The 137,519-nt window shown below is 38.8% G+C and overlaps 4 protein-coding genes, 1 long non-coding RNA gene and 1 other non-coding gene across 8 annotated transcripts; 1 reads left to right on the top strand and 5 right to left on the bottom strand.

The window, feature by feature from the left end:
• Positions 1-29,390: 29,390 nt before the first annotated feature.
• Positions 29,391-34,227, bottom strand: LOC149067816 (26S proteasome non-ATPase regulatory subunit 3-like). The gene is made up of 2 exons (XM_089252279.1): positions 34,110-34,227; positions 29,391-31,597 (listed from the first exon to the last, which is right to left on the bottom strand). The coding sequence occupies exon 2, from the start codon at positions 31,571-31,573 to the stop codon at positions 30,077-30,079; it is 1,497 nt and encodes a 498-aa protein (XP_089108405.1). The 5' UTR covers positions 31,574-31,597; positions 34,110-34,227; the 3' UTR covers positions 29,391-30,076.
• A 35,385-nt stretch (positions 34,228-69,612) lies between these two features.
• On the bottom strand, positions 69,613-72,611 carry LOC149067815 (uncharacterized). Its single transcript, XM_089252281.1, has one exon. The coding sequence runs from the start codon at positions 72,528-72,530 to the stop codon at positions 71,463-71,465; it is 1,068 nt and encodes a 355-aa protein (XP_089108407.1). The 5' UTR covers positions 72,531-72,611; the 3' UTR covers positions 69,613-71,462.
• A 1,132-nt stretch (positions 72,612-73,743) lies between these two features.
• On the top strand, positions 73,744-77,079 carry LOC149067814 (uncharacterized). Its single transcript, XM_089252280.1, has one exon. It carries the CDS (start codon positions 73,822-73,824, stop codon positions 74,992-74,994), a length of 1,173 nt encoding a protein of 390 aa, XP_089108406.1. The 5' UTR covers positions 73,744-73,821; the 3' UTR covers positions 74,995-77,079.
• Positions 77,080-82,461: 5,382 nt separating this feature from the next.
• Positions 82,462-104,415, bottom strand: LOC149067812 (5-aminolevulinate synthase, non-specific, mitochondrial-like). The gene is made up of 11 exons (XM_089252174.1): positions 104,343-104,415; positions 103,340-103,483; positions 101,827-101,934; positions 99,792-100,002; positions 96,982-97,166; positions 94,043-94,222; positions 93,693-93,857; positions 90,108-90,247; positions 87,145-87,273; positions 83,348-83,572; positions 82,462-82,699 (listed from the first exon to the last, which is right to left on the bottom strand). Exons 2-11 carry the CDS (start codon positions 103,476-103,478, stop codon positions 82,598-82,600), a joined length of 1,584 nt encoding a protein of 527 aa, XP_089108300.1. The 5' UTR covers positions 103,479-103,483; positions 104,343-104,415; the 3' UTR covers positions 82,462-82,597.
• TRNAS-GGA (transfer RNA serine (anticodon GGA)) lies at positions 101,059-101,132 on the bottom strand. The gene has a single exon. It is a non-coding gene; the product is annotated as a tRNA-Ser (tRNA).
• A 4,112-nt stretch (positions 104,416-108,527) lies between the features above and the next one.
• LOC149067811 (uncharacterized) lies at positions 108,528-109,926 on the bottom strand. 3 transcript variants are annotated; one of them, XR_016195286.1, is made up of 3 exons: positions 109,831-109,926; positions 109,158-109,245; positions 108,528-108,736 (listed from the first exon to the last, which is right to left on the bottom strand). It is a non-coding gene; the product is annotated as an uncharacterized LOC149067811 (long non-coding RNA). The 3 variants fall into 3 exon arrangements; XR_016195284.1 differs by having other exon boundaries at positions 109,158-109,226; XR_016195285.1 differs by having other exon boundaries at positions 109,158-109,223.
• Between the last annotated feature and the right edge of the window lie 27,593 nt (positions 109,927-137,519).

Raw genomic sequence — 137,519 nt, 5'->3', positions numbered from 1 at the left:
AACTTACCAAATTTGCAAACTCACGATAAATATCAAATGTTTGGTGATAATTTGAAAAAAGTCGCCGACCTGACTAACTTTAGCCAAAACCTTTTATTAATTTCTTAAGGCATGGTCACACTTTTGTTTCTTTCCATGATTTGGAAAATCCCAGATCACCATGGCGACTAAAAAAATTGGTATTGGCACCTAAAATTTTCAATTTGTGATCACTACCTCAGGTGAAAGAAATTTTGATTGGCTCCTAAACTATTTGCTTGGCACCACGATTTTTTTCTGTCGGTTTGTCAAGCTCTGTGTCTTACTGTTTTGAGGCATGTGAATCAGTAAAACCCGGTTCGTTATTCCTGTGATATATTTCTTTTCTTTCTTATCAAGTACAACTCTGGTCTATTGCCACGGGCGATTTGCCAACGAACGAGTTGTGCATGTATGCCTAACAGTCTGCGTGTGTATCTAGTGTTATGCATGAATTTTCAGTGCTGCGAACTGTTTTTCAAACTGTGTATGAAGTGTAACAATTGAATATTTGTGAAAAGGTGTGGCCCTGTTGCTCTGCGGGATGGGACTTTTTAACGGAGAGATTGGCTTGTGCATTCACGCTTCCAAGTTGGCCCTGTGATGTATGAAAATCCTGTTGGGGAAAGAAAGAAAGTGAAGTATGTGTCGAGATAAGTTGGTGCTCGATTATTTGTTTATTGCACTTGGAGAAGGGTTCAGCTTTCTATTGGTTGATTTTTTCAAACTTTTACGAGTGTTTTGTTTATGTGCATTTCTTTTTAATCTTAAATTTTTTCTTTCTAATGTTTAATCAGCGATACTAAAAATTCTCAGAAAAAAAAGTTGAACGGTTAGTTGAATGTACACGAAGGCTCGACAAATTGAAAAAAATAAAATAAAAAATTAGGCATCAGTCAAAGTTTCTAGGAACCAAGATTTCCTCCCCCCCCCCCATCCCCGAGAAAAACAGCCAAAATGATTTGTTACAAGTGTTTCTGGACTCTGGTGACACCTTTTCCAACCTGGGTCGAAACACTTATATAAATCTCTAAATTTTCACGTTGTCCTCACACCTAAAATTTTAGGCGCCAACACCGATTTTTTTCAGTTGCCATGGCTACTTGCATTTGTCATTGGTGTGTAACAATTTTATTTCAATTTTTTTTTTTTTTTAGTTCTTGAAATAAAACTGTGTGGTTTATATCTGGGCTTGACAAAATGAGAAAAACAATTTATGCTCCCGACGAATTTCTCGATTGGCATATATTTTGAGAAGAATGGTCCAAAATAATCAGGAGAGAAGTTCTTTTCCTCTCTCTAGTCTGTATAAGCTCATTCAACTTGCCGTCAGAGTTTAGGGCAGTTTTATTACAAAATTCTCCTGATTTCAAAAACGGACCCTTTATGAAATGCATAATTAACGAAATCATAAATTTGGCAGTCTATTTCTTTTGTGATAGATTGAAGCTATTGTTTCGCTTTCCACAAAATTACTTACTTTTACAAAGTTAATGACCATTTCCACAAATACATGACCTAAAAAAAAATGGATGTTTCCTGAACACTAATCGTTAGAGGTTTTGTAACTTGATACTCCATTCCAGATTTGTTTCTAGCTGAAAATCCGAGACTTTTCAACAGCTAAACGACCAGTGTGTGCTCATATTTTTCCAACCTGTCAGGTGCTGCTTCTTTCTGATTGGTCATGTTGAATAGCACTAAATTGTTGAAATCCTGTGAGTGGCGTCTTTATATCCCTTGTACAAGAAGCAATCAGTTGTCTCACTGATTTTGTTGATCTCGGGATGGAGATGAAGCTAAGCAGGAACTGGAGAACTGGATCTCGGTCTGGTTCTCAAGTACATCAGACCCTCCATCATCATTTTACGACAGCTTTTGGTCAAAGTCAGCTTCCACTGCTTGAAATTTTAAATGACCATTGGGATGCATCTCACATTTTTAATAGTAACATAAATTCATCAAGGCTGTTGATAATTATAATTCTTACTTCGTTATAATTTCTTACAACCTACATTCTTTTACGTTTCGCACAACATTTTTTCTTTTTTATCATACATACTTTCACTTCCACACCCACGTGGAGCTATGGTAAGATGCTCGTCTTCCACTATGAAGGTTACCATCGCAAGTTTGAATCCAGGCAAGAACACCAGAAACAAGTCCATTGCCTACCAAACATGGGGCGACCACAAGTAGATGGTACCTTCATTTCCCACCCAAATCCAATGGTTGGAAATTGCCGTATGGCGATGTATGGCTGGAGCTGGTGTACGGTAAAATAGTAGTAGTACTTTAACTTCCTTGACATGACAAGAACAAATTTTAACTTATTCTTAGATAGTCATTTGTTTTGGTGCAGTTTGACCTAATTGGCCCCTGCGCCACAATGACCAAAATCCAATACATCAGACCCTCTTTGTTCTAATGTCATCAACGAAATCAGCAGGACAGCCAATCGTATAGCTCACCATTTCTTGTCCAAGGTTATGAATATGCCACTCACAGGAAGTCAATGATTTGATATTCAATATGATCAATCTGAAGAAATGGCGCCTGATAGGCTGGGGGAAAGCATGAGCACACGCTGTGATCATTGGTCGGTTAGCTGTTGAAAAGTCTTGCATTTCCAGCTGGAAACCAAATATTTGAATTTAGTATCAAATTCCAACACCCCTCTTTGATGCCAACTGCTGGTGTTAGTGAAACGCTGGCTAAATTGAATTCATACAGGCGACTGCCTTTTGCTATGAAAACTTCTCTTCCGATTAATGACAGCTACGAAAACATTATCGAGTACCAGTAAGTCCAGAATAATGTTTATTCACAACTTTTCCTAGACTTAGTCACTTATTATTTTTTTTTTGCAATGGTAAAATGTCGTATCAAGTTCATGCATAAAATATTAGACGTTAATGACATTTTTATTTGTCCTGTCCTGTGATTGGTCGAACCCTTCTGTACATATAGCTATGTGCGAAAAGCTTCTTTCAACAGGCTTTTTCTGACTCTAGTCATTTTTCTTGGTGCAGTTTATTTATTGGACGTTACGGTAAGTGTTGGGATGATGTTTTTTGGAACATAAAAATGTGCGCCTTGTGAATGAAGAAATTTTCATTTATATGTGAATTCAGTATCCATTATAGAGTAAAACTTAGATTTAATGCCACCATTTATTTCCGAATTCTAAAAACATGGGCATGATGCTCGAAATGTATCTCAAGATGACACCAATTTATTTGATGGTTGACAGATGATCAAAACCCAGGTGCGGCTTCGAAACATACACTAGAAATGGTATATATATATATATATATATATGCATACATTGAGTACATGTTCTTTGCTCCCCCCTGTGAAAAAGTTTAAATGACGGCCCTGTCAAAACCATAAGAGAATAATGCCCACACCTAGATAAAGCAGGGCAGGATAATTGCCCTCCCCCCCCCCTTTTGCCCTCTGGCGTCTCTGAGTATTATATGTTGTATTTACGTTAGTGTTTCTCAATAAGTAACAATGGGTTTTTCTCGTTCGTGATATTTTACATGAGAGAATCATTTGCTGTTTTTGTTTCTGACAAAAGTATCGTATAGTTTAAATTAAAACCTAATATTGATTGTTTCACGCAATGCTATTTTTGCCTTCGCAGGAAAGAAATAATCACGGTAAATTTAATGTTTCGAATTCAAAACAAAATATGTATATTCCTGGTTTTCTACATGCGAACATGGAAATCAACATTCTATTTGCTATAAGGTGGTGGGTTTCATTCATTCTAATGTGACGTTTCTGAATTCTTGTTGCTTGAACACTTGAGGACCACAATGCAGATGAGGTTTGTTTCTCCACAAAAATAACCTGTATACAGTGGCGTATTTACGGGGTGGGGGTGTGTGCTTAGCGGGCTATAGCCAGGGTAGCAAGTTCAAGGGCTGCGTGTTCTCATTGGTCGTCTTCGGGGTGGCACATAAACTTGAGTCACCCCTGAGCACTTGCATCTGCAGTTGGTGCTAATGAAGTCAACCAAGATTCGGTAAAACACCAGCTGTAGCGGGAATCACCAGTGTGTGAAACTCATAAAGAAAATCATTGCTCCTTAGAAGCAAAACAAAAAAAAAACTCAGATTTTTTTGTATTGTTATTTTTTTTAAATGTTTAAATGAAAGCTACATGTTATGTCCTGGAAAAGATCAAGTAAAGCGCGAAATAAAGAAAAGACTGCCTAAAAGTTAACTAGAAATTTTGAGAAAAGAGAAATTTCACAAATGAAATGTCAGAACCTAACTTGGAATTATACATAACAGGAGGGGGGGGGGGATCGAATTTAACATATAATTTTAACATTATAATGAATAGGAAACTCAAGAGGAAGTCCCATTATTCAAATTATCCAAAAAAATTTGAATTAGCCAAGTTCACCTGTAATAGGATAAAAGATTTACAAGCAGGCCAAAAAAAATGGGAAAAATAATTTGCAGACTGGATGAGGGAGGGGCTAACACAGAAACAAAAACCAATATAGAGACAGTATAAAATATTTACTAAACATAAAATTGTGAATTGGCTACATGAAATTGGTAGAAATGCTTCGAGGACTGGCAGGGAATTCCCATTGCCCCAGTGAATGAAGATCACTGTCAGAGAGAGCCGGAATAATCATTAAGCACGTGCTTAGGGTATCAAGAGAAAAGGGGGCCACCACAAAAAAAATGATCAAATAGTACTTTTTTTAAAATAATTTCTTAGCATCAACTATCCGGTAGAAAATCCTAAAATTTTAAGAGCACTCGATTGAACAGTTGAAGATCTTATCGAAAGATTGTGACAAAGGCTGGGCTGCAACTAAGGCAGGGGGCCTCTGGACCAAGAAGGGTGCTGAGTTTACTATTTTTTCGTTAAAAGTTCTGGGGAGGGGGCACCGAAATGGATACAGATTCCCCTCAAGTAACAGGGTAAATTTTAGTTTCTCTGCTTTTTGTATCGCTCTCAGGGCCGCAACCAGAAACTAAGTTGATTGAAAACACGAACTCGTGTCAATGCTCAGTTTTTGAATTGAAATTTTGCTCTTTTCATATAGTACGCCCAGATCCGTCTCAACAGCATCATAAAGGGTAAAACAGTTTCCCTGACACCCCCCTCCCCCAAGCTATAAAAACCTGCATATCATGTGGCCTCCCCGGCATTCGACGCTCCCGAGTTGTGAGATCATAGGCCTCGAGTGAAATGATTTTTCTTGAATTCCTCACCTTTTACTTAAAATACCTGCTTACCAATTTACATACTTATTCTTGAAATTTGTAAACAATCTAATTGTCATGAGGTCCCAGGTCATGCGTTAAGGCTTAAAGTAAAGGGGACGGGGGCACCAAGATCACTTGCGTGCTCAGGGCCTTCATATGGGTTAATACGGCCCTGAATCATAGGCGGAGATAGACTTGGAAGTCTGAGGGACATGATGATGTCGTCGATTCGTATATACACATATGCATTAGATCAGTTGACTCCACCTTTGACGCTGGGGAGGGGGGGGGGACCCCGTATCTCCGCCCACGCCCTGAACACTGTTCTAGAGAACGAGTTACAAACCTAAAACACTGTCAAAAGTATTTGCCACTCCCATGCGCTATAACTATTTATCGACAATAATATAATACCCCCTTGCCGTGGTTGGCCTGTGAGGAAAAACCAGTAGTTTACCTCGGTGTCCAAGGCTAACCATCCCAGTAGCAATGCAACGTAGAGGCAAATAAGGTGCCGCAGATTTATGATATCTTTTGTAACAGGGAGAAAAATGACAATTTTTTTCGATTGGCATTCCGGTTTCAGATCAAGTTCCTTGGTCATTGAAGAATATAAGCATACTGAAGCTTTAAGATTGGGGGATAACGGGATCCAGCCGGAGGTACTGCTTCTTATCTAGGATTTTTCTCCTCAACGTAATTCTTATACACAAACTTACGTCTTACAGAGCACCACACATTTTAGGTTTCACAAAATCATTTTACTTTTTTATTCTCTTCATCTTTTCATTTGACCATGCCTAATATTTCTTCTGTGGTTGCGGAACGCTTCTCTATTGGTTTAGTTCCCATGGGTGCACAAACATTTTTGGCTCTCTAGCCATATCTTATCCAGCATCACTTTACAGGCGCTAAATTATTTATTAAACGGTAGAGACAAAACTGATATGAACATGTTCGATTGGCATTTAGGTGCATAGCCATGATTGCACCGAGAACAAGTGATACATTTAATCCTACTTGATATACATATTGCATTTAACCGCAATGTCATTAAAGCATATGTGCTGATAGATATTTCCGATATTGTTTCACGGACCCAAGTTTGTGCGCCTACGGTTCAGTCAGACTATAATATGCGCTTTAAAGCGATTTTGAATACTTGTCTCAACACGATAAGGACGTTTATAAATTTACACCCAGTTCTTGTTGAATAAGAGGCCTGTGCATTTTATTGTTTTTTCTATGATGAAGCTGATTGGCTATGGTGGACGCTGTGTGATTGTTATACCAACTTTTTATTTCCGAATTCCAATGCAACGATTGCGGAAAAAAATAACATTGATTACATTAATTGTAGTTGAAAGATATTTATTGTCTGATACTGTAATTTTGTGTATTTATCATTAATTTATTATCATCTTTGTACAAATTCATTGTAATTGCTTTTTCTCTCCATTATTGAATTGTGCGGCGGTGGATCTGCCGTTTCTGATTAAACAAGAACCGTTATTTGAACATTGATTTTGCGAATGTTTTATTTTCATATATGATGACATTATAATGACATCGAAGATTCCACAAAATTTTGTTGTTACATCCGAGTTTGAAGCATGCGCGGATCCTTGGGGGGGGGGGGGGGGTGATCGCCCCACCCAAGAGCCAAAAAAATAATTGGGGGAAAAAACATCTGTTCCGTAAAATTCGAGACGCTTTAGCAAACCTAGCGTCTGCCTCTGCTTTATTCGCAGCTCAAGATGTCTGCATTTACTCCATTTGAAGCTGATATTGTCTGCTCCATTTTATTCGCAGCTGAAGATATCTGCCTTCGCTTCATTTGAAGCTGGAGATGTCTGCCTCCGCTTCATTCTAGGCCATAGTTTCCCAACCTATTTTGTCTCATCGCCCCCTTCTTCAGAAATGGTTTTCTCCCATCGCAAGCTAACCTATAGGATCCTATGTTATACCCGTAGCTTCTACCGCCCACATTGGGAATCACTGTTCTAGGCTGAAGATGCTTACTTCTACTCAATTCACTACTGAAGAGAGTATGATTGACCGAGTGATTGACCATATGAGTGACTGACCATAAGAATGTCCGAGTGACTGACCGTATGAGTGATCAAGTTAGTAAATCAGTGAGTGATTGACGGTATGAGTGACCAAGTGAGTAATTGAGTGATAAACAGTATGAGTGACCTAGTGAGTGATCGAGTGAATGACCATAAGAATGGCCGAGTGACTGACCGTATGAGTGATCAAGTTAGCAAATGAGTGAGTGATTGACGGTATGAGTGACCAGGTGAGTAATTGAGTGATAAACAGTATGAGTGACGAAGTGAGTGATCGAGTGAATGACCATAAGAATGGCTGAATGACTGACCGTATGAGTGACCGAGGAAGTAATTGATCCCCTCATGATAATTTTTTCTACGGGCTCCGCGTCTGATAACGGTGATCCTGGAATCGACTCAATTCTGAGTGACCACAAACACTTCATTTTTGGCATCAAATGAATTTATAATATAATAGCTATACATTATATATTATGTAAGTTGAAGTGTAATTGAAACAGTGGACGCGCGAAGCAAGTGCAACCAGCTTTACAGTTCTATGACCCTTAATAAGTTACACTTCAGTTACAGGCGACGCGCCGCTTACTATAATCGCGGATAACGTTGTCGTTCGGCTCTGGAAAATAAGTTGGCCCAGGGCCCCTGGTACTCTTAATTGGTCGCTCACTTGATCATTCACATAGTCATCCCTTCAGCCATACATTCCCTCACATTCACACACTCAAATGGGCACTCAACTTGGTGATTCACACCGTCACTTACTCGGTTAACCGTATGATGTGGTAAATCATGTGGCCACTTGACCACTCGCACATTTAATCACTCGGTGACTCATTTAGTTGCACAGTCAATCACTTGGTCACTCATATAGGCAGTAACTCATACAGTTACTCACTCGATCACTCCTACGGTCACTCGCTTGGTCAATTCATTCGGTCATTCATACAATCGATCACTTTGTCACTCATATGATCAATCACTCAGTCCATCACTCATACGGTCAGTCACTTGATCATTGTCAGTCAGTATGTTCAATCACTTGGTCATCCTCTTGGACACTGATATGGTCAATCATTCAATAATTCAGTCACTCATATGGTCACTCATACTGCCAATCACTCGGTTACTCGTACGTTCAAACACTCAGTCACTCATACGGTCAATCACTCGATCACTCATTTGGTCACTCTTATTTCCTGAATTAATGAAAGAAAATTCAAGAAATAATGAAGGAAAATTTCAGAATTAATGAAGGAAAATCCAGAATTGATGAAAGAAATGATTCCAGTATTAATGAAATTTAGCATTAACGAAAGTGATAATTCCAAAATTACTGAAAGATAATTCCAGAATTAGTGAGACATAATTTCAGAATCAATGAAAGTAATAATTCCAGCATTAATGAAAGAAATAATTTCAGCATTAATGAAAGAAACAAATCCAGAATTGATGAAAGAAATTATTCCCGAAGTAATTAAAGAAATAATAATTAAAAAGGAAATAATTTTAGAATTAATGAAAGAAAATTCAAGAATTGATGAAAGAAATTATTCTAGAATTAATGTAAGAGATAATTTCAGCATTGATAAAAGTGATAATTGTAAAATTAATGAAAGATAATTCCAGAATGAAGGAAAGAGATAATTCCAAAATTAATGAAAGAGACAATTCCAGAATTAATGAGATATAATTTCAGAATCCATGAGTTCAGAATCAATGAGATATAATTTCAGAATCCATGAGTTCAGAATCAATGAGATATAATTTCAGAATGAATGAGTTCAGAATCAATGAGATATAATTTCAGAATGAATGAGATATAATTTCAGAATGAATGAGTTCAGAATCAATGAGATATAATTTCAGAATCAATGAGATATAATTTCAGAATCAATGAGATATAATTTCAGAATCAATGAGATATAATTTCAGAATCAATGAGATATAATTTCAGAATCAATGAGATATAATTTCAGAATCAATGAAAGAAATAATTCCAGCATTAATAAAAGAAATAATTGCAGCATTAATAAAAGAAATAATTTCCTCATTAATGAAAGAAATAATTGCAGCATTAATAAAAGAAATAATTTCCTCATTAATGAAAGAAATAATTGCAGCATTAATAAAAGAAATAATTTCAGAATCAATGAAAGAAATAATTTCAGAATCAATGAAAGAAATAATTTCAGAATCAATGAGATATAATTTAAGAATCAATGAGATATAATTTAAGAATCAATGAAAGAAATAATTTCATCATTAATGAAAGAAATAATTTCAGCATTAATGAAAGAAACAAATCCAGAATTGATGAAAGCAATTATTCCAGAAGTAATGAAAGAAATAATAATTAATAAAGGAAATAATTGCATCATTAATGAAAGAAATAATAATTAATGAAAGAAAATGATTTCCAGAATTAATGAAAGAAAATTCAAGAAATAATGAGGGAAAATTCCAGAATTAATGGAGTAAAATTTCAGAATTAATGGAGGGAAATTCAATTGGTAAAATAAATTATTCCACTTTAATGAAATAAATGATTCCAGTATTAATGAAATAAATAATTTAATCTTTTTTCACCTTTAGATGAGAGTTCCCTATCCTTTTTTAAATCTTTATTTAGAGACCGAGCTGTACATTTCTATGGGCAAACGAGCTTTGTTTTCACCGAGTCACGTAGTTTCCTTGCATTTGATGGCGCTGCAGTCGAGGCGGCTGCATGCTTGCTCCCTTCGGTAATATATGCTCGATGCGAGCCTCAGAATCTCTGTCGTCTGCTTCTCTGCAGGTCACTTGTTTTGGAAGTCTCCTTGCGTCCTGAAAAAATAACTGAACTGGAAGTTTGAACTGCCAGTTCTGTTTGTGAGCTTGGCTTGTAGGGAACCGACTTCTTGTCTGTCGTCTGCTCATTAAGAGGTTCTTTGTTTTGGACGTCTCCTTATGCTCAGATAAAATAACCGAACTTCCAGTTTAAATTTCCAGTTCAGTTTATGAACTTTGTTTGTAAGGAACTGAGTGGAATAAGGAATATAGTTTTTTTTACTTTAAACTTCATCATCACCACGTGAGTAACTTTTAAATTTGACATTAGATGGCAGCACATTACTATAAAGTGGAATGTGGGGAAAATTCACTTTTTACGATCTTATCTGGCGTCTGCAGGTGTAGAGAGAGTTTTTAACTTTGTTTTGGATGTCTTCTTGGGTCTTGAAAAAATTACTGAACTGGAAGTTTGATCTTTCAGGTCAGTTCATGAGGAGCAAAGCTGAATGAAGAGTGGAGTGTGGGGGAAAATTCACTTTTTACTAGGGTGACCATACGTCCCGTATTTCCCGGGACAGTCCCGGTATTTTCTCTTTTTTTGGCCGTCCCGACTTTTTGGCAAAAGTGTCCCAGTTTTTCCCGTATTTCACACGACACCTACCTGAATTTTTATTCTTTACTGAAGTCGAAGATTGAGATTATTTTTCAACTCATATATTATTTTATGATAGTTACAACTATATATGGGATATTAATCTCCCACATTTGCTTTGGTAAACGTTTTTTTTTTCGTGGAATACATTTTAATCCACTGCAATTTGCAGTAATGCATCATTTCCCGCTATTGTGAGTTTTTCGTAATTTCAACAATATTTGGCAACTTTGTTTGGTTTTGGCATTGTATTTGGTGATAATTGGCGATGTCCCGTATTTGGAATCCCGATGTCCCGTATTTCTCTCGAGGAAATATGGTCAGCCTACTTTTTACGAAATTTTTACATGCCTTGGACTCCCGGGCATGTCGGACAATAGCAGATCCGGCCAGCACCGATTCCTACCTTCGCATCTTAATAAAGCAGCACGAAATACATTTGCAACGGACATCGTGTTTTTAAACGTTATTTCAATGTTTCGTGCTCATGTGAAGACAAAAGGGACATCATATTAACCGATATTTCACTATATTCGATCATTTTATAAGTGGGCGTGACTTATCAAAATAATCAAGTATTTAAATGTTTGAGAAATTAGTTTTTCGGATAAAAGATATCACCAAAACGTGAGATACCGTACGAGTAAAATCAGAAAGTGTCATTTGAATTCGAAGATAGATGACACTGGAAAACAAAACAAATTTATCATGGCACGTTTCATGGCTTGAGGTTTTGGAAGAGGAAATACTGAAATATATCGTATTAACCGATATATTTGAGTATATCCGATTTTGTTGTACGCGAACTCATCTTTCTTAAACATTGTTGAAATAATAAATTACAGTACCTATTTAAAAAAAAAGTTATTTCCCTCGGAATAAAATGAAAAATATCATTCACATAAAATATTTTCGAAAATTGACAATAGATGCCTCCAGTGAAACCGAAACTAATTTTGATTGGAACGCGTAACTATCGAACCGAAACTTTGAAATCACTATATTAATGTGCTTCATATGTTTCAGGTCCATAAGAAAAATGATTTTAACCGATATTTGAATGTATCGAATTTCACTCTGATTGATTGGATTGAGCTGGATTGTAATAAATTCCATCAAAATAATAACTCACGATGTAAACTTGTCAAAAAAAATTAATGTTTTAAATCAAAAGCAGATGACACTAGTGAAAACATTTTTGATCGCTCTTAATTCTTAACCAAATTGCACGTAATTTTCACACATGATTACGGTTATTCAAATAATTCATACATGATACGTTTACATAAATAATTTTTCCGCGCAACGATAATTTAAATTAGAATATTTAAAATTATAAAATTAAATACTTTGATATTTGATTAATGACAATGAAATTTCTTAATAATTTAATGTCTTGAAAAAATTTAATGTCTTTGAATAATAATTTTTTCATTTAAATTGATTCAAAATTATCGCAGAATGATAGTTTTAATTCAAATATTTTAATTTGAGTAATCCAGTACTGAAAAAATTAAAGTTTAATCAATTAATTCATCAAATTTGATACGTTCACATGTCACTCATTATTCACATTTTTTACAAAGCATTTTTTTGCAGCATTAATAAAAGAAATAATTCCAGCATTAATAAAAGAAATAATTCCAGCATTAATAAAAGAAATAATTTCATCATTAATGAAAGAAATAATTTCCTCATTAATGAAAGAAATAATTGCAGCATTAATAAAAGAAATAAATGCAGCATTAATAAAAGAAATAATTGCAGCATTAATAAAAGAAATAATTGCAGCATTAATAAAAGAAATAACTGCAGCATTAATAAAAGAAATAATTGCAGCATTAATAAAAGAAATAATTGCAGCATTAATAAAAGAAATAATTTCATAACTGCAGCATTAATAAAAGAAATAATTGCAGCATTAATTAAAGGAAATAATTGCAGCATTAATAAAAGAAATAAATGCAGCATTAATAAAAGAAATAATTTCATCATTAATGAAAGAAATAATTTCCTCATTAATGAAAGAAATAATTTCCTCATTAATAAAAGAAATAATTCCAGCATTAATAAAAGAAATAATTGCAGCATTAATAAAAGAAATAATTGCATCATTAATAAAAGAAATAAATGCAGCATTAATAAAAGAAATAATTTCATCATTAATGAAAGAAATAATTTCAGAATCAATGAAAGAAATAATTTCCTCATTAATGAAAGAAATAATTTCAGAATCAATGAAAGAAATAATTTCAGAATCAATGAAAGAAATAATTGCATCATTAATGAAAGAAATAATAATTAATGAAAGAAAATAATTTCCAGAATTAATGAAAGAAAATTCAAGAAATAATGAGGGAAAATTCCAGAATTAATGGAGGAAAATCCAGAATTGATGAAGGAAAATTCAATTGGTAAAATAAATTATTCCACATTAATGAAAGAAATGATTCCAGTATTAATGAAATAAATGATTCCAGTATTAATGAAATAAATTATTTAATCTTTCTTCACCTTTAGATGAGAGTTCCCTATCCTTTTTTAAATCTTTAAAACGCAATATTTAGAGACCGAACTGTACATTTCTATGGGCAAACAAGCTTTGTTTTCACCGAGTCACGTAGTTTCCTTGCATTTGATGGCGCTGCAGTCGAGGCGGCTGCATGCTTGCTCCCTTCGGTAATATATGCTCGATGCAAGCCTCAGAATCTCTGTCGTCTGCTTCTCTGCAGGTCACTTGTTTTGGAAGTCTCCTTGCGTCCTGAAAAAATAACTGAACTGGAAGTTTAAACTGCCAGTTCTATTTGTGAGCTTGGCTTGTAGGGAACCGAACAAACCGTCTGTCGTCTGCTCATTAAAAGGTTCTTTGTTTTGGACGTCTCCTTATGCTCAGATAAAATAACCGAACTTCCAGTTTAAATTTCCAGTTCAGTTCATGAGCTTTGTTTGGAAGGAACTGAGTGGAATAAGGAATATAGTTTTTTTTTACTTTAAACTTCATCATCACCACGTGAGTAACTTTTAAATTGGACATTAGATGGCAGCACATTACTATAGAGTGGAGTGTGGGGAAAATTCACTTTTTACGATCTTACCTGGCGTCTGCAGGTGTAGAGAGAGTTTTTAACTTTTTTTACAAAATTAGGTTTGAGGAGGGCAGGCCAAGGGCCTTTATGCGATTTGTCAATATATGGCTTAGAGGGTGGGTCGTTCCTTCATGAATTCTGGAATTGTCCTTCATTATTTTTTGAATATTCTTCCATTATTTCTTGAATATTCTTTCATTATTTCTTGAATATTCTTTCATAATTTCTTGAATATTCTTTCATAATTTCTTGAATATTCTTTCATAATTTCTTGAATTTTCCTTCATTATTTCTTGAATATTCTTTCATAATTTCTTGAATTTTCCTTCATTATTTCTTGAATTTTCCTTCATGAATTCTGGAATTGTCCTTCATTATTTTTTGAATATTCTTCCATTATTTCTTGAATATTCTTTCATAATTTCTTGAATATTCTTTCATAATTTCTTGAATATACTTTCATAATTTCTTGAATTTTCCTTCATTATTTCTTGAATATTCTTTCATAATTTCTTGAATTTTCCTTCATTATTTCTTGAATTTTCCTTCATGAATTCTGGAATTGTCCTTCATTATTTTTTGAATATTCTTCCATTATTTTTTGAATATTCTTTCATTATTTCTTGAATATTCTTTCATAATTTCTTGAATATTCTTTCATAATTTCTTGAATATTCTTTCATAATTTCTTGAATTTTCCTTCATGAATTCTGGAATTGTCCTTCATTATTTTTTAATATTCTTTCATTATTTTTTGAATATTCTTCCATTATTTCTTGAATATTCTTTCATTATTTTTTGAATATTCTTTCATAATTGCTTGAATATTCTTTCATAATTTCTTGAATATTCTTTCATAATTTCTTGAATTTTCCTTCATTATTTTTTAATATTCTTTCATTATTTCTTGAATATTCTTCCATTATTTTTTGAATATTCTTTCATTATTTCTTGAATATTCTTTCATAATTTCTTGAATATTCTTTCATAATTTCTTGAATATTCTTTCATAATTTCTTGAATATTCTTTCATAATTTCTTGAATTTTCCTTCATTATTTTTTAATATTCTTTCATTATTTCTTGAATATTCTTCCATTATTTTTTGAATATTCTTTCATTATTTCTTGAATATTCTTTCATAATTTCTTGAATTTTCCTTCATGAATTCTGGAATTGTCCTTCATTATTTTTTGAATATTCTTTCATTATTTTTTGAATATTCTTCCATTATTTCTTGAATATTCTTTCATTATTTTTTGAATATTCTTTCATAATTTCTGGAATATTCTTTCATAATTTCTTGAATTTTCCTTCATGAATTCTGGAATTTTCCTTCATTATTTTTTTAATATTCTTTCATTATTTCTTGAATATTCTTCCATTATTTTTTGAATATTCTTTCATTATTTCTTGAATATTCTTTCATAATTTCTTGAATATTCCTTCATGAATTCTGGAATTGTCCTTCATTATTTTTTGAATATTCTTCCATTATTTTTTGAATATTCTTTCATTATTTCTTGAATATTCTTTCATAATTTCTTGAATATTCTTTCATAATTTCTTGAATATTCTTTCATAATTTCTTGAATATTCTTTCATAATTTCTTGAATTTTCCTTCATGAATTCTGGAATTGTCCTTCATTATTTTTTAATATTCTTTCATTATTTTTTGAATATTCTTCCATTATTTCTTGAATATTCTTTCATTATTTTTTGAATATTCTTTCATAATTTCTTGAATATTCTTTCATAATTTCTTGAATATTCTTTCATAATTTCTTGAATTTTCCTTCATTATTTTTTAATATTCTTTCATTATTTCTTGAATATTCTTCCATTATTTTTTGAATATTCTTTCATTATTTCTTGAATATTCTTTCATAATTTCTTGAATATTCTTTCATAATTTCTTGAATATTCTTTCATAATTTCTTGAATTTTCCTTCATTATTTTTTAATATTCTTTCATTATTTCTTGAATATTCTTCCATTATTTTTTGAATATTCTTTCATTATTTCTTGAATATTCTTTCATAATTTCTTGAATTTTCCTTCATGAATTCTGGAATTGTCCTTCATTATTTTTTGAATATTCTTTCATTATTTTTTGAATATTCTTCCATTATTTCTTGAATATTCTTTCATTATTTTTTGAATATTCTTTCATAATTTCTGGAATATTCTTTCATAATTTCTTGAATTTTCCTTCATGAATTCTGGAATTTTCCTTCATTATTTTTTTAATATTCTTTCATTATTTCTTGAATATTCTTCCATTATTTTTTGAATATTCTTTCATTATTTCTTGAATATTCTTTCATAATTTCTTGAATATTCCTTCATGAATTCTGGAATTGTCCTTCATTATTTTTTGAATATTCTTTCATTATTTTTTGAATATTCTTCCATTATTTCTTGAATATTCTTCCATTATTTCTTGAATATTCTTTCATTATTTTTTGAATATTCTTCCATTATTTCTTGAATATTCTTCCATTATTTCTTGAATATTCTTTCATTATTTTTTGAATATTCTTTCATAATTTCTTGAATATTCTTTCATAATTTCTTGAATTTTCCTTCATGAATTCTGGAATTTTCCTTCATTATTTTTTAATATTCTTTCATTATTTCTTGAATATTCTTCCATTATTTTTTGAATATTCTTTCATTATTTTTTGAATATTCTTCCATTATTTCTTGAATATTCTTCCATTATTTCTTGAATATTCTTTCATTATTTTTTGAATATTCTTTCATAATTTCTTGAATATTCTTTCATAATTTCTTGAATTTTCCTTCATGAATTCTGGAATTTTCCTTCATTATTTTTTAATATTCTTTCATTATTTCTTGAATATTCTTCCATTATTTTTTGAATATTCTTTCATTATTTCTTGAATATTCTTTCATAATTTCTTGAATTTTCCTTCATGAATTCTGGAATTGTCCTTCATTATTTTTTAATATTCTTTCATTATTTCTTGAATATTCTTCCATTATTTTTTGAATATTCTTTCATTATTTCTTGAATATTCTTTCATAATTTCTTGAATATTCCTTCATGAATTCTGGAATTGTCCTTCATTATTTCTTGAATATTCTTTCATTATTTTTTGAATATTCTTCCATTATTTCTTGAATATTCTTCCATTATTTCTTGAATATTCTTTCATTATTTTTTGAATATTCGTCCATTATTTCTTGAATATTCTTCCATTATTTCTTGAATATTCTTTCATAATTTCTTGAATATTCTTTCATAATTTCTTGAATTTTCCTTCATGAATTCTGGAATTTTCCTTCATTATTTTTTAATATTCTTTCATTATTTCTTGAATATTCTTCCATTATTTTTTGAATATTCTTTCATTATTTCTTGAATATTCTTTCATAATTTCTTGAATTTTCCTTCATGAATTCTGGAATTGTCCTTCATTATTTTTTTAATATTCTTTCATTATTTCTTGAATATTCTTCCATTATTTTTTGAATATTCTTTCATTATTTCTTGAATATTCTTTCATAATTTCTTGAATTTTCCTTCATGAATTCTGGAATTGTCGTTCATTATTTTTTGAATATTCTTTGATTATTTTTTGAATATTCTTTCATTATTTCTTGAATATTCTTCCATTATTTTTTGAATATTCTTTCATTATTTCTTGAATATTCTTTCATAATTTCTTGAATTTTCCTTCATGAATTCTGGAATTGTCCTTCATTATTTTTTAATATTCTTTCATTATTTCTTGAATATTCTTCCATTATTTTTTGAATATTCTTTCATTATTTCTTGAATATTCTTTCATAATTTCTTGAATATTCTTTCATAATTTCTTGAATTTTCCTTCATGAATTCTGGAATTGTCCTTCATTATTTTTTGAATATTCTTCCATTAATTTTTGAATATTCTTTCATTATTTCTTGAATATTCTTTCATAATTTCTTGAATATTCTTTCATAATTTCTTGAATATTCTTTCATAATTTCTTGAATTTTCCTTCATGAATTCTGGAATTGTCCTTCATTATTTTTTAATATTCTTTCATTATTTTTTGAATATTCTTCCATTATTTCTTGAATATTCTTTCATTATTTTTTGAATATTCTTTCATAATTTCTTGAATATTCTTTCATAATTTCTTGAATATTCTTTCATAATTTCTTGAATTTTCCTTCATTATTTTTTAATATTCTTTCATTATTTCTTGAATATTCTTCCATTATTTTTTGAATATTCTTTCATTATTTCTTGAATATTCTTTCATAATTTCTTGAATTTTCCTTCATGAATTCTGGAATTGTCCTTCATTATTTTTTGAATATTCTTTCATTATTTTTTGAATATTCTTCCATTATTTCTTGAATATTCTTTCATTATTTTTTGAATATTCTTTCATAATTTCTGGAATATTCTTTCATAATTTCTTGAATTTTCCTTCATGAATTCTGGAATTTTCCTTCATTATTTTTTTAATATTCTTTCATTATTTCTTGAATATTCTTCCATTATTTTTTGAATATTCTTTCATTATTTCTTGAATATTCTTTCATAATTTCTTGAATTTTCCTTCATGAATTCTGGAATTGTCCTTCATTATTTTTTAATATTCTTTCATTATTTCTTGAATATTCTTCCATTATTTTTTGAATATTCTTTCATTATTTCTTGAATATTCTTTCATAATTTCTTGAATATTCCTTCATGAATTCTGGAATTGTCCTTCATTATTTCTTGAATATTCTTTCATTATTTTTTGAATATTCTTTCATTATTTCTTGAATATTCTTTCATAATTTCTTGAATTTTCCTTCATGAATTCTGGAATTGTCCTTCATTATTTTTTAATATTCTTTCATTATTTCTTGAATATTCTTCCATTATTTTTTGAATATTCTTTCATTATTTCTTGAATATTCTTTCATAATTTCTTGAATTTTCCTTCATGAATTCTGGAATTGTCCTTCATTATTTTTTAATATTCTTTCATTATTTCTTGAATATTCTTCCATTATTTTTTGAATATTCTTTCATTATTTCTTGAATATTCTTTCATAATTTCTTGAATATTCCTTCATGAATTCTGGAATTGTCCTTCATTATTTCTTGAATATTCTTTCATTATTTTTTGAATATTCTTTCATTATTTTTTGAATATTCTTCCATTATTTCTTGAATATTCTTCCATTATTTCTTGAATATTCTTTCATTATTTTTTGAATATTCGTCCATTATTTCTTGAATATTCTTCCATTATTTCTTGAATATTCTTTCATTATTTTTTTGAATATTCTTTCATAATTTCTTGAATATTCTTTCATAATTTCTTGAATTTTCCTTCATGAATTCTGGAATTTTCCTTCATTATTTTTTAATATTCTTTCATTATTTCTTGAATATTCTTCCATTATTTTTTGAATATTCTTTCATTATTTCTTGAATATTCTTTCATAATTTCTTGAATTTTCCTTCATGAATTCTGGAATTGTCCTTCATTATTTTTTAATATTCTTTCATTATTTCTTGAATATTCTTCCATTATTTTTTGAATATTCTTTCATTATTTCTTGAATATTCTTTCATAATTTCTTGAATTTTCCTTCATGAATTCTGGAATTGTCGTTCATTATTTTTTGAATATTCTTTCATTATTTTTTAATATTCTTTCATTATTTCTTGAATATTCTTCCATTATTTTTTGAATATTCTTTCATTATTTCTTGAATATTCTTTCATAATTTCTTGAATATTCCTTCATGAATTCTGGAATTGTCCTTCATTATTTTTTGAATATTCTTTCATTATTTTTTGAATATTCTTCCATTATTTCTTGAATATTCTTCCATTATTTCTTGAATATTCTTTCATTATTTTTTGAATATTCTTTCATAATTTCTTGAATATTCTTTCATAATTTCTTGAATTTTCCTTCATGAATTCTGGAATTTTCCTTCATTATTTTTTGAATATTCTTTCATTATTTCTTGAATATTCTTCCATTATTTTTTGAATATTCTTTCATTATTTCTTGAATATTCTTTCATAATTTCTTGAATTTTCCTTCATGAATTCTGGAATTGTCCTTCATTATTTTTTAATATTCTTTCATTATTTCTTGAATATTCTTCCATTATTTTTTGAATATTCTTTCATTATTTCTTGAATATTCTTTATAATTTCTTGAATATTCCTTCATGAATTCTGGAATTGTCCTTCATTATTTTTTGAATATTCTTTCATTATTTTTTGAATATTCTTCCATTATTTCTTGAATATTCTTCCATTACTTCTTGAATATTCTTTCATTATTTTTTGAATATTCTTCCATTATTTCTTGAATATTCTTCCATTATTTCTTGAATATTCTTTCATTATTTTTTGAATATTCTTTCATAATTTCTTGAATATTCTTTCATAATTTCTTGAATTTTCCTTCATGAATTCTGGAATTTTCCTTCATTATTTTTTAATATTCTTTCATTATTTCTTGAATATTCTTCCATTATTTTTTGAATATTCTTTCATTATTTCTTGAATATTCTTTCATAATTTCTTGAATTTTCCTTCATGAATTCTGGAATTGTCCTTCATTATTTTTTAATATTCTTTCATTATTTCTTGAATATTCTTCCATTATTTTTTGAATATTCTTTCATTATTTCTTGAATATTCTTTCATAATTTCTTGAATTTTCCTTCATGAATTCTGGAATTGTCCTTCATTATTTATTGAATATTCTTTCATTATTTTTTGAATATTCTTTCATTATTTTTTGAATATTCTTTCATTATTTTTTGAATATTCTTTCATTAATGATGCAATTATTTCCTTTATTAATTATTTACTTCTTTCATTGCTTCTGAAATAATTGCTTTCATCAATTCTGGATTTGTTTCTTTCATTAATTTTGGAATTATCTCTTACATTAATTCTAGAATATTTTCTTCCATTAATGATGAAATTATCTTTGTTTCATGCTGAAATGATAACTTTCATTAATTTCGGAATTATATCGTCCAAGCTGAAATTATTTTTTAATTTATTGTTTTAAACTCCTATTTATGCCATAAGAAAGTAACAGTGGGGGGGGGGCGGTCGTGTTTGTTTTCGCCGAGTCACGTGATGTTCCGACGAAAGATGCGTGTCCGGAAAATTCACCGACCAACAATTCACCGCCATGCAATTCACCGCTAGGAAAATTCACCGACTAGCAATTCACCGACAACAGTTCAATGCGAGGGAGTGAGCGATTGAGTTACTGAGTGAGTGACCCAGTGAGTGACTGAGTGAGTAAGTGATTGAGTGACGGAGTGATTGATCCAGTGACCGAGTCAGTGATTGAGTGACTGAGTGAATAAGTGACCCAGAGAGTGATTGAGTGACTGAGTGAATAAGTGACCCAGAGAGTGATTGAGTGACCGAGTGACCCAGTGAGTGACTGAGTGACCGAGTAAGTGAGTGACCCAGTGAGTGACTGAGTGACCGAGTAAGTGACTGAGTGACCGAGTAAGTGACTGAGTGACCGAGTGAGTAAGTGATTGAGCGGGTGAGTGAGTGACCCAGTAGTGACTGAGTGAGTGAGTGACCCAGTGAGTGACTGAGTGACCGAGTGAGTGAGTGACCCAGTGAGTGACTGAGTGACCGAGTAAGTAAGTGATTGAGTGACGGAGTGATTGATCCAGTGACCGAGTCAGTGATTGAGTGACCCAGTGAGTGACTGAGTGACCGAGTCAGTGATTGAGTGACCCAGTGAGTGACTGAGTGACCGAGTCAGTGATTGAGTGACCCAGTGAGTGACTGAGTGACCCAGTGAGTAAGTGGTTGAGTGACCGAGTGAGTAAGTGATTGAGCGGGTGAGTGAGTGACCCAGTAGTGACTGAGTGACCCAGTGAGTGACTGAGTGACCGTGTAAGTAAGTGATTGAGTGACCGAGTGAGTAAGTGATTGAGCGGGTGAGTGAGTGATCCAGTAGTGACTGAGTGACTGAGTGAGTAAGTGATTGATCGAGTCAGTGATTGAGCGGGTGAGTGAGTGAGTGCCCAGTAGTGACTGAGTGACCGAGCGAGTAAATTGGTTGGTGAGTGTGGGAGTGAGTGAATTGGTAAGTGAGGGAGTGAGTGAATTGGTAAGTGAGGGAGTGAGTGAATGGTCAGTAAGTGAGTGAGGGAGTGAGTGAATTGGTAAGTGAGGGAGTGAGTGAATGGTCAGTAAGTGAGTGAGGGAGTGAGTGAATTGGTAAGTGAGGGAGTGAGTGAATTGGTAAGTGAGGGAGTGAGTGAATTGGTAAGTGAGGGAGTGAGTGAATGGTCAGTAAGTGAGTGAGGGAGTGTGTGAATTGGTAAGTGAGGGAGTGAGTGAATGGTCAGTAAGTGAGTGAGGGAGTGAGTGAATTGGTAAGTGAGGGAGTGAGTGAATTGGTAAGTGAGGGAGTGAGTGAATTGGTAAGTGAGGGAGTGAGTGAATTGGTAAGTGAGGGAGTGAGTGAATGGTCAGTAAGTGAGTGAGGGAGTGTGTGAATTGGTAAGTGAGGGAGTGAGTGAATGGTCAGTAAGTGAGTGAGGGAGTGAGTGAATTGGTTAGTTAGTTTTTAATCTAGTAGTGTCACAAATGATTAAAAAATCCGATTGTTCCGAAAACGTATTTATGATGAAGTGTAGATTTGAAGACACTTGGATCATCGGGCGTCCTCTTCGTCGTCAGCCGCGCTTTGACATCGACATTTGGAACTGCTTTCAAGGAACGCGTAACAATTCTATAGAAGGATGGCATCGAGCGTTCCAACAGCAATTATCTGCTCACCACCCAGATATATGGAAGTTCATCGGTGCCATAAAAAGAGAACAGAGTTTCAATGAACTTCGGATTGAGCAAATTGTAAGTGGACAAAACCATCACATTAGGAGAAAGAAATACCGGGCGCAGAGATTAAAGAATTTAGTTGATAAGTATCATCAAGGATGTGACATTTAAGACTATTTGAGAGGTATAGCTCATAATGTATCATTTTAATTATGATATCAATATTTGTGAGAAATGAATATTTTTCTCCCGTTTTTTCTTACATTTGCGTGTTATCTGCTTTTCTAGATTAGTAGATTGGAACCCTTTAATTATAAATATGTAAGGAAGAAAATCATGTCGAAAATTGTTAAATAAATACTGTATGTTTTGAATGAAAATTATGCCAGATATTACTAATTAAATGTTGTAGGTTTTTGTTGAAAATTACCAATTAAATATGCATGTAATGAAAGCTGTGTGAAAATTATCCTTCTAAAATACTCCTCTAACATTGCCCAAAAAGAATGCCATTTTTTTATATCGTTTTTTGAAGCTGTGGTTCCGTGAGTTTCAGTTTTCGAAAATGTTATTTGTCACCCAAGAGGTTTTATGTCCAAGAATTGGATGTTTAAAACGAGATAATTTCATACGATTTTTGAACTCACGCATATAACTTTAAACAATATGAGTCTATGGCTTTCTTTTACCAGTTTTGCTGATTGAGAAAATTAAACTTATCTTTATATTCACTTTATTCCATTAATTTGTTTTCCAGCATCAGTAGTAGGACATAATTATATGGCCTCTACAAAACGAACTGCGTCGTAGTGAACTAATATGAGGTGGGGATCATACATAATCACCGGTAAATGTTAGAAAATAACTAAAAGAGCTCTAGAACAAAATTCTAAAAGTGAAAGCAATACAGCCAGACTCGGTTATAACACCGAAATCCCGCGGAATCTTCGATGTCGTTATAACCGAGTTTAACTGTATTTAAAATACTGGTTTTAATAGGTGTGGCATCATCAACAACCAATTTCAATCCACTGCTGGTGGATGTAGGTGTTCTCCTTAGATTTCCCCTCAAACGAAATGCGATATTTTATGAAATTTTCGGAACTTCTATATGGTAATATTGCAACAAAAAATTAAACAACAAATTCAAGAAAACTTCGACTATAAACGAGTAAAACCGTGACATTTTTCAAAAAGTCTGGATGGAGAAGAAAAAACAGAAAAACCGGACTGTCACGGAAAATACGAGACAAAATGCAGGACATGTGGTGTCACCGATGCTTAGACTAGATTTTTAAAGATTTTTAAAATCACCCCTATTTTTATTTTACATAAATCATTAATATAAACTAGAAATAATTATGACCGATCCTTGTGGGAATCTTTTCATTATATTTCAAATGTGCTGATTTTACCATTTATTATGGCAGCTTGTTTCCTATTGTAGTAATATGTTTTAAACCAATATAGTACATTACCTCATTTGCCTGCTGAGAAGTGTTTTTATTTGTTAGAATATTTAAATCAACATAATCGAATGTTCGTTTTAAGTCTAAGACTGTAAGTCAAATGTCAAAATTCAACCCCCCTAATAAAGGGGGGGGGGCGGTTCAAAGGTTATATGGAGTAATCATCACTGAGCCGAAATCCCTAAAGCCATAAATATAAAATTTAGTAAGCATTATATTTTATTACCAGTTGTTATCCGCGGCCTCGCTCTCGTGTGTTTTTGCAATCTCAAAATTACTCTCACCTCATAACCCCCATGGGTGATGAACTTTCAGAAATCCTGTCTTAGTGTGTATGTACGTTATAAAATATAATACTAACTAAATTTCATATTTATGGCTTAAGCGACTTCGGCTGATTGCTCCATATAACTTTTGAAACCCCACTTAGGGGGTTGAATTTGGAAAAATCCCTTCTCAATGAGTTTATATTACAATATTGATCTAATGTCATATTTATAGCTTCAGCTGTTTCGGCTCGGCATGATTTCAACGTTGACCCCCCCCCCTCCCCTCTTATGACGCCCTTAGGTTGTCGAATATGGAAAAACCATTTCTTAGTGAGTAGCGAGTGTTTACGTCGTGAAAAAAACTATTCACAAAATTTGATATTTACAGCTTCAGCGGTTTTGGCTCGGCGATGATGAATCAGTCAGGACATGTTATTTTATATACAGTACTAGGGGGCTCTGCCCCCACCACCTTTGGCGGCCAACCCCCCCCCCCCTTTTCTCTTCATAACATATCTTGTTTATTTCGTTCCACTTCATCAGCGTGCTATGGAAAGGGACACGTGAAAGCACCAGCTTACAGAAGAAGCGAATTTTATAATAATAAAGCAACAAAAAACAAATGCGATTCATCAAGTAACCCCAGAAAACTTCAATGAGATTCATCCAGGGACACCCGAAATGAAACCTGTCAACTTTTCCATGGGGCCCCGACCTGAAGGCTTGTCGGACATACCCCCTGTGAGTGGCCACGAAAATTTTTAATTTTTATCAATTTTAAAACGAATAAAATCCAGGTCCCACATCCAGTAACGGGGACCCAATACGCAGATATTTAGTGGGGCACCCAGACACTGGATTTATCTCGGGCTTCCGCTGTTGAAAATTCTACAATGTTAAACGACAGAAAAGAATGAGATCATCCAGTGCCTCCAAAATGAAACGAGACCCCTGACTCGGAAGCCAATCGAGCATCCCCCTGTGAGGGCCACTGCAAATATTGATTTTACCAACGAATAAAATCCAGCCCCCCCTCCCCCCTCACGCAATTACCGTTGACCGAATTCGCAAATTTTATGGGGTCCCAAACTGGATATACCTTGGGCTTCCACTATCGCAAGGACCCCTGGAAATGAAACCTTTTAACTTCCCCATGAAGGTATATGTGCAATCCCCCGGGTACCCCGACCCTGTATGTTGGGAGCACTGGTGATATATGTATATTTTACGTATACATACCTCTCGGCATGACCCCCACGAGGGCAGGGCTGACAGGGGCCGGAACGTTTCTTATCGCTTTTTGATATTTTCACACTATAAATTAAGCACAGAGGGGCCCGTGAAAAAGCTGGTTTGGGGGCCCGCCATCCATTTCAGCTTAGGGGACCTGCTGTAGGATGTGGGAACCTCTGGGTACATGTACATAACTTGGTCCCGATGTGTCAAATGGGTCCCGATATATGCAAGAGTTAAATGAAAACTTGATCCCAAAATCGTAACCGACTTCCGTAACACAAAAACGTAACAGATTTCCATCACTCAAAAAACGTCACCGACTCCCGTAATAAAAAAATTGTCACTAATTTCCGTTGCATAGGAAGTATATATATATACGTATATAGTAAATATAGAGTACATATACTAGATACGCACTAAGGCGGGATTCCTGAAAGTTCATCGCGTGAAATCACGGGTAACAGCTAGTGCAGCATAAAAAAAATCCATTGGTCAGCGATGTTTTTTATAACATCAAAGTGATAACAGGAGATGATTTTAAGCATTTTTAGGAAGTTAATTTATCGCGTATCCACTTACTTTATTATCTTTTAATTCTGTTATTATCCCTTTTAACATTCCATTAGAAGTTTCTGAGTAAAACCGAGTTAATGGAATTTTGTTGAATATACGATCTTGTATTGGGCAACAGCAATTTGTAATTTATACAAATACAAGGCCACAACAGGCAAAATGCCCAGCGAGAAAAAGATGTCCACAATAAATATGGATGTCATATATTTCAGAAATACAGCAACCCGAATCCGTATCATCTGAATTTCTTCTCATAAAGTCATTATTTAAACTTTCCGCCATATCTTTAGGATATGGCACTTACTCACTCAATAGATCACTCACTCACTTAGCAGCTCGCTCACTCACTCACGGACTGACTTACTCGCTCATTGAATCAGTAACCCACTCGCTCACTGAATCACTTACTCACTCGGTCACTGAATCACTTACTCACTGGGTCACTCACTCACTCATTCACTCACTGGGTCACTCACTCACTCAGTAACTCAATCACTCATTCCCTCGCTAACTGACTCGCATCGAACTGTCGTCGGTGAATTGCATGGCGGTGAATTGTTGGTCGGTGAATTTTCCTAGCGGTGAATTGCATGGCGGTGAATTGTTGGTCGGTGAATTTTCCTAGCGGTGAATTGCATGGCGGTGAATTGCATGGCGGTGAATTGTTGTCGGTGAATTTTCCTAGCGGTGAATTGCATGGCGGTGAATTGTTGGTCGGTGAATTTTCCTAGCGGTGAATTGCATGGCGGTGAATTGTTGTCGGTGAATTTTCCTAGCGGTGAATTGCATGGCGGTGAATTGCATGGCGGTGAATTGTTGTCGGTGAATTGCATGGCGGTGAATTGCATGGCGGTGAATTGCATGGCGGTGAATTGTTGGTCGGTGAATTTTCCTAGCGGTGAATTGCATGGCGGTGAATTGTTGGTCGGTGAATTTTCCTAGTGGTGAATTGCATGGCGGTGAATTGCATGGCGGTGAATTGTTGGTCGGTGAATTTTCCTAGCGGTGAATTGCATGGCGGTGAATTGTTGGTCGGTGAATTTTCCTAGCGGTGAATTGCATGGCGGTGAATTGTTGTCGGTGAATTTTCCTAGCGGTGAATTGCATGGCGGTGAATTGTTGTCGGTGAATTTTCCTAGCGGTGAATTGCATGGCGGTGAATTGTTGGTCGGTGAATTTTCCTAGCGGTGAATTGCATGGCGGTGAATTGTTGTCGGTGAATTTTCCTAGCGGTGAATTGCATGGCGGTGAATTGCATGGCGGTGAATTGCATGGCGGTGAATTGTTGGTCGGTGAATTTTCCTAGCGGTGAATTGCATGGCGGTGAATTGTTGGTCGGTGAATTTTCCTAGTGGTGAATTGCATGGCGGTGAATTGCATGGCGGTGAATTGTTGTCGGTGAATTTTCCGGCGGTGAATTGTTGGCGGTGAATTTTCCGTAAACCCGAAAGATGTTGGGGGACACAGATCTCAGCACTGCCAAGGTAGAGAACTCCTTAAGCCGGGTTTTCCTAGGAGCAAGTTTCCTGTGCCACGCGCAACGTGATTCGCCCAGCGCGACACGCGTCCCCAGTACATTTGCCCCCCGGAAATTTCGCCCCTGACTTCTCACCCCGGTACATTTAGCCCCCGGAAATTTCGCCCCGGACATTTCACACCGGGAATTTCGCCCTGACCATATCAGTGACCCAGTGAGTGACCATATGAGTGACTCAGTAAGTAATCAAGTAAATCGGAAATTTATCTCTGATATTTCGCCAGCCCTTATCGTACGCGTGACTGTATGAGTGAACATATGAATGATGGTACAAGTGACCACATGAGTGATCAAGTGAGTTGCATCATACCAACCATGTAATAGTAAGTTTTTGTAAAGGAGATATTTTTTACAATTGCTCCAGGGAGCAAAAATCGTAGTTTTCATGAATGGTATCATACATAAACCATCGTTTTTGTTCTTTATCTTTTGTTTAATCAATGGGCTTCATGAATAAGTAACGTTTGTTTTGTTTCTGAACCTTTATTTGCCGGAGCGGGCATTATCCTTAATTTATGGACATGAGTGTATTAAAGATAAATTTTGCGTTCGCATAGAATTCAAATAACATTGAAATTAACAGAAATTCATTATAATAACATATATAAAGGTATTTTCTTTCGAAATTACAATTAAAATTTTGTTTTCATTAAAAAAAATAAATTTTTGATCGTCTGGGGGGTGCACGAGCCACTCTATGCCCCCCCCCCCCACCACCGTGTACGTCTCTGATCCCACCAATATGCGTTAGGATTCAGAGGGGCAGAGTTGATGACGAAATTTCGCAGATAAGTGGAGGAGGTCAAAACTGCTAAAAAATTTGCTTACGTAATTTTTAGTTGAAGTTTTCTTGAATTTGTTGTTTAATTTATTGCTGCAATATTATCGCATAGAAGTTCCGAAAATTTCATGAATTATCGCATTTCGTTTGGGGTTCCGCCTGACTTTACCCGGGGACCTCGAGACAATGCGTAGAACCTCCGCCAGAGAGAGAAGCCCAGGGATCCAGATAAATTTTGTTTATAGAAATTTTGTTCACTGGGAATTTACTAGAGATAAAATCAATTGAATAAATAGAAAAGATCTCGCACTGTGATGAGGGTGGGCGCGGGCCCATGACCACGTGGTATAGGGGAGGCAGAGGAAGGGCCCTCTTAAGGGAGTCATAGGAGCCACGTGAATGGAACATGATCTAAAGCAGGGTGCTAAGGCCTGCGAAAGGTATAAAAGTATCAAAACACATACGATTAATGCCCAAGTTGTCCGTATTTTACGTTCATAGAAACACGGGAAATCAGGATTCATATACGACATTGCCAATTGTCACCAAAAAGTTTGTCAGGGGCAATTACAGTTGCTAATTGCAGCCAACAAAAATTGTCGAAGGTAAATAAAGCTGCCAATTGTAGCAGAACCCTCATAGGCAAGTTTCAAATTACAGTGAAAAAAAAACTGTCAAATGCCAATTAAGTTTGCCAATTTCAGTCAAAGTCAAGTTACAAATTACAGCTAATAAAACTGTCAAAGTCAAGTTACAAATTACAGCCAAAAAATTGTCCAAAGTAAGTTGCGAATTACAGCCAATAAATATTTTCTGACTCTGCGACGAAGCTGGGCTGGAAGAGATCTCGGCAACGGGATAAGTCTAGTGGCAAAGTTCTGGCGTTCTCTCTAATCAATAAAAATTGTCAAATGCAAGTTCTCAATTACAACTAAAAAAAAAATGCCAAAGGCAAGCAAAGTTGTTGTCTATCGCTAAAATTGCTGAAAATCGCCAATGGCAGGAAACAGAGAGGGTAGAGTGCTAATCCAAGTCATCATGGGTGAAAATTTAATTAGCTAAAAAAAAAAATTATATGCTTGATCAATATAAATTATAAAATGACTATAAATGACTATAATATTGTCATAATATAATTTACAGGCATGAAAATAATCTGATTAATTGCAAAAATTCCTTGTTGAAATTTGGGGGAGGAAAAGCACAAAAGAAAAGTTGGGATGGCCAACTTGGACCCTACTGTAAAGGGGTCATTCAAGTATTACGTCAGCATCGGGGGGGGGGGGGTTCGGATTTGCTGACTTTTGATGACAAGGAGGGAGGGGGGGTTTGAAGGTTGCTTACGTCATCAACCACCCCTTTTTGAAGATATGAAATATTCTAAGCTGCTGACGAAATTTTGCTGCCGGGGGGAAGGGGGTTAGTGTTCTGCCGACAAGAGGGGGGGTCAAAAATGGCTGGAAATCTGCTCACGTAATACTTGAATGGCCCCTAAGCGAAGAAAACCACTATGAACGTCGAATCACACAATGTTGTGACGACACTTGAGAAGGAGGAGTGTCTAATAGACGTCGTCGTCGTCGTCGTCGAACGCCATCTGGTCCAGGATGATGTCGCCGAACAGCCACGAGACATCGGGCCGATTCGCACGCTCTTCCTCCGGCGGGTAGCGCAGGGCCTTCACGGAGAGGTTGCGCATGTCCAGGCAGAACTTGATCCTGTTGTGGAAGGCAACCTGCGGCTCCCTGGTACAGTACACGTCCGCGATTTCGGTCGACTCCGGGTAACCCTCGTCGTGGTTGATGCTCGCCTCGATGACGCCGTCCCTGACCGCCTTGGCCACTATGTACTCGGTGTCCCCGGGGTCGTCCAGCTTCAGCTTCGCAGTGATGTCCGAGAAGTGGATTCGCAGGTACGACAGGTTTATCATCCTCACGCCCGCCCTGATCACGTTGTGCCTGAGGCGAGTGATCAGCGTGTACGTGTTGTCATCCGTGAAGTTCCTTTTGAAGTTTTCGACGACCTCGTTGAAAACGCCCAGGTCGCCGTACCTCACGGCCTGGGTCAGCCGGAAGTAAGGTTGGAGGCTCCGCCTCAGGTAGGACCTCTTGAAGAGGGCCCTGTCGGGGATGTCGCCCAGGAGCAGCTCGACCGTCACGGCCATCTTGTAGACGGCCTGCTTGAAGCCGACGGCCTTCGTCTGGGGAGCATACCTGATGGCCCGGAGAAGGCTGCCGTGCGAGTCGGAGTAGCTGAGCTGGATGGCCTCGATGTGGCCCGTGTAATAGTGGTACCTGGCCCACTCGTTGTTTGATGCAGTCTTCGGGAACGTCGACTGCTCGACGAGTTTGGCGGCCTGGGAGAACAGCTGCGAGTCGAGATAGTTGCGGAGCAGGCAGTTCAGCAGGACGGCCTGGCCGTCGACGTCCTTGCGCAACATCGACGTCCTCAGCCGCGCCAGGAGCAATTGCCTGATGTCCGGGAACCGTCCGCACAGCTCGTAGCTCCTCGACAGGTAGAAGTAGGCTTTCGCGGCTATGACGTCCATCGTCCGGCGGTTGACGATCTCGATCTTGTGCACAAGGTTATCGGAGCACCGCACGGCCGCCTCGTGGCACCCCCGGTCGATCAGGTATATCAGGACCAGCAGGTTGAAGTAGGCGTCGTGTTCCGGCAGCAGGGTCGGAGGCGCCTTGATGGTGGCCGAAGGTTTCCTGTCTACCTTCGGTTCCGGGGTCTGCGGCCGGTGGGTCTCTACCGCGGTAGCGTCTATGAACGACAGCAGCGTTGTCCGCTGTTCCGTCGTCTGCGGGCCGTAGAATCCGGAGACCATCTTCCTGAGGGCCGTGGCGCTCAGCCTCTTCCTTGTCGACGTCAGGGCCAGCATCACCCGGTAGCAGAACCGGTTGTCCCTGGTCGATACGGACTTCTCTATGAACTTGGCGTGGTCCTTCAGGTCCTCCAGGAAAATCGAAACGGCGTCTGGTTTCGAAGAGCCTCCTTCGACGACCTCTTTAGGGACGTCGGTAATCTGGGCGGCGCCCTGCACGACCTCCATTCTCGAATTTCGCTAAATCAGAACCTATACAAAAGGAACAAAAAAAAAAAATAAAAAATAGCGGAAATAAACATATTTCTTTGGAATTCAATTAAATACCGCCATCTCGTATAATCAGGGGCGGTCTTAGGGCAGTGCGACCGGTGCATTTGACCGGGCGCGAAATGAGAAGGGGCGTCGAAACGCGTTAAATATACATTGCTAGAAAAATATCTTTAAGATACTTATTTAAAAAAATAACTAAAATATGCATGAAAAATGACAGAGATGAGAAAAAATTGGAGGTTTGTGTGCATATAATATTCGTTTATTTTTCGATAATAAAAGAATCGATGGGCAGTGCACCTACGTACGTACAGTACATATCGATTTTGGTCAGATAAAAATACACGCTCTCTCTCGAGCTCTTTTCGTTTACCCCTGCAGGAGATTTTGGGGGAAACACAATTTCTTTCTCTTTTGTTGTGCAGTAAAAAATAAAAACAACGGAGGAATCGCGCCCTCGGCCACCCAATTTTTCTACTAACGAGAGCCAAAGTGTTTTCCTGTGTTGTGAGGAGTATTACAAGAATTGAAGGTATCTTCTGATGTGGGAAAGATTTTTTTAGCCATAGGCCTTTCATAGGCCTCTTTTTTCCCGGTTTGTGTAACTTTTATTGAAAACGCAGAATCGAATCGCCAATACAGTACAGTATTTCGAAAATAAAAAACAAATGAAAATGAATTAAAACCTATGATTAGCTGACCATTTCAAATAGGGATCCTGCACTTGGGCCCCGTTCCTACCTGTAACACGAGGAGAAACGAAGATGTGCTCACATGAGAAAACACATGCACTTCAGCGTAAATGTGTGACGTTTTGCTTTTTTAATGTTTTTAAATCTCATAATTAAATCAAACAAGTTTGGGGTTTTATGTTCGTTTACAAGTTAAGGTATCCGACTACGTTGAAAACGTCATTTTGGAAGAAAATATAGACTTTCATTTTTTTTTTATAAAAGCCCTATTTGTTGTGATTCCAAAACGGTCCTTGTTTTGTTTATATGATGCTTAGAATCAAAGTTACGTTCACTTTAGTGTTGCGTTTTTACATACAAGTAATACGCGAATAAAGACTTTAAACGTGTTTTACGAAGAATGCTATTTTTGACATTTTACTTGACTTTGTGGCATGATTTGTAAACATTGATGTCTTGCATCCTTACTAGGGTGACCATACGTCCCGTATTTCCCGGGACAGTCCCGGTATATTCTTTTTTTTTGGCCGTCCCGACTTTTTGGCAAAAGTGTCCCGGTTTTTCCCGTATTTCACACGGCGCCTACTTGAATTTTTATTCTTTATTGAAGTCGAAGATTGAAATTATTTTTCAACTCATAAATTATTTTATGATACATCTATATATGAGAATACTAATCTCCCACATTTGCCTTGGTTTGGTAAACTTTTTTTTTTCGTGGAATACATTTTAATCCACTTCAATTTGCAGTAATGCATCATTTCCCGCCATTGTGATTTATCCGTAATTTCAACAATATTTGGCAACTTTGTTTGGTTTTGGCGTCGTTTTTGGCGATAATTGGCGATGTCCCGTATTTGGAATCCCAATGTCCCGTATTTCTCTCGAGGAAATATGGTCAGCCTAATCCTTACGAAATTTTAATGTGATATTTTTCTATATATTGTTGAGGTTATGAACCAAAATCTAAGGTCTATCACATATATTTTTTGAATTACAGTGCTTTATAGACAAAATGTAGGATGAAATTTCAAAAAATTCACACGTACTTAAACATATTTTGGTGTAACTTATGAACATATCGTGCAATCCTTTAAATTTTGGTTCATAACCTGCAACATTACTAGCTAAATGCACTGTGAAAATCACAAAGCATTTCATTAATAAATGTTTTTGCAATCGTGTTTCGAATATCACGTGAATTTTGCCTAAAATTTGACATGAAAACGACTTTTTCATAGGAAATATAATAAATAGACCAAAATTTGTCACCGTTTTCACCATTTCGAGTCACTTTCTATCAAAAAATGTACTTAAAGTTCACTCCAGAACCATTTTAAAGAAAAGTGACAAGAAAGGTAATCAGATACCTTAAATAGCAGTAATCCCATTCTAGAAGAAGCTTTTCCGACATCCAACCAAGAGGGGGGGGGGGGGCAATGGGGACAATCACCATATTGAGTCTGATAATATGGTAGAACGAATGTCCCGTATTTGACGGGACAATAATGATGACTAACAAAAATTGCCTCCTCTGACACATCACTCTGGATTCGCGCCTGGGGGAGGGGCGCTGACTACTATTTTTGCACCCGTCACCACTAGGTCTAAGACCGGCCCTGCGTATAATAACTCCAGATATTCTATTCGGAATGAAAACTGGTACTTTTCAGAACCACAAAGTGAAATAAACGGGACCTACAAACTACGGAAATTATTCTATTGTTTTGTATCCAAAAAGCGTTATTATATACTTTAAAACGTTTTAGGATCAATATTTAAAAAAAGAAATCACTTACTTATTCAAAGGAAAATGCTTTTCTTAGGTGAAAAAAGTGTTGGGAACGTCACAGCGAAGCGTGTACGACGAACCCTGCTTATTTACTGTGTGTGATGAAATACTCGTCTTGCCTGGCGCGGTCTTTCCACGGTGATGACTCAGCAGAAAACTTCTTCCCGGGCCTTACTAGATACGCGTTCGCCCCGATTACTCACAGGAGAGGGCTTGGCTACGTAAAAGCCTGTATAACTTGTAAGACATTTTCGTGAAAACTCGTTCCGCTCATCGAGTTATGAGCGTGGAGGAAAGAATAACAGGAGGTGACATCAGGCACGAAAATTGAAGCCGTTGTGGCAACCCTATGGGCTAACGAGTAAGCCCAAACAAACCGCTCTTTTCCCTATACTTAACATGTGTTTTGCCGGATCGAATTCTCTTAAAATATTAATAACTTAATAAATTTAAGCACCATGACTGTTTAATGCGTCTTCAGGTAATCTACATCAGTGGTTCTCAACCGGGGGCCCCTAGGATATTCCAGGGAGCCACGGATGAAAATCTGGCAAAAGGGGAGCCACGGATGAAAATCTGGCGTAAGGGGAGCCACGGCTACTGATGCGGGGGCCACGAAGAAGTTTGTGGAATTAAATTTTTTTAGTCACTCTGACTAAAAAAAATAACTTAATGACTTAACGTCATTTGGTTTGCTGATTGGTTACTATATGCAATCCAAGCAGATAATGTATTGGGACTTAGTAGGACTAAGATTTACACCACATCTTTAAAGTTTTTTTAATCTATACTGTAATGCTTCCTATTAACTGCCCTACTACATAAGCCTGCTGCTGGCCTGCAACATCCCAAGTAATTTCAATACGATTTTCCTATCCTGCAAGAACAATGTTGTGGGCATTAGGGAAAAAATTCTAAAATAGCGTATGACGACATTTAAAGCAATTTAAATCCGTTTATTTGCGACTCACTGCGTCTGCTGATTTCTCAGAAACGTGTAATAAATTCTCACGTAAGTCTTCACTTTGAAATGTCCATAACCGGCTCAATGCGTATCTTTGCATAATATTTTTATTCCGTTATAACGGTATTCGTTAAAACGGGAGTCGATTGTATTTCGTCTCAAACTATTTTTTTACGTGCATATGCAGACTGAATGGGTAACGGGGCGTATGGCATTTTACTGGCGAGCCGTTAGTCTTAGAGACATATCCAACTAGAAAAAGTATCCAAATCACGTGTCCAACTCAGATATGTCATTCATGTTATAAGGGGTTGTCTAGTTATAAAATTAAAAAACAACCCTTTTATACCATCCCCGTGTGCCAAAGAACCCAATTAAGTTGTTGCTCTGTCTTTTCCGATGGCAACTAAAATAATTTCACGTTTCTAAGAGCAATATTCACCGAGATAGGCGAATTCGAAAAATTGAGGAAATTTGGGGAAAAAAAAAACCAGCGTTAAAAGCGGGTAGAATGGTTTCCTCGCATTTAATGATGTTTTTTTCCAACGTTCTTCGAATATCTCGTGAATATTGCACTTAGAAACGATGGATTTTTTTGTTGAAGACCGGGAAACAACTTTCCAATTGGGTTTTGGGGCACAGGATGTCCACATAAAAAGTTAATATATTTTTTTAATAACTATATAACCCCTGGCAACATGAATCAAATATCTGAGTACTACACATTATTCGGGTACTTTTTCCAATTGGAAGTATGCCTCTAGGACCAATCGTTCGCCATTAAAATGCCATATGCCCCGTTACCTATGCGCCTCGTATATTAAATACAGTACAGACTATTATGTGAAGTATTGTGTTGTGTTTAAGCCAACTCGCACGTTACTTCGTTCGCCTGCGAGAGACCGGCCACATTACGAACCAAAAAGCCACTTGAAGGTAACTTGTCATCCAACGAAATATCAGATTTTCACCGTCAACAAACTGCTAAGAAGGGGGTTTCGGATTTGCTGACTTTTGATGACAAGGGGGGGGGGGGCTGTTGAAGGTTGCTTATGTCATCAACCACACCTTTCTGAAGATATGAAATATTCTAAGCTGCAGACAAAATTTTGCTGACAGGGCAGGGAGGGAGATCAGTGTTTTGCTGACGTGGGGGGGGGGGGGTCAAAAATGGCTGAAAATCTGCTTACGTAATACTTGAATGGCCCCCTTATTTATATTTTCCGATGGGCTTGAAATCCTGATAATCAACCATTATTATGTTCACATGAACAGTTTTGTCACTGCGTTACACAATGACAAAATCCGTATATACCGGGTGACTCGAAATGTTACGTCGTCCGCCAAAGCAGTTTTTTTTTTTTTATTTTGCCTTGTAGCATTTGCAGCGGATTCACAATGGCAATTTGAAGGGAATTAAAATTAATTTAATACTCTAGAAAACATGTAATCTGTATTTTACGGGACAAAATTACGTGGAACTCAGAAAATTGCAAAATTTCCCCCGTTATCACGTCATTTCTAGTAAAAATACTCATTTTGTGGATTTTCGTCTTCGAGAGAAAAAAGTTTTTTTTCAAACCGTGAATTTTTAATTATAATGAAAATTTCCCATCCACGAAATTTCTCGTTTCCAGATATTGGTTGCATTCAATACTACTGCGCTGTTGTTTCGTACATGCTCGAACCGTGGCCAACTGTGGTCCTCGGACTTATCTGATGTGGCCTGCGACCTCAAACTTAATTTTGTAAGAATTTTCAGATCACTTGAGTGACCGCCGCACAGTTCCAGAGCACACTTAAACGGTCCGTGGCACATTTACAGAGAACTTGAATGGCTCTTGGAACAGTTTAACATCAATCACTCAAGTGACCCGCGACGTATACACAAATCACTTACCTGCGGCATGGTCTAGAACACTTGAGCGAACCCGACACATTTCCAGATCGTTTTAGTGATCCGCTGCACATTTTAGATCACTTAAGGGGCCTTTGGAACAGTTCACATCGCTCAAGTGGCCCGCGACACATTTACAAATCAGTCAAGTGACCCACGACATATTTACAGATCACTTAAGTGATGTGCGGCACAGTTCCAGAGCACGTAAGCGGCCTGCGGTGCAGTGCCACATATTACTCGTTACCCGTGGCTCAGCTCCAGATCACTCAAGTGGCCCACGGTATATCTCCACATGAACTAAGTGGACCGTGACACATTTTCAAATCAACGAGGAAGTGGACCGCGCTCTCCTAAAGATTGAGTATCCTTGCATTACAGTAATGTTGAAGCGAAGGGCCAATGGCAAGATTCCAGTTGGTCCGTATAATCACACGGACTAAACTTTTTTCACTTCAAAGCTCATAAGCGAAAAAAGTTTCAAAGTCCAAATTAACACGACTTACTCCCCCGAGCGACCAATACGGGCCTCTATTGCCCAAGGAAGCGTTCTCGGACCGGCACTCCATAATTATCATATAAACAACTTCCCCGTTAACAGCGCGGTCGCCCAGTGCCACCGAAACCCATTGAAAGCAATGGATGCGATGGTGCGTAAATAGTAGAGTCAGACTGAACGCAAGTAAAACCATCTTTATGTGGATCGCGGGCTACCACAAAATGCATTTCTAGTAATCAACGGAGCTCAGATCTTCCCTTCAACAAAGGCGAAGTACCACGGAATTGTCCTCGACAAACAACTGACGTTCGTACCTCACGGTCAAGAGGCAATCAAACGTGCCACAATAGCTAAGAGTATGATGAGCAAAATAATTCACCACACACAAGGTAGCTCTATCGACCAAGAATAAAATCATCCTGTACAAAATGGCCCGATAATGACATACGGCTCAGCTGTATGGCTGTATAACAGAGACTCCACCCTAATCAAACTTGAAAGGGAACAAAACAAATATGTACGGAAGGCCGTAAAAGCTCCGTGGTTCGTCAGGAACCTCAGGTAGGACCTTCGGCTTGAGACCAGGGCCGTCTTAAGAGTATCACGGATTCCCGGGCCAATTGATTTTTCTGAGGCCCTACCAAACAAATTCTCGAGAATTTAAACCAGATCTCATTTTTTATGAGGCCCCTCTTCGCTTGAGGCCCCCGGGCCGTGCCCGGGTGGGCCCATGCCTTGAGACGGCACTGCTTGAGACACTCTTCGACTTCAATCAGAGACTGGCGAAAAGGTTCACTCAAATGGGCACTCAACTTGGTGATTCACACCGTCACTTACTCGGTTAACCGTATGATGTGGTAAATCATGTGGCCACTTGACCACTCGCACATTTAATCACTCGGTGACTCATTTAGTTGCACAGTCAATCACTTGGTCACTCATATAGGCAGTAACTCATACAGTTACTCACTCGATCACTCCTATGGTCACTCGCTTGGTCAATTCACTCGGTCATTCATACAATCGATCACTTTGTCACTCATATTATCAATCACTCAGTCCATCACTCATACGGTCAGTCGCTTGATCATTGTCAGTCAGTATGTTCAATCACTTGGTCATCCTCTTGGACACTGATATGGTCAATCATTCAATAACTCAGTCACTCATATGGTCACTCATACTGCCAATCACTCGGTCACTCGTACGTTCAATCACTCACTTGCTCACTCATATGGTCAATCACTCGGTCACTCATTTGGTCACTCTTACAGACAATCATTTTGTCACTCATGTGGTTAGTCTACTGTCAATCACTCAATTACTCACTTGGTTACTTTTACCATCAATTGCTCAATCACTCACTTGGACACTCATACGGTCAACCATTGGGCCACTCATATGGTCAATCACTCGCGCAGTCACTCATATGGTCAATCACTCGCGTGGTCACTCCTACTCTCAATCACTCACTCAGCCACTTGGTCACTCATACGGTAAATTACTCAATCGCTTAGTCCCTCATACATTCAGTTACTCTGTCACTGATATGGTCACTCATACCGTAAATCATTCAATTACTTGGGTATTACTTTATGGGCATATTTTTATCAGCCACCTCGTTGGGCATTTTGTCTGTTGTGACGTTGTATTTGTATTTGGTCACTGATACCATCAATCACTCACTCTTTCATTTACTTACTTGGTCACTCATACGGCCAGTCACTCGGTCATTCAATCGGTCACTCATACCGTTAATCACTCACTCATTTACTTACTTGATCACTCATTTACTTACTTGATCACTCATTTACTTACTTGATCACTCATTTACTTACTTGATCACTCATTTACTTACTTGATCACTCATTTACTTACTTGATCACTCATTTACTTACTTGATCACTCATTTACTTACTTGATCACTCATTTACTTACTTGATCACTCATACCGTTAATCACTCACTCATTTACTTACTTGATCACTCATACCGTTAATCACTCACTCATTTACTTACTTGATCACTCATATGGTCAGTCACTCGGTCATTCACATGGTCACTCATATACTCACGCAGCCACTTGCTCACTCATGCGATAAATTATTCAATCACTTGGTCACTCATACATTCAGTTACTCTGTTACTCATATGGTCAGTCAATCACTCGGTTACTCATTTGGTCACTCACACGGGCACTCACTTAAGCATTCATATAGTCATTTCGTTGGTCATTCATATGGTCACTCACTCATACAGTCAATTACACATTCACAAATACAGTCACGCACTTGGTCATTTATATGGTCACTCACTCACACAGTCAATTTCACACTCACTTGATCACTCATATGGTCGCTCACCTGCTTATATAATCACTCAAGTGGCCCCCGGCATATTTTCAGATCACTTCAGTGGTCGCGGCGCAATTCCAGACAACTAAAATATTTCTCGGCCCCCTTCCTATTAAGTGACTCGTCACGTATTCACTTAAGTGATCAGCAGACGTGCCTTGGGTCACTTAAGTGATCTACAGCAGTGGTTCTCAACAGCACCGCCTTAACGCATGGGCCCACCCGCGTACGGCCCGGGGGGCCTCAGAAAAATGAGAATTAGTTGAAGTTTTCGGTAATCTTACGGGTAGGGCCTCAGTGAAATCACTTGGCCCGGGGGGGGGGGGGCGTGATGATCTTAAGACGGGTCTGGTTCTCAACCATTGGAAGCCCGCGACCCGGTAAATCGCTTTTGCGTAAGTGAAAGGCCCGTTCATACACACGACTAACGTGTAAAGAATGGAAAAAATGAAACTGCGAATCACTCACGGCCCGGTGTGACTAGTCTTAGGGTCCGGTATTGGGCCGCGGCCCGGCGGTTCAGTAATACTGATCTACAGCATCTCTACAGAGCACTTGATTAAATGGCCCTCGACATGTTCTCAAATCCAACAAGCTGCTCGATTTAAAAAAGGGCAGCATTCAGTCTTCAGTTTTAGCATGAGGTCTGCATGACGTCATCATCGAACGAATGAGGGACGCAGAACGTGCAACGTCATCAATTGTGGGAGGGGCGAAGAAACGAGAAACGAATCATTGAAGAGATAAGTGACGTCATTCATTAGGTGGGCCGTAAAACCGGATTTTTAATTTTCGCTCTCAAGGTTTTAGTGACGTCATCAGATTCAACTCATGGCATTTTCCAATGATAAAGCAATGTAAAACTATTGTTTATTGATGATTTGTTTACTGAAGTAATTATTCTCGAAACATTACCAGTTTTTCTGAGCAGACGCCTCAAATATCCCTCATTACCACGATATTTATTTTAAACTAGCTGATACCCGGCGACATTGCCCGCCCCGTAAAAAATTTATATATGTATAGCTTATTAATTATTTCTTACTCAAAAAAATTTCTGCATCAAGTAAGAGAAAATTACTTTTATATTTAAATATTTTAATTAAAATCTTCAGGCAATCGCTTGTGGATAATACACGATATGTTTTGTTTTTCCATCTGGTGTGTAGATGTACAAATTTTTGCTATTACCAACACGTGAACAGGTGACGAGAAGGTGTGAAAAACAGGGCTCAAGTAAGTTGATACCTGCCACTGCTAACAACTGGCCTTGCACTTTGTTGATTGTCACGGCAAAAGCTAAACGAATCGGGAACTGTAATCGCTTGAAAGTGAATGGCATTTCTTCAGTGATAATTGGGATACGTTGGATGAAGACGTCTTCTCCTCCACCACATCCAGTTAAAATCGTTGCTTCAATGATGTAAATGTGCAATTTCTTCACGCAGAGTCTGTTGCCATTGCAGAGTATCGGTATCTCCAAATTTCTTAAAATCATTTTAGGTGCTCCGACTTTGAGGGTCAAGTTGTGTGGTGGCACACCCGGAATATCCAAAGAGTTCAGAAATTCTGCAGGATACAGAACTGTCTGCGCTGTGTCTGTGACAGTGCCAACCGATTTGTAAGATGTGGAGTCTCCCGGAATAATTTTTAGAATTTTTTCGTTGATCTTGTTCACACTGTCATTTTCCGGTGCCAGAATTACTCTCTCACAGTCACTCATGGTTTTGGTGATTTTGTTGAATGTTTGGGAAGACTTTGTCTCCAAGTTCTTGAACTGAGTTTAAAAACTGGTAAAATCCATTTGGGAACGTAATCAGTCCTTCTTGGGTCTACGGGAATTCTTCCATTGCCAAGTTTGATCAACTGATGTGAAAATGATAGCAGTGCCGAGTCATTTTGCAGTTGAACTCGCATGTTGGTGGACAATGATAATTTTTTAGCTTCGTGCCATAGTGTTGATGTCCTAACGAACTCGAGGCGACCACCGATAGACAGCACCTTCACTTCAAACCCATCTCACTAATGGCAGTAAATTGCAATGTAGAGATACGGCCAGAGTTGGTGTTTGGTGAAGTAGAGTGCTGATGATTTGAGGCAAGCATTGAGTTCATCAGCTGGCGTTGAACATTTTTATTCCCTGTTTTATCGTCGTAGTTGTTGTTCACTGTTGTTAGTGACGTCAGATGTCCAGCTTCTGCAGCGAATATTATTCAAACTCCTTTTAAGCACTTTTTAAATTGAAACTATACCTCAACGATGGGTGGTTGATGAGATAAAGGCCACATTAGCACTTACAGGACACCCTGTATACATGCAAGCAAAAATATCTGGCGCTTCCCGGGTGTTTTTTAATTACTGGGAGGATTGGAAAAGTGACAAACCATTATAAAGGAATAAACTGTTATGATGGCAGCGTTAAAGATGTGACAAACTATTGTAAAGACATATACATGTCTGAAATGCATTGTTGGGAACCACGGTAACCAAAGTAAACGTTCCGAAAGTGATTGTTGAGGCCCCAAAACCATTGTTGCCCGACAGTTTTTCGCACATTTCGGGCATTTGCCCAGCTCTGACGAACTTTTAAAGTAGCCTACGGCTCAATCCCGGACCTGTTTGGTATATATGCAAAATCTGGCGGCGATCGGTCTAAAACTGTGGATTTGTATAAAGAGCATACATACATACTTTCACATTTATATATAAGACTAGCTGATACCCGGCGACGTTGCCCGCCCTGTAAAAAATTTACATATGTATAAGTAGCTTATTAATTATTTCTTAATTAAAATATTTCTGCATTAAGTAAAAGAAAATTACTTTCATTTTCAAATATTTTAATTAAAAACTTCAGGCAATCGCTTGTGGATACACAATATTTTTGTTTGTCCATCTGGTGTGTAGATGTACAAATTTTTAGGATTATCAACACGCGAACAGGCGACGTAAAGCTGTCCGTGTGAAAAACAGGGCTCAAGTAGGTTGATACCTGCCACTACTAACAACTGGCCTTGCGCTTTGTTTATCGTCACGGCAAAAGCTAAACGAATCGGGAACTGTAATTGCTTGAAAGTGAATGGCATTTTTTCAGTGATAATTGGGGTACGTGGAATGAAGACGTCTTCTCCTCCAGCACATCCAGTTAGAATCGTTGCTTCTATGATGTAAGTGTGCAATTTCTTCACGCAGAGTCTGTTGCCATTGTATCGGTATCTCCAAATTCATTATAGGTGCTCCGGCTTTGAGGGTCAAGTTGTGTGGTGGCACACCCGGAATATCCAAAGGAGTTCAGAAATCCTGCAGGATATAGAACTAAATGTCTGTGATCTTGTTCACACTGTCATTTTTCGGTGCCAGAATCGCTCTCAGAAAGCCACTCATGGTTTTTGTCATTTTGTTGAATGTTTGGGAAGACTTTGTCTGCAAGTTCTTGAACTGAGTTTATATATATAATAACTGGCAAAATCCATTTGGGAACGTTATCAGTCCAGTGCTTGGGTCTACGGGAATTCTTCCATTGCCAAGTTTGATCAACTGATGTGAAAATGATAGCAGTGCTGAGTCATTTTGCAGTTGAACTCGCATGTTGGTGGATAATGATAATTTTTTAGCTTCGTGCCAGAGTGTTGATGTCTTAACAAACTCGAGGCGACCACCGATAGACAGAACCTTCACTTCCAACCCATCTGACTAATGGCAGTAAATTGCAATGTAGCGATATGGCCAGAGTTGGTGTTTGGTGAAGTAGAGTGCTGATGATTTGAGGCAAGCATTGAGTTCATCAGCTGGCGTAGAACATTTTTATTCCCTGTTTTATCGTCGTAGTTGTTGTTCTCTGTTGTAAGTGACGTCATATGTCCAGCTTCTGCAGCGAATATTATTCAAACTCCTTTTAAGCACTTTTTAAATTGAAACTATACCTCAACGATGGGTGGTTGATGAGATAAAGGCCACATTAGCACTTACCGAACACCCTGTATACATGCAAGCAACAATACCCGGCGCTTCCCGGGTTTTTTTTAATTACTGGGAGGATTGGAAAAGTGGCAAACCGTTACAAATTAATAAACTGTTATGATGGCAGCGTTAAAGATGTGACAAACTATTGTAAAGGCATATACATGTCTGAAACGCATTCTTGGGAACCACGGTAACCAAAGTAAACGTTCCGAAAGTAATTGTTGAGGCCCCAAAACTATTGTTGCCCGACAGTTTTTCGACCATTTCGGGCATTTGCCCAGCTCTGACGAAGTTTTAAAGTAGCCTACGGTTCAATCCCGGACCTGTTTGGTATATGTGCAAAATCTGGCGACGATCGGTCTAAAACTGTAGATTTGTATAAAGAGCATACATACATACATACATACATACATACATACATACATACTTTCACATTTATATATAAGATTTTTAGAAAGAATATTTGATTTTTGACAGATGTTTTTCCGAGCTCATGCATGCAATGTTAAGTCAATGGGAAATTGCTTTTCTACGAGAACAGAATTGTCAGAAATGTCTTTTGCCGGAATCTTGCTGAAACTTGCAAAAAGAATTGGCTTTTAAATGCAAATTGTTTGTGGAACGTTATTCAGAAATTCAATGATTCATTTAAATAATGCCGTTTCTGAGAAAATATGTAAAATACACACGCAGAATCAATTTTATTGAAACCAATGTCCTCTTTATTCTATCGGTGCTAGGGCTAACTGGAAAAAATTTGATTTTTTTCTCGTTAATTTAGTTCTCAAACCGTGGTCTGAAACCTGAAAAACCAGACACAGTCCCACGTTACTATGCCTATGGAACCTCTAACGTATAGGGAGTGTGCTTGGAAACATCCCGTGGTCAGCAGGAAACATTTTAGTCGTATGAATAATAACTAAATCCACTCAAGTGGCGCACGAATGATTATTATCATATCATTCGTAGCACATTGCCTGATAGCTTAAGCGACCCAAAGCACATATTTAAGTCACTTGAGTGACCCGCGGCATGCCCGTGGTTCACTCAATTGGCGCGTAGTACTATGTGAATTACAAACATTACAAATTACTTGGGTATCTGTCAGGCATTTCCAAATCACTCGAGAAGATCAGCGTCACGCTTCGAAATCTTTTGAGAGACTCGTAGCACATTTTCTCCTACAGTGGCGGCAGCGACAATCACATAAGGAGACCAACTGGGATCCCTGTTGCACTGTAATAGAGGCATCGGGTATGGAACTCGATCACAAGATCCCCCCAGAATAAACGTGTGGTCATGCGTAAGACGACATTGTGGTTTCGTGTAGCTTCAGTATTACTTTTCGGCTTAGAAGAAGGTTCAAAGAAGGCGTCATCAAACGATGTTTGATTATATGACTCATCGGATCGTAATCTCCACAACTGTCACAAAACACCTTCTAGGCTGCTTCCGACGAATCGGTTAATTTACTCTTGGCTGATGGATGATCCACCCATTTACTCCGTAGCCTGCGAACATATTCGGCTAAATTTCCTACGGATTTCCCTATTGTCGTAATACATAACAATTCTCATAGGATCTCCTCCCCTGGTCACGTGGTGCAGGTTCCGTGGACGACCGTCCCGTATTCTCGACGAATAAGTAATGAAAAACAGCACGATTATATTAATCGTGAAATTAGCTGGAACAAAAAAAAATCAAAAATGAAGTTTCTCCGTATAAAAAAAAAAAAACCCAACCTTATCGGTGTGTAGAAAAATGTGTCTGGTGCGTCTTGGTGTTGCTTATTCCTTGATATTTGTATATATTACTGCTAGAGCCCGAAGTGCGGCCACTTCGCGAATTGGCTAACAGTTTTGGCCGAAGTCCGAATTGCGGAAATAATTTGGACTTTGGCGATTTCGCGAAGTGGCCGGAGATCCCTGGCCAAAGCACGATGTGCTGATGTAAGACGGCCCGGTAGGAAGCAAATACGTCTTGGCTTCTGCAACATATAACTATTCCAGTTCATTTTATTGAGTACTTCAAAAAAAGAGCACAACATTTCTCCTTTGTAGCATTAAATTAGAGGAAAAATCAGCCAAACAGACACGCATAACGAGAAACAAAATTCCTTATTATAATAGAATATAATCATTTCTGAGACAACACAAGAAGTTTTAAGCGTGAACGACGCATTTCAGTAAATGGAGATGGTGTAAAAACGTATTGCAGGGGAAGAAAAGATGAAATGCAAGACGATGACTTTTACGGTCAATCTCAAAAGTTGAGTGATTTGAGTTGTTTTGAAAGTTGAGTGAGGAGATTGGAAACTTTTAAGCTCAAAATTGAAAGAAAACAGCTCACTCAAACATTTAGGCGCATACGTTTCTCGAAGTCAAAAACGAAGCGTTTCATCAGCAGCTGCAGTAAACATCCTCATTGCATAGGCACCGGAACCTAGGTATTGAGGCTGTTTGAGCGCCCCCAATAAATTTTACAAGAAGGCTGAGCTTCCAATAATTAATGAATGTACAATGCAACGCATCACTTCCTCTCCTGCATAAGGGCTTGAGCCCGTATATGCGGGACAATCAAACATTATGTGGCAATCAAACGTGCCAAGAATATGATGAGCAAAATAATTCACCACAAGGTAGCTCTATCGACCAAGAATAAGATCATCCTGTACAAAATGGTCATACGCCCGATAATGACATACGGCTCAGCTGTTGGCGGAAAGGTTCTCCGAGGCACTCGAAGAATCGAAACACCAGCACTTGACGGAAATCTCCGACTATGACAGTGAAGAATTCTTGGCCCGTAGAAGGCCCAAAAATGTTCTACACCTGTCTAGACCAGAACTCCCTGGGCTTTAATTGTGATACATAATTAAAGCACCACCGAAAATACGAAATATCGCCGCCTGAAAGGCCCGGACAAAACGAAACTACAATTTCTCCTAAAGAGAAATCGCTTCTACGCCGAAGCTACGATAGGAGAGCGCCCACACGGGAGAGGTGAGCTGAGCTCCCATCATAAGTAAGAAAGAAAAGGAAAGGAAAGGAGCAAGCTCAGACCCCACTGAGTAGGAGCTCCGGAGCGACAATAGCAATAGAGATAAGCCAGGGGGAGAATTTTGGCGCTCCTCCCATTAATCGCCCCTCCTCTCTTCCAAGAGAAAAAGTTGGGTAAAAAGTAGGCTGACCATATTTCCTCGACAGAAATACGGGACATTGGGATTCCAAATACGGGACATCGCCAATTATCGCCAAAAATGACGCCAAAACCGAACAAAGTCGCCAAATATTGTTGAAATAACGGAGAAATCACAATGGCGGGAAATGCAGCATTACTGCTTATTGCAGTGGATTAAAATGAATTCCACGAAAAAAAATTTTCACTAAGACAAATATGGGAGATTCATATACTCATTTATAGTTGTAGTTATCATAATATAATTTATAAGTTGAAAATAATTTCAATCTTTGACTTCAATAAAGAATAAAAATTCAAGTAGGCTTCATGCAAAATACGGGAAAAACCGGGACACTTTTGCTAAAAAGTCGGGACAGCCAAAAAAACAGCAAATACCGGGACTGTCCCGCGAAATACGGGACGTATGGTCACCCTACCCATTACCATACCAAAGTAAAAAGCGAACCCTCCGAAAAGTAAAGAAAGGGAAAGGTATATAGGAGCGCCTGATAAGAGAGGCGAGCACTCCAGGGGAAAGAAAAGAGAGGGAGCATCCCTTCCCCCCCAGACTTCCCCTGCAACACGAGGGAAAAGAGATACTGATGAAAATAGGTAATCCCCCCCCACCCCCAAATTAAGGGGAGCAGGGCATGTAATTTAAATGTAAATATATTGGTGAAGGGTATCTTTGTATTTCATCTAATTGTAATCAACTGTAGATAATCTCTTGAATCTTTTTGAATCCATGGAATTTTATAACGTAAGAATATAAACATGATCGATACACCACGGCCCCCTTAGAAGACCCCTTCTGTAACAATACTCCTTCACGACTCCACCTCGTTCCCCTCCAACACTGCTGAGAAAGAGGGAAAGGGCAATGAGGCAAGGAAATCTCGACATGGAAACGAAACCGACGATTCACTATCGCGTACCGATGAAACAAATTTCTTTCGTACGTAATACCCATCAGGGAAGCTAACTTTCACAAGGAAAGTAAATTGTATTGTATTAATCTGCACGGACTGCAATAATGATTATAGATTCAATAATGGAAATTAATGAACGAAAATTTAGAGGTAATGAATAGTCAAAACCTTGGAGAGAACAATAATGTTTAATAAAAATTCAGAAGGAAATAAAATAATTCAGGGAATTAATTAAAGAAATAATTGATAATACCGTGTTAATGTAAATAACACTACTATTAAACAATATTTCATAAGAGAACGCGAACTCCATGAAAATTGCTGCTTATTTTTCAAAAACCCCTATCGAATACGAAGAATCGTGCACGCGGGACACGAAAATCTGTGGCTGAATAGCAGCGCCATCGAGTGCGCGCGTACACGCGATTAGCGGCGTAGTGTCGCTTCGTGTCTCAATTTGCGTTGTCCTTCGGATTTCCGTTGGCTGCAAAACAGTGTTGCTCTGCGTCGTGTCGCGAACACTGCACGCGTCTGAATTTGCTCTTCGCCTAACAGGTGCAGAAGAGGGATCAACATGTTTATCACCGGACATGCACCCTTCGCAGTGAACTTTTGCCGTTTCAAGGTGGTACCAAATGACAAGTGCGGATGCGGTCAGATTGGGACGGAAATGTACTTTGCGACTCGGACACCCCAGTGGCCCACCGGAGACCAGCTAGACTGACAAGGCAAACGTACACAGAGATCCAGTCAGACACAGAAGGATAGGACCTGGAACTTGCCCAGAGCCACTGACGACATGAGTTAGGTTCCCCTCCTTTTTGGGTCCCATGATGGGGCTCCCGATTTTTCTTTTTGCAATTTTGCATTTACACATTGTGAATTGTATTTTTGAATCTCGAATTAATGTATATTGTCACAACGGTTTTATGTATGTTGTCAAAACGGTTTTATGTTATGTTGTCAAAACGGTTTTATGTTATGTTGTCAAAACGGTTTTATGTATGTTGTCACAATGATTGTATGGATAACGATTAACGAATGTACCCTACGAAAGAGAGGGGAGGGGCCCCAATCTCCCTCCTTGTCTTTCGGAATTTTCTTCGGCACGACCGTGCCTTCCGAGGCAATGAGCTAGATTTGCATAAGCGACAGAGCCTGGTCGTGTCCGGTCTGTTCAAAGAAATAGAGTTGATTTCGCAAATCAAAATACAGTTATCCCCGCGTAATTGGAGACAGACAGCTTGAACGGATAAAATCCTCCGGCACCCAAAATTTCTCCCATAGACAATGTTTAAGTTCCCCCTCTTAATATGATAATTTCAACGACTTTCCCCGCTTAATCGAATATTGCGCTTCACACGTCAACTGTTAATACACATCAACCACCCTTCACATAATGTTTCTATTGAATGAAATATTTGGAAAATATGTTACTAAAAGTTGAGATAAAAATACATTTGAGATTAGGTACTGGCCTCCAAGTATTCAATGCGAGAAACCAATCTGCATTTAATGCGGCTTTACTACGTGAATCGTCCCGCAATGTAATACATTTTTTCTCGCCATGATGTTGAATATTGGCGCTAGTTTCAGCAAATCTCCAAAGTTGAATAACTTCGAAACCACAGAACTTGGAAGGATGTAAAGTTTTTTATTGGCATCAGGAGAGACAGGGCAACAACATTCTATTTGGATTTTGGGAAACACGGGAACTGCGTTAAAAAGTCAATTTTTTCATTTGATAACTATACAACCTCGAAACATGAATATACTCGATGAGTATAAAATACACACCTGCCGTTCGGAATCGGCAATAAAAATTGTAGGTCCCGGTCTAATTAGCCCTCGTGTGCTGAAAATGACCGTGGTGCGACAAAAAACGATCGAAACATGAATGACATATCTGAGTACTACATATTATTTGTAAACTTTTACTAATCGGACGTATTCCTCTAGCGTCAATGGTTTGCCATATCGTGTTTGTGCTATGCACCCTGTATATATATACATATTGGAAACTGTACATTGTTATGAAAACTGACCTTAAGGTATCCGACTACCTTTCTTGTCACTTTTCTTTAAAATGGTTCTGGAGTGAACTTTAAATACATTTTTTGATAGAAAGTGTCTCGAAATGGTCAAAACAGTGACAAATTTTGGTCTATTTATTATATTTTCTATGAAAAAGTCGTTTTTATGTCAAATTTTAGGCAAAATTCATGTGATATTCGAAACACGATTGCAAAAAAATTTACTAATGAAATGCTTTGTGATTTTCACAGTGCATTCAACTAGTAATGTTGCAGGTTATGAACCAAAATCTAAAGGATTGCACGATATGTTCATAAGTTACACCAAAATATGTTTTAGTACGTGTGAATTTTTTGAAATTTCTTCCTACATTTTGTCTATAAAACACTGTAATTCAAAAAAATATATGTGATAGACCTTAGATTTTGGTTCATAACCTCAACAATATATAGCAAAATATCACATTAAAATTTCGTAAGGATGCAATGCATCAATTTTTACAAATCATGTCACAAAGTCAAGTAAAATGTCAAAAATAGCATTCTCCGTAAAACGCGTTTAAAGTTTTTATTCGCGTATTACTTGTATGTAAAAACGCAACACTAAAGTGAACGTAACTTTGATTCTAAGCATCATATAAACAAAACAAGGCCCGTTTTGGAATCACAACAAATAGGGCTTTTATAAAAAATAAAAAAATGAAAATCCATATTTTCTTCCAAAATGACGTTTTCAACGTAGTCGGATACCTTAATGTTTCCATTATTTACATCCCAAGATGTAACTTTCACCTCATGCGCGGGACGAAAGATATTTTAAGAGTCATCAATACAATCGCCTTCCCTAATTTAGGGACTTAGCGATGTATGTGAGTGAAACTAATCTATCAATTGATAGTTCGTTATGTTGAAAAAATATGATATACAAAATATACTTAATTAAATGTTATACGTTATGATTTAAAGACTTCCATGTCTACCATGGACTTTATTTAATTAATACTATTTTTTAAACCAAACTTTGCATTTTGTTTTAGTTTTTTTGCATGGTTTGATGAAAAACATTCGGTGATCTTAAATTTGACTTCCCATTTCGTGTATCATATTTACGTCGTATAGATGGCGCGCAATAATTTTCACAGCATGTGTTTACCGCCATCTAACGTGAATATATTTTCCTAAAAAATCGAACCACAGGGAAATGCTATGTAAAACATTTTGACCTATACTTTTATAATAAATGAATAAAATAACATATTTTTCAAATTTTGCTTATCGTTCTTATGCTATCAAGAAAATGCACTTCTAACTTCCATTAACGTATCATAATCTGAATTTTTTCCGATACTTTCCATATTCTGAATGATTCAGATTTTAAATGCTATACCTTGATCCCTGTAGATTGAAAAAGTATAAAGTGGTACACATTCTCGTTGCAATCCAGCTGAACAATGTTAAAATAGGCATTAAATCATCTAGAGAAAAACAATTTTTAAGTTTTAATTGGTCTTCAAAAATTTAACTCCTCTTGATCGAGAAAAGTAGTCTGGGGAACGAACTACCATTCTTACAAAAGGATATCCGAGGGAAAATGACGTGTCTAGCGATTACTATAGGTGTCCATTCTGAGAGCGCGTTCGAGAATTGATATAATTACAAACGGCTAGCAGCAACAGTTGATACGACGACGCAGAATCGATAAATAAATAATCTCTAATTTCCACCCATCTTTAAAACCCCCTTAGAGGTTAAGTTTTCAAATTTCTTTTGGCAAGTCAACATTATAAAATAAATCCGACATAATTTCATGTTTACATGTAGCTTGAGCAAGGCCGCAGCGGGGTCTGGTCCCTTCGAAGTATGAGAAAAGATGGCCAAATATATTGCCTGATCGTTTGACCGCGAACGAAATTTCTGGCTACGGGCCTGAGCTGTGGTTTTGGCTCAGCGATGATGAATCAGTCTGTCAAGACAATGCAATTTTATACATATACTAAGATTTCTCTACCATTAAAACATTCATTCTTAGTGGGAGGACCAGAGCTGCAACTAGATGCTTGGGCAAGCGCGCATTTTTACGCCCCCTTGTAATGTTGTTACATATATATATATATATATATTTATTAATTATATATATATATAATGTATATCATATATATATATATTATATATAATTATATAGATATATGTTACGGTAAAACGGCGGAAAACGCTTGTACACAAATACATTTCGGACTTTCACCACGCACTTTGGTAAATGCTGTGAGTTTCCTGATTTTTTATAAATTTTTAAATCTTAACATTCTTTAATCGCAGTGATCCTGATGCTAATTAAAATCATAATTAACTAATTACTCATTCAAACTCGTGAAAATTAGTGATGCGATTTACATCCAACTTTCATAAATTCGAAAGATTGTCATTTATTAATCACATCGTTCCTGATGCTAATTGAAATCGTAATTAGTTAATTAATTAGTCATTCAAATTCGTTAAAATTAGTAAAACTGCGATTTTTCTAATTTTCATAAATTTGAGAGATTGTCATTCATCAATCACAACGATCCTGATGGTCTATTATATCTTTAGTCTGAATGAATGAACGCCAGAACTTTACCACTGGGCTTATCCCGTTGCCGAGATCTCTTCCAGCCCAGCTTCGTGGCAGAGTCTGGAACAGGTTTAGAAGAGTATGCATTGCTGATAAAACTCTCACGAACATTGCGAATTCACGATAAAAGATAAAGTTCTTTTTCATCCTCTTATCAAGATATTTCTGAAGTTTCATAATTTTTTGATGTAAATGTGCCGCGTAGTTTTTCATTTTTACAAAATTAGGTTTGGGGTGTGGCCGGTCACACATCACATAATACCGAGGACCACGAGCTAAGCACGTAATGGCTCAGGGAGTGGCTCACAATGAATTTCTCAAAGAAAATTTTTGAGTTCTCAGCTCTGAAATAGCATCGAAATTAACAGAAATAATCGATTATAACACACACATAAAGGTACTATCGCCCGATATATGCTGTACCAGATCACATGCGAATGATCATGTGAGTGACAGTATGAGTGACAAAGTGCGTGACCGACTGAGTGATTGATCGTATGAGTGACAAAGAGCGTGACGGACTGAGTGATTGATCGTATGAGTGACAAAGTGCGTGACCGACTGAGTGAGTGACAAAGTGCGTGACCGACTGAGTGATTGACCTTAGAGTGACAGAGTAACTGAATGTAGGAGTGACCAAGTGATTGAATAATTTACCGTATGAGTGACCATATTAGTGATTGACCGTATGAGTGGTTGACCGTATGAGAGACTGAGGGATTGACTGTATGAGTGACCGAGTGATTGAATGTGTAAGTGACCACATGATTTACTAAGAGAGTTATCATATGGTTAATAGAGTTATTACATCCGGGAGCTCTTACTATAGTCCGTTTCAGACTTTTAGTCTGAACCGGACCCTTAACTTTGACCCTTAACTTAGACCCTTTAACTTTGCAGTGAAAGGGAAGCTACGAGGGAACCGCATCACTCGTTGCTATGGGAACGAAAGCCTCTTAACCAATGTATCGATGCGCGGCCTCGGTAAGATAGGGCCGATTCTCGCCAATCTCACTGAGAAAAATCTTTTTTACGTGTAACGTAATTACACAGTTAAATTAGTGATAATTGCAGAATTAAAAGGAAACCATTGCCGATACTTGCAGAAATTAAAGTGAGGTTTTCGAAATCATTTGTTTTGTTTTTTGATTAGAAAATGTTTTAAAATTTAGAAAAAATAATTATCTTCTATCAGCTTGTCACTTACTCTTCATTGATGTGCCGTAAGTAACACTAAAAATATTTCAAAAAACTCATATTTTTCTGCAATATTTCCCTTCCCTCAGCTGAAATTTATTTACAAAAAAAAAATCCAAACAATATTATGAAAGCAACGTATAATTTTAAAATTCTGTATATTAACCATGGCTTTCAAAAACTTGGGGATTTTTAATTTTTTCTTAAATTTAAATGGAAAAAATTAACGTTAAATAAAATTGAGAAGAAGCAGATTAACTCTGTTTTCACGTGTAAATGCGGGAATGGTACGGAATAATATTAATAATAATGGTACGGAAAAGTTTAGAATTTTTTTACTCACTTTTCTTGCCGAAATTTCCGCCGCTCGACCCCCCCCCCCCCGAACGGTATACGTCGATGCCACTTATTTTCACGACAGTTTTAGTCTTTTGTTTCGGTTGATGTGCTGCTCATGGTTATTACGGATGATTCTTATCGAGTTTTGTTTACAGCGAGTATTCAAAAACCAAAAATATAGTATTCGGGAATGGAAGAGCAGAGAACTTAAGCGTGGCTATCTCTGGTGAAAATAAAGACACAACTGTCACATAAAAGATGAAAGCCCAAACCACTGTGGACCCCTCCCCCTCTCTCATTTGTTTTATCTGAATGAGACACTAAAGCAGAGTTGCCAGGTCTTTAAAAAATTTCCAGCCAAAATCCTCTTCAAAAGTAGCCAAAAAGTAGCCCAATATATTTGAACTTGTGCTGCCATCTATGAAGCAACAAGCGAGCTACAGTTTGACGACATTCTAGCCTGCAAAAGTGGCTTATAACTCTTTTCCTGTTATAATAACTAACTCCCCCCCCCCACACTTTTCACTTTTTCGTAAAAAAATATAGTTTTTTTAAAATTTTGCGATAGTCAGGGCTACACATTCTCTCTCCTGGAAAAACGGCCCAGAAATGGCCTGAAGTCTAGGCTGTCTTAAAAGCATCATGCCCCCCCCCGGCCAAATTGATTCTGCTCAGCCCTCTATCCAGACTGCAAATGCCTACTTACCAATTCACATGCTTAATCTCGCAAATTTTAACCATATCTCCTTTTTTATCCCCCCCCCCCCCCACGCTCTTCATTCAAGGCCTCCGTGACGTGCCCGGGTTGGCCCATGCGTCAAGATGACACTGCCTCAAATTGTGCATAGGTGCCTACGAAATTTGGTACAATGATTTTAAAAATTAGGTATGGGTCCCAGACCAGATTTTTCACGGTCTAATAAACAAAAAATTTAAGAACTCTTCTGGGTTCCTGGCAGGGCCGTTTTAAGAGCATCATGGGCCCGAGAGCCAAGTGATTTTTCTTACTCCCTACATGGGAAATCCCCGAGAAATACAACTACCTCTCGTTTTTCTGAGGCCCCCGGGCCATGCTCGGGTGGGCCTATGCGTTAAGACAGAACTGGTTCCCGGGCTTGAGCCCTGCCAGCTCCACGCTTGTAGAGGCTACGGTTTCTTTCACAGGCTTCTGTGGTCTAGATACTGTGTTTTCCATCCGTCGGACAGGAGCAACACCTTCTATAGCAGAAGACCTCCGCGCGAAGCTCGTGACGTCACTGAAGTCTCCCTTATAGTGTTGGATATATTATAACCGATTGGCCGCGGTATCATGAAGGTTGAAAACCACTGATCTAGAGCCTAGGACAGTTCCCATCAATCATTGGGTGGCAAAGGCATTATGGTTGAAAGTTCTGGCTTTCCATAGTTGGGTGAGATGCCCCCATCCACCCCCTTCTGCCTTGTCAGGAAGAAAATACAGCATGAGGTGGGGACTAAAGTGAAAAAAAGAAAAACTTCTTTGCTCGCAAGCAAAGAAAAATAAAGAAAAATAGGGAGAAATTCGCCATGAACACAATTTTGGAAAAACCGCCCAAAAAACCGCCACCCGCCAAAGCCAAAAATTTCCCGCCGAACCGTTTTCAAACCAGCCCAATTAGGCGGGAAAACCGCCAATCTGGCAACTCTACACTAAAGGCAAGAGGGGCATCTGGAGAAACAGGTGGGTGGAAGATGGCGTCCGTTCGTGTGAGTCGCGACTCTGTCAACACTCTCCGTGATCGGAAACTGAAACTATCCCATAAACATGGCAAAAAATAAATAATTAAAAAAAGGAGGACCTATAACCAAAACTTCTGCACCCATAGAGGGCCTCTCATAATATCGGTGTTCTCGTAGAAGAGAAACACTTCCTGTAATCTATGAGTGAATATCTGAACTCACTGAAGCCTATTTTTTGGAGAAAATAAAACCGATTGAATATTCGTTTTTATGTAAGCCTATAACTGCATGTAAAACAATGAAAAACTGTATCGTTGTGGAAAATTCAACCAAATAACGAAATATATATATATATATATACAGTATACAATTGTGTAACGGAAAAAACACGACAGTGATATTGGCGGGGAAAATTTCTAGGATATCGCGCCAGAGTGTCGTTGCTATGGGTTTTTGATAATGGTAACCAATATTTTTTATAATATAAAAATGTTAAACAAGTAAACATCGGTTCAAAACGATGTTTTTTCAGTATTTTTTTTCAAAATCATATAAAAAATTGAAATATTCTGCATAAAAGTTCATCTTAAACCTCAGATATATGAGAACTATATTTTGCGGCGAAGGAATACACTCTCTACCCTTTTCTTCACTGCAAAGTTAACCTGAAACAGACTATAATTTGTTTATGCTCCTGGGAGAGACAAACAGAAATACCAAAAAAAAAAAGTCGTCTGCTCTCTCTCTCTCTCTCTCTCTCTCTCTGGTGGCGGGAAATTTCAATCCCTTTGATTGGTGTTGCGTCTAATCCGGGCATTTTGAAACTTTGTGTATACCAAAGAGCGAAAGGCGGGAAGAGACGGAGAAAGTCACGTGGGGGGACTCGGATCAATACAGAAACATTTCATGAAAGATTGAAATTATTTGAGATTCTTTTTTAAATTTCTGCAAATTAATTGCGCAGAGAAAATTTAAAACCTATTTTTTGAAACACCTATGCATTTGCATGTCTTTCTTCATGTTAATGTTATTTAAATGGGGGGGAGGGGGGTTTACGGAAAAGATATTCTATGCATTTCGTTTGAAATTAAATTTCTTTGTCACTCTTTTCACAAATTTGTTTCTTGGGCCCCTTTTGCAAGATTTTCATCCGTGGCCTCCTGGAAACAGTTCAATGCACCGCGATCTCCAGTGTCAGCCCGCTCATCATGCTGACTTTTACTTAATTATCTAAGTATTTAATCCATGATTCACTCTCAAAATTCGATCGTACAGTTGCGTTGTGTTTAAGACAAAGAAAACAAATTAACATACAATAGCCCAATTATTAAACGCACGGAGGCAAGTTAGAAGTTTAAAAATTATTTAATAGAGAAGTTTAACACAGCATACATCAATATAGACTATAATGTATCTCCTTAAAATCTACTGATTTATGCGATCAGCACCAATGCAATTAACCTATACTGTATCTGAGACATTACACCCTACATAAGAATTCAACAATTTCCTAACTGGACATTACGGGTTAAGGGAACGATAGAGTGGTGTACTCACCCCAGTCCTCGTGTGTGATCGCCTTGCCATCTTAGCTGCTGCTGTTTTTTTTTTTCCCGCACGGCACTTTCTCTAGGGCGGCACTATATCCTTTTTTTTTTCCCGTTATATTCCGCGACTCTCCACTATCTCTGGAGTCTGACTCCCTCTTACTATCTCTTACTCCATCTCTCCTACTATATCTCTTCTCCATCTTACTCCCCCTTCATCATCAGCCCCCTGATTTTACATCCTCTTCGGCTCCTCCCTAGAACCCAGGATTCGCTCCGTCTTCCAAGTTTTCTTTCCGTGCTACATTTCAATTTGCGGCCTCAAGCAAGGGCAATTTGATTGGACTTACGCGTGACCATTCCGGAGAAGATCGGTGCCATTCATCCCAAATAAATTTCGCCCCTTCCTAAATAATCAGAATGCCCACGTGCACCGGTCACCTTCATATCCATACCTAAGGCGACCCCCATGTTACAAGCAGAGCACAGGTGCTCTAATTGCAATGCCGCTTTGTATTATATATTTCCTCTCTTACGTCTATTTCATTATTCTCGCTCTCCCTAACTTCTCCACACCTACGCCTCAGGAATCGAATCTCATTCCGTAACAGCTCCGATTCACGTATTTTAGAAAAACACCTTTCTCCTGTCACCAAGCCTTGAGCATGCCAGGTGACGGTTATACCCCCGTGTGAACGTCGTACCGACAGTTTGCTTAAGGGTGGCCTATACATGACGATTCGATCTCATTCTAATCTCCTCATTCTTCAATACCCTCTCTCTTTTCAAGTTGCGTTCAAATTGCATCTTCCTTTCAGTGAAGGTCCCGAATCCATTAACATCAACTATTCATGTATTTTCCATCTTACATTCTTATTTCGTAGCTTCATACCTTGCCAGATGAATTGTGATTCATCGGCAGTTGGCCTAAAGCACGTTCTTCCTTTCTTACATATTCTTATATCACTCGTGGCCGCCCTGCACGTGTTCTTTACAACTACCCAAAGTCAAGTTACCAAACACAAAGTCTCAATACCACACCTGTTACCTAGTCACAATTAATCTTTTAAACACACAATAATCCTTAGACAATTAACCATTTAAATAAATTAACAATTTTAACTAATTATACAAATACAAATACAAATACAACACCACAACAGGCAAAATGCCCAACGAGGTGGCTGATAAAAAGATGCCCATAAAAATATGGTTGTCATATGTTTCAAAAATACAGCAACCCAATTAAAAATGCAATTAACACAAATTACAAACAATATATACACATGATAAAATATTATACAATGCCCATAAAGAATACTTATGGTTGTCTTATTCTAAGAATGGATAGCTTCCCGATTTACCCCAACATGTTTATCGTATTTCTTTTTAAACGTGTCAATTGTGTTACAATTTACTACCTCCGGGGGTAAGCTATTCCATTTATTAACAACCCTATTGGAGAAAAATTCCCTGCGACACCATAACCTTGCATTGTCCCTCACCAATCGATACTGGTGTCCCCTTGTAAAAGCAGTCGATTGGCGGTGTACTAAAAGTTCATGGTCCATCCTATCCATCCCATTGAAAATTTTGAACACTTCGATCATATCTCCTCGACACCTGCGTTCATCCAATGTAAACATATTCAAAAAATGAAGTCTTTCTTCATAACTCAAGCCCTGTGTGCCAATAATTACCTTTATATTCAAATAATTACAAATACTTATGAGCGGAACGGACCCGCTCATACCAGTGTCCCGTCATTTTTCGCCCCTTTTCCAGAAATTTTAACACAGTTTGTAATTTTTCCAACATTCTCAGTGATGTCCCGTATTTTTCTTCTCATAAAATTCTAATTTTCCATATTTTTCTAACGAAATATGGTCATCATGGAGTGATTTGATTAGGCGATGACAAGAACCAACACAAACACATGTCGTGACAGCGATCAGTTAAAAACCGGGACGTCTGGTCACCTTTTATAAAACTAGCAAAAAAACTTGTGTTTTGCACTGGATGATACGTTTTTAAATATGACCATTTAAATCTCGAAAATGCTATATATTGGTACAGTGGAAACTCTCTTAACGGACACGGCACATTTACAGAGAGAGAGAGATCACTAAAATAACCCGAAGCACATTTATAGATCACTAAAATGAGCCGAAGCACATTTACAGATCGCTCAAATGACGCAAATCACATTTACAAATCACTAAGTGACTGGACGAGACGTATGGTCATCCTTAATATAACAGCATAGTAGTATTAATTGGAAAATTAGTTTTAAAATTGCAATAAATGTATTTAAAGCCACTTACGACAACCGTGTGGAAATGCCATTGAAAATATAAATCGGCGTGTTTTTCTTCTTTTCAGGAAAAGTAAAATGTTTGAAACAATTCGACGGGAACCACCAAATTTCACAGCATGTTATCAGTAGGGTGACCACGTGTCCCGTATTTTACGGGACATTCTCGTGCAAAAAAAGTAAATTTGACTGTCCCGACTTCATTTATGCAATTTTCATGTTCATTGCAACGAAGCTAATTTGAATTTGAAAATTTCACTGAAACCGTAAATGAAGGTGATTTTTTATAAATCGTAAAATAGTTTGATAATTACGTGACTATAATAATTATTAAATTCTCATCTCGCGTGTTTGCCCCACGCTCAGCATTTTTTCGGTTAATTACAGTTCAATTCACCGCCATTTCCACTGTCCCGTCATTTCTCGCCCCTTTTTCAGAAATTTTAACACAGTTTGTAATTTTGCCAACATTCTCAGTGATATCCCGTAAAAATGTAATTTTCCATATTTCTCTAACGAAATATGGTCATCATGCCGTGATGAAGGATTTTTTCTTTTCCCGAGATAATTTCTTTTTACTGTGATTTGTAGAAGCTGGAAATGTCAAAATAGAGAGAACATGTGAATATTTTCAAATAATTGCGCTTCATTAAATGCTTCATTAGGCGATGACAAGAACCGACACATGTCGTGATAGTGATCAGTTAAAAACCGGGACGTCTGGCCACCTTTTATAAAACTAGCAAAAGAACTTGTGTTTTGCACTGGATGATACGTTTTTAAATATGACCACTTATCGAAAATGCTACATATTGGTACAATGGAAACTCTCTTGACAGCCCACGGCACATTTACAGATCATTTAAGACGTACGCAGTACATTTACAGACCACTTAAATGACGCAAAGCACATTTACACATCACTAAAATCACCCAATGCAAATTTGCAGTTCACTCAAATGACCCGATGCACATTTACAGATCATTTAAGTGGTACGCAGTACGTTTACAGATCACTAAAATGACCCGAAACACATTTACACATCACTTAAATGATGCAAAGCACATTTACAGATCACTTAAGTGACCCGCAGTGCAGTTTCGCATCACTTAGGCAGCCCTTTTAATTACTGTATCAATTCTGGGGGTGCTCGGATCCATGCCACAAACTACTATGGGTGCTTGAGCACCCCCGGCTCCGACGTCACTGGTTTTTAAGGTTATTTGGGGTGAATGTGGACTATTTTGTGTTTATTTATTTTTCATTTTCTTTGTTTGAGGGTTGAACAAGTAGAGTAGTCATTGAAAACTTCTGCTTGGTTGGGGGAAAAAAAAAATTGTATTTACTTTTCATGGTCTTGGACATGTAACTAACATTCATTATTCAAAATAATGGTGCACATTTTGTTTGTAGGTGAAACACAAAGTTTGTGTAACAAACAGTTGGATGCACAGGCCTGCTCTAGGTCTACAGCATACAATTGTCCTCTGTATTTTAGGGCATGCAGAGGCATAAACGATATTTACAATATGCTCAGCAAAGAGCTAGAAATGGAAATGCTTCATTTGCCAAAAACTATTACACTGCGTATATAACACAGGAAAATAATTCCAGCATTAATGAAAGAAATAATTTAAGCATTAATGAAAGAAATAATTTAAGCATTAATGAAAGAAATAATAATTAATAAAGGAAATAATTCCTGAATTAATGAAAGAAAATTCAAGAAATAATGAAAGATAATTCCAGAATCAATGAAGGAAAATTTCAGAATTAATGAAGGAAAATCCAGAATTGATGAAAGAAATGATTCTAGTATTAATGAAATTCAGCATTAACGAAAGTGATAATTCCAAAATTACTGAAAGATAATTCCAGAATTGGTGAGACATAATTTCAGAATCAATGAAAGTAATAATTTCAGCATTAATGAAAGAAACAAATCCAGAATTGATGAAAGAAATTATTCCAGAATTAATTAAAGAAATAATAATTAAAAAGGAAATAATTTTTGAATGAATGAAAGAAAATTCAAGAATTGATGAAGGAAATTATTCTAGAATTAATATAAGAGATAATTTCAGCATTGATAAAAGTGATAATTGTAAAATTAATGAAAGATAATTCCAGAATGAAGGGAAGAGAAAATTCCAAAATTAATGAAAGAGACAATTCCAGAATGAAGGAAAGAGATAATTCCAGAATGAAGGGAAGAGAAAATTCCAAAATTAATGAAAGAGACAATTCCAGAATGAAGGAAAGAGATAATTCCAGAATGAAGGGAAGAGATAATTCCAGAATGAAGGAAAGAGATAATTCCAGAATGAAGGAAAGAGATAATTCCAGAATGAAGGAAAGAGATAATTCCAGAATGAAGGGAAGAGAAAATTCCAAAATTAATGAAAGAGACAATTCCAGAATGAAGGAAAGAGATAATTCCAGATTGAAGGGAAGAGAAAATTCCAAAATTAATGAAAGAGACAATTCCAGAATGAAGGAAAGAGATAATTCCAGAATGAAGGAAAGAGATAATTCCAGAATGAAGGGAAGAGATAATTCCAGAATGAAGGAAAGAGATAATTCCAGAATGAAGGAAAGAGATAATTCCAGAATGAAGGAAAGAGATAATTCCAGAATGAAGGAAAGAGATAATTCCAGAATGAAGGAAAGAGATAATTCCAGAATGAAGGAAAGAGACAATTCCAGAATGAAGGAAAGAGATAATTCCAGAATGAAGGAAAGAGATAATTCCAAAATTAATGAAAGAGACAATTTCAGAATTAATGAGATATAATTCCAGAATTAATGAGATATAATTCCAGAATTAATGAGATATAATTCCAGAATTAATGAGATATAATTCCAGAATCCATGAGATATAATTTCAGAATTCATGAGTTCAGAATCAATGAGATATAATTTCAGAATCAATGAGATATAATTTCAGAATCAATGAAAGAAATAATTGCAGCATCAATAAAAGAAATAATTGCAGCATTAATAAGAGAAATAATTGCAGCATTAATAAAAGAAATAATTGCAGCATTAATAAAAGAAATAATTTCAGAATCAATGAGATATAATTTCAGAATCAATGAAAGAAATAATTTCAGAATCAATGAAAGAAATAATTTCAGAATCAATGAAAGAAATAATTTCAGAATCAATGAAAGAAATAATTTCAGAATCAATGAAAGAAATAATTTCAGAATCAATGAAAGAAATAATTTCAGAATCAATGAAAGAAATAATTTCAGAATCAATGAAAGAAATAATTTCAGAATCAATGAAAGAAATAATTTCAGAATCAATGAAAGAAATAATTTCAGAATCAATGAAAGAAATAATTTCAGAATCAATGAAAGAAATAATTTCAGAATCAATGAAAGAAATAATTTCAGAATCAATGAAAGAAATAATTTCAGAATCAATGAAAGAAATAATTTCAGAATCAATGAAAGAAATAATTTCAGAATCAATGAAAGAAATAATTTCAGAATCAATGAAAGAAATGATTCCAACATTAATGAAATAAATTATTTAATCTTTTTTCACCTTCCTTTTTTAAATCTTTAAAACGCAATATTTAGAGACCGAACTGTACATTTCTATGGGCAAACGAGCTTTGTTTTCACCGAGTCACGTAGTTTCCTTGCATTTGATGGCGCTGCAGTCGAGGCGGCTGCATGCTTGCTCCCTTCGGTAATATATGCTCGATGCAAGCCTCAGAATCTCTGTCGTCTGCTTCTCTGCAGGTCACTTGTTTTGGAAGTCTCCTTGCGTGCTGAAAAAATAACTGAACTGGAAGTTTGAACTGCCAGTTCTGTTTGTGAGCTTGGCTTGTAGGGAACCGAACAAACCGTCTGTCGTCTGCTCATTAAAAGGTTCTTTGTTTTGGACGTCTCCTTATGCTCAGATAAAATAACCGAACTTCCAGTTTAAATTTCCAGTTCAGTTCATGAGCTTTGTTTGTAAGGAACTGAGTGGAATAAGGAATATAGTTTTTTTTTTACTTTAAACTTCATCATCACCACGTGAGTAACTTTTAAATTGGACATTAGATGGCAGCACATTACTATAGAGTGGAGTGTGGGGAAAATTCACTTTTTACGATCTTATCTGGCGTCTGCAGGTGTAGAGAGAGTTTTTAACTTTGTTTTGGATGTCTTCTTGGGTCTTGAAAAAATTACTGAACTGGAAGTTTGATCTTTCAGGTCAGTTCATGAGGAGCAAAGCTGAATGAAGAATTTAGTTTTTTTATACCCGAGCTTCGTAAGGCACTTCTGATTTTGAAAGTACCAACAACATTTTTAAAAATGAATGTCTTAAAGTATTGTAGAGCAGTGGTTCTCAACCTTTTCAAGCCCGCGGCCCGGTTTCATTCATTTTTGTGAGTCAAAGGCCCGATCAAACACACGACCAACGGAAAACGAATGAGGAGAAATGAAACGGCTGAAATGAAACGGAGAAATGAAACTCGCGGCCCGGCGGTTGAGAAACACTGTTGTAGAGTATTAAATTAATTTTTTAATTCTCTTAAAATTGTTAGTGCCATTGTGAATTCACTGCAAATGCTACAAGGCAAAAAGCATACAAAAAACTGCTATTGGCGGACGGCGTAACGTTTCGAGTCTGGATTCATTACTTCCTAGGTACAATATCTATAGGGCATACTGGCCTAGCGGGAAGACTGGGTGCATTTATCACACCCACGTCCTGCAGCAGGGGTCGCTAATCTGGGATCTTTGCTGGGGCCATATTTTCCACTGGTCCCTTGATAAAGAATTTATAGCATGAAAAAAACAAAAATTATAAGAAACTAGGCTGAAGCCTTTCAGCCCCCACAGAGGCCGTGCGACCCGTATAGCCACATGAGGCACCTCTCTAGGAAAGATTGCCAAATCCGAGTTGGAAATTAAAAAGAAATTTGTTGAGCTGAGAAGCATCATCGGGGGCACCAAAAATAGATCCCGCACGGGCAGAGATTCCTTTCTTTTTTCTGCCCCTACATCGAGGCCACCTTAAGACTATCGTAGACCCGGGGCCACAACTAGAGGTTTGGTCAGCTGTGTCAAGCAAGCATTTTGGCACCCTCTAGGTAATGTTGAAGCAGAGTTGGAAACAATTCAGAAAAGAAACCATAATCGGTGTTTTTAACTAGGGATGGTTCTTTGGCCCTGCGATCTGTGCGGCTGTATGGGGTCACCGCCAGGTGCGGATCCAGGTCGATGTGTCGGGCGAAGCGAATTGTGTAAGTTCGTTGGATCATCCCGTATTTTGCGGGACAGGAAAATTTCCCAATATTATTCGTTCACGCCCCCCCCCCCCGTTCCTGAGCAAAGGCAGACATCTTAAACAGCAGTAGGAGCAAAAAAGTCGTCTGCTCTCTCTCTCTGTCCGGGAAATTTCAAGCCCTATGATTGGTGGATTGTCGTTCGTTAGGGAGGGGGGGGGATTTTGAAAACAAATTTGTTTATGCCAAAGAACGGGAGGAAAAAGGAGAGAGGGGAAGAGAGTCACGGGGTGGGCTTAATATAGAAGCCTTTCATGAAAAAAATTAAAATCAATTAATATATATTCTTTTCAATTTTAGCAAATTAACGAAAGAAACATCCTCAATTTATATTGGGGTCGACCCATGGAAGTCATAGCCAGTGTCGTCTAAAGGCATGGACCCACCCGGGCACGGCCCGGGGGCCTCATAAAAATCAAATCTGGTTGAGATTGTCAAGAATTTGCCTGTAGGGATGGCGCGACAGGTGTGGTCGCATCGGGCCCTGCAGTTCGGAAGCCCCGCACTTACAGTATTAGGAGCACGGCATGGGCGGAGCCCCCAGCGTCAAAGGTAGAGTCGACTGCATGGCCCCCACATCCTGTAGCGGGACCCCCTAGGTTGGGATCTTTTGCGAGTCCCTCGGTCAGACTTTTAACGGGCCCCTTCTGTAGTTAATTAATCACGTGAAAAAGCAAAAAAATGATGATAATCGTCCCGGGCCCCAGGGTAGAGCCCTGCCAGCCCCCCCCCCCCATGTGGGGGCCATGGTCAACTGATCTAATGTATCGTCATCAACCTTGCCCCCCAAACTTCCAAGTCTATCTCCGCCTATGGAGAAGGGCCGTCTTAGGCGCACATAGACTTGGAAGTCTGGGGGGGGGGACACACACACGATGATGATGTCAATGCATATATACATTAGATCAGTCAACTTCACCTTTGACGCTGAGGGGGGGGGGGCTCCGCTCATGGCGTGCTCCTAATACTGTAAGTGCGGGGCCCGATGCGACCACACCTGTCGCGCCATCCCTAAGAGTGGCTCTGGGTCACTGAATATGTAAAGGCAGGGCTAAAAACCCCACGACATTTCCAAGACTTCCCTGGGTGAACCCCAATATAAATTGAGGATGTTTCTTTCGTCAATTTGCTGAAATTAACGCCCCCCCCCCCGTATCTCCGGCCATGGCCGTCTTTAGAGCATTATTGCCTCCGGGCCAAGTAATTTTTCTGATATCCCGACTGGCAAATTCTCGGAAATTTTAACTGGTTCTCATTTTTGTGAGGCCCGCATTCTCTTGAGGGGATACCGGATGGGCCCCACTGATTAGGATGGGAAAAAATATAATATTAATATATACATAGCCTACATACACTCATGAGGGTCATTCAAGTATTACGTTAGCATCATGGGCGGAGATACGGGGGGTGGGCATCAAAGTTGGATTCGACTGATGTAATGTATATAAGAATTGACATCATCATCATCGATTTTTTTTCACTATCTGCTGTAGAATAATAAACAACTCGCACAAACTTTTGCAACGACCATAGCCCCACATCCTGCCGCAAGACCCCCCCCCCCCAGGCTGTGATCTTTGGCGGGCCCTTATTCACTCGCTCACACATTTACTCACTAGCTCAATCACTCGGTCACTCACTCACTGATTGGTGACGAGCTGTTGTGTATTTCCCGATCGGTCATATTTTTGTCGGTGAATTTTCCGAAAATCCGGGTCCGATTAATCTATAAATGGTAAAAATATATTCATTTTTTTTATCACACGCTAAAAGGCACAGTTAATTGCAGCATCAATTGCTTCAAGTATGCGATAACAACATCACGCACCTTAAAAAGAGGAGAATATCCACAAAAAACGCCGCGTAGAACGCATCTGACTCCTTGAGAAGCAGTCAGCCGATCACGAACGATGTAAAGCGCGGGAGTGAAGCGTCTTGCGCTCTTTAAAAAAATTGTCATGAGCTAGGTTTTCCTAGGGGCAGGTTTTTTTGCCGCGTGCGCAACGTGAATCGCCCAGCGCGACACGCCGTCTACTCACCAATAAGAAAAGCAGTACGAGACTGCGTTCCTTATAGAGCGCAATACGCCTCGTGACAGCGCTGTAAGTCGCGCGTGATTGGACGACGGCTTCTGGAGGAGTCAAATGCGTCGTGCGTTTTGCCGATCTTCTCTATTTTTGTTATGCACCCTACCCCTTCCCTTCAAAGAACCGGCGCCTGCAGACGACAGCTGATGCATCACGCTAGGAAAACACAAACGCGTAGCGTGATCAAGTTACACGTTTCTGCCGGCGCGAAATAGTCCTATTCGGTTCACGTGACGCGGAGAAAACGGCTCCCAAGAAAACCGTCAAAAGCTAAAAAGAAACCAAACAAAAATGTAAACGGTTTTCAGATATTATCTCACTTAATTCTAACCTCTGGACCAAAACACAACAATGCAAATGTAATACAGAGCTTCCACTCGTCCTACTTTTTGGTAAAATGTCCTACTTTCTAGTTTTTGTCCTACTTTTCTACCAAATCCTATCGACAAAATTTGTGTAATTGATTTTAATTGAGCAGGAAATTATTGATATATTGCCAAACATTACAAATGTTGAAGAATGCAATTAGTGATTCTGCCAAAGCAAAAATTGTATCATTTTTAAGGTAATTTGGAGGGGGGGGGGGTGTATGTGGAGACCATTTGATTGATTAATTTTTCATTTGCTTAGTTTGAGCATTCAACACGTATAGTAGTCATTAAAAACTGTCTGGATGGAAAAATGATTTTGTATTTATTACTTCATGGTTTTGGACAGTAATTTTCATCATTCAAAATTATGGTGGGAATAGGTGAAACAACAGTTTGCATTACAAATCAGTTGACTACATAGACCTATTCTAGGTTTGGTGATTCTGATGCTACCCAATAGCATTCAGTTGTCTTCTGTATTTTTAAGGTATGAAGAGGCATAGACAATATTTACAATGCTCAGCAAAGAGCTAGAAATGGAAGTGCTTCATTTGTCAAAAATGATTACACAGGCATTGAACAGTAAAATGTGAACAAAACAGTAAAATTTAAAAAATGATGAACAACGCAGTAAAACTATCTGGTTCACCTTGCCTTATTTACGTCGGATCTTGTAATTTACACATTTTGCATTATGCTTTTGAAAGTAGTCTCGAAGGTGCCTCATTCTTAACAAAGGTACGTCTTCGAAATTTGCTGTGCCTTGTCGAAGAGAGTTGACAAGCTCTTCACTTTGGAAGACTCCAAGAAAGAATGTAATACAAGTATGTATGAGGAGAGACAGCGAAGAATTGTCTTTGGTTGCTAGTGCACTGTTTTGGCCTAAAATGGGTTTTGTAACCAAGCCATTCGTCATTTTGTTTTGGCTTGACTGAAATAGTGCTAGAGAAAAAAAAAGTAAATTCAAAATTAAAATTTTTTTTTTGCAAAAAAAATTTTTTTAGGGATTTTTTCCCATTACGCTATAATTATGTTGTCTAAGGGGGTTACCCTCCCCCATCCTACTTTTTAGTAGTGCGTTTTCCTACTTTTTCTCATTTTTTGAGTGGGAGCCCTGGTAATACGCCCTGGAAGATAAATACTAAAGAAAAGTTATATAAAAAATATAGGAAATATCCCAACATACTTGCATATAAAAATGAATACAAGAACTATGATAAAATGTTAAAATTTCAAATAAAAAAACTAAACAAGAATATCTGAAAAACAAATTCATTGAATGCAATAGAGGCGAACGAAAACAATGGAATACAGCATAAATACTTTTATACTCAATAAAAGTAACAGAAAACAAATACTCCCAATCCATTATGATCCTAAAAATTTAGCAAATGACTTTAATAAGAAATTCACTGATAGAAACTTGAATGCCAATACTATAGGATACACACATCCAGTGGCGTCGGAGCCCGGGGTGCGGTCGGTGCTCAAGTACCCATAGTAATTTGTGGCATGGATCCCAGCACCCCCAGAATTGATTCAGAAATTAAAATTTATGATATAAAACTAAAGACAAGCACCCACAGCTTAGAAACACTTGCCGATGCCCCTGCACACGTCAACGTGAAAGTAGATATAATATTGTAAACTCAACAGCAATTATAGATATTGATATACCTAATGATACCACTCTTCACTATCATACGCAGGTTTTAACAACTGGATGTTGCGAATACATATTTTGGAAAGAGAGAAAATTCAACTCCAACTACGAGCTCCAAGGAAAGATTGAGAAATTCTGTGCCTCTGTGGTCTAGTGCGTTCACCTGGAAAGTGAAAGGACGTGGGTTCGATTCCCCGCAGGGGCAGTTGAATTTTCTCTTTTTCCAAAATATATCTTCGCAACATCCAGTTGTTAAAACCTTCATATTAATATACCTACTTTAAAAAAATTAATAAATGATTTAGACGATTTTAAAGCAATTGGTTACGATGGCTTAACATCGAAAATGCTAAAAATAATTTCATTCTATCACATTGAAGTACTAAAACATATAATTGACTTGTCAATCGAAGAAAGTTACTTCTATGATGAAATGAAATATTCCCTTGTTTACCCAATTTACAAAAAAAAAAGGAGATCCTAATAATATGAATAATTACAGACCAATTTCAGTTCTCCCGATTTTTTCTAAAGTAATAGAGAAAAATATGAGCAAACAAGTTGTAAATTTTCTAAATCATAATAATTTTTTTGCACCAAATCAGAATGAAAATACAAAAATCGCAATAATCAAACTTTGTCAATACATGAATACAGGATACAATAATCTTATATATAAATGTGAAACTATGTACACGTTCTTTATACAAATCTAGTTTTAGGCCGATCGTCGCCAGGTTTTACATACATACCAAACAGGACCGGGATTGAACCGTAGGCTACTTTAAAAGTTTGTCAGAGCTGGACAAATGCCCGAAATGGGCAAAAAACTCTCAGGCAACAATGGTTTTGGGGCCTCAACAATCACTTTTGGAACATTTACTTTGGTTGCCATGGTTCCCTAACAATGCATTTCAGACATGTATACATGCCTTTACAATGGTTTGTCACACCTTTAATTCTGCCCTTATAACAGTTTATCTCTTTATAATGGTTTGTCACTTTTACAATCCTCCCAGTAATTGAAGAAAACCTGGGAAGTGCCGGGTATTTTTGCTAGCCTATATACAGGGTGCCCTGTAAGAGCTAACGGGGCCTTTATCTCATCAACCACCCAACGTAGAGGTGCGTGGTTTAGTAGTAGTAGTAGTAGTCTGAGAGTGTTGTCATGTTTATTTTTAATGTTTACCATTTTTCAATTTTCTTTGATTGCATTGGTTCCACTCTTAAAGATGTCTCATCATGCTACTGACGTTTCTCTTGCCAAAGGAAAAAAAATATCAATACATTGCCAAAAAGGGATTACACGCAGGAGAGTCATTAAGTAAGTCACAAAAGGTAATTAAAAAATAAATTGAAGTCATAATCACTTCAAAACATAATCTCCTCCGATATTTATGCATCTATCCCATCCTTTTATCAGTGCCCCAATACCAGCTGCATCAAATTCTTTGGGTTGCTGTATTGGACAGCATTAGGACTTCATCTAGAACCTCTTCATTACCTGCAAAGTGTTTGCCTCCAAGATGGTTTTTTAGTGGACTAAACAGATGAAAATCGCTAGGGGCTAAGTTCGGTCTGTAAGATGGAAGTTGAAGTTTTCGATCAAATTTTTAAGTTATCTTGTGTTAGGCGAGCTGCATGTCGATCAGCCGAATCGATTCCTCCACCTGCTGTACTGTTGGTTCTATCTCTGTCAAAATGACATGCCTGCTTCTGCCACTGTCACAAATTTTTGCCAGAGCAAGCATGCATTGGAGAAGGGGTTGAATTGTGGAATTTTCTGCTCACTCAGGCTAAGTGACTAGGGCACCAAACCCGCCTGCTCCCCAATAGTTGTGGCCCTGCTTCTAGTCCAGTATCAGAGGGAACCAGAACCACTTACTCATCCCCCTTTGTTGCAGCTCTGATTGAGCAGTAGACTCTCACTAATTCAGGAAATATCTCAAACCAAGGTCGATTACTGAAAAGTGAACAAAAACGCCAATTTAAAATAATATAAACTACCCTGGGCACGGACATGCATTGCGACATGTTTTCCTCTTTTATAGTCAAAGAAAACCTGCGAAAAGACACTTAATACTGGACAGACCAAATTAACGAGAGTCTACTGCAGTGTTTCTCAAACTTTTGTCATCCCTGGCTCCGTTTTGCCTAATTCATGATTCATTTGCGGAGACTATTCTGAGAGCCACACTCTCCAGAATAGTTTGGTCTCACATTAAAGAACCACCCCAAAGCATAAATATGCATGCAAATCAATATCTCCAACTCACTGCGACGCAAGAACTTTGAGAAACAACTGGTCAAGTATATTTTGATTTCAAGTCAATTAAAAAGTAATAACCCCTAGTGTATTTTAAAAGTATAAATAATCTAGTCTTCCAGCATTTCGACAGTTTCTAGGGTATATGGCGAATCTCAATGATTTGTTTCACTATCGGAAACACAGTTCCCGAATGAGTTCATACTATCCGAGAAGCAGTTTTCGCTTCTCCTGTGAGACCTCATGTGAGCGTCCAACTCCTGATTCGTTATGAAACCCTTACTGCAAACGAGACATGTCACAGATTTCACCCCGATGTGCCTCTTGACGTGCTTCAACATGTTCGGTCCTGACAGGAACTTTTTCCCGCAGTACCTACAGGCATGTCTCTTGACACCGTTGTGGAAATCCTGGTGGTTCCTAAGAGAACCATTTGACTTGAACGCCTTGTCGCACAAATCACACTTGTACGGGAGTTCGTCGCTGTGAACTAGACCGTGCCTTTTCAGGCTGCTCCTGGTGCGGAACTGCTTGCCGCACGACTGGCACGCGAAGGACAGCGTATCGGAATGGACAGCGGCGTGGGCACTGAGCCTGTTCTTCCTGGCGAACGCTCGGCCGCACACCTCGCACAGGAACGGCTTCTCGCCGGTGTGCGATCGGATGTGCACGGTGAGTTCGGGTTTCGTGGACAAGCACTTGCCGCACGTTTCACACGTGAAAACGGGCTTCCTGACGTGCGTCGTCTTGTGATACCTGAGTTCGCGCTCGTAGATGAAACGCTTCGGGCACTCGTCGCAACGGAACTGCCTCTCGGCGTTCTCGTGGACCCGGAGGACGTGGTTCTGGAGGGCCATCTTGTTGCACATGACCCTGCCGCAGGCGTCGCACTTGAAGGGGCTGTCACTGGCGTGCGTCATCATGTGGCTGTCGAGCGTCCCCTGCCACTTGTACCGCTTGCCGCAGACGCTGCAGCCGAAGTGCTTCTCGTCGCTGTGCGCGTTGAGGTGACTCTCCAAGTATTTCAGGCTGATGAAAGCCTTGTTGCAGATGCCGCAGACGTGTTTTCTGGACCTGATTCTTTTTTTCTTGACCGTTGGCTTCTTCTTTTTCGGTTTGGCTTCGTCTTCCTGCGATTCGTCGAGTTCATCTGGAATGTTTGGCTTCTTGGCGACTGCTCGATTCCGCAGAACTTTCTTTTTATTAGATCCCTCCTCGCTCATTTCCGCTAGACGAAATTTTCCATCGTGTCATCAATAACGTAAACAAACAGAGCTCTTCCCTGGTTTTTTCTTCTTTTCTGGTTATACGAGAATTTAACCTCAAAAGACTTGTTCCTGTCCTGTAAAAAGAGATGAAGACACAGAAGCAAAGCGGGACACGACAGAGCTTACCATATTGTTTCGCAAACATGAGATTCTAAATACAGGACATTGCTTCATTAGGGGCCGTTCAAGTATTACGTAAGCAAATTTTTAGCCATTTTTGACCACCCCCCCCCACTGTCAGCAAAATTCAGCAAAACGCTGACCTCCGCCCCCCTGTCAGCAAACTTTCGTCATCCGTTCTGTCCCTCTGAGTCCTAACTCATATTTTCATAATGGGTGGTTGATGACGTAAGCATTATCCAACCCCCCCCCCCATCGATGATGACGTAATACTTGAACGGCCCCTTAATAATACGGGGAAAAATGTGACATTTTTGTTATATGTCAAGACAAAGCGCTTGAAGAGGCTGCAAGCGCTTTGTGTCAAGACAGCCAAAATTACGTGAAAATTCTGGTATAAGGATCATTTGGTTTCGTATGTAATATTTGAAAGATTCGATTCGGAATCATTCTTACAGTACCATGACCATAATTGGTATGCCAGGGTCCCAATCGCCGCTGTAATAGCGGCCCCCTTCATCTATTTTCGCCATCGGCTTTGCGAATTGCGGGAAGCCATATGTTGGTATTCTTACAGTAAATTTTCAAAGAAGCACCATGATTATGGTGACCATACGTCCCGTATTTCCCAGGACAGTCCCGGTATTTTCTGTTTTTCGGGGTATCGGCAAAACCCCGCGGCGCACGACGCATTTGACTCCTCCAGAAGCAGTCGGCCAATCACGCCCGACGTAAAGCGCTGTCATCAGGCGTATTGCGCTCTGTAGGAAAACAGTCATGCTGCTTTTCTTAGTGGTGAGTGGGCGGCGTGTCGCGCTGGGCGAATCACGTTGCGCGCGGCACAGGAAACCCGCTCCTAGGAAAACCCGGCTTAAACAACGAATTATCAATTCCAAATTTTCGAACAAATTTATTAAGATGAGTATTTTCCAAGAACGATGAGCTAGCCGAACACTATGAAATTAGTGATCCTTTCCTAGAAAATACTGGACGTATGGTAATCGTTTTGAACCTTGAACTTTTTTTCTAAACAAGCATCATCAGCATGTAACGTCACGGTCTGATATTGATGGTTTTCGCCTGCTTTTATTATTGTTGAAGTGTTTATAGGAATTTGGTCGGTATAATGAGCGAGAAGCGGGTCAATAAAAAGAGGGTTCTGAGGAATCGAGCAGTCGTTAAGAGCGCCAGCATCTCGGACGGACTCGACGAATCGCCGGAAGACGAAGTCAAACCAAAGAAGAAGCGAGTCAGACCCAGGAAACACGTCTGCGGCATTTGTGGCAAGGCTTTCATCTGCTTGAACCACTTGAACAGCCACCAGAACACGCACAGCGACGAGAGGAACTTCGACTGCAGCATCTGCGGCAAGAAGTACAAGTGGCAGGGGACGCTCGACAGCCACATGATGACCCACACAGGTGACAGCCCCTTCAAGTGCGACACCTGCGGCAGGGTCATGTGCAGCAAGATAGCCCTCCAGAACCACGTCCTGCGCATCCACGAGAACACGGAGAGGCAGTTCTGTTGCGACGAGTGCCCGAGGCGTTTCATCCACGAGCGCGAACTGAAGTATCACAAAACTGTGCACGTCAACAAGCCCGTTTTCACGTGTGAAATGTGCGGCAAGTGCCTGTCAACGAAACACGAACTCGCTGTGCACATCCGATCTCACACCGGTGAGAAGCCGTTCCTGTGCGAGGTGTGTGGCAGAGCGTTCGCCAGGAAGAATCGACTCAAAGTCCACGTCGCTATCCATTCCGAGACGTTATCCTTCACCTGCCAGTCGTGCGGCAAGCAGTTCCGCACCAGGAGCAGCCTGAAAAGGCACGGTCTAGTTCACAGCGACGAACTCCCTTATAAGTGTAATTTGTGTGAGAAAGCGTTCAAGTCACATAGTTCTCTTAGGAACCACCTAGATTTCCACAACGGTGTCAAGAGACATGTCTGTAGGTACTGCGGGAAGAAATTCCTGTCCGGTCCGAACATGATAAAGCATGTCAAGAGGCACATTGGGGTGAAATCTGTGCTGTGTCTTGTTTGTAATAAGGGTTTCATAACGAATCAGGAGTTGGACGCTCACATGAGGTCGCATAGGAAAAGTGAAAATTGTTCCCTGGATAACATGAACTACACATTCGGGAACTCAGTCTCGCCTCCTGTTTCTGACAGTGAAACAAATTGTGATGGTCAGTATATCCTAGAGCAGGGGTCTTCAACACGTGACCCGCTGCCCAAATTTGGCTCTCAGAGCTGTTTGCCATGGCCCGTAGACCATTTTGAGAAAATACCCGTTTAACCTTAAAAGATGAATAATTTGATAAAAATTATTTAATGCACATATAAATCTCGCACATCACATGGAGAGGGTTATATTGTGGTGTTTAGAAACTACGAGATATTTTCCAGATTGAAGAGTAACGCTGTGTATGAAGTTTGTAAAAAAAGTGTGTGTCTCTGTTCGTAACTTTTCATGTGTAAACCAATGAAGCTAGGGAGGTGTGGTTTGGTGCATGTATGTAAGGTGATCATAATACGTATGCTTGAATTTTTCCCTGCTTGCGGAACCTGCCCGTCACCAGCAGATTGCAGATGAAAGGAAGTGTGAGCGCCATATCACATTTTCGTTTTTGTCAAAATGTAGAAAAACTTAGACAATGCTACTGAATTAAATTTTGTGTCACAAGCTTGGTGATTCCCGATCCACACAAATTCAGAAACAATTCACACGATTGAACAGGCCTTTGGGAAATGAAGCGATGGGCACCACACAGATAAGGGAGTGGCACAACTGTTTTAGAGAAAGCTGCATATCGGTGTGGAGACCACAGTCATGTTGACCATCTTCTTTGACTCCAGTGACGTGGTTCATCATGAGTAGGCACCACACGGTATAACTATCACCAAGGAGTACTACCAAGAGATTCTGTAATTTTTGCAATGCTGTTAGATGCAAACTGCCGGACCTGTGCTCATTGCAATAGCACACCTAGTCATTTTTCGCATTTGGTTTAGAATTTCGTGGCCGAACACGATAAACCTGTGTTTTGTTAGGCTCCCTACTCTCTAGACATGGTTCAGCATAACTTCCCGTTGGGCCCCAAGCTGATAATACCCCCCCCCCCCAAAAGGGACCAGATTTTAGTCAAGCAAAAGTTTGACAGCACTCAATCATCAGCAATCTGCTGGCGACTGGCAGCTTCTGCCGGCAGGGAAACACTCAAGCATGCACATTGAGATCGCTGACATACTTGCACCAAACCAGGTCTTCCAGGCTTTATTGTTTTACACACAAACAATTATGTTTGAACAAACCTTGTATTTGATTCATTCTCGGAGTCGTTGTAACAAGTTATGGGGACCAGGGAGCCTGAACATTTTTGGAGCTCATCTCTTCAGAATGGGAAACGATGGCATCCAGAAAAAAAAACAAAACATTCAGAGATTTTACAGATATAATTTCGGAAATGCTCGTTAAATCTAATCACATTTCGAATCCATTTTTGAGGCATGGAAGTGAAATTTCAAAATTGGTGTATATAGTGTGTGTAAGGGATCATTCAAGTATTACGTCAGCATCAATGGGGGTTCAGATGATGCTTACGTCATCAACCACTATTTATAAAAATATGAAATATTAGCGGCATCTTACTTGTTGTGCCAAACACTAATAAAACATTTCGCTAGTTTGTGGTCACCTGAACTGACATTCTCTCTATTGATAAGTCTTCTAAAGAGCCACTTTAGTGATCTCTAGCGGATCCCGGTGATCTGGAAATATGTCCGGGTCGCTTCAAGTGCTCTGGAACGGTGCCACAGATCGCTTAAGTAATCTGAGAATGAGCTGCATGTAACTTGAGTGATGTAGAACCGGACTGGGTGCTGCTTAAGTGCTTTAAAACTGCTACATGTCACTCAAGGGATCCCTAAATTTCCAACGGATCACTTAAGTGTTCTGGAACTGTGTTGCGGTCACTTGAGTGATCTGTGAATGTGCCATGGGCTACTTAAATGCTCTGAAATGGTGCCATGGGTCACCTGAGCGATCTGTAAATATGCAGCTTAGTTCATTTTTACAAAATTAGGTTTGGGGGGGGGGTCCCCCCTTCACGTATGTCTCTTATCCCACCAATATGTGTTAGAAGGTATGATGCCGAGATAATGAAATTTTTCTGACGGGGGGGGGGGGGGGGAGAGTCAAAAATGGCTTAAAATTTCCTGACGTAATACTTGAACGGCCGCTAATATGCAAGTAATGATATTTAATGCAATCATGACTGTTGAATCAAATACACTATGAAATCGTTTGATAGTTTATATTACATGTGTAAATATTTACCGGTAAAACAAAAATTTGGTTAATTAAAGATAATTATGAAAATTACTGTTTTATCTCCCGAAAGTTTATGATTGAGCATCATGGTTCCTATCCTTCCCTCCCACATGGGTTAGGCAGAGAGGCGGGGATCAAGAAGCAAGCCCATCGTCTCTTCCAATAGCTAGATAATATATAGTACGAAAAAACTGGATACCTAGCGAAGATGAAAATGAAGTTTGGAAAAAAAATTGCACGTGTGCCTCTGCGGAGGGGGGGGGGGAAATCGAACTGCCAACCTCTCACAGTCCAGGCAAGTGCTCTGCCATTGATTTTTTTTTTCTCAAGCCAAGCACAACTCGGGTCTATCTCCATGGGCAATTTACTACCTAGTGAGTTGTGCCGGAAGTGTAAGTATGTGTATGTAACAGTCTGAGTGCGTATCTAGTGTTGTGTATGATTTTTTAGTGCTGCCATCTATATCTCAGAAGTGAAGTGTAATGACTGAGTATTTGTACTGTTTGTAGGCCTGTTGCTCTCTGTGGCGAGACTTTTTAACGGGGAGATCGGCTCGCATTTGCGTCTCGAAGTTGGGAACCACAGAAAACCAACTTCATCCGACCACCGCTGTGGTGACGGTGGGGCTCAAACCCGGGTCCCAGCGATGCGAGTCTGTCACTGTGACCACTCTCCCACCACAGCGGCCTGTAAACCGAACACCTTTTTTCATTGTCTTTTGGTAGTTGAAGGGAGAAAAAGTTGATATCAAAAATTACACAAAATTAAAACCAATGCTTGTATTCAAAGAACTTGAAAACGTTCCAAATGACGAGTGAACTGAGGAATGACTGTATATGGGGAGGGGGGGGGGAAACAAAGCCCTAACACTATTTTCAAGTCTGTACATATGGATAGTGTACCAGCTCATTGGAAGCAAACTATCAAACCAAACTGAACTAGCTTTTCTGCCGTCCTAGGTGGTTGGCAGGTTGTTCAAAATATACCACCACTCACAGGTTGCAACACCGTTGTTGCAACCTGTGAGTATGTATTAGAACAGCGTTTTCAAACCTATAGTCAGCGGACCAGAGGTGTTCCACGACGACAACATAGGTGGTCTGCAGGCACACTTTATAAAATTATTTATTTTTTATAATTGTGATATTAGCGATATCCCTATGGGTTCAAATAAAAATATATCGTTATACCATAGATTCACTATACGCCATCATGGAAAACACGGGAAATTGCAATCCTCAATACGGGACATCACCAAATTTTGCCAAATATAAATTTATTGCTTTAAATGCAATTTGTTAATTACTGTATGGTGTGGAAATGAAGGGCTGCTACAAATTACTGTATTGCAGTGAACAAAAATGAATTTCACGAAAGAAAAACACATTCAAATGATCTGATCATCATATTTCATGAAGAAATACGATAAGCTGAGATCTTACATAATATAATCCGTAAAATATGGGACATAACCAAATTGCCAGCAATAACATTGTCAGAAGTTGGCACAATCACCAATCAAAACAAAAACAAATTGAGGACGAAACGTTAAACCTGGCAAATATGCGAGATGAATGTTATTTATAATTTCTGCCATAATTATCGTAATATAATTTATATTGTGAAAACGCTGTGTATTCACGACTTCAGTAAATATATTACAAACTCAAATAAATGTCGTTGAAGAAACCGGACAAATGTATAAAAAAAACCTAGCACGACACCAGGGTTTAAGCTGGATAAAAAATTCCTTTCGCAAAAAAGCAAAAATGAGGGGAAAAGCTTTAGCAAAATGCTACAATAACAATGCTAAGGGGCCATTCAAGTATTACATCAGCAGATTTTTAGCCATTTTTGACCCCTCCACCCCTTGTAGGCAAAATTTCGTCAGCAGCTTAGAATATTTCATACCTTCAAAAAGGGTTGTTGATGATGTCAGCAATCTTCAAACCCCTCCCCCCGATGCTGACGTAATACTTGAATGACCCCTAATGTAATGATTGATGGTTGGATGTCTACTCGTTGTGTACCTCATGTACGCATTTTTGCGAAAGTGGCGGCTACTTTTTTCGCATTCTACGATTTTCTTTCGCATTTTGCGAAAAATGCGACCGTAGCTTAAACCCTGACGACACAAGTGGTCTGTTAATTTGTTTCAGACAATTTATTGGGCCTTGTTTTCAGAAAGGTTGAGAAACACTGTACTAGAACGATGGTCTCTCTGGGCGGCCATGTCTGTCTGTACTAGAATGAACCCTTCAAAATAGGCACAAATTTGTGGAATAAGTAACTTCGGGATGGCGAAGTAGAATTCACAAAATCAAGGAGCAGACATAGTGTGTTAATTGCATCGTGGGTGAAGATTGCATGGAATAATATTTCAGGTGAATGATTCATAAAAGACATTTACTGGATGTGGTCTTACAAAATTGACGATGTCTGAAACTATGCAGAACGTTGAATAGAGGATGAATTTGGAGTAACAGACTCGGAACAAGAAAGTGATCTGGAAAATGGATCATTTGCACATAGGAATGTTTAGTTTAATTTTTCTGATTCAGTATTAAACTTGAATTTTGTACGGAACATTTTCACACAGACACATGGCATTAACCCTTTAAGCGGCAATGACGAGATGTCTTACTTCTACAAAAGCCCCTTATTTTAGCATTGACAAGCCCAGATATTTTGTACAGCTGATTTCTCAATGGAAACTTTTCCCTTTACCCGTTAGTTTTACCTTGCTGAAAATTTGAAGAAAGCCTACTTCATTAAAAATGAAGATATGGCATTTTGAGGGGGGGGGGGGAAGGTTAGCCATTTCCAATTGCTGCTTAAAGAGAAAGTACAGGGTGTTTCAAAAATAATCATCTAATTTAAAACAACTGTTCAGCTTTTAATCTGTTGATCAAATTACGTATAGGTAAAAAGAAGGAAATCTTGAGTTTCACGCAGTTGCCAACGGGTAGCGCTAATGCTCTTTCTTTGGCCGCCACTTCAGTGTTTGTCAAGATGGCAACTGCAACAGAAGTCGTTTTGTGTTCTAATCTTCGCGAAGTGAGAATCTGTAGCAACTGTTCATCATGCTTTTCGTTGACAATACCCCGGCGTTGAACTTCCGCTCAAAGCATTAGGTGATGGTATAAACAGTTCCAAGACACAGGTTGTCTGAGTAAAGAAAAACCCCCTGGCTGTCCCAGCATGTCAGACGAAAATGCGGAGCGCATCCGACAGAGTTTCGCACGTAGTCCACAGAAATCCACTCGCAGTGGATGCAAACATGGTCGCAAAAGTTTGGGATGAATTTGACTGCCGTATAGACATATGCCGTGCATCCCAAAGTAGACATATGGAGCACCTTTAATTTGGTTTGTATAAAAGCTTTGATTAGCCATGTAATATAAAATTAATCTTAAGTGTCTATGTTCACAATATTTTTCGCAATATATGCATTTCAAATCAGCTGATTCTTCTTGAAACACCCTGTATATGTCAAGAAGAAACATATTAATGCAATTTTTCTTATGTTTAGTGTGAACCTTAAGGTTCCGCCGAAATTTTTCACAGTAACGTATAAACAGTGTTAGAATTTTAAAAAATAGAAGCAACTGGTAGTGAATACGAAAATCTATTGGTCCACAGACATCATGACTGGTCCGAAACAAAATGTGTTCTAAATAATAACACAGTCGGATCCCGTTTTAACGAAAATCTCATTTTGACTAACACTTTTCTAATCCCCCAGGTATGTTTACTTAGAAACAATGCACAGACTTGGAATTCCTTTATAACAAAATTTCGTTATACCAAAGTGATTTCTCGATCTCTTGGAGTTTGTTATAATGGGATTCCACTGTAATTAACTTTCCCAAATGTATTAGCATTTAGAAGAGTGATATACCACGAAGCGGGGTGCAAAAAGCCACTGGGATCAGTGATTCTACCTTAGGAGATTCTTCAGTGATAGGGGGAGCGCAAAGTTTTTCTCTACTGGTCCCACAGACCAACACAAATTTTTTCTTGATGGTCTTATTGTTAAATCAGTAGTCGCGGACCACCAATGATTTTGAACGCCGCTTATAAGCATGACAGAAAAAGAATTTTCTATATTCTGTTTGTGTTAGGCTGAAATTTAACACGGTGTGAATGTGTATACAAATATAAAACACTGAATTGAGCATCAAGTTTGTTTTTGAAGCATTTTCAATCCAGCACCGTTCAGTCATTAATTTCATTCCATGGGTTTTTGCTAAACCTCAAGAGGAACTGACTGTTGCTTGTGTGCAAAGGACAAACATCTAACGATCAATATCACGTGTACAGTGTGGTAGCGTGACACGAAAAGGCAAAGATGGATGTGGCAGCAAATTTTAAACAATCACAATGGTGGAAAACATAACATTAAATATAACATTCACACGAATAATAATTACAGACGATACACGACACCGGCACACAACATGACCTTCAACCACTAATTATGTATGGCATGAAGAAAAAGCACACAAACAGCTCTTCTTTCTCCCAGTCAGATGAAAGTCTGCACCACAGCGCCATGTAGATCTCAAATCATTACAACAGCTTTTGGAAACAAGAACGAGCCAACTCAGAGATGAGAACGTGTGCTTCATTTTCCCCTTTACCCACACTCAGAGGCAATAAAGCCCTCTCCCAAATGGCAACCAAGGTCGTGCCGCATTAATGACATTCACTGAACCCTTACCTTCCCAGAATTTTTCTACAACGCATATTGTTATTCAGGTTGACAAATCCTTTCACGTTAAGCAATCTTCCATTTAAAAGGTTCATAGTAAGCATGTTTTTAACATTATATATCGCCATAGAGAAGTCATCTTCAACCGGTTGTTCGTGAGCAATTGACCAATGTCCTAAGTAAACACCTTGTACATATTGCATTGAAATCATCCTGATTTCATGTGCTTTGGTGTATCAAACTTGCCGTAAGGGGTGCTCTTCTTTTAATAGTGGGTACAGGCAATGCTCACAATTATAGGAAAAGATGGAAGACCTCTGCAATACAGAATATGACAGGACCAAGAATTATTTTCATTTTAATGAGGTTTGACTGTACTAACAACGAAAACGTTTCCCGTAACTATGTTTTGATTACTCATATTACAAATAATTTGTTTTATTTGCGGAAAAAATCATTTACTTGCGAGGAATAAAAAGAATTTATATGTATTAACTTTGACAAAGTAATAAGCAAGGTTATCCGAATTTGATCACGGATAAATTTGCATTGAACAATAAACAAACCTCGATTTTTCCTGGCATGCCAGAAATGACCAACTGATCCAAATCGAAAAACTGCAGAACCCCGATTTTTCTGGCATACTCAATTATGAGAGCGAATACGATTGAAATTCGTACATGTAACGTATAGAAAATTAAACAGGAAATAAATACACAGTGTGAGTGCGTACATTTATCATTTTTACATGAGTTTACATAAAATACATCTATATATATCTGTAGCTCGACATCACAATATTTCAAGTCAATCTCCGCCTAAGTATAAACCGAATGAATATTGAACGAGTAGAGATCAGGCACCAAGTTGGGGACATCCTCGCTGAGCTCCACAAGGCAGGACCATTCTGGATTCTAATTGATCAGAAATGAGGGGCTGTTTGCAGAATGAACATTCCTATGGGTGAAACACACAAATTCAGTATAACTATGCAGTTTACATACCATGGCAGATACACAAGAAAAAATTAAAAACGTATAATTCAAAAATTGTGTCGTGCCTAGGCATTGAACATTGAAGGACCGTACTCATCCAGCTTCCCGTCAGAGATATCGAAGTGTTCCTGAAGGAAGAAGAGAGTATCTAGAAATTTATTAAACAAAGAAAAATACACTCTGTGGCCAAAAAATTAGGAGCACCCCCCCCCCCCCCACTCAAACTTTGATTCGTCCGTGCAGACATTTCATGATGATGCAGGGCGTTATTCATCTTCACATGCAATTTTTTTCTAGAATTTTATCGCAAAATTTTATGTAATAAATTATACTTTTCCTCGACGGCACTTTCTCCTGGAAGCCATCTTAAAAACCCAATGAAAGTTCAACTTCAAGTGCTGCCCTCTGATAAATGCCCCCAAAGTCCGTATTCACCATATTTCTCACTCAAAACTTACGCAATTCTTTAACTTTAGGGAGTTAAGCCTTGAGTTAAAAGAAAAAATTCTACAGTGGGAAAAAGCACCCCACACATTTGTGGCACCAGATTCTGAACAGGTTAAGATGGTTTTAAGATCATCTTGAATAGAAAGAAATGAATAATTTATACCTCCAGGCAGAGTTTGTCGCGCAACTCCAATCCAATGGAAACCCACACGTCTATCAAGTCTGAAACAAACCGATCCATAAGTGCTTTGCCATGAAATGGTGTTGGAGCTATTCGCAATTTTTCTTCTCCTCTCGGGACGGTGGGATAATTGATAGCTTGCACATAATGTCCATGTCTGGAAATCAATTCGTTGCTGAGTTTAGTGCTGTGCCAAGGATCCCCAACCTAACGTGAAGGTTTAAAAAGGAATGCCTAAATTCATCATATACAAGTATGCACGAAAAATAGTAAAATTAGAAATGCGTATGACGTACGCATACATCCCTTTTTTTTTTCTCATTCACATGATTTATCACATAGAATATATATGTTACAGCCAAAATGGGCCAGTTTTTCGAATTCGCCATAAGTTGACCCACCAATGTCTGAATTTCAGACTTTGTCCAGCTGGTTCCAGAAGTGTCTAGAGATCCATGGCCGAAGTTCAAAAAAGAAAATGATTTGGGGGGGGGGGATCCAAGATGGGGTATTTTTTCATGAGAATTATGTCTGCGAGTTAGCTATGACAACCCCATCATATTGCAATCATGATGTGGTAATTTTTTTTTCCTAAATTTGACAGAAAAACCTATACATTAATGTAGTTTTTTTTTTCTTTCATCAATCAAGCTACTCCAATACAGCTACTATTTATAGCCATGTATCATGCACTGGCGATAAAAAAAAATGGATTTGGTGACCATCAAACTCTGGCCAGGGATCTCCAGCCACTTTGTGAATTGGCCTGCCAAAGCCCGAATCATTTCTGATAGTCTGGCGTATCCATTAATTGTGCAAGAAACAATCTTGTCAATATATAATTTCTTTTATTTAGTTGATGTTGATTGGCCATACATCGAGTGAATTGAGATGTCTGCATCATGTATCATACAGAGTTGACATCACTCTAACTTTAATGGAAGGGGCTCAGTTATAAAAGCACTTCTCTATTAAAAAAAATGCTAATCCATGAGGTTAATTCGGACTCAATGACGTTTCATGTTACATAAACACATTTTTTTGGTGTTCGTTTGTAGTCTATTCATTAATAATGTTTAATTAAATTTGAGCAATTAGGGGAAAAACAGTAAGGCAATATGAAAATATGCATTCTTAATGATTAATATGATTTTTTAAATTAATTAGCAGTCAATTTTAATCAAAAAAAAATCTGGATTTTTTCAGCCCTGGTACCACCAAAGTGGCACCAGGGCCGCAACTAGATGCTTGGTCACCCGGGGCAAGAGCACATTTTGACGCCCCCTTGTAATGTTGAAGGAGAGGTTTCAGAATGAAGTTGTCCTCGTGCCCGGGGCACGAGACCCGCCTGCTCCCCCCTAGTTGCGGCCCTGGGTGTTACAAAATCATTATCCACATTACATTCTACCTTAATACAGTAAAATGGCTCCTTTGGCTGTGACTGTCGAAAAAGGGAGTTCTTTTTGAAGCCTTTAAAATGAAAAAAATACTTTTCGGCCATAAAGAGGAATAGGGCACGTGCATGTCATAGCTGCCAAGTCCCCCAAATTTCTACTCCATTTCCCAGTTTTCCGAAAAATTCTTATACCTCCTGAATTTCAATCATGATTGTAAAACATCTCTACTGTTGGAGGAAAAATTGTTTCCAAAGAATTGCAAAAAAGATTGTTGCTTTCATTTTTTAACCCCAAAATGATGTAAGCGTAATGTAAATTGTCTCCATAGTGTTAAATAAAATTTCATTTTGGGGGAAGGGGGAGACAAAATTTGCCAAATGGCTAGCATCAATTCAGCCTTTCCACATCCAAAATTGGCGAAATGACTTGTATCTACTTTGACCATATGTCCAGTCCTGTGTCTCGTTTTGGGAATGATGATGATTCTTTTGTTGACGTGATTCGATTTGAGAGTAGTAATAACAGGTAATTTAACATGTTAGTTGGCAACAGCTTGCATGATGTCATGTTTTTGAAAGGGGGGTAATCCCTAAATTTTTTCAAAAATTCCTTTACATAATTCGGATCCACGCGAAAACTTTCCTAACTTCAATTCTTCAAAGTCGACAGCTATAATATATATATATATGTACAGTAAAAACCCTGTATGATGACAATCGCCTATATAACAATATTTCCTCCTGTCTTAGTGACGCGGCACACTTTCCATTGTGGTATTAAATTTTTATGTATAATGATAAATCAAATGTAACGATACTTTTCTCCAGTTCAATGAGCATCGTCATACAAGGTGATTTAGAGAGCTCATGTTCATGAATCTAAGGACCATATCTAAACAAGTAATTTTTATTGCACAATGAATCGTCATAACCCCAGCATTGAACCGTCAGGCAGCACTGCACTGCACAATAGTTCTGCTGCTTATGATAATTTCTATTGCAGTTTTCAGAAGGAAAGTCTACTTTCATGACTCAGGAAAAGGTGAGCATGCATGGCACTGCAGACAAGAATGCTCTGGAAACCTAAAGACTGCACCGGGAGTGTTTTCTGTTAGGCAGAAATGCTGATTTTTCTTTTCCCATGATCACGTATCCTATGTTGATCCGCTCGCGTCGAGCGATAAAGATATTTTCTTTTTCCCTTCTCTGATACTGATGTTATCTTCACTTTTGAATACGGCGCCGAGTAAACCGGTTTTCATTGGTTGTTTTGTTCATAGCGCAAGATGGCCGGATTACTGACTGTATATATGTATATAGACTGAATGATGTGTATTTGTATCTTATCTTTTCACTTGCCTTGAATAAAACCTGCTTTGATGCCGATAGTTTATTTTTAACTTGGCCCGACTCGACTCGTAATTTTTCGATCTTAAATTTGATGACTGAACAAGATTTTCCGACGAGACACATGCAGTCTTCCACGTTACATATCCTGCATACCGCTAACAAAGAATACCCATTTCACACAGATATCCCTCAAAGGCTTTTTGATCTTGGCTTATCTAGTGCATTCTTTGGGCTTCCAAAGCGTTCCCGCCGCAAAGCTATACATGGAATGCATGTCTGTCTTTTCCTGAGTCATGAAACCAGCCATTCCTTTGCAATCCATGATAGAGATGGCGATACGAAGTAAAATCGTTGCTTTATGTGGTTAATGACAATGCAATCTGCTTTTCGCATGCTCCACTTGCATTGACAATGCATTGCATGGCAAAATTTTCCTGTTCAGATGTGCACAATTGATTCTTAAAGCTTTGCCCACGAGTTCTGAATCACCCTGTATAAGAGTCACTGTATATTTACATAGCTGCATAACTTGTCAGCGCCATCTAGTAACAGATGTAAAAAACTGAATTGCACATGAAATCTAAAAGTGTATATAGGTTTATAAAAATTCGAGAGCAGTTGTCGTTCAGTATAATGTTTCAATCCATATTCAGCAAAGCCTTAATTTATCAAGGTTAACAGGTTCAAGGCTATCTTGCATAACAAGATCCTTGAAAAGGGTGAAAAATAAAAGTCTGCCGACCACAGGTAAATTTATTTACAAACAAATAAAATTGTACTTTGATGTGCGGTGAGAACTGTGTAAAAAATATTTTAAAATCACGTTTGTGTGTGCGTGCGTGAGAGAGAGAGAGAATGGTTTCTTTTACCTTCATGCACAGCACTGTGCCAGTGAAAGATACAGGACAGGTCAACTGTAACTGGCACTTTGGTTAATCAAAGCTCTACCTTTTATAAAACTTGAAAGAAAAAGTAACATCTGTTATGTAGAATTTTAATTTGACAGGAAAATATCAGAGCTAATAATACTCACGTGGACAGGTATGATATGACTTGGACAGTGGATGACTGGGATACCAGCTCTCATGAGCGATTCCCTGAGGTACCTGACATTTTCTTGATGTTGACTTCTGAGCATCCGTCCCTCTTCGCTTCTCAAAATCTTAAATGCAAAGTAGATCAAACGCAAATACTTGAAGCAGAAAAGTAGCATTTTCAAAAGCTTTATACATCCTAAATTTTCAAATATAATAGCAAAGTATAGAGGATCCTGAGAGGGCGGAACTAGAGGAAAGCAAAAGGAGGCAGCTGTCAAAATTTTAGATGGTAACAAAAACACTTATGAAATCATTGAAAATTATTAGTGGTGGTGGGGAGGTTCTACTACTTAACTGAACATGCACCTAGCACACATTTCTCTGGGAGACTTCTATTGAATCAGTACATGTTGGAACTTGTGGTTAACCGTAACAATGGCCCTAAAGTATTTATGTTGCTAAAGTTGTGTGTATTTTGTTTTTTGTTTTTTTGCTTTGGTGCTGCCATCTGTCTTCCATATTTTGTGGTAAAGATGGTAAATGCTACAACTTCCATGTTATGCTAGTATTGTGTTGTAGGACTGACTGCTCTCTGTAGAGAGACTTTTTTAATGAGTGATGGGTACACAAAATTATGTTTGCCCCCCCCCCCCAATAGAAAGCCTAGTTACAGCCCTGGATTGTGATAATAATGTATGGCGTGTTTATAATTAGTAGAGCCCAGAAGTTTAGGCACTAAAACTAGTCGAAATAGGCAGGCAAAAAGACACTAAAAATACCTAAAATAGACACTAAAAGAAGGCATTGATAATTTTTGGAAGGAAGAAGAAAGTAACTAAAAACAACGGTATTGAGGGTCCAAAAACTAGCTGAAAAACTGGTTGCATTTACGCTGTCTATTGTTTTAATTATAGTTCATAACAACTGCATTATTGTCCAAGTTAAATTGATTTCAAGCCCAAAGTAAAATGTTAGTAGACTCTCAGAATTAGGCTAATTCCACGGCCACCATTACTGGACGCAGAGCTCAAAGAGAAAATGATCTGTGGGGCTCACTTGAGTTGCAAATAATTTTAGTTTATTTGTTGTATTATTTGGAATAATCATTATCATTTCTATAGTTGAAGCATGGCTATCTTGTTCTATTTTTAAGAAATATTACCACGTATGTGGGACTCCTTCAAGCGCATTGCCCTGTATGGCAAAATCTGTCGCATAATTTAATTGAATATTAAATATGTATGTTTAATAAATAGCCATTTTTTTTTGCAGTGCATTTATGGTGGAAAAAAAAAAAAAAATCAAAACAACATGGTTTCCAGAGCCCTGTCTGCTCCTGCCTTGCGTGGGCCATGACTTCAATTCATGACCTCTTGGGACACACAATCATCAGTCCGTTACACACATACAATACTGTCCAATGCCTGAGCGAGACATATTATGTAAAGTCTGTGGAGAAACCAAAATTTTTATATTTTCCTCTGCTTTTGTAACACGGGCTGCATTCCCCTGAAATAAAATCATTCACGTCTAACACTATTCAGCAAAATTAATGCACACCAATATTGCAGATTACACTTATTCGAGATAGAATGGGGGCTAGAGGAAGGGGGGGGGGTTTAGACTTTCTGATAATTAAATACTGAGAGTTGGAAAATTTTAAAAAGAGCAATTCTTTTGAAGTTCTGAATGCTCAAAATATCCAAGTTTTACAGATTATGAAACTATGTTAAAACAGGCATTTATGGCTCAAAAAAGGCATTTTTACCAAAAAAGTTTGAAAATAGGCAAAAAAAAACCATTTATGGCATTTTGCCTGAACTTACCGGATCTAATAATTAGAGTTGGTGTGTTCTCAGCTACCTGCAGCCCATCATGGGTCTCAAGGCCAAATGATTTTTCGGAGAGCCCACTTGACAAATTCTTGAAAATTTCAACTGGTTCTCATTTCCCCCCCCCCCTCTTTTGAGGCTCCCGGGCCCATGCGTTAAGATGGCACTGCTTTAACGCTTCTGGGTGCGTGCCATGTTAGCGCAAAAGAGATGCGCTTTCGACCGTCACATTTATGCAAGATGGAGCAACTAGTAACACTGCTACTCCGGTCAAGGCATTCCTGGTACAGACGTTCGGAGAAGACAAAATCATTAGCAAGCATTGCGAGTTCCCATTGCCTCCTTGGTTTCCAGATTCGACACCGGCAGACTTTTGGTTAGGGGGATATTTGAAATCCCAGGTGTACCAATCCGATCCATCCAATCTGTCGGAACTGAAAGATGTGATCTGCCGAGAGATGTCATGTACACATCCGGAGCTGCTGTACTCTGCCGTTGCTGGATTTGTGATTCACCTGCAATGTGTTATCCCCTGTGGTGGTGGTCATGTGGAACACCTACTGCTGTAATAAATGATTTGGAGGCATATTTTTTCTTCGACTTGTGTATGTCAGTGCCACCTATTGGCTGTTTTTTTAGTTATTTTTCACGGTCTTAAAATTCCTGTGACCTAGCTATGCTAACCCTGCAAATCATTTTTTATTTCGGTTATTTTTCTGGTTTTTATGAATTTTTAAACTTTCTAGGCTTTTTGCCCACCCTGTATAATCATCCGACATGATTTTACTGTAGCCAAGTCTCAGGAAGAGTATTTTCTTTAGGGATTTTCCATTCAAACCAAGCTCAATGTGAGGACTTCTAGGGATTTTTCGATTTTTCTATGAGGATACGAAAAATCAGAAGAATTAGTTTTCCAACCGGAAGATTTTAATAAGGCTGAAAAATCAGAAGGCTTCCAGGTAAGTTGGAAGCATTAGCACCTACGAATACACCACCAAAATATTCTCGTGAGTGGAAGTGATTGATTATTATGAGTCATAATTTATGACCTTTACACATGCACCCCCCCCCACAGTATTTATTATATGAAAGCTTCGCTAAAAGAGAAGATCATTGACTTATCATACCTGTATGGATGCCAGGACTCCTTTCAAAACAGTTATTGGTAGAGATGTTGTAAAAATAAAGCCTGCAGCATAACTCCTGACCATATCAACAAGGTTGGCTGAGCTTGCAATGTATCCTCCGATATTGCCAAATGCTTTTCCTAGTATCAATATTCAGTTTACAATGTTATTGAAATAAAAGAAGTGAGCAGAAAACTAAGGCACTAAGCAGAAAAACCATATGATAAGTAGTCGATTGTTTGTTCCTCAAAATTAATATAAAGTCGATTCCCCAGTTTTAACAAAAACTTTTCTAACCCCCAGATAAGTTTACACAGAATGTAAATATCTGGAATTTCTTTAGAACAAAATTTTGTTACTACGAAGTGATTTTGGAGTTTGTTATAACGGGATTCGACTGTACATGTATATCAAATTGTTTTTCTGTCTTTGTGCGTGCATATGGAGTATGTTCTCTATACAAATCTACAATTTTTGTCCGATCTTCGCCAAATTTTACATATGCAGTTGGACCCACGTATAACGGAGTCGAAAAAAATATAACAAATTTGTTCGTTATATGCGAACTTCGTTATATCCATACTGGATTAGAAAATCATGCATTTAAGCAAAATGAAACATTATTAACAAGCACATGCAAATTTTTTTAAATAATATAAGTACTTTAAAAATAGATTGTTATAAAAATTAATCCTGTATATTTGAGAAAAAATTGTCAAAAACCTCAAATATTGCTTTTCCATTTTTCACATTAATTGCATGTAATGCTTAAAGTGACTATGTTAAACAAAGAAGAAATACTTAATATGATTGTAAAATAATTTTCTACTCCCTACAGAACTATTTTGGACAATATGTGTATTTTTTCATGCAAAATATACAATTTGAATAGAGCATAACATAAAAGGTAAAGGAAAAACTATGAAACTATTTCATATTCTTCAATTCAAAATTATTCTTGACCTTTCAAAATTTCTCCAACTGCTTCTATATGTGTATAGATATGCTCTTTTTATAACAGATGTGTGTTTAAAAAACTCTTTTACACCGTACAGGTAATGTTAATTTCAGTTTTCAAATTACCTACGTAATCACTGATACTTAAAACAATGCCCTCTTATTGTGCATAACATTAGAATATATCTAGTAATCAAAATACTAAGTTGTAGGACTGAAATGTCCTTTAGTTTGTCATTGTTCTGATTGCATATGATGCTTAAGAAACTCCAGCAGCTTATTCTTACTGCAAAAGTAAGAAGTAAGAATAACCATGTTTGACTATAATATGGGTATATTTACTAGCATTTATATAATGCAACGATTGGTTTTCCAATTGAAACTGTATCTGAACATGCAAAACAATGCTTTGGGTATAAAGTCCAGTCAGCTCTGCTTTGATTGAAAATGCTCTTTAAAACTCTGCATTTTAAACAATCACCCTGAGTATATTTATGTGGGAATAAATGAGTTTAATTATTGTATTAACAGATGTTGTGAAAGAATTTTTATATGAAATAAAATTTTGGGCAGATCACAAAACTTATAATATCAAAATAGGTATTTTATACTCAGTAATTATAATACAAAATATAAAGCACTTTAATCTACATAAAAGTAAGTGTTTTGTTGCTTAAAAAAGGTATTTCACAACATTGACAATACGTTTTAGCTGTTTTTATACTGAAATAGTTTCTGAGGCTAAAAACCTAACACTGATGCCCTATTACACATATTTTGAATAAACAGCTCTATTTTGCTTACCAAACTCAACACAGGTAATCAGTAGTTTAGATAAGATAAATCGTAAAACTATATTTTATGTGTTATAGACCAGCGGTTTTCAATTTTTTTTTACTTGCAGAAGCCCATAGGCCATTCTTTTAACTATTTGTCAAAGTTACCGATTTATTTTTACTATTTAAAAATATTTATAACTATTTTTGTTTCAATTTTACTGTTTTTTTTATTTGCCTCGAGTGGCCGTGGAGCCCCTGGAGAATGCACAAGGAGCACCGGTCGAGAACCGCTGTTCTAAACTCTTTATGTCGAAAAATTAAAAATTGCAAATTAGAATTATTTCTTGTTTTAATTATTGTAATAAACTGTTTAAAAATAAAACATTTTAATATGCAAAAAAGCAAGTTTTGCATCGTTATACCTACTGTGTTCAAAACATTATCCAAAAGCATTAAGTTTTTGTGGGTTTTCAACAGTTTAAACCAGTTTTTGACACTTGCCATGATCCAACCCTGCTTCAAGTCAACTGTATAGCTTCAATTTTGAAAGCTATAGAAAGTGCTTTGTGCTTGGACATTCTGAAAGTTTACTCGCATATGATAACACTACCACAACCAAAGCCCGAATCTAGCTAAAGAAAAGTGGCAAACACACAGGGGCATCTAAAGTGTTTTAGACCTGTGGGTACTTGGATCGAGTTTTACGTAGGAAACTTTGATTTCTGAATCAATTCTGAGGCTGCTCTGACGCGTGATAAAAACTACTGTGGAGCACCCACATCACCCCAGCTTTGAGGCCACTGGCAGCAAATGCAACTAAAGGCGTTTTGGAGGTTATGGTCTTAAGAATAAAATAACCTTTCTTTAAGCAAAATTGGACTCAATAAAGAAAAGTAAAAAAAAAAAAAAAATGTCTTGCAGGGAAAAAAATAACACTTTTAGCTGTAACAAAGCAGTGTAGAAAGGTAAATTTTCAGATAAGAAGATTTAGACAAAAATAAAAATAAATTCTTAAATTCTTGTTTGAAAACCAGTTGAAAATTCGTTATAAGTGAAAATTCTTAACATCTGTGTTCTTTATAACCAGATCCAACTGTGCATGTACAAAACAGGACTCAGATTAAATGATAGGCTACTCTAGAAATTCATCAGAGCTGGGAAAGTGCCCGAAACGCACAAAGAAACTGTCAGCAAGAGTGGTTTTCAGAATCAACAATGCCTTTTGGAATGTTTACTTTTGTTACTGTGGTTTCCAAACAATGCTTTCCAAACATGTTTACTCTTTTACAATGGTTTGTAACTTCTTTAATGCTTTCTACTGAGCAACTAAAACTCGAGATTTGGTAACCAACTCAAGTAGGATCACCGGCTATGACAAGCTATTGTGCTTATAGAAACAGTCAATGCTCATATTAGCAACTTTTCTGTTGAATGACTTGTACGATAAGTCCCAAATGTTTTGATACAACTACTATTCTATATTTTTTACTTTTGATATAATAATCACCACCAGATATAACTTTTATTTCTGATGGAACGATGGGGGCTGTTTAAGCAAGCATATGAACTGTATATCTTCTGACAATGGCACCAATAGTGTCAAACATGCCAGGAATCCATGGCTATTGGTTGGTTTCTTCTTTATTGCGTTAATATTGGGCAAAGGATTTTTACGCCTCCATGAACATAATCTTGTAATAAATTTAAATCCTGATGAATCAAATAGGACGAAATTTTTTTTACTAAATCGAGGAAAATAGAGATTGTAGTTCAAATGCACAATTCTTTCTTAAACTGAGGCTATTTGTTGAATCAGGTTTCATATGAATTAATACAGTAAATGACATACCTAGAGTTCCTGAAATTATGTCCATTTCATTCAATGTCCCATCTCGTTCACCAATTCCAGCACCATTTTTGCCATACAAACCAACAGCATGACTTTCATCAACGTAAGTTATAGCTCCGTATTTATGAGAGACGCGACACAAGTCTTTCAGGGGACAAACAGCTCCTGTGAACGAGAAACAATTTTTTCACAAACTAAAATGCTGAACTTTCTCCCTTTTGAACCAACAAGGCCCAGGCTCTATTACCGATTGGCATTTTCAGCAATCGTCCTGAAGAAGAATGGATTTAATTACAAAATCAAAAAAAAATAATTAATGTGTTTTAAAGGTGCAAGATGAGAAAACATACCTGACATAGAATGTACACTTTCAAAAGCAACAATTTTGGGAATCGAAGTGTCAACCGATTTCAACAGCTCCTCTAAATGAACTGGATCATTGTGATTGAAAATGTGCTTGGGCACGCCACTGTCTTTTATCCCCTGTATCATTGATGCATGATTTCCTTTATCAGAAAATATATGGCAACCTGAATCATCGGAAGAGAGGGAGCTTTTGATTAATAACAAATGTAAAACTGAAGGAAAGAACTAATAAAATAAAAATCCAATGAGAATGTTACAAAATTTTTACGTATTAATTTAACGACACAATTTTTTTGTAAAACAAAAAAAATTATAAAATAATATTTTGCGATCTATCACAGATGGAGCATTTCAAATTTTAATGTGCAGTAGGATCCCAATTATCCAAGGTAATGTGGACTCAGCATACCTCGGATACAATTTGAACTTTACAGAACTTGAATGTTAAATAAAAGAAAGACTTTTTTCTGGATATGATGCAAAATGAACTCGGAAAGAAAAGTCTATTAGTCTCTGCTGGGAATCGGACCCAGTCCTCTTATAATCCGTGCAAGTACCATGTACACCACAGGGGACGTGATCATTCCTTCTTTATTTACACTCTGTAGCATGGCGCGATGAAGTAGAGGCATAGCAGCGCCTCCCCCTTCACTTCAGCCAATATCCCTTTCCCCCCCCCCTTACCCCAGTGACAGCAGCAGCAAGATTGGTATGATTTTTAAAATTCAGAAAAACAATTTTTTTTCCTTCATACAATTGGGCTGAGAAAAAAATAAAAAAATAATCTTAATCTCGCTACTGTTGCCACCTGCGGGACAATTGCTGAAGTTAAGGGAGGGCTACTATGCCTCTATAGTTACTTTAATTTATATTTTGTTAAGGGTTCGTTTTTCAGATACAGAATTTTGTGCAAGGTCTATTTTTAGGATAAAGAATTTTGTGAAGGGTCCATAAAACTGACCTGAATTTCGGTCGGACAGACCCCTGTGACAGACAGACCCTCACGTATGCACGAAACGAAAATTATTTTCAATTACTGCGTAGTGCAGCAGAGCGATGAAATTAATATAGGCCAATGCAAAGTTCCCAACTTTTTTTTTCGCCATGCCCTACCTAAGCATCTTGTAAAATCGTGAGAGAGAGAGATTGTACGAGACAAAGACTCCACTTTAAGAGACACGGGGGGGGGGGGGTGTGTGTGGAAAATTAGGAAAATAAAGTTAATGCTTTTTTTTGAAGATTTGAGAAAACTCAGAAATTCTTTGGAGACATTGTCTGTGCTTCCCCCCCTCTCCCGAAAGTAGGTCCTACTTACACTGCACTGCTATTCCCCCCTTTCCATAACATATACAGTAGAACCTCTCAAAAAAGACTCGTGGGACTGAAAATTTTTTCCGCTAACAAGGAGTGTCCATTAATGGATAGCAAAATACATGAGGCCTGTCAATGTAATATAAAAAAAATGTCTTATCAGGAGGTGTCTGCTGGAGAGGGGTGTTTGTTGATGGAGGTTTTACTATAGTTTTCATTATTTGAAAAGGGGATCTCCTATCCACACACGTGGACAAAGCCAAAAATATATCAACCTGGTTTAAAGCAGGGGTTTCAAACCTTTTTGAGACAGAGTGGACCAAAATTGAATTTAAAAGGTGTAATTTCTGAATAAATGAAGTCTTCAATTATTTTAGGCCCCCAGTTGAACCTTCTGTTAGCATAAAACACTGTAAATATGAATTCCATCTTATAATGCAAAATACCTCAAGTTAGAGGCCGACAAGCTTCGTGGGGAGTTTCAGTTTGGGCCACAATGCTTGGAAGGTTGAAGATCCCTGGTCTAAGGCATTTTCTTCCTGACATTTTGCTCATAGAGCATAATAGTGCGTCCCGGATATTACTTTGGTATTTTCAAATTTAATTTCACGCTTCCCTTCCCACAGAAGTGACTGAAATTTTCAAGTACAACAACATAAATCGAAAGATGACGAAAGTGCATCTCACTTGGGTTCCATAATTTCAGAGTGTTGAGATGTGCTCCTAACGAGAACCGGAAAGGAAATGACCTCAAATTGAGTCCTTAAACATCTGCATAGTTCTGTGACCCACAAGCAACCAGATCACAGGTCTCTCCTATGTTGGATTATCTGTCAAAACCTCATACAATAACTCCACAACTAGCTTATTCTCCTGATTTCGCCCCCTCTGATTTTTTCCTTGGATAAAAAAATTTGCTTAAGCGACAACAATTCTCAGGTTCCAAAGAAGCGCAGCGACTAACGGCGAAGGTGCTGGAGGATGTGGCAAAAGGGAGCTTGCAATCCACATTTACATTTTTTTAATGGACAATGGCAAAAATGAATAATTTCACAGAATAGTTTGAAGGAGACACGGAATAAACAGGTTCTATTCGGTGGTTCATTCTTCTATTATAAAGCAAGTTGCAGAATTTTTGAATGTAGTGTTATTATCATTCTTAAAGTAGCTGTAGTAGTTTGTTTTCCTTGATCTGCCAAAATTTTTTGCAAAATATTTGCCAAAATCTGCAATTTGAAATTGTTGCTGAAATCTTTGGACCATAGATGGGCTATAATTCTCATTATATCTGGCCACTTTGGTCTTTTTCCTGTGTTCGGAAACTTTGTTGCAGTCCTTTTGGCAAATAATACCTCAAAGCCATCGAAACAAATTGACTCAAACTCTTTATAACATAATCACGAAAGGAACCTAACTCTAAAACACACGTTTTCAAGCTAATTGCTAGTCACAGAAACTTACAGCAATCCCACTGTTTTTTAAGCGAAACTCAAATTTTTAAATGTAATTTTTTCAATGGTGATTTTTTTTTGTAGTTTTCTTCCCAGTTTCTTAAAAACCAGTGCCTTTTTTTTTAAAGACGCAAAAAAAGAGAAAACCTTCATTTTGTCACCTGGCAATGCTTTAGCTAATGTGTACAAGGAACTATCATTTGCAACATAACAGGACGTAAAGAGCAGAGCCGCTTCTTTTTGGTGCAACATGGCCAAATCTTTTTCCAGCTGTTCGTGATATGTAGAATTTCCCGATATATTGCGAGTACCGCCAGCACCGGCCCCATACGCTTCCACTGCTTCACTAAATTAAATAGAAAAATAGACGAAATCTCAGTTTATAGAACTTTTTAGCGCTTTTAAGTCAATCAAATTTGCAGCTCAGATGGACTAATCTATTTAACAGCATATTGAACTGCTACTAATGCTGATTAACACCAGGTTTACTGGGCGGTCATTTTGACCCATTTCGAACTTCATGAGTGAAATTATATAAACCGTTTAGATTTTTTTTCTGCCACTTGTACTGACTTTTATTCAGTCAACAAGATGAGTACATATTGAAATTCATCCTCTTGAGAGCTTTCTAATTTAGAAGTTCTCTATGTTGTATATATACCTATCTCTACCGATATGGGTAAATTTGATGCAGTAGTAAAATAAGCATTAACACCAGGAAATTGGCTCTGTTTATGTGCTATGTATTTATGTTGGAAGACCCTGATGCAGAAAAGAGATGAGCATCGGAAAAACAAATGAAAGCAATCCGTGAATTGCTGTCTCAGGGTGCGCCATACAAATTACATCAAGGCAGGAATATAACAACTGACAATTTCTACGCCAGTATTCCTCTTGCAAAAACATTGATTGCAAAAAAGGACCAGTTTAGTCGGAACCATCCAGGTCAACAAGAGGGAACTGCTAAAGCCAGCAAAGGATGGGAAAGATCATATGAAGTTGTATTCCTCAGAATATTATAAATCAGAAAACTGCTTACTCACCATTTATAAAGGTAAGCCAAACATAAAGGTATTGTTACTGGCAGCTAACCATACATCTGTAAAATTAAAAGACGATAACAAATGCACCCCAGAAACAATAACCTACTATAATGAGAAGTTTGGAGCAGACATAGTTGATGAAATGGAGCAGAAATACACCGTCAAAGCATCATCTTTTCGGTGGCCTCTCCAAGTATTTTTAGATGTTTCGGATTTAGCAGCAATAAATGCATGGATCCTATACAAAGAATGTACTGGATCAAATTTACATTTTAATGTAAATGACCAACAAAACATTGATCATCTGTCGCCAAATCCTCCACAAGGACGAAAAGCTTGTCAAATCACATATTGCAACACAAACAAAACCAACAACACCTGTACAGAATGTAAAAAGACTGTTTGCGGGAAATGTGTAAGTGAAATTAAGTACATCTGGTAAAACATGCGCAAAATAAATGTAATTTATATATACAAAATTGATTTTCTGTCTGTGAGTGTGTGCTCTATGCATCTACAATTTTAGATCTATCGCAGTCAAATTTTGTATATATATCAAATGGGACTCGGCTTGAACGATAGGCTACTTTAAAAGTTTGTCAGAGCTGGGCAAATGCCCGAAATGGATGAAAAACTGTCGGGCAACAATGGTTTCTCAGTCTCAACAATCATTTTCAGAATGTTTACTCTGGTTACATTGTTTCCCTAGCAATGTGTTTCACATGTGCATATGCCTTTACAATGGTTTGTCACTTCTTCAATATTGCCAATATTATGTATAATAGTTTATTCCTTTATAATGGTTTGTCACATTATCGATCCTCCCACAGAAATTGAAGAAAATGCAGCTAGCGCTGGGTATAATATAATGTTAAATATTATAAATTTTTTAGTACACATACATATATCTCATAGTTTCATTTATAATAGCATATATATATGTAGGAGTATATAGTAAGTTTTTTTTTAACTGTTTTTTAAAGAAAATGTGTGATTTTGTTCATGGTTCAAATCGACCCGTGTCGGTTGAGATAGGTATATAAGAAATGTTGGTAAACCTAGTGTTAATAGAATTTTCTTCCAATCCGACATCAACTCAGGTCTATCGCCATGGGAAATTTACTACCGAGTGAGTTGCGCCGGAAGTGTAAGTGTGTGTACTTAAGTCTTGAGTGCATATCTAGTGTCATATTTGATTTTTCAGTGCTGCCATCTATATTTTAGAAGTGAAGTGAGGGAAGTGTAATTATTGAATATTAGTACTGTCTATAGGGCTGTTGTTCTCCGTGGCGAGACTTTTTAACGGGACGATCGTCTCATATTCCTGCCTCGAAGTTGGAGATAACAGAAAACCAACTTCAGCCGACCACCACTGTGGTGCCAGTGGGGGTTCGCACCTGGGATCTCGCTATGCGACTATGTCACTATGACCGCTCGACCACCCCAGTGGCTTACTTAATTGAGCAAACACCTTGCACACATTCCCCTGAGGAATTTCTAACAAATTGGTACTTGCCCGAACGGTGTTGTGTGAGTGTATGCATATGCATGATCTTAATGTATTTATGTTGTTAGAGTTCCGCTTGTTTCATGTTCTTGGTGGTGATGTCTTCTGTGGTACATATCTTGAACTGGAGATGGTAAATGATTGAATTTTCATGTTATGTGAGTATCATTTTGAAAATCGGCCTGCTCTCTGCAGAGAGAATTTTTTAAATGGGAGATTGACTTGCATTTCAAAGTTGAAAAACAGCAGAAAACCAACATCAGCCAATCACCATTGTGCTTTAAGGGGGTTCAAACCTGAATCCTCATGACCGCACAGCGGCACATTGAACTACTACAAATATGCTATCAAATATATTTTTTATTGGAATATTTTCTATTCAGAATAAAAATTTTGTAGTAGGGTGACCGAAATTACTTACATCACAGCTTTCTTCACGTCCGGATGCCGACTCATCCCCAAATAATCGTTCGAGCACCACACTATGATGTCTTTCTTGCAGCCGTCGCTGTGCTCATTCGCATGCGGAAAATTTGAAGCCAAGCGGTCAACTATTTTGAAAACCCTGTACGAGTGATCAAGCTTCTTCTTGGCGATTTGGTCGGAAAAGAATTCTTCATATGGAAACGTTTCTAAAATAAAGCAGAGAAAATATTAATTTATAAGAATAAGTTGTTGAACACACACTGATGGAGGCATGGAAATCTAGTATATGGCAGTATTTTTTGTTTTTTTCATTAATTGGCTGTACGATATTATTTTATGTACTGATATGATAATATATGTTTCTTATAGGTTACAGTCAGGGCCGCAACTATGGGGGAGCAGGCAGGTCTTGTGCCCCGGGTGCTGGACCTCAGGGGGTGCAAATTTCATTCTGAAACCTCTCCTTCAAAATTACAAGGGGGCGTAAAAATGCGCTCTTGCCCCGGGTGACTAAGCATCTAGTTGCTGCATTGGTTACAGTAAATAATTTAAAAAAACATCTGATATCAAAGGACTAGCAAAATACTGTTGCAAAATATTTATCAAGAAATACGATAAACAATTTCATACGGCCAGGCTTGGATGTAACGAAGTCACATGCAACAATGAAGAATATTCATAATATCCAAATCGAAAATGTAGCAACCAATGCATGATAAATAGTCAAGTTTAATGAAAAAGGAATCCACTTCAAGGAAGTTGCAGTCAGTAGCACAGACACAGGTATTTTTAAGAGTGGAGGGGAATCATCTTTTCTTATTTAGATTGTAATCGTACCATACGATCCAACAGTCTCACTCGAGATCAAATCGATTCTCAAAACGTTTAGCCTAACAGCCATAGATATGCCTACTAAAAATTTTGGTTTCATATCTCCTAAATATGCTATACCGCAGAATAAACAATGGGATCATTTATTACATTCTATGTGGTGATTGGCCTCTTGGTTAAATAGGACAGACAAGGTGACGCACAAAAGCAAGATTAAATGAACATGCTCGCTGCGTTAAGAATCAGGAATGTGAAAAATCTATCATTGCCGCTCACTGCTGGCAAGAGGGACATAGATTCAAATTTCAGGAAGCAGAAGTTTTCCACAAAGTCTACAGCTAATTTAAACTTTTACGAAGGCACATATATTTGGAAGGTTTTTAACAACTGGCTGTTGCGAAGATATATTTCGGAAATAGAGAAAATTCAACTGCCCCTGCGGGGAATCGAACCCACGTCCTTTCACTTTCCGGGTGAACGCCCTAGACCACTAGACTACAGAGGCACCGAATCTCTCAATCTTTCCTTGGAGCTCGTGTAGCCATGGAGCTCTATTTCCAAAATATATCTTCGCAACAGCCAGTTTGTTAAAAACCTTCGTATGGTAGCGGAGAGTGACGTCATCCTTGTACATATATTTGGGCCTTCAAAAATAAATATAGTAAATGACAATAAATCAACACCACCAATCGCGACGCCATGGTCTAAGTTTATTACGAGCAGGAATTGTAATAGACCAATAACATAGCTCCATCTCACAAGCAGCCATCAAAGACTTGCATGCAGGTGCTCAGCTTCATTCTTGTCACAACATTTGACTTGGAATTTCTGCTTTCCGCTGAGCAACCGAGAGTTAAGATTTGGTAATCAATCCAAGAGGGATCCTTGGTCAGCGTGGTATTTTTTTATCCTATGAAGACTACACCCATAATGTGTCTAAATGCATAAGGAGTTTTGTATTTTCTTTTTCGTCGATGATTTTTCTAAGTGATACAAAGATACCTTCATAGTAATAGCGGACAGTGACATCATCTTCGGATAAGAAGTCGGTGGCCTTCATTTTATTAGCACAGAAAGAGGTGGGGGGCCTGTGAACCTCATCTTATTGGCACAAAAGGTCAGCAGAAGACTAAAGGTTAAGAACCCCCAGCTTTAAGCGATTGCAGTTACAAAAGAATGATAAAAATAATAATAATTACCTTTGCGGGAAGTCAAATCGATGACATCACGCTCAACTTCTTCGCTAGCAGATTTCACAGTGGGCTTTACTTTTTCTAAAAACGGACATTTCTTGACACTTGGAGAAGCTACAAAGAAAAAAAGAATAGTAGAATAGTTTGAAGTTTACTTTCTAATGATTCGATATTCTCAATTTTTTACGTAACATAGTTTGCATTTTTTTTTATTCCTCGGGGAAAATTCCCCAGGATACTTTCTTTCCAACTGAGTAACAACTCAGGTCTATCGCCATGGACAATTTACTACCTAGTGAAGTGAGTTGTGCTGGAAGTTGGATTGGATTTCAAATTTGTCGGCGCAAGGACCAATTTGGTCAAACTGCGCCATAACAATCGATCATTGTGCTGGAAGTGTGCGTGTGTATATACCTAACAGTCCGAGTGCGAATCTAGTGTTATGTCTGATTTTTCAGTGTTGCCATCTATATTTCAGAATTTTATTGGCTTAAAGCTTGTCAGTAGTAATGAATGTTCAGCTTTGTCATGGGCGGGATAACATAATCATAGTACAATAAAAAAATAATCACTTAAAAGCTCACTTTTTTAAAATTTTAATTGAAAGTTCATTAAATACAACACCTCAGTGGCACTCGTACCTAGAAGGCTCAGGTCACATGATAGATCCCAACCCCACCTACCGAAACAACTTTCCGAGATTTCCCTTAATAATTCACGAATATTCAACGCAATCCCAACCTGCATACTTCTTGTGGGCCATATATACAAATGTCTAGAAACCCTAGACCCCATCCCTGTTTTCTTCACATCAGAGCTCCTACGTTAAAACATTCTTTACGACACTATGCAAATGAAGCCGGGTCCAGACCCATTGCACTGAACTATTGTTTTTAGCCCCATTGTGGGGGTTGGTTTTGACGGAAAACAGGTTTTTGCACTAGTAGAGCCGACACTTTCTATAGCAGAAGGCCTCAGCGCAAAGCTCGTGACGTCACTGAAGAAGTTATTTCACCTGCAGCCATTGGATATAGCAGGCCAGCAAAATCTTAACTTTTTTTTTGTAGTATATTCAACGACTAGGTGAAATGGACAACTTCAGTGATGTCACGAGATTCACACAGAGGAATTCTGCTATAGAAGGTGTTGGTAGAGAGGCAGGGTTTGGATGCGGCTTTACAAACTACCTTTCGCGCACAGACAAAACAGATCGACACAGAGTTTGTCGTCACTTGAACTCTCTCACCTGCGTATACGAATTCATCGTTATAGTAAAGATCGATGCAATTGAAAAAAATAAAACACCACAAGAAACTCACTTGATCTTCGCTGCCTGTGTGTTATTTAAATTCTCAAACATCTCCGCCTCATCCATAAATATCTCTTTCCTCGGGCTTCAACCAATACCCGGTACTTGTTTTCCAGATTGGCTACATCCAGATCATTTTTAAACTTGGGAAATTGATAAATTATCAGTTGCACGTTATCTTAGCACAGTATTCGTCAAAAATATACTCACCATTTGTCTCCACATCAACATTTGTGCTCATAGATCGCATCATGAAGGGACATTGATCCACGTACGTCATAACGAGTGATCCATAGTTCTTCAAGAACGATGGTTTGAATCTCGACAAAAATGGACATGACAGACCCATGTTTCCTGAAATATTAGAAAACAAACAGATGTGTGAAAATTGAGATAATTTTCTTTCAATGATTTCATTTTTACCGCAAGTAAAGATTCTAAAAAAATTGTTTACACCATTCCCAATTATAGGGCAAAGTCTGCAACTCGAAATAAAAAAAAAAAAGCTGCAGAACATTTCAATTATGGAAATAAATATAGCTATAAAAAATGGACTGTTAACAGATCACGGAAAGGAAGGGGGGTGCCCACCGAACACAGTCTGGGGGGGTCTCAAATGCATTACATTTCCCTCCCCATAATTATGATTGGAAAATAACTGCTCAGGGTTGGGGGATACATGTTTATGAGACAGCCCTAGTCATGCCCTCCCCACATTCTGAAGTTTGACCCCTACGCTGACATATTTGGCGGGGGCTCTGGGCCAGAATTTCTTCCAGGCCCCACTGAAGTAAATTTAAGATGTAAAAAACAAAAATAACCTGTCAAGCCCTCCCGTGGCCATCCCCACAACCTGCCTAAGCCCCCTAGGCTGGTATCTCTGGCGAGAGGCCCCCCCCCACTCCCTCAAGACAGACTCTTACAGGGCCCTTCTAGTTAATTTGTAGCATGGGATGGGGGGGGGGAAGCTTAGTCCCAAAATCTTACAAGGATGGCGCTGAAGGGGCCCCTGGTTGATTCTCTTTTATATATTTAGATTTCTAAAACTATAAATTCACTGAGAGAGGGTGCTATCAAAAATCCCTGCCTATGGGGCCCTGTTGCAAAATGAGGGGGGGGGGGCATGACCATGGTTATTAGTTATAAATTATTCTAAATACCCTTAAATAGATCACATTTATATCAAGTCATTTCAAGGGGGCTATACATTTACCTCTATCTATAAATTTTAAAACTTCTGTTATCTGTTGTGTTGTCTCTGAAGTGCCCTCTTCCAATTCACTGCCGGCCGGGCAAAACCACAGTTATTAGTTTCCATGACCATATACTAAAAAAACGGGACAATTCACGTAGTTAATAACTCGCGTTAAATAACGAATTTACTGCTAAAAAATTTCTAAGTGAGCTTTCTTATAAAACTTGATAAAATAAGCCTTCTTACTGAAAAGATAATCATTTTTATTATATTATATCAAATCATGTCCCGAGATATATGGGTCATATGGTCATCTGAAAAAAACGAATTTTGTTAACGAAATTTTCCTTTAGTGGATATTTTGCTGTGGAGACAGAAATAAAACCGATTAGATAATTTTAATCGTAATTACAAACAAGCTATCGGCGCATTGTTATTATAACAATTAGAAAGATTCGAATTTGTTTTTTGTTTTTTTATTGTCTCTCATCACCATACAAGTCGTATTTAATTTTGAAACTAGATGACAGCACAAGTAGAGTAGAGTTGAGTCGGCCGTGGGATGTTGCTTGCAACAGCAGCAGATGTTTTGCTGTTTGCAGGGACGGGCTTAAGTATTTTGCGGCTCGGTGTGCAAAAGAAAAAAAAAAAAAAATTGCGGACCCTCTGAACAGGGGTTTTCCGATACTCCAGGGCAGGGTTAAGAAGAACGACCTTCCGTCTTAAGAACATTATGGGGGCCCCGGGCCAAGTGATTTTTCTGAGATCCTAACAAGCAAATTCTCGAAAAATTCCGCTACTTCTCATTTTTCTGAGGCCTCTCTTCTCTTGAGGCCCCCCGGGCCGTGCCCGGGTGAGCTCATGCGTTAAGACGCACTGCTCCAGGGTACGCTGGTGAACGGGAACGACAGTAAATCTCTTTCGTAGTCATAAAAAATGTCATTTGGTAATAAATATGGACAAAGCGGTCGCTTTCCAGTGATAAAATTGCAAGTGCGCCCCCAGGCACTCGAAGATTTGGGGCTCCCAGTGCTAGAAAACCGATTATCTACCCAGGCCCTCAACCGCTTTGGTTGGTTTTAGAGGTTCTCTATATTGGATTGAATTTTAAGCTATTGCTTTGCTAAGAAGATGAAGTCAAAATGTAATCAAAACATTTGTTTCCTTTTTTTTTTATCTCTCTAAACCGTCCCACCCGGGGGCCATTTCCTGAAGTTAAGTGAGGCTACTAATGCCTCTACTTCAGCGCCTCACGACATAGTGCGTGAAATTAGGAAGGCAGATTCATGTGTCTCCAGTGGTGTAGATGGTAGCATGCTTGCCCTGTATGCAAGAGGCCTGGGTTCGAGTCCCGGCGGAGACGTGATGACTTTTCTTTCCGAGCTCACCTCAGCATAATATCCGGAAAATAACTGTTTCCTTGATATCTCTGGCTGAGAAAGAAGGCATCCATATCTCTCTAAACCGTCCCACCCGGGGGCCATTTCCTGAAGTTAAGAGAGGCTACTAATGCCTCTACTTCAGCGCCTCACGACACAGTGCGTGAAATTAGGAAGGCAGATTCATGTGTCTCCAGTGGTGTAGTTGGCAGCATGCTTGCCCGGTATGCAAGAGGCCTGGGTTCGAGTCCCGGCGGAGACGTGATGACTTTTCTTTCCGAGCTCACCTCAGCATAATATCCGGAAAATAACTGTTTCCTTGATTTGTATCCCCTTTAGCGGCCCGGTGCGGCCGCACCCTTCGCACCTGCCTAAGTCCGGCCCTGGCTGTTTGATCCGTGGCCGACTCAACCATGGAGCTATTATCTAGTTCGATGAACAAAATACCTCCACGGACTCAATTCATCGAGTCGGCTATGCAACAGCAGTCGTCTATTTCTCGTGAGGTTATCTATTTTGAGATGCCTTCTTAACCATCCACCGAGCATGAGTTTTCTGTCGAATCGTTCTCAAAATGGCACGTCAAAAAACACAAAAAAACGTTCCAAAACTGCAGACTTCTCTAGCAAAACACTTTGCCTACCCCCCTTGCGGACAGCCGTATATAACACCACCGACAGAGTGTAGTGATAATTAAGACTGACATTCCGGTACCGCCCAGCCCGTAACACTTTTTTCCTCCTTGGTACAAAACGTTCTATTTCCTCTACGGCAGCGGTTCTCAACCGGTGCTCCGCGGAGCCTTTGGGGTTCCTTGTGCACTCTCCAGGGGGAAAAAAACAGTAAAATCCAAAAAAATAATTATAAATATTTTTAAATAGTAAAAATAAATCAGTAACTTTGATGTATAATTGAGAAATTGGCCTATGCGGGGCTCCACCATAGAATTTTTTTTTACTAAAAAGGGCTTCGCGAGTCAAAAAAAAGGTTGAGAATCGCTGCCCTACGGTATTTGCAATACGGCACATTCAAAGGCGGTAATAACCAGTCTCCTCATTGACCCCAAAAACTGGCAGAAAAGAACTTGCACTCAGAATTCTGTTCATTTATTGACTTTTCATTTCTCTTTCAGATAAAAAATACTTGGAGTTTCGGACGCACCAGTTTATATTTTTTTTGCAGTAAAAAACGAACCCTCGCTTGGAGGGAAGAAAAGGTGACACCCCTCCCCCCACCCACCGAAAGAATCCTGTTCACGCTCCTGCTCGTATTTATATGTAAAATGTTTTGTAAAAAACAGTCGGGTAAAAAATAAACATATTCCATTCCTAAATTTGAATAAAGGTGAGGGGAAATAAAAATGCCGTTTCTCTAATAAACAAAGCGGTCACTCAATTATGATGCAAACTGTGAGCTCTGCAATCCTTTCCCAGGGCAAGTGCGGATCCAAAGGGGGAGATGAATAATATTGGGGAAATTTGTCTGTCCCGTAAAATACGGGATTATCCGATTGTACCTACACAAAAAAAAGCTGTGTACACACTGGACCGATATCTATTCGCAGCTGAAGATTTATTTACATTCACGAAAGGCTGGCTGCATTTACATTGCGAGGAAAAAAAGAAAATAGCATTAAAAATCAAAAGTAAAGGACCAAATAATGACAAACTACATACATGGGGGGAGCATCGAATCAAAATGGATCAAGAAAATTATCTGATCAAGAAACTCGAAATACCAAAGCTTGACAGTCGTTTGAAAAATATAACGCGTGCGTCGGTGTAAAAGCTGCCAGAATTTATAATATTGAACAATGATTATGTATAATTCCAAGTCCATTGGCAAATGTAATAATCTGCCAATTAATTATTTGATTAACTGAACATAACCCTGGTCCAGGATGATGATTCCGAATGGCAATGTTGTTTTTGTTTGCACATCTATAGGTGTGAAAAAGGCAAACATTATACAAAACCGTGTAGTGAAACCTGACGTGAAGCTTGTTATGTGTAGTGTCACTACCTCCTATATACATAGTACATGTATATCGAGGTAGTGTTGTCATCTCTGCACCAGTTTTTTCTAACTATGAGTGAAGTGTAATGATTGACTAATTTATCGTTGTAGGCCTGTCGCTCTCTGTGGCGAGACTTTTTAATGGGGAGATCGGCTCGCATTTGCGCCTCGAATTTGGGAACCACAGGAAACCAACTTTAGCCGACCACCATTATGGCGACGGTGGGGGTTCGAACCCGTATCGTCGCGATGCGAGTCCGTCACTATGACCACTCGACCACCACAGCGGCTTGGCGTTCGAACTGTAGGACTAACCGAAAGGAGGAAGTTCTGCTTGCCCGGTCACGCATAGGACACAGTCATCTCACGCAGTCATATCTATTATTACGAGAGAGTCAACCGGAGTACCCTCATTGTGATAGTCCATTGCTCATGCTTTTACTCGTTCACATCATCGTCATCATTTTACGACCGCTTTTGGTCAGAGTCATTTCTCACTTCGTGACTTTTATCTGACATTGGTCTACACGACAAATTATAGTTTTTATTATTTATGTGTACTTTTTTTACGTTTCACACATACTTTCACCTTTTCACATGACAAGAACAAGTCTTGTCTTACTTGTGTAAGATCATCTGTTTTGGCGTAGCTTGATCTAATTGGTTCTTGCGGCAATAAAATCAAAATCTGATCCAATCCAAAAATATATCATTTGACATGAACTTCATTTTTTTTAAGGCTGTATTTTTATTTCTTTTTCACTCATGAGAAAAATAAACAATAAATGAAATGCTGCGAATATTTTTTCAATGCTTTTTATTCACACGTCATTAGTTGACGTACTTTCGGATTCCTTTTTAGTGTTACAATCACTGATGAAGGTGAGGATCATTTGCAGACGCATACCCCACGATAACATCCCGTTTCTTTTTTGTTAAATCTTTTGCATACCACATCATTACACGTTTTACAGTAGTCATCCCATTGCTTTTTGTAGTCGCTGTAGTCAGCAAAACCTAAGCGCGAATTCGAAAAAGAAAGACTATGAAAATGATGCATAATAATTATGGAATAATATTTATTCATGTAATCAATGCAATTACAAGATTGAATGATGTTCCTGCATTCATCACTATTGAGAGGTATTACGGGACAATTACTATCATTTTTTGTTATTTCAAGCTATCAATTCAGTATGGAAGGGCCTGTGAAGATTCCAGATAAGGGGGCTCTGTTCAAGGATGTGGGAGCCATGCTGCAAGTAGTAAACTGAATGGTTCTGTAGAGATTCCTGACACTTTCGCAAGATAGCAGCTCTGTATATGCAAATTAGAGAGGGGGTACGAATTTATGACTGGGGACGGATACCGTGCACTTTCCCCTTAAATATGATTCGATAAAAAGTCAACGTTAATCGATTGAATGTATGACACTTACTGACGGTTACCAGCATTGCCAACACGAACAAAGTCAGGAAGAAGATCAGCTTCATTCTTTTCGATTCTTCTAAAAATGGAAAATATAGCTAGAGAAATAAATATTCTTTATGTACTATATAACTTTCTCAACTGTGTTATATATAAACTTTCGGAAAAGTTTTCTTTGAAAAAGGTTTTACTCGTGATACAGTACCATGTTCGTGTGTATCATTGAAATTTATTTTAGTACCTACATATAAAATGGATTTTGTGTGTGTTTGTTTTCTCTACACAAATCTACAATTTTAGATCTATCATCGCCAAATTTCGGTATATATACCGAACGGGACCGACAGGCCACTTTAAAAGTTCGTCATTGCTGGCAAATGAACGAAATGAGCAAAAAATGTAGGACACCAATGCTTCTTGAGCCTCAACAATTACTTATGGAAAGTTAACTTTGGTTGCCGGGGTTCCCTAACAATGCGTTTCAGACATGCATAATTGTATACGCCTTAACAATGATTTGTAATTTTTTCAATCCTCCCAGCAATTGTAGAAAACCCGGGCAGGGCCGGATATTATAAGAAAATTAAATGCATTTATTTAAAAACTGATTTAGGCTTGTTTGAATAAATATCATGTGACGAGTGTGTAAGATAAAGTAATTTATTAATCAGAACTGAACTTACCAAGAAGGCGAGAAACTTCTTTTTGAGAGAAGATTCTTTCTTTGAGACTGGAAAATGTTGAATAATTGAATTCCATCACATCGTTTACTTTTTATAGAGAAGAAATGAATGGAAAAAAAAAAGACAAATAAATTAAAGGGCATTCTTCTATTTCTCGGAATTGCGAGAAGAAATTCCACGTTAATGATCTATTATTTAGAATGAAATTGAAGGTTACAATCGATGTTTCGCAGTAACTATTGTCTATTATTTTAGAAGAATGGGGGTGGAGGGAGATCCGCCTTGAATCGCGTACGGTGATATCTCGGCTAACGAACGACTCGGCTTACGAATTGTTCTGCTGCGAACGTTTCAGTTGATATGGAGTCACCCTTAGGATGAGGTGTACGACAGGTGCCGTTGCGCTCACGGTAATTGAAGTGAGGAAATATATATAATTACGAAATTACCCAATTAACCTTTCTTTTTAATCAAAAAAATCGCGGAGGATCACAAAAATAGGTGTTTGCTCCAACGCATTTTTGTTTTCAGTCGTGGGCCAAAAAGCAAATCAAACAAGGCCCCTCCCCCGTACGAATAATTGAAGGCTTTTATTATTTTTGGAACATTGTTTCATTCATTAATTCGTGAGCAGAATTTTTGCACAATCGGGCGCGATTAATTTACTGTACATCCGAGTCTATTTTTCCAGACACATCCCTATTTGTTTTTATGTAAAATGTTTAAGCAATGCGAAAAATCAATTGAAAAAAAAAAGACCTATAATTTTACTTGAATGTTTTCAGTGCACAAGTTCTTTCGGTGCAAGACTCATCGCATAGAACTGCCGCAGTGTGTTGGTCGGGTGTGATCATAGTGATGGCATTGAATCAGGAGGGCCCCAAGCTCGAACCCTGTTAATGTCACGGTTGTAGTCGGCCGAAATTGGTTTTCTCTGGTTCCCATCTTCGACGCTGCTGTCACGTGACACGTCCGCGACCAATCAAAACTGGATTTTGGGTCGAAACTGGGAAGGTCGGGGAAAACGAGTTGAAAAACGAAAAACTTGTCGAAAACGAGGCTTTTTCCCTGAGTTACTCGGGGTAGATAGACGGTCGCTGTGGCTGAAGTTGGTTTTCTGCGGTTCCCAACTTCAAGGCGCAAATGCGAGCCGATCTCCCCGTTGAAAACTCTCGCCACTGAGAACAACAGACCTACAACGGTATAAATTTTCACTGATTGCATTTCATACATAAGGTCCGTTTATAGTATACGCACTATTGTGGTAGCATTGGGAGTTCTTACACGCGTTTGACAACATTTTTCCCTCCCAGGGAAAGAGAGTAAAAAAAAGAGGAAATACAGTAAATCCTCGATAAGTCATCACCTCATGTTATCGAAAAATTATGATGGCTTAAGCGGAGTAACGACTTATTGTGAAAATCGTACTATATTTTTTCCTGTCTTAAAAAAATTCCTGTGACCTAGCGATGCTAACCCTGCAAACCATTTTTTAATTCGGTTATTTTTCCAGTTTTTATTCATTTTTACGGACTTTTTGCCCACCCTGTACTTTAATCCCGGTGACGTTTGCAGCTTGGAAACTTTGAATCGGTGATAATTTGTAATCATTTTTGGTTGCCGGTACAAGAGAACAGTCACTACCAGTAGCAAACGAGTGGCGTGGTGGTAAGATGCTCGTCTACCTGTGAAGGTTGCTGTCACGGTCCCGGGTTTGAACACGAGGGAGGATGTAGGTAAGATATTTTCCCCTAACGAATTCGAGGCGACCACCGATAGACGGTGCCTTCATTTATAATCCATCTCGGGGTGTAATGTGATAGGCCTCCTCGTGGTGCACCCTGGGTAACGCCAAATCTATCACACGTCATTGTCTTCGAATTTCTGTGCTCATAGCCTTCACTTTCAATAGCCCCGATTACATGTTTATTTCTACACATCTTACAGTACTTGTCTTGAGTCTAGTTTTGTCCTGTTCTTGTCTTTTATGTACAACCCCTCATTGTGGGCCCCGCTCAGGCGGGGAGACGTCCTCCCAGATGGGGCATTGCTTCTAGCGTATGCCCTATCTGGGACGCTGTCTACCTGCATGTTTGCCGTGCGCGGACACCCGTAAGGCTGGAGATGGGGATCCTAGTTAGCCTGATGCGCTAGCTTTGGCCTCGGATTCAGCCGAAACAGGAGGCTTGGATTAGCCCCGTCCAAATAAATCGGCTGTGGTCGCCTCGGTGGCTGAAGGGGTTAAACTACTGGGCAGGTAGAGGGGCCGGGCCTGCCGGACGTCGTTGAGGTTTGTTGGTGCTGCTTCATGACGATCTTGGATCTGGAACGCGTCTGCTCGCATGTTTAGGTAGTGTATAACTCTCACCTAACCTGACGTTGCTACTGGCCTTCATTGGTTACGTGTGCGCGTCCCCTCGTAGGGCTCCATGGTGGGCGGGAGTGGAACAATACCCATTTAAACATGGGAAAAAAAAATCAAAATGCACCAAAACGTCAAAGAACTGCTTCGAATCAAACACATGTCACAGTAACTGCTTCTTCAAATTCAACAACTGTCTCATTTTTCTTTCTGCACTCTTCTGATATCGAGAAACAGCTGGCCAAAGTATCACCATTTCTAATAGATAAAGCTATCTATGCCACAGTAGGTACTTTAAAATCAGTGAAGGCTCTTCGTTCAGGAGACCTGCTGATTGAAACTAACACACCCAAACAAGCTGAACTTATTCAAAAGCTTACATCTCTCGGAGACATTCAATAACAGTCAAAATCCATCCCACGCTGAATTATTCACGTGACGTCATTTCAGATCCTAACTTGATTAACATGGATGAAGAACAACTCGCCCAGGAGCTGGCGTCTCAAGGCGTAACATCAGCCAAACATATTATGAGCCGCAAAGATGGCAATCCAGCTCCAACACGTAATGTATTTAATTCTCACATTCTCATCACTAACATTATCAAAATTGGTTATTATAACCTCAAAATGCGGCCATACATACCAAACCCTGTTCGATGCTTCAACTGCCAAAAATACGGTCACTCACGAACGGCGTGCCGTAGTCAACCCACCTGCGCAAAATGCGGTGAGAAGGACCACATTTCGGACAACCGCACTAATTCACCATTCAAGTGCGTCGATTACGTGGCGACCACCCCGCATTTGACAGAAAGTGCCCGAAATGGAATGAAGAAAAAGAGATCCAGAAGATCAAGGTCCTTAATAACATCTCATACATGGAAGCGCGCCTTCGTATAACCTCTAACCAGCTCCAATAGTTGGAAGATCATACTCTAATATGATAACAAACCCATCGTCAGCTAATAAGACTAACAATGTCACCAAAGTATCTGCAACAACTAAGACCGAACCCATAGCTGATACATCCACGCAAACATCATCTAACCAACGGTGCAATAGTTGTGGCTGCTGTTGCTCCGCTAGATTCCGGAGGGAGTGCACTACCTCCGAAGAAGAAGCGGGAAAGGCAACGCGAACACATTCAAAATTTCTACAGGTACTAAACCTAAAACTGTTTCTGGAAATAAAGCAAAAAAGAAACATTCAAAAACCGGATATTCACGAAAAGCAATACAGAGAGCGCTGAAATATCCATCCATGAAGAATGTGTCACTAATTGGTGACAAATCAATTGGTGACATGGAGCTTGACAATAGATCCGATTCCGGTACTACTCGCCGTAAACTAGACCGGAATAAATTCAAAGACCTTGAACCGTCCACTTCTACTTAATTCTTTAATTTATGGCCAACATAATCCAATGGAACATTCGTGATCTTAGATCCAATTACGAAGATCTCAAGGATTTGAACAATCGATATCATCCTGTTTGCGTGGCACTCCAGGAAACTTTTACGAAGCCCTCGGAGACATGGAACATCAGGCGACATTCCCTGTTCCGTATCGATTACGATGACGGGAGTAGAGCTTGCCGCGGTGTTGCTCTGCTGGTTCCACATCACGTGTCGTCGCGCGTTCTAACGCTGCGCACGAACCTGCTAGCAATCGCGGTGGAAATCTCTACAGGCCTAAGAATTACCATCTGTTCCATTTATTTGCCACCAAATGACACCATCTTACAGAGAGATCTAGAAGATCTGATTGATCAATTACCACCACCATTTTTTCGTCTTAGAGACTTCAATGCTCATAACATGATATGGGGTTCTAACAGCAACACCCCTCGTGGGGAAATGGTTGAACGTCTGTTAGACGACATGGACCTTACCATCATGAATGATGGCAGTTTCACTCATTTCCATTCTCCAAACAATAGTTTCACTGCAATAGATTTATCGTTATGTTCACCTTCACTCTTGCCCAACTGGTTCTGGTCGGTTGATCCGGACCTACACGAGAGCAATCATTTTCCTCTAGTGGTTAAGTGCCTTGATCGATGCCATAGCATACCTGAGGGATCTCCTCTGTGGAAGCTTGTGGCCGCCCGATGGGCCGATTTCTCGGTCAAGGCAGAAATCACGGAGGATATGGTCTCGCAACCCGACGTCGACCACTGTCACTGTGTCAGGGCCGTCTCTATTCTACCGGGCCTGCTTGTGCGTTTCGATGACGTCACACAAAGAGGCCGATGGTCGGAGCATCGTCTGCGCGCTATCCCTGAACCTTATGCTTTGCTTACACTTTTCCGTAATATTAACTATAAAATTTGTCATTCCGTTTTTTAACTTAATTTTTTTCATGTTTTTTCTTCATTTAAATAAAGCATTTCAGCAAAAATAAACACACACTTTTTGGAAAATTAAATAGTTTATTAACGTAAAGAATAGTGTATTTCCCATGAATTAAAAACAAACACCTCATAACAGTGAATTTATGATCTCGAATATATTTTGATCAAAAATCCCATACACACACAAATACTTATTTCTTTTTCATATAGCCTGCGCATGTATTTTCAATCATAATCACACTTCATTTGCCAATGAATACAACACGATATTAAGAGTAATCATAAATTTATGAAACATGGTCCATAGGTGGTTTGTATTATGGGAAATACATTCAAACTATATATTCTGAATTTGAAATGGGTGAAAAAAAAGCATATTGCCCACTTTCACAGATATGTACACAAATTATTTACAGTGAAATAAATATTTCATTACCACTTTTACACACAACACTTCATTTACAATAATATAAATATTTTATTCTCACTTTCATACAGTCGAAAACTCTGTTACAACATTCATTTTGCATAGAGAAGCAGTGCATTAAAAAATGAATTGCCTATTCAAACAAATGACAAAAATCTACTTGGAAAAATTCCTGGGCGTTGTTAGAAAATTTAACTCTGACAAATTTATATTCGGAACATAATCTCTTGAATGCTCTAATGTGTCCCGTACAGGAATTGTCAATTAAAGAAATGCATCTCTTGAGTAAAAGAACTTTCAAAAAATGCATTTCATGTTTTCCCGCTTTTTTTTTTATGTGATAAGCTCAATATCAACTTGGTGTGATGGAGCAATTCTGTACAGGATCATTATGCAAAAATAGTGAGAGCAAAAGCAGTGGCCTCAAAGCTAAAGGTGCTCGAGCACCCACTGAATTGATTCAGCAATCAAAATGCTTACCTAAAGTTGAAAACGAGCACCCACAAGTTCCAAACACTTGCGACACCCTCTGAGCAAAAGAGTTGAAAATGTGTCGTATCAGAGGACGTTACATGCTAGGGTTCATTAACATTATCTGTAGGAATTACCCGAGATAGCAGTCATTTTATCTCAGATGCCGTTATAATTGAAGATGGAACGTATATTCGGCCCTTTTGCCAAATATTTGGTTCGGCTAAATACCCGTGTGCATAAACCAATTTTAAAAAAATCATATTAATTGGAATTTCTCCAATAAATTCAAATTTATTGATTATACACTGCTGGCCACCGTAAATGCAACACCCTGAAGGAAGCATGCAAATAATATGAAATTTACAACATGCATTAGCGGAGGTGAGATATGCAAATGATTAGAATTTCAGCGCAGACGCACATCACGCGCGCCTGTGGCGCCACATCAAAGCGCTATTTAAGGCTTGGAGATTTCGACGATTTGAAGAAAGGAAATTGTGTTTTTCTTGTGGTTTTTTCAAGAAAACGATCATCTTTTGATCAAGTATCCGAGTTCGACAGAGGAAGGATAGTGGCCTACCGAGATTGTGGATTATCTTTCAGGGAAATCGGTAGTCGTGTTGGACGAAACCAAACAACTGTAATGCGGATATGTGATCGTTGGATGCAGGAGGGTACGACGGACCGACGTGTTCGATCGCATCCACCTCAGTGCACCACTTCACGTGATGACAGGCGTATTGTGCGTATGGCAGTGACGGATCGCTCAGCCACATCACGAACCATCCAGTGTCTGCGCGTACCATTCGACGCCGTTTACAGCAGAGTGGTCTGTCCGCAAGACGTCCATTGCTTCGTCTACCCTTGACGCAGAACCACAGACGTCTCCGCCGCCAATGGTGCGATGAAAGAAGGATATGGACGGCACAATGGAATGAAATTGTCTTTACTGACGAGTCACGCTTCTGTCTGCAACACCACGATGGTCGGATTCGCGTCTGGAGACACCGTGGAGAGAGGATGCTGAACAGCTGCGTAATGCACCGCCACACTGGTCCTGCACCGGGTATCACTCTCGCACTCCTCTAGTACGCATTGCCGGTACTTTAAAAAGCCAGCGCTACATCTCCGAGGTGTTGGAGCCAGTTGTCCTTCCTTACCTTCAGGGCTTGCCCACAGCCATATTTCAACAGGATAATGCGCGACCACACGTGGCACGCATTGTCCAAAGGTTCTTCGTCAATCGCCAGATTGAATTGCTTCCCTGGCCAGCTCGCTCTCCAAATCTTTCGCCGATAGAAAACATGTGGTCCATGGTTGCTCAACGATTGACCCAGATTACATCCCCAGCTGCCACACCAGATCAACTTTGGCAACGCGTGGAAGCTGCTTGGTCTGCTGTACCCCAAGAACACATCCAAAGTCTCTTTGCCAAGAATCACTACTCTGGCTACTGATTTTGGCAGGAACCACACTTCACAGAAGTCTATAAATTTAATCATTTGATGCTTGGTCAACATGTTATCTACAAAATAAATATTGCTGCGATATCTCTTGTCTTTCTTGGTGTTGCAATTTGGGTGGCCAGCAGTGTATTTTACTGTGCTGTGTTTATTTCTTCCTGTGAAAGATGTTATGTCACTGAATATCTAGGACAAGATAAGGGAAACACGAAACTCAAAATAGAATCCTACTGTATTAAGGTATAAGTGAGCATGACTTACACAAGTTCACTAACTCAAGGATGTATCAAGACATGATACATAAGGAGCTACTGAAAGAGGCAAAAGGAGCAAAGAACATCTAAAGAGGAAAAATAAGTCGGAAATTTTATGATGCATTATTAGCAGAGAATAAATAATTCTTGACGTTTTCTTAATTAGATGTAAAATTGTAACAAGTTTTGAAAAAAATATTTCTTCTGTAAGTAATAAATTTAATATTAAATTTAATTTCTATCATTTGAGATTACCAATAACTTTACTATCAATTAAGAACACTAATTTCATTTACAATTGTAATGAATTTAAGGAAAATTGATATTCATTCGATGAATGTTTGGTTATTTGGCCAAATTGCTATTCGTCCCATCCCTAGTTAGAACAGAGGTTGTTATTGTGTTATTGGAGTTCCGCTGTAAACATATATATACAGGCCTACACAATATGTATGAACATACAATATGCAATTTAAAAAAAGTCTGTTAGACTATTTGGGGTTATATAAACCAAGTTATTTACATCCAAAATTCATTCAAGCTGTAAATATCCTTAATTTTTTTTAAATCAGTGATCTTTGACACTGATTGCAGAATATGTGAATAGGCCAATACATAATTACGTATTCGAAATTGATAATGCTGATATTTTTTGTTTACTACTCTCATTTTTTGTTAGCAAATCATTTTTGGCTTTACAATAGTTGTTTAGCAGAATGTTAGAAATAACGGACAAACATTTCGTTACTAAAACATCCGAAGAAATGCCACATGTTGATGGAAATTTCATTTCTGATAATGATTTTGTCCATTGCTATTTTGTAACAATGGCTTTTAAACTTGTTTATCTCAAAAACTTACCTTCATAGCTCTCTGATACCAAAACTTGAAAAACAACAGGAAATGCCGTGTACCTGGGTGTGCGGCTAATTATAAATCACAGACTAATTACACCCCTGCTTTCCTGTTTCCAAAAGATGTAGATAAGCGAAAGCAATGGATTGCAGCAATCAACAGAAAAGACTTTGCTCCGGGTTCATCTGCTGTTGTATGTGTAAATCATTTTGATAAACTTTTTATTGTCAGTGAGGACAAGATTCCGCAAGAAGACGGATCTGTGATCACTGTACCACGGAAAAAAAATAACACTGGAAGATGACGCATATCCGACTAATCAACCAGCATATCTATCGAAGACCATTGCGAAAGAGAGGCAGCACTCGAAGAGCAAAAAAATGAGAATGCCTTTTTGAAGTGGTGTGAAGAGTGGTTTTGTCCTTGGAAAAGAACCTAAGCTAGATAGATGGGCAGCAAACAATGCCGATACAGTTGTGAAACAATCCTGTGGGCTGCACGCTTTTATTTCAGCTATCCAGCTGCATATGCCATGCTGACGCTTCCTCATCAGTCATATTTGAGACGTTTAACATCATCTCTTAATTTCAGTGGTGAAAGCTGCACTCAAAATTCATGTCGCTAAGTGATCAAGGAGGTCAGTGAAGTGGCCTACACAATTCACTTTGGATGTACACTGCTCAAAACAAGTAGGGGGAGCAAGCAAAAAAGTGAAGAAAACCGTGCGAGACAGCCACGTATTGGCATACAATGGATAGTACACGCGTACCAATGCGCAATACAGAAAAAAGACGTAAAAAAATTTGGAATTAAGCTTTAATTCTTTGGAAAAAACATGAAAAGATGATTTAGGGCAACAATTTGGTTACATGTAAACGATAAAAAAAAGCACTGTTTAGACATGATGCATGAGTTTTAATAGGGCGTGTGGTCTCCTCGAACAGCTAAGACTGCTGCACACCTGTTTGCCATGGATGCGATGAGGTTATCGATCAGACTTTGGGGAATACTGTTCCACTCCTCAAGAAGCGCAATCTGCAAGTCTCGGACAGTAACATGCGGCCTTGGTCGCGCAGCAATGCATCGTCCAAGTTTGGGACATGCTCGATTGGATTCAGGTCAGGAGATCACGCTGGCCATTCCATACGCTGTATTGTTTCAGCTTCAAGCACGTTCTCCACCAGACGAGCTCTATGCGGTCGGGCATTATCATCCTGGAAAACAAAGGAATCTCCAATGGCTCCAGCGGAAGGGATGGCATGAGGTCGCAGTATCTCGTCCGCATACCTTCGGGCCGTCAAAGTTCCATTCCGAATGATATGCAGGTCCGTACGTCCGCCTATGCTGATTCCACCCCATACCGTCCAACCAGCTCGTCTGTATCGTGACCTTTCACGAACGAATGCGGGGTTATTTCGAGTGCCCCTGTCCCTCCATACCAGAACACGTCGGGTGTCACACTCCAGACTGAATCGGGACTCGTCTGTAAACAGCACTTGGCTCCAATCATGTTGCTCCTAATCTCGATGTTCAGCAGCCCATCTTCTTCCGGCCGCACGGTGGCGTGGGGTCAACGGAATGCAGACCATTGGCCTACGTGCATAGAGCCCTCCCTCATGAAGTCGATTACGTACTGTTTGGATGGACACCCTTCGTCCTGTTGCCAAGAGCAACCGTCTTTGCAGCTGCGTAGCATTCTCTGTTCTGTTTCGACGGGCTGTTAACCGTACATACCGGTCATCAGTTGCTGTAGTGGCGCGTGGCCGACCTTGCCCTGGTCGACGTCTAACATTTCCTGTTTCTTGGAATCGATTCCACAGCCTTGCAACAACACTTCTGGCGACTCCAACAGCGTCCGCGACACTACGTTGTGTTTGCCCGGATTCCAGTCAGCCTATAACACGCCATGCCATGGATTCCGGTAAATCACGTTGTTGAGACATCCTCAAGTCACCTTGTCTCAAAAAAAAAAATACTGCGCAATCGAATTTCACAGTTACGGCAGTAAAACAGACGTTTCTGCCCTTATCTCCTTTTTCTGGTTTTTGACGTCATGAACTTTGATTTGCATATGAAGTTTTCTTCTTCCGTTTCCTGCTAGGCTTTAAATTATGGATGATTCATTTTATGTTACTTATCGGTATACATCTTTGCGTAATTTTGTTAAAACCATGTGCTCTCCTAATTGTTTTGAGCAGTGTAGTTTTGACTGCATGGACATCTGAAATATAAAAGAATATACGTTAGAGCAAAATGTAATGAGATCTGATTGATGATTGCGTTCAAAAAATTTAATATATAATTAAAAAATTTTTTAAGAAGTCATGTATACCTCCATTTTTCCGAGTGTGTATCCTAATGTAAAGAAAATTTTTGGGAAAATAATTAGAGAAATTTAAAAAATTATTTAGTGAAATAATTGACGGATGAATGGAGGCATGTAACAAACCCATTGCTTTTATGAAAACTGTTTTTGTTGATTTTTTAAATGCATTAATACTTGCTGGGGTGAAAAATGACCCCCACAATGACAGCAATTTAACACAGAGTTTTCACAACTCCAGTTAAGGGTTAAACAAAAATTTTGGCTATTAAAATATTACAACCAGAAATGAAAGAAATTCGATTTTAAAAAAATGCATTTGAAGAAATAAAAATTGGAAATAAAAAATATGTGAATGTTTGGATCGAAGTCATATTATAATACAAATGCTGAACATAGGCTTACCTTGAAATTTCAAAGTAATCACGGAAATAAATGGGAAGAACCACCGAAGAATTGCAGAAATTAATTTAAAATCATTAAAACATTTACACAGCGAAATTCAAAATATACGATCTTCGCAAAACAAAAAATTCCCAATCTGAAAGAAGAAAGCAACGCGAACATGTCGGCCTCAATCGATGACTCATAACTCGGGTTGGCAACACACAAGCGGGCCCGGTAGAATAGAGACGGCCCTGACTGTGTCGACCTTGTGGCCAGTTGTATGATGTCTGCAGCAAATGAAACAATTCCGAAAATCTCCTAGAAACTTTCCGAAATTTCCTAAATCTTGGTGGAACCACGAATGTTATGTCACTATTAAAGCTCAAAAGAAAGCATGGAGTAGGTTCCGGCGGTATCCTACCCATGACCACAAGTTGGCACTTTTAAAAGCAAAGGCGATAGCGAGAAGAACCAGGCGCCAGGCGCAACGTGAGTCCTGGCAAAAGTTTACCGCAGGAATCAATTCATCAACTTCAGCTAAAATCATTTGGGACCGGATCCGAAAAATCAGTGGTCATAATCAGTCTCATCCTATCGCCATTTTAAATACCACTAGCATCAGCGATGCAAGAGATATTGCGGACACCATCGCCGCCCATTTCGCCGCTGTCTCCAGTGATGCGAATTATCCTCCATCGTTTCATCGCATTAAATCATCAGCCGAACGCAATTCCTACACCGGAGGGGTACAATTCATTGTTCACCCTTCATGAACTAACGACGGCCTTGCAGCGAAGTCCTGACTCAGCTGTAGGGCCCGATGCCATCCATTCATTACTCCATGATTCGGCATCTCTCACCAGAATCACTCTCACATTTACTCATATTATTTAATCGGATCTGGGTCAGTCATTCACTTCCTGACACCTGCCGCGCAGGCATAGTTCTTGCATTCCCGAAGCCTGGCAAAATCCTCAGCAACCTAATAGTTACAGACCTATTGCTTTGACCAGTTGTCTATGTAAGATCCTGGAACGGATGGTCAACTATTCGTAAAGAGGGAGCATATGATAGCCATATTTTTCGATATAGAAAATGCCTACGACAGTAGTGTAGAATTGAGAGAATGAGAACAGGGGCGCATCCGGGGGCGCACCTGTGTTCCGGAAGTGGTTTACCCCCTCCCCCACTGTTCTCGTCTCTCCCCTCCCTCCACCCCTTCGGCTGGCGACGGACTTCTGTTTCCCTTCCGTTAAGAAAATTGTCTGAAAGAGAAAGTATGTTTATTAAAATATATATAAATAAAATATTGAGTTATGTGGAAAAAAAAAAGTTTTATTCTTTTTTGAACCTACCGTGTTTTGCCCTGAAAAGGACATGAGGCGATTAGCCAGACCGCCACGTCTGCTACCGACCTGAGCGTGGACAGACCCCAACCATCGGCATTAAAAGATGGATGGAATACAGTCCGGACGCAGCCTCTTCAGATAGCCGCTGTGGTGGTCGAGTGGTCATAGTGACGGACTCGCATCGCGGGGATCCGGGTTCGAGCCCCACCGTCGCCACAGTGGTGGTCGGCTGAAGTTGGTTTTTCTGTGGTTCCCAACTTCGAGGCGCAAATGCGAGCCGATCTCCCCGTTAAAAAGTCTCGCCACAGAGAAAAACAGTACAAATATTCAGTCACTACACATCACTCACTTCACTTCTGAGATATAGATGGCAGCACTGAAAAATCATACGCAACACTAGACACGCACTCAAACTGTTAGGTACACGCACTTAACTGCCGGCACAACTCACTAGGTTGCTCCACTAAATTGCCTATGGCGATAGACCTGAGTTGTGCTCGGTTCGAAAAAAAAAAAAAAAAAGCCTCTTCAGATCATCTCATTTTTTTTAAGGTGGAAAATGGGTCCCCTCCATAAAACCACCGCACCGGGAATTCACTGGTAATCATCACTGGTATATGGGTCTTCTACCTGCTTCGTAAAAAAAAAAAACACCGGGGGTTAAGTGAGAGGGGAGAGTCGTTGATTCGCCAATGTCCGTATGCCAACGTGGAGATACCGTCATCGAAGATATATCTCTTATTGTCCAAAGGGCAAAGACTAATTTTTCTCGTGGATGTGGTGAAAAGCTGATGGTTTCGGTGCGAAATTTTTACCATGTCATGCCGATACCTCACGAAGTCATCTATGGAAGACCGATACATATGATGCCGCAGCTGTTTTTTATTGACGGCTTTGCACACCCCCGTTGCAGTTCTTTTTTCTTCTTCCGTTGTCAGCATACTATCATTTGTGGGTCTAAGATCGAAAATGTAAAGTATCGGGGCATTTGGGGATTCGTCTTTCATTTTGCCCAGGACGGCTTTGTTCTGTACGCTGTACAGGGGGTGGTTCACCGGGAAATTTGAAGTGTCGAACTCGTCCATATTCTGGAGGATATGACGATTCAGATCATCGGTTTCAATCAGATATGGATATGCCAACGAATCAGTGTCGGTGAACAATAGCTTGGCTTTGGTACCGAAACGCTCCTTCACCCACCGGTAATGAAAGTGATACATCAGGGTCTTACTGTAATCGTAAAGCCCACGTACATCGGACGTACCAGTTTCAGGGTCATCTTCTTCATCTTTACGGCAACAAGATCTGGATTGAATATTCTGAAGGCTTCGAAAGCTGGTGAGGCGATGAGTTTCTTAGCCTTTTTCTCGCTGTTCACAATCTTTACGTTCACATGTTTCCGCATGTTCTCCATGGTTTTGCCAAAAACAGAGTTGTTCATTAATTTAAAAAATGATTTTTCGAAATCATTTCTCGCTGCTTGACGGCACCGGGTGTTGAACATTATGTACGGTTCGAGCCATGGACTTTGATCGAACTCAATCACCCGTTTGATGTTGGTTAGCTTCATGCCCAGATCCAGATATTGTTGAAGGTTTCTGTAGTGAATGATATAATTTTGTTTATCGTAGAGATTAGGGACAAGTTTCTTTGATTTCACCGGTTTAGTCACAGGGTTCATTTTTCTCCGTGCACTCCACATGTGCGGTGAAAACATTTCTGACGTTATCTCGATATTTTCGGGTGCGAGAGGATACTCAGAATGATGGTCATGTAATTCACTGGGGTACAACAAATCCACCTCCAATACATAACCTTTCGGCGATTCACCGGGGATATTTCGAAAGTTGATTCCTTCAATTTCATCTCTGGAGAGCCACCGGAATCCTGACACTGGTAGATACTAACACATCGCGTATACATACAAATTGTTCGCATCCCAGTGAACAATTTCACGAGTTGGTTCACCGGGATCGTAGTTGGAGGAATAGCGGCTGTTGGCCTCTGCAACACGGTGCGTGACGGTTGAAACGCCACCTCTGATACCTTCCTCAAATATCAGGTACATATCGTAATCCCTCAAGAGTTCCAAATTCCCACCGGTCATCCTCAGCGATGCGAGCCATGCTAATCCTGGGGATGTATACACGTGGGCGGGATCAATTTTATAGTATCGTAAACTCAGATCTCTGAAGTTTTCGAACACGTCGGCGAGTAATATGGTATCGCACTTCACATATAGGTCGTGGTACTCCCCTAAATCTTTTATGTTAAAAGTTTCCCACACGAGCTGAGCGTAGTCCTCTACGCTGAGCTCTTCACAGGTTAATACACTGGAAAATTCTTTGCGGGGTGGCAAAGCCGTTTCATCGAACCGGGCGAAGGTGTTGATATATTCATATGGGTAGACCCCCTTTCGGACAAGTAGGTCGATATTTCTCCCCGGGAAAACATCGTCCATGAGTCTAAACTCACACCGGGATAGGTTCGCCGTCAATTTCTCCAGAGATGTTGGCAAGAATTGTAGAGAATCTAGAAACCGGAGATTGCCAATGGAAAATGATATGTATTTCTCCATATTGTTTGGAATCACTGAAATATTTTTATCCTTGAACGACTCGGCGGCTTGCATAATCAAATGGCTATCATTGCCGCGCAGGTTGTGCATAATCACCGGTACATGGTTTGAATACTTCAACTGCAGATTACAGGCATTGTGAATTGCGGCAATGAACTTTCCCGATAGGTGATCGTGGTGACGCACCTTATCGACACCAAGAAGTTTACCGCAAACTTCAGTTCATCACCGGGTGACATCAGCTTTATGGTGCCCAACAACTTCTGTATCTCCTCGTCTTCTTTCATGAGCATATCCATAAACACCGGAACACAGTTTTGCCCCTATACACCACCGGGGATTTATGAAGAGACCCATCTGGTCCAACGACCACGTAGCTGAAACCACTGGGGACGTGATGTTGCATGTCGGTGCTGGAAGAACATGCCGGGTCGGATGCGCAGCCATCAATTTTCATTAACACCGACTCGAAGTCGGCATACACCACGAAAGGCACACGCAGCTGAAACTGCCGTTGCGTGAACCGGAGCCACTTCTCATTTTCTGCTGGCATCACCATGCGTTGTGGCCCATGCGGTTCACAATGAACCTTGTGCTCGGTTAGTAAACGCTCACTACTGTATCTGTGTAAACAGTATGGGCAATAAAAGGCTCGGCCATTATGTTTGGTGAGTGAGCACAACAGACGAATCATACTCTTTATCCACGTATAATGGCATGCAGTCCCATTAGTTAAAAATAGCAAATCCACATGTTTGGAGCACCGGGTATTTTTCGTCACCCTCATTGGGACGACATGGCCATCATCGATGCCATACACGTTGATGGATATATTGTTCTGCTGTTCAAACCGGGATATTTGCGATAATTTAACAGGATATGATATCCCATGCATGTGTAGCTCCCGCTCGAATTGCATGTATTTTGTAACGCGATGTGCGTTTTTCGCTTGCGGGTGAAGCGCAGCCAGCACACTCCAGAGAAAACATTTGTCGTCAGTGTTCTGTACGTTAATCACGCCCATCTTGCATGCAATGGATAACCTCAAATTCCCATCCACTCCCCAGATTTGTGAAATCTTCACACGACGACAAGATTTTCTCATACTGTGCATCGATGCAATCATCTAAATCTTGTGCAGAAAGTGCCGTTTCACATCTGGAGCGGAAAAACGGTTGGATAAATTGAGTTTCCCCGATTCGTTGGTAATAGAGAAAAGAACGTTAACGGCAATGTACCATTTAACCCCCCCCTCTCACTTCGGTTTCATGTAGTAAAATGCGTTGAAGTTGTTCTCGCACGTCATTTAAAAAAAACATCAAATCACCCTCATTTCTCTCGGATGGGCGGATGACTGTGATTGCAAAGGCATTCAAGGCATGCTGTGCGACGTCGGCTGGCTGGTTGATAGGCGGAGGTGGATCTGCAGCAGGTTGATTGACAGCCGGCGGTCGAGCATCAGGTTGATCAATCGCTTCAGGAGACCCCGCCCCACGTTGATTGATTGATGAATCTGCAGTCGGTTGATTGACAGCTGGCGGTCGAGCATCAGAATGAGCGATCGCTCCAGGATGAGTTGATCCTTCCCCGTGTTGATTGACAACTGAGTCTCTCGCTGCCATTTGCGGGTCATTGGCAATGGTCGGATGAGTCGACCTCTCCCCGCGCTGATTGATTGTGGTGCATCTTCTTTCACGAGAGACTCTTTTACCCCGCCTCGTGAAACGAGCCCCACATTTCATGCATTCATAAGGTCTTTCATGCGTATGCGTTGTGGAATGCCGATTCAAATCAAATTTCTTCGAAAAAAACTTCCCGCATATCTCGCATGTATAACCCTGAAAGAAAATAGAAAGGATACCCCCCATCTGGAAAATGCCTCATCTGTCATATACTAACTTCGGTATGGTATCACCTCCGAAGAATGATTACTTCATAAGAATGACTTAACAAACAACTCTTACTCACCTATTACGTTGGCGGGAAGCCTGGTAAAACTAATTTTATAGCGGACCAATTTAAAATAAATACCATTATACCAAAGCCTAACGTGGAGTTATTATTATAATGGCTTCCTGTATTATCATAATTTCCCGAAAATAAGCTACAGTGATGGTATAAACCAAACCATGAAAAGTGAACGGTGGGGTCCAGTAGAAACCATACTTAGATTTTTTATTTTATTTATTTATTTATTTTTTTTTTCCCCCGTTTACGGATCAAAATTTTTTATAAATTTCCGAAAATAAATTTCTGAGAAATAATCTCTCAAATAAATAAAATAAGAAAGTTTCTTCATAATTATTTAACTGCATGATACACAAGGCTTCCAATGATTGCAATTATTAGTTATTTTGCATTAAAAAAATTAATTAACATATATATTAATTAAAAAGTTCATTAACTGAAAAAAAGTCGCATCAATTAAGAATGTAAATTTACGTGTTTTTTTTTTCTTCTTTTTTAACTTGTCAGATGTTTGGCAAATAACCAATATATAAATACAAATATAAATATATAAATATGGAAAAAACATGAAAAGATGATTTAGGGCAACAATTTGGTTACATGTAAACGATAAAGAAAAGTACTGTTTAGACATGATGCATGAGTTTTAATAGGGCGTGTGGTCTCCTCGAACAGCTAAGACTGTTGCACACCTGTTTGCCATGGATGCGATGAGGTTATCGATCAGACTTTGGGGAATACTGTTCCACTCCTCAAGAAGTGCAATCTGCAAGTCTCGGACAGTAACAGGCGGCCTTGGTCGCGCAGCAATGCGTCGTCCGAGCATGTCCCAAACATGCTCGATTGGATTCAGGTCAGGAGAGTACGCTGGCCATTCCATACGCTGTATTGTTTCAGCTTCAAGCATGTTCTCCACCACACGAGCTCTATGCGGTCGGGCATTATCATCCTGGAAAACAAAGGAATCTCCAATGGCTCCAGCGTAAGGGATGACATGAGGTCGCAGTATCTCGTCTGCATACCTTCGGGCCGTCAAAGTGCCATTCCGAATGATATGCAGGTCCGTACGTCCGCCTATGCTGATTCCACCCCATACCATCCAACCAGCTCGTCTGTATTGTGACCTTTCACGAACGAATGCGGGGTTATTTCGAGTGCCCCTGTCCCTCCATACCAGAACACGTCGGGTGTCACACTCCAGACTGAATAGGGACTCGTCTGTAAACAGCACTTGGCTCCAATCATGTTGCTCCTAATCTCGATGTTCAGCAGCCCATCTTCTTCGGGCCGCACGGTAGCGTGGGGTCAACGGAATGCAGACCATTGGCCTACGTGCATAGAGCCCTCCCTCATGAAGCCGATTACGTACTGTTTGGCTGGACACCCTTCGTCCTGTTGCCAAGAGCAACCGTCTTTGCAGCTACGTAGCATTCTCTGTTCTGTTTCGACGGGCTGTTAACCGTATATACCGGTGATCAGTTGCTGTAGTGGCGCGTGGCCGACCTTGCCCTGGTCGACGTCTAACATTTCCTGTTTCTTGGAATCGATTCCACAGCCTTGCAACAACACTTCTGGCGACTCCAACAGCGTCCGCGACACTACGTTGTGTTTGCCCGGATTCCAGTCTGCCTATAACACGCCATGCCATGGATTCCGGTAAATCACGTTGTTGAGACATCCTCGAGTCACCTTGTCTCAAAAAAAAAAATACTGCGCAATCGAATTTCACAGTTACGGCAGTAAAACAGACGTTTCTGCCCTTATCTCCTTTTTCTGGTTTTTGACGTCATGAACTTTGATTTGCATATGAAGTTTTCTTCTTCCGTTTCCTGCTAGGCTTTAAATTATGGATGACTCATTTTATGTTACTTATCGGTATACATCTTAGCGTAATTTTGTTAAAACCATGTGCTCCCCTAATTGTTTTGAGCAGTGTATAATCAATTGCAAATCTAAAACCGGTAATATATATTTAAAGGGTATCTCGCTAAATTCCCGGACGATTCAGTTGATAAAGGAAACAAATTTAAAATGCGTATATACATTGTTTCAAACATGCTAACACTGCGTTACTTTTACGGGGTCACTTAACTACCCCCCTCCCCCCCCCCCAAAATCATCATGAAACGTATATCATTAAATAAACACTCACCATTTTCTGCACTTCAAAAAGATCACATAATCCGTTGAATTCATCCCAAGATAAGCCGAAACTCACGAAATCATCAATATCCTGCATTACAGGCTCATCCACTCCAAAATCTATTAAACGAAGGCGAAGACATTTTCGAAACATTCACAAACTGTTTTTATCCCGCTATTCGGTAGTTTTTTCAAAAGTTTTTTTTGTTGATTCTGTGGGCAAGCGCACAGGAGACGTAGCATATGTTGCTTCCGCACCGTCATAACGTTGAATAACACCAGAGTTCGAGAGGTCATTCTTTTAACCATTCAGCGTACGCAACCGCTTTGGCTAACGCACAGTGTTTCGAGTGATGTAAATTACAGTCAACTTCGATTTCGGGTAACTCCATGATCTTGGGGCATAAGACAAAATCCAAATTGAAAGCGTGTAAACCATATTGCTGTTCCAGCATACGGCTTTTCTCTAAACCTTTCGTATACAGCACTGTGAATTGTTTTCTCAATTTCTCCATCATAATCTCCACCATCTCGAATGAGTATTGCCCATTATTCCATGGAATGTGATGTATGTTATTTGTGACCCATCGAACCTGACGTTGGTCCTTGTCGGCCAGGTCGTCGAATTTACACGGGGGGTCTATAAGACCCACGAAACGTTTCACCCGTCTGTAGACAGCAGTATGCTAGCTCTTTAATTATGAAAGTTCCGCTTGAGAGCTGGAAACCTTCGACCTCTATCACTGCAGTCATAGTTGGAATGGTGCTTGATTTCATCTTCGCGGTAGATAAACGTACTGGGTTTGCGTGGGCAGCACGTTAGTGCGCAGGCGCATTTTCTCATCCGTTTCTTGACGTAAATCGATCAAGAGATACGAATAGCAATCTTTCGTCGCGTCTTCGTATACTTGTTGAAAGAATTTCAGTTTTGTGGGATACAGTTGCCTCCCCAAATGAGTAACCTGATTCAAATCCCGCCTGTTTTTGAACAAGAAAATGTAGTGCGCGTTCAGCGTTATCTCTCGCAGCCCCCTGTGAAAAAAAGTTTTGGGTTATGTTATGAAAATGACTGATAAATTTCTATGATGGCTGTATTTGGTGAAAAGTTTAATAATTTTCTGATCACCCGAGAGCTCTGACATAAGATCATCAAAAATAAGTAGCGAGTCAGAAACGTTATCGAAATCGCAATCTTCTTTGAATTCGACATCTTTTATTTCGTCGTGGATTGGTTGAGATTCGCTGTAAAACCATAGCACCCTCTTTGGAATTGGTTTCATGAGTCTTTCCCTATGCTCCAATAATTCTTTTAAAAAGAAAGTTTTCCCGCTTCCACTCGCCCCTGCACACACAGCTGTGAATGGGTGATGCAACGTTAACGGTTGCATGCTGAATAATGACAAAACTTTCAAGTACAAGTACAACGCCACAACAGGCAAATTGCCCAACGAGGTGGCTGACTTAAGAACATCCTGGATCCCCGAGCCATTTTTTGGAGGCCCTGCCTACTACTGCTACACCACACATGCCCCCCGTCCACACCCCCCCTCCCCGCGGAACCCCCAACGAATCGGTACATGCGGGAATGTGCGTGTACGTGTAGTGAAACCTGACGTGAAGTTTTTTTCTCTCTGTAATGCTTGTTATGTGTAGTGCTGCCATCTGCCACTAGTTTTTCTAACTATGAGTGAAGTGTTATGATTGAATGATTTATCGTTGTAGGACTGTTGCTCTCTGTGGCGAGACTTTTTAACGGGGAGATCGGCTCGCATTTGCGCCTTGAAGTTGGGAACCACAGAAAACCAACTTCAGCCGACCACCACTGTGGGGTTTGAACCCGGATCCTCGCATCGCGAGTCCGTCACTGTAACCACTTGACCACCACAGCGGCACAATGCAATTTCTTTTTATTAGACGAAAAATTTCTTTTTCACAAAATTATGCACTCGCTTGTCGTTATTCACATTAAAACGCGAGACAATGGCGTGCACGCTCTCCCCCAAACATTTACAATATATATAGTATATCACGTATTGCCCGCATACTTCCCTATCCGGTGACTGCAGCGCTATATCATTGTAGCGGACTCGTTGATATCGCTTCAGGAAGTTGACGATGTCACCTTTTTGAAAGTCCGTAGGTGCTCTTCCAAAGGAGTCGAAGAACTCTGCATTAACATCGTCATGCAGATATATTGCTAACCAGTGTTCTCCACCCTCGAAGCTGGTGTCTGTGTTCACAACCAGAGCAGTTGGATAACTTCGTATATGGGATGGTAGGGTGTTGCTTGCATAAACATCTCTAAATGTTTCTCTTGTGATTGGATTCTTTCGGAGGGCTCGACGTATCTGATTGGTATCCATTAGCTGGAATAATCACACAACACGCTCCTCGATTTCGTGATCTCTATGAGATTCTGAAATTCTCCGTATATTATAACAGAAATGGTTTTCGGCAACGCTTTATCGAATTTTAATTCGACGCGGAGGTTTCCTTGTCTCACCAACTGCAGATGTCCGCAATCACTCTGATCAGGAAGCAGGGAAAAGCAAAATAATGAGTACCCCTTCTCGAATTCTTCTCGGGTCAAATCAATTCCGTGGTCCTAGTCAACCCTGAACAGGTTTTTATAAGCCCTAACAGTGTTGCCGTTCCGGAAGTTTGGTTCCAGGGGTTTATGGGGCATCGGTCGCCCGTCCAAGTAAACTGCGATGAAATTCAGATCATGGTGTTTAAATTCAAAAGGGTTGGTGGTGTAAGTTCCGTCGAAAGCGTCATTATCCACAATGCCTATGATAACTCTGCGCGGCATAGTCCCGAGGAAAACGTTATCTTGAACAAATGACATGCTTCCTTGTGCAACTGAATAAACTTTGCATAGCACTCTGTTGACTGGATATTTGGCAGTTGTCTTTTCAAGGGCTTTCGCGTGGCCGATTGCAACAGCCGGATTGATTTTGACTTTGTGAACAAATAGACTCGCGTGTTCGATTGAAACATCGTAATCGGTAGTTGCGGCGATTAGACAGAACGATGGCTTTGAACGCACTAGCCGAACTTTCATATCCACTAGGTTGAGAAGCAGCCTTTCCTGAAGGAAAAGTGAACAGTGAAGTCTGCCCATCATTTCATATGATCGACTATTTGCAATGCATTCACCTCGTTTCTTCAAACCCTCATTGTTTTACAGATCTGTCATAAAACCAGCCGTATCCTTGTAATACCCTTCCATAGCGAGGGGGCCGGTCTTTGCATCACGTCCATAGTTCAGTAAAGTCTCTATGTACGCGCGAAAGGGATAAGTGTGAGAAGAATTAGTGATGCTTCTTCCATTCAACGAGACGTCAACCTGTGAAAAAAGGGAATGTAGGAATAGATTCGCTGTAGAAATGGCGTCTTTGTCAGATAGTTTCTAAGGCGAACGGAGACGCTCTTTCACCATCACGTATAGGTTCGTGGAGGACAAGTCGATGTAATCGTCTCTGCTTCCACTGACGTTGAATTCCAAGGGTCCATTGCCATCTCTGATGCTGGAGAGAGGGAGAAACTATCCATTCACCACCTTCCATTGCTGTTTGCGTTGGGGGCAACGTGAACAAATCCACTTCACTTTTCAAACATTCGGGGGAGTTCTCCATAATGAAAGCCATCAGTCGAATATATCAGGTGTTGACGCCGTCCTCGCTTTCTTACGAATGATAGCTTTCTTAACCAGACGCTTCCTTTTATGTTTCCCACCTAGCATGGTTTTAATTTTAGACGATGCTTTGTCTGTGAGTACAAGCCCCGCCTCTTTCGCTCTATCTTTTGATGCAGATTTCAAGTCTTTCCCATGTGCCACGTCTTTAACGATGTCAACTCCAGAAAGCAGGACCTGTCGCCCGAACGCTTTTGCGCCACTTTTCAGTAGAGGTATTGCCGAACGAAAAAGGGCAGAGAAAATCGATCCGAAACCTCCCGATCCACGCTGCAGCGGCACTCCTTGATAATATGGATAATTACCGCCACCACCTGATTGACTAACATAATAACCAGCTATGTCGTCAATGCAGCAACAGTACTTTTTGTACGGCATATTCACAAGTGTTTCAATCGGAAGTGAAGTTTCACGATCACCTTCCCACGTTTGAATGAAACTTTACGACCCGTGTGCGTCCTTATATAAATATGAAGGGTGTCAAAACTCCTTCGAGCGAGCGGGATGTAATGACCTCTTTCGAAAGTGGCATTCACTATCTCACCGTCTTGGCCGTGCACTTTAACTATACGAAGCAGAGGCGCGTATACGTTTCCAACGATTTGAGGTTCAACTATGTCACAGTATACGTAGAGAAGATGGAAATCCAGTTTCGGATCAGCTGCGAACGGACCTTCCACAATTGGTCCCTTTATCTCGCCGGGCTCGAATCATAAGTTTTCGGCTATACCAGTGTGAAGAATAAGTCTGGACCCCTTCCTCAAATTCACTTTCACTTTTTTCGTAGTCTTGTTGAACGTAACCGATATTTTGTCTTGAAAATTATATGATATTGCTTTTATAAGATCCAAAGTGCTATCGTAAAAACCACATGGTATTTTACCCTTTTTGAGCACTCCGTTTCCTACATCGAACTCGAATGAATTAGTTTGCTCCGTTATGTTATGGAAAGAATGCGGGAATATAAGTTCCGTAAGGGCAACTTCAACATCAGAATCAAATTCCAACGCGTTGGGAAGTTTCACTGTAAATTCGGATAACGTATTTTGCGGGAAGAAATTTAAAGAGGCATCGCTGGGACACGTGAGGTAAAACGAAGACATGTTGCTAAAATAATCACGTTCACTTGATGCGGCCGGAATTTATAGCTCCACCCACGAATTGAACCTTTTCGGGTAGTGTAAAAATTTCACATAAAATTCGGTTTTACCGTTTTTCATTTCCTCAGCACCTTTTCCACTGGAAACGTGTCATCAAGTTTGACTTTCGCTAGTTCTTCTGCGTAAAACGTCCCTTTTATCTCTTCTCCCATCAGGTCCTTCAATATATACACTGGTATCACTCTGTCCACACACTGATCCACCACGAACACTTCGTGCGAAAAATTTGTTTCGTAACCTTTTTCGAAGGTGTGTTTAAAACGTGAAATACGCACGTAATCGCCTACTTGAAATTTCTGTTTCACTTTTTTTCCATACAGGTTACCCCACACCTGCTTCTCATTCTCTTTGTTAACATCCACTGGGCACATCTTTATGCTCCGATGGTATGTGTTATTATAGCTGTGCATCAAATCCGGAAGAACCTCCACATATCTGTAGGTGTTTTTCACCACGAAATACTTCCACATCTTAGATTTCAGTACGGACATCGTAAGAGGATCATGGGGCAAGTGATTTTTCTGAGGCCTTGCGAGGCAAATTCTCGAAAAATTCTACTTCTCGTTTTTCTGAGGCCCCTGGGCCGGCCCATGCGTTACGACCACACTACTTTCGGGGCAACCTGCCCATTTTTATTGAGAACTTTCTTGCTCGCCGCACCTTCCAGGTACAGATCGGAAGCACATTTCATTTACACTCCAAATTCAGGAACAAGGTGTACCTCAAGGTAGCATTTTAAGTGACACTTTTCATTTTAAGACTCAACGGGGTGTTGAACCAACTCCCGTTGTCTGTCTCTGGCGCACTCCTACGTAGATGATCTGTTAATATCTTACCAATTAGTGAATATGAGGTCAGCCAAGAAACAATTACAGACCGCACTTAATAAAATAAGCATGTGGGCACATTATAATAACGGGTTTTTTTTCTCCGCTGACAATACTGTTGCTGTGCACTTCTGTCGCCGTCGAGACCTACATGATGATCCAAAGATGTTGTTAAACAATCGTAACATTGCACAGTTAAGAGCTGGTTGCATGAAGACGATGAACCTCTTGAAGGTCATCTCCTCTACATCATGGGGAGCAGACCGTTAGTCACTCCTGCACATATATAAAGCTCTAGTAAGATCAAAGCTTGACTACGGCTCCATTGTATACGGGTCAGCACCTCGGAGCTATCTGAGTGTTCTTGACCCAATCCACCATCTCGCCCTCCGGATTTGCTCTGGAGCTTTCTGGACGTCTCCTATGGAGAGTATGTATGTAAAATGCAACGAGCCATCACTGACATCCAGACGCCAACAGCTTTCTTTGAAATATTATACTAAAATGAAGTTTTTCCAGATCAGTCGTGTAAAATACCGGGCAATGAAAAGGCATACACCGCAGCTCGAACAAAAACCAACATTGAGAGCCTTTTTGGTACATGCAGTGACCACTTTTCAATCCTTCGAGAAGTGATTTCATCACCGCGGGCAGGAATACTGGAGTAATCAGGTTAATAATAAATTACATGCCATTATGCCCACACTCGGCCTTTGGCGTTTATGCTAAAGGACTAACCGGAAGGAAGAAGTCTTGCTCGCCCGGTTGCGCATAGGACACAGTCGCCTCACGCAATCGTATTTATTATTACGAGAGAGTCAACCTGAATGCCCACATTGTCAATGTCCATTGACTATCACTCATGCTTTTACTTGTTCAAATCATTGTCATCATTTTACGACCGGTTTCGGTCAGAATCATCTTTCAATTCGTGACTTTTATCTGACCATTGCGATTCATCTCGAATTTTGAAATTCATCAAAGCCATTTGTTTACATGAGAAATTACATTTTTTACCATATATGTCATTGTTTCACGTTTCATGTACACTTTTACCTTTTGACATGACAAGAACAAGACTTGTATTAATTTTATATGGACATTTGTTTTGGCGCAGTTTGACCTAGATGGTCTTTGCGGCAATAAAATCAAAATCCGATCCAATCCAAAAATATATCATTTGACGTGAGCTTTCTTTTAAGGTTGTGTTTTTATTTCTTTTTCACTCATGAGAAAAATAAGCAATAAATGAAATAATACGAATATTTTTTTCAATGATTTTTATTGACACGTCATAGTTGACGTACTTTTGGTGCCTTTTTAGCGTTACAATCACTGATGAAATTGAGGATCATTTGCAGACGCATACCCCACGATAACATCCCGTTTCTTTTTTGTTAAATCTTTTGCATACCACATCATTACACGTTTTACAGTAGTCATCCCATTGCTTTTTGTAGTCGCTGTAGTCAGCAAAACCTAAGCGCGAATTCGAAAAAGAAAGACTATGAAAATGATGCATATTAATTATGGAATAATATTTATTCATGTAATCAATGCAATTACAAGATTGAATGGTGGTCCTGCATTCATCACTATTGACAGGTATTACGTCAACCTATAGACAAAGTGCGTGGCATTTCACTTGCATTGATCCTTGACACATGTAGTCAAATAACGTGTAGTACTCAGATATGTCATTCATTTTAGAAGTGGTTGAATAGTTATCAAAATTAAAAAAAGTTAGTATCGCACTGCAACAAATTATAAGGAAAACAATTTTGAAAAATTAAAGTGTAAATGAAAAGAGCAAAGCAAAACCGCGAAACTGCAAGCCTTGCCCCCCCCCCCCACAAAGGGTGGGGCTGACAGGGCTCTTGCCCGAGGCCCGGGACAATCACTATCATTTTTTGTTATTTCATGCTATAAATTCACTATGGAAGTGCCCGTGAAGATTCCAGCCCAAGGGGTTCTGTTCAAGGATGTGGGGGGCCATGCTGCAAGTAGTAAACTGAATGATACTGTAGAGCAAAGTATCCCAACTTTTTTTGTCCCATCGCCCCCCAACGCAATCTAACCCATAGGATCCTATATTATACCCGTAGCTTCCATCGCCCCCAAGGGGGTGTTAACGCCCACGTTGGGAATAATTGCTGTAGAGATTCCTGGCACTTTCGCAAGATAGCAGCTCTGTATATGTAAATTAGAGAGGGGGTACGAATTTATGACAGGCGACGGATACCGTGTACGTTCCCCTTAAATGTGATTCGATAAAAAGTCAACGTTAATCGATTGAATGTATGACACACACTCACTGCCGGTTACCAGAATTGCCAACACGAACAAAGTCAGGAAGAAGATCAGCTTCATTCTTTTCGATTCTTCTAGAAATGGAAAATATAGCTAGAGAAATAAATATTCGTTATGTACTATATAACTTTCTCAACTCTGTGTTATATATAAACTTTTGAAAAAGGTTTTATTCGTGATACAGTACCATGTTCGTGTGTATCATTGAAATTTATTTTAGTACCTACATATAAAATGGATTTTGTGTGTGTGCTTGTTTTGTCTACATAAATCTACAATTTTAGATCTATAATCACCAAATTTCAGTATATATACCGAACGACAGGCCACTTTTAAAGTTCGTCATAGCTGGCAAATAAACGAAATGAGCAAAAACAGTAGTACAACAATGCTTCTTGAGCCTCAACAATTACTTATGGAAAGTTAACTTTGGTTGCCGGGGTTCCCTAACAATGCGTTTCAGACATGCATAATTGTATATGCCTTAACAATGATTTGTCATTTTTTCAATCCTCCCAGCAATTGTAGAAAACTCGGGCAGGGCCGGATATTATAAGAAAATTAAATGCATTTATTTAAAAACTGATTTAGGCTTGTTTGAATAAATATCATGTGACGAGTGTGTAAGATAAAGTAATTTATTAATCAGAACTGAACTTACCAAGAAGGCGAGAAACTTCTTTTTGAGAGAAGATTCTTTCTTTGAGACTGGAAAATGTTGAATTATTGAATTCCATCACATCGTTTACTTTTTATAG

Source organism: Pholcus phalangioides, unplaced genomic scaffold, assembly GCF_987345545.1.
Source record: "Pholcus phalangioides strain wild (caught in Gottingen) unplaced genomic scaffold, Ppha-v1.0 ptg000028l_1, whole genome shotgun sequence".
Lineage (NCBI taxonomy): Eukaryota > Metazoa > Arthropoda > Arachnida > Araneae > Pholcidae > Pholcus > Pholcus phalangioides.
Note: the sequence above shows the minus strand (reverse complement) of the source record. Positions and strands in the feature narration are given on the sequence as shown.

Excerpts from the sequence above, each read along its gene's own strand:
- LOC149067816 (XM_089252279.1), bottom strand. The coding sequence starts at position 31,573 with ATGGAGGTCGTGCAGGGCGCCGCCCAGATTACCGACGTCCCTAAAGAG.
- LOC149067815 (XM_089252281.1), bottom strand. The coding sequence starts at position 72,530 with ATGAGCGAGGAGGGATCTAATAAAAAGAAAGTTCTGCGGAATCGAGCA.
- LOC149067812 (XM_089252174.1), bottom strand. The coding sequence starts at position 103,478 with ATGGGTCTGTCATGTCCATTTTTGTCGAGATTCAAACCATCGTTCTTG. Across the intron at positions 97,167-99,791 it reads GACGTGAAGAAAGCTGTGAT|TGAAGCAGTGGAAGCGTATG; the intron begins GTAAGTAATTTC and ends TATTTAATTTAG. Across the intron at positions 87,274-90,107 it reads GAGTCCTGGCATCCATACAG|ATTTTGAGAAGCGAAGAGGG; the intron begins GTATGATAAGTC and ends TTTGCATTTAAG.
- LOC149067814 (XM_089252280.1), top strand. The coding sequence starts at position 73,822 with ATGAGCGAGAAGCGGGTCAATAAAAAGAGGGTTCTGAGGAATCGAGCA.